This window comes from Leopardus geoffroyi, chromosome C2 (assembly GCF_018350155.1).
Source record: "Leopardus geoffroyi isolate Oge1 chromosome C2, O.geoffroyi_Oge1_pat1.0, whole genome shotgun sequence".
Classification (NCBI taxonomy): Eukaryota; Metazoa; Chordata; class Mammalia; order Carnivora; family Felidae; genus Leopardus; species Leopardus geoffroyi.
The window spans coordinates 112,335,332-112,479,510 of NC_059333.1; the positions used below are offsets into that span (position 1 = coordinate 112,335,332).

Here is a 144,179-nt window from a genome sequence, read left to right on the forward strand (position 1 = left end):
CATAGAGAACAAGCTCTAGTTAAGGCAATAATATAGGGAAGGATGGTGTGCATATACATTTGTCCAGAGAAGCTCCTTAACTTTAAAATTATGCGTTGGAACTAGAACATTTAAAAACTTCAAATAGACTCCAAATGAAAAAGAATGACAGAAATTAATTAGAGCTGGAGAAAAACTAATATCGCTTACTCAAAAAGCATGTACTAAGAATGCAAGGGAACAGATAGTTTACACATTCAGACTATGTTTAATGAGGTTTCAAGAAAGCACTCTATTTAAAAATTGGTAGCATGTTTTGGTTACATTGGCAGAGTGTCACTCTGGTGTCTTCTTTTTTAATCTGACTGCAGATCTAATTTTTGCTATGTCAAAGAGACCCTCAAGTGCTTTTTAAATCCTGTTCTAAAAATATTTCTTCATTTGGCTCTAAATGTACAGTTGATCCTTGAACAATGGGGTTTGAACAGTGCAGGTGCACTTACACCTGGATCTGTGTGTGTGTGTGTGTGTGTGTGTGTGTGTGTGTTTTATAAGTATGGCACTATCAGTGTGTTTTCCTTATGATTTTCTTAACATATTTTCTTTTTCATAGCTTACTTTATTGTAAGAATACACTCTACAATACATAGAATATACAAAGTTCGTGTTAATCAAGTGTAATGTTATTGGTAAGACTTACAGTCAACAATAGTCTATTAGTAAAGTGTTTGGGGAGTCTGATTTAAACTCAGATTTTCAACTGTGTGGGCAGCTGATGCTTGTAAGCCTCGTGTTATTTAAGGGTCAACTGTATATACAATCAATCCAAAGTACACTGCATTTTAGGAAGAGATAAATTATAGTATGAGTATCTATTATTTTAAATCTACTATATTTACCAAATATTTTTGACTCATTATGTTTTTAGGCATCAATATTTATTAATATGAAATTTTATGTGTATACTACTGTTAAACTTTTACATTATGTTGTAATATGTTTGAGTATAATTTTAAGAACATAAGAAAAGATTAAGACAGGCGATGCACTCTGAGAAAGTTTTCCAATTTCATATAAAGGGGAACTTCTGGAGGTCAAGCTTTTCCAACAACTTCCTCCTCTACATAGATAATGGCTTTGGGGCATCTGGGTGGCTCAGTCAGTTAAGCGTCCAACTCTTGGTTGCAGCTCAGGTCATGATCTCAAGGGTTCGTGAGTTCGAGCCCTGCATCAAGCTGTGTGCTGATAGCACGGAGCCTGTTCGGGATTCTCTCTCTCCCTCCCTCTGTGCCCCTCTCCTGATTGCTGTCTCTCTCTCTTCCAAAATAAATAAACTTAAAATTTTTTTAAATAAATAGATAATAGCTTTTCTGAAGTATAAGCTGAAGTATCACTTTTTTAAAATAGTTCAAAGCTGGTGAAAAGTAAGTTGTTATTTTCACAACCTCACCACACAGAATTTTATATTATACTCCATTACTTACCCATAATCATATAACATTAAAGAAGAGAAGAAAATGGACTAGCAGCTTTTAAATATTTTAATTAAAACTTAGGAGGCTGGGGGCCTGGATGGCTCAGTCAGTTGAGCGTCTCACTTCGGCTCAGGTCATGATCTCACAGTTTGTGAGTTTGAGCCCTGCGTTGGGCTCTGTGCTGTTAGTTCGGAGCCTGGAGCCTGTTTCGGATTCTGTGTCTCCCTCTCTCTCTGCCCCTTTCCAGTCATGCTCTGTCTCTCAGGAATAAATAAATGTTAAAGAAAATTAAAAAAAAAAACTTAGCAGGCTGATTTCTCATCAGAAGAATGAAGAATGTGAGTCAACGAGAGACTCTTAAAGACTTGCTATTACTTCCTCCTCTATGTTCCCAGAGAATTATCTGTACTTTGTATCTAGACAGCATGTACATCATACTAAAATTGTTTGTATACCTACCAATTTCTCTTAAGAGAATGCTAGGCCCTCAAAGAGAGAGACAATGTTATTATTTTTTAATACTTCTGGTGTACTTAACATGTTGAATGAATGAATGAATAACTCTTCTTATGAAGGAGTATAAACATGATTTTGATAAATTACAGAAAAATTTATGACTATGATCCACAGTAAAAAAAAAACACACAATTTTACATTAGGATGCAAAATACAAATGTCTATCTTGCTATCTTTCTCTGGTTATCTATCTAAAACAAAAGAGTTGCCAATCAATACTCCTCCTTACTCTGGGCACCATTCTCCTATTTTCTATTCTAATCTATTTTATTTTTTAATAAAGTTTATTTATTTATCTTTGAAAGAGAGAGAGCATGCATGAGCATGGGAGGGGCAGAGAGGGAAAGAGAGAATTCCAAGCAAGCTCTACATTATCAGTTCAGAGACTGACACAGGGCTCAAACCCACAAACTGTGAGATCATGACCTGAGCTGAAACCAAGTGTGGGATGCTCAACCAACTGAGCCACCCATGCACACCTCATCTATTTCATTTTTTAAAGACGATTGTCAATGAACTAAGTTGATTTTATAAACCAAGTGAGTCATGACCTGTAGTTTAAACAACAGATTTGTGGGGGAAGAGAAAAATAAAAGTATTAATTTATCCCTAATTTAACTTACATACAGGAAACTAATAGAAAACAGGTATATAGATGTTGGGCGTTTCATAAAATGTTCTGGAAATTCTGAAAGAACATACAAGATACTTGAGTGTAAATTTCTGGAGAAGGCTTCAGAGAAGTTTAATTCCACTTGAGCCTTAGTATTTTAGAATTTACATGTAAAGAGAGAAGCTGAACATTCTAAGGTGTACAGTAGATGAGAACAAGAGCAGAGAAAGGAAGCAGAGAGCAAACAACTATAACCTGAGGAGATGTGACCACAACCATAAGGATCTTGACAGATGGTCTAAGAGAGATAAAATGGATTGAACACTGGACTGAGGACTCCATTAAGATTTCAAGCCATATACTTTCTATATTTACATTATATATACATATATACACACACACACACACACACACACACACACACACATATATATATATATATATATATGTATATATATATCAATGTAGCATCATTAAGCAACATAGCAATATTTTCCCCTTTGGTGAAAAAGAATATATGCAGGGAACACAATTAGCCTTTTGAAAAAAAATTTTGAATACTTTTAAAAAGTTTATTTATTTAACGAGAGAGAGGGCAAGTGCATGAGCGGGAAAGAGGCAGAGAGAGACGGAGAGAGAAAATCTCAAGCAGGCTCCATGCCGTCAGCCCAGAGCTTGATGCACGGCTCGATCCCACGAACAATGAGATCATGACCTGAACTGAAATCAAGAGTCAGACGCTTACCTGACTCAACCACCAGGTGCCCCTAGCCTATTTTTTTTTAATGTTTATTTGTTTTTGAGAGGGGGTTGGGGCAGAGAGAGGGAGGGACAGAGGATCTGAGGCAGGCTCTGTGCTGACAGCAGGGACCCAATGTGGGGCTCAAACTCAGGAACCGTGAGGTCATGACGTGAGCTGAAGTTGGATGCTTAACCACCTGAGCCACCCAGGCGCCCCAGAATTAGCCAACTAAAGTGCCATGAGGAAGGTGATAAAGATCAGGCTAGTTCAGAAACAGTTGTAAAACAGGTGCTTGATGATTTCTGAAGCTGAACAATGAATGGAATTAACCCTTACTGGTGTGAGCCTGGCTCACTGGAGAAATGTTAGCAGCAATGACAGGCATGGAGACATTGGGAATAATGGTCTGTTTTAGTGGGCTGATTGGAGTGTTTTTGAGGTTCCCTCATAATTGTATATTTCAGTATCCAATCTTCTTCTACACTGGAATGATTAATAGTTATTTTTAGCTAAAAGTTTTTAATCTCTTTGACAACTGGCAGTTTGTTCACCTCTGGCATGACATAACATCAAGATGTAATTTTAAAGCTAAGAATGATTTCTATTTGCATCCTTGGAACAAGGCTAAACTTCAGTGTCTAGGTAGTCTGTTAGCAAATAGGCAAATTAGATAGAAACCAGATTGCTCTGGATATGGCTCTCCCAATCTCATGGTTGACCATCGTGGAGATTCAGCATATAATCCTAGGCTCAAACAAACAAACACCTTAGCTCCCCCAAAATAAAAGAACAAAATAATTCCAACAAAACCAACTATATCATGGAAATATTTAGAAAACCATACGAAACTGGACTGAAGTTACTTCTTTCCTTCACAATAAAAAAAAAAATTACTGGCCTTGAGCATGATTTTCGAAGACCATTATTTTTCTATCCATTAGGTTTCAAGCTTCCTCTACAATACTGTCCTCGTCTCCCACCACTTCCACTTCTTTCTTTATTTAAGTCACTAAACCAAGAAAACACAAGAATTGCCTCTGATAGATACATTTGGCAAAAACTAAATCTAACAGATACAGAAATGTAACAGAGAGCACTGTTTTATTTTAATTCTTTAAACACTCAAGTCACACTCTTGTTGAGCCACAGAATATTCATTGGGTGCTATTTGCATGACTAGTTTTATAATTTGGGATCCATCCATTTGAACAAATCGGAAGTTTTATAAATAATACCTTTCTATGCTTGAGTCACTTTAAAACCGTGATTTTATGTGAAATGGCAATATCTATTTGGCTAATTTGGTTTTTTTTTCTCAGAGTGAAAAGACAACCATGATGAAGGTAACAGTCAATACAATAGAATAAACATTAATATTTACAGGATTACTGTTATAGTGTAAATGGCAGTATCGTACACAGAGAAGAAATGCACATCTTACAACCTTAGAATGTGTTCAGATGTTTGGGGTGTAGGACATATTATAACACTGCATAATTACAAAGTACCTTTCTTGATAGAATCTATTTCATATGTTCTAGTTTCTTCAGTGTTGGTACAAAGGTACATAACTAACTCTATTTGTGAGGTGATGTGTAACTCGGCAAATTCCTACTAAGTCCATGTGAGTTGAAGAAAGGAGAACAAAAACTAAGTTAGCTGAGCAGATGTTTGCGTGTGAGAGGCCTCTACTGTTCGTGACCTGCAGGACTGGTATAAAGAAGGATTTCAGACACCAATGTATAGCGTTACAATAGGTTCTGTCCCATTGCAGGAGTTAATATTTCAAAATATCCTTATTGAACGTCAGCTGATGTTCTGTTAAGAGCCACCTTTTTTTGTTCTAGGTCCTCTGAATATAATTGGGAATAATGACAATTATTAAGAATGTAGGAAAAACTGAGACACCAGTCATGGATGCTTAAAACATTGCAAGAACAAATTTACTCCTTTCAGGTAAAACAAAATTAGAACTCAGAAGCGTTGTTACTTCCGTAATCCCATGTAGATTACGTAAGATTCCCATGTGGGGAATTTACGAATCCCATGTGGATTCATAAGAACATCTAACATAGTATTCTTCCCAGATGACAATAAATCCTATAAAGAACTAATTATTCACAATCTAGTCACTCTCTCTGCAAGTTCTTTCCAGTAAGGTTAAATGATAGAAAGGGAAAAGGTAGTGCTAACTATGACAGATTCCAAGACCATAACATCATGAAAGTGGTTTAATTTTAGATAAGAGTCTGAAAAATGCATTCGAATCATGACAAGAGAAATAATTCCAAGGCGCTCGAAATGTGATACTACCGCTGATTGCTGAGAATGTAATTATTATAAAGAGTCAACAGTGAGTCTGCACTAAAATGTAATTTAGACGATCTTTCCACATGAGTAACACAAAAAGGATAATAAAAAAACAACTTTGCTAAGACTCCTGGAGAAAATATTCAAATGAAGCAACAACAGCAGTGAAAAACCAAATAGCAAACAGGACAAATCACAAGAGGACATTTTTGAGTCCTCAGACATTTGGGAATTGAAAGCATATGAAAACAACAAAGTTAGCAGAGTTTGGGAAAGCCAGCAGTGATGAAATCCACATAAATCAGAGTTCAATAGCACTCACAGCACTGGCTCTACATAAATTTGGGAAGTAGGTGGATTTTTGCTTTGGTACCACCCAGTCATCTTTCAGTTCAACGTTTGGTGGTTGGCGTGTGTGGTAGGATTGACTTGGGTAAAGGAAGAAGGAGGATAAGGTGTGTTTTCTCAAATTCCTTCAAAATTTCCTGCTTTGGGCACCTCTTTTTTTTCTCTTTAATGCTTATTTATTCTTGAGAAAGAGAGAGAGACAGAGTGTGAGCAGGGAAGGGGCAGAGAGAGAGAGAGAGAGAGAGAGAGAGAGAATCTGAAGCAGGCTCCAGGCTCCAAGCTGTCAGCATGGAGCTGAGGTGGGGCTCGAACTCACAAACCACAAGATCATGACCTGAGCTGAAGTCAGATGTTAGCTGACTGAACCACCCAGGTGTCCCAGGCACATTTCCTAACTATTGCTATCATTTTAAGTATCCATTTTATGTGCCTCAACCCAGAAGGCTGCCATCAGGTCAGCTTTTACTTCCAAGGACTTTTCACCGTTCATCTCAACTAAATGCTCCTCCATATTTCTGTCTGAAATATGTCTGATAGGCCCTGTGAGCAATAGGAAAACATGCTAAAGCGTTCTTTTTTACTTAGCTGGAAGATCCTATCTTACACTATCTCTCTGAGTTTTAGTAAAATGGAACCGATATACCAACATTATAGGATTGTGGTAAAGATTTAATAGAACTGCTTCTATAGCTGCTGGCACCCAGGAGTTTGGCACAAAGTTTGGGCTCGGGTGCCCTTCATCTTTCACATCATGCTCCTAAAGATCTTGAAAGATAGTGTGTAGTAGTTCTAAAATATTATGCTTCTTTCTTTCTTTTTAAAATCCAGTCCATCTGATAACAGTACATTCTCATGAGTCACAGGTGTATTCACCATAAAAAGGATCCTCAAGGTTGAAGTAATTAATTTCGAAATCTGGTGGGCATATTTTATAAGCGGATCAAAAAAAGCCCTACAAGTGGTGTGGTACATCTGGGAGATAAACCTCTGCCCTGCAATTCCTAATGCCACTGCTTTTGGGGGAACGGCTTCTATTTGAAAACTTCCCCGTGGCCTAGACCATAGAGAGAGATTGAGGGGGATCAGGAGTCCCTTCTGCTCTGTAGTATTCAAGGCAGCACCAAAGAACACATGCAGTTTTAAGGGGGGAAAAAAAAGGAAAATCATTTTTGATGTCTGATCTGGAAACAATCATTCTTTTCTGAGATTTACCTGTCCATTTTCACAGAAATAAAAAAAGAAGCCTATACATGAAGGCAGGATCTCAATAACTGAGTTTCTAGTAATAAGAAGGGAATTCTTTAGCTTTTAGTTGAATAAACAAAAGCTGGCTTTTCAAAAAACAATACCTGTATCCTGTTTTCTAAAATTTTCCTAGAAAATACAGCCTTTGCTTTTTTTTTTTTTTTTGGGGGGGGGTGGTGTATATATGGCTCCACGCAGAATTCAGGACCTGAACTCAAGACCTTAAGATCAAGACCTAAGCTGAGATCGAGAGTTGGACGCCCAAGTGACTGAGACACCCAGGTGCTCCAAAGCCTTTGCTTTTAAAAGGTGAAAGATTTATGTGATTTGAAGAGAAACCAGACTACAGAAACTTTGCTTTAAAGAAATCTAGCATTACATGACTATAAAACCCATACATCTTTTATACACTTGATATTTGCACCCTTTAGACTAAGACGTATATTAAATTACTATAAAGTAAGATATAGACATCATTATGAAAAATATTGTTATTCAGAAAACAAAGTGCCATATATACAAGGAGGTTGAGATATTAAAATTGCAGATTTCTTCAATTTTTCCCTACAGGCACTGGTTTTTAAGAGATACACTACTCTATTATAATTAAAAAATACTTTATAATTTTAGAGAAAAGCTTAAATCTTCCCACATTTGCAGATTTCTAATATATATAACTTATTAGTGGCATTTAGAGCATATGCCACTTTGGGGATCTAAAATGCTATAGCCAATGATAATGTGCTATTTGTCATAATAATAAAATCATGAAATCAAATCATTTTACAATTTAACAGGTGGCATTTCTGACATAGTTGTATGTCAGTGTATTTTTAATAAGTTTTATCTAATTGTCCACCAGTTTTGTGATTTAATATTATTTAAATGACTATTTTTCAACATAATTATTTTTCTGTCAGTCAATTTTTGTGCTTTGCACTTCTTTTCAGTTTGATACAGCGCTACAGCTAGGAGGCTAGATCAACACTCCATCCTGCTGTGGGCTGTGTCAGAGAAAGGACATAGGTAACTCATCTGGAGAGAGTATGCTCAGGTTCCTACATTCATAAAAATTGGTATAAGTCACTCCTCTTTTTCTTTGGCACACATCATAAAGATAAAGAAGATAATTAAAAGAGACGAAACATATGGGAATAAATATATAAACCTGAGGCAGGACTATTCTCATGATGGTGATGATGATGAAGAAGATGATGATGGTGATGAAGAAGAAGAAGGAGGAGGAGGAGGAGGGGAGGAAGAAGAAGAGGAGGAAGAACAATGATTATATTCAAGCCTCAATAATCAACCCAAACTATCCAAGACCATTTCTTACATTGCATTCATAAGGAAACTTGGAAAGGGGAGAGGGATCACAAACTGGGCAGTTGGGAAAGTTGGAGAGCCTGAATCCTGCCACAGGTACTGTAGGGTGTGGTCACTTGAGACAGTCTTGTCTGGCAACTCCCTGGTGAGTGCATCATGGACTTGAGTCTTTCCCACCAGGCATGTTCCCTCTCATGTCTGGCAGGAGCAAAGGCCAGAAGTCTGATGGAACAAGCAACTTTTCTTCTCTGATCCCAGAAAATGTCCATAGTGTTTGGAATTGAGTATTGAAACCTCCTGTGGCACTTTATGAACGAGGCTAAAACTTGCAGCCTCTGGTTGCATCATCAGTGAGATGCCAAGTGAAAATGACAGACACACTGGTTAGCCCCTGAAACAATGCTTTCTTTCTGAAGTGTTCTGCATCATGGTGAGCAGTCAGGCTTTCTACTGCTTATACCATTTTAGTTAGACACATCTCCCTGTAGTATAAAATTGCCATTTAAAAGTAAGGATACAGAGAGATTGAAAGGGTACATGCACCCCAATGTATATAGCACCAATATCAACAATAGCCAAACTATGGAGAGAGCCTAAGTGTCCATTGACTGATGAACGAATAAAGATGTGGTGTGTACATACAGTGGAATATTACTCAGCAATCAAAAAGCATGAAATCTTGCCATTTGCAATGATGTGGATGGAGCAAGAGTGTATTATGCTAAGTGAAATAAGTCAGTCAGAGAAAGATACATACCATGTGATTCCTTTTTTTTTTTAATTAAAAAATATTTGTTTATTTTCAACAGAGAGGGAGAGAGTGGGGGAGGGTTAGAGAGAGAGGGAGACAGAGGATCCTGAAGCTGACGGCAGAGAGCCTGGTATGGGGCTCGAACTCCTGAGGCATGAGCCGAAACCAAGAGTTGGATACTCAACTGACTGAGCCACCCAGGTGTCCCTAAATACCATATGATTTCACTCATATGTGGAATTAAGGAAAGAAAAAAGATAAACATATGGGAAGGGAAAAAAAAGAGGGGGGAAGCAAACCCTAAGAGACTATTAACAGTAGAGAACAAACTGAGGGTTGAGGGAGGGGAGGTTGGTGGGAGATGGGCAAGACGGATGATGGGCATTTAAGAGGGCACTTGCTGACATGAGTACTGGGTTTATACATAAGTGATGAATCACTGGGTTCTACTTCAGGGACCAATATTGCACTGCACGTTAACTACACAAAAATTAAACAAAAAATTAGAGGGAAAAACATAAATAGCATAAAAAATAAAAGTAACAGTGTTAGAGCATCTCTGTTTCCTTCCCTATAGTACCCCAGGCCCGTTGTCACTTGCACTTCCATTTATCAAGTTTTAACTTGAAAGTCTTCCCTGATGTCACCTTCCCAACCAGGATTTTCTCCTGATTATTTTTTCCTTTTATAGCTCTGTGTTTGTCCTTGGTAACACTTGTCGCAGTTATATTTTTTCATTTACATGCCAAATCAGTGATTAGTATCTGCCTTGCCTACTGGATTTCAAGTTATAACAGATCAGGTATAATATTTTTTTACTAGGGCTGTCATATTTAACATGAATGCAAGATAAATAAAATAAAATAAAATAAAATAAAATAAAATAAAATAAAAATAAAAATAAAATAGATTACAGGACACGCAATTACATTGAAATTTAAGGTGAACAATAATATTTAGTATAAGTATGCTGCTGATTTAAAATTCAAATTTAACTGGAAATCCTGTATTTTGTCTGGCGACATTTTCTAGTTACAATTTGACCCTCAATGCCTACCATGGTGTTAGGAACATTGTAAGAGTTCAATTAAAATTTCTTGAATGGGTGTATGAAAGATTGCAGAAGGAAAAAAGTACCATAAAATCTGAGACAGTTGCTAATGTAGGAGAAGGCTTACTTGTATACTTGTAATCCATTCTCACCAGAAACTCTCTTAAAGTAATATTTCAAAAATGAGGAATAATCCATCAAGCTTATAGATAAAAGACTTTCACAGTTATTGATAAAAATGTCATACTAGAATTCTGTCCCTCTAAGTTTTGACCTGCTGAGTCCCCCTATATCAGAGGTAACAAAAGTCACATACACACCCTAGTATGAACTAAAAGCTGAATTTGAGGCAAAAAGTTTCTACTAATTTTTTTTTGCAAAATTGATTTAGCATAGCAGATGAAACTAATATAGTAGACAGAGGTTGTGAATGATTCACTGAGATCGAGTACTACAGAAACAAGAAAGGAAACTGGCAAAGAGCCCTTATGAGGTCTTGGGTGAGCTTAGGTGAGCTAATTCCTGAACATTATAACTGTTTGACAGAATTGTTTCCTTTAAATTACAAAGCGGATCACTGTCTTCTCAGATTTTTATGCTCATCTTTTCTTTCCTGATTTCAGCAAATACTGAATGCCCGTGTAAGCAAGACAGTGTCTATAACAGATGAGAAGAATTTGTGTTACTGTATTGAATATGAAAACATATATAGAAGGCATACTTAAGTGGAAATACATACATTCTTCATAAAAACAAATTGCTACATTCCATAAATGTACCAAAGGCAAAGGTTGCAGAGTGCAGAAAGAATCAATTTGTGTGAATACAAGTTAAGACATGTACTGTGATAGAGTTCATTCCCTCTAATACATATTTAGTTTGGCTCCTTATCCTCCATGATTCATACAGTATTAGCCACTTCATTTGTTTGAATACTGTTTTAAAACATCACTAATAAAATAAGTTCTACTACAGGTTTAAATTGCTACTAATGTATGTAGGCACACTTCTGCTTTGCTGGGTCTTGACATGCTCCTCCTTATCACAATATTTTAGAAAAACACTTTGTGGCAGATTAAAGATGAGCTACAAATTCCTTGGTATTACTTCCACATGAAGTGGAGTCTAATCCCCATCTCTTTGAATCTGGGCTTTAGTGATACACACACACATACACACACACACACTTTGGAGCAGAATGTGTAAGACTGAAGGGTTTGTTATTGTTGTTTGTCTTGAGTGATAGTGATAGAACTTGCTGGAAAAGCCATATCTTTTGATTTTGGTTTGTGAGATCTTTTACTAGAAATTCAAACACTTTGTTATTAATGGAACTCTAATGTTTCTCTTTTTATATTTGGTTTTGAGGAATTTGACCAATTATGTAAATATTCAAATTTATTGGCATAAAGTTGTTTACAATATCCCTCTATTTTCTAAATTTTTAAAAATGTTTATTTATTTATTTTTGAGAGAGAGAGGGAGAGGGAGAGTGCATGAGCAGGGGAGGGGCAGAGAGAGAGGGAGACAGAGAATTCCAAGCAGGCTCCTGATGTCAGCGAAGAGTCCTATGAGGGGCTCCAACAAAAGAACCGTGAGGTCATGACCTGAGCTGAAATCGAGTCAGATGCTTAACCTACTGAGCCAGCCAGGTGCTCCATTATATTTTTTATTTTTTTATTTTAGAGAGAGAGAGTGAACAGGGGAGAGGGACAGAGGGAAAGAGAGAGAGAGAGAGAGAGACAGAGAATATCTTAAGCAGGCTCCACGCTCAGTGTGTGGAGCCCGTCACAGGACTTGATCTCATGACCCTGGGATCATGGCCTGAACCGAGATCAAGAGTTGGATGCTCAACTGACGGAGCGACCCAGGCACCCCTCTCTCTATTTTCTGTTTAAGTTTTCACATCCGTTATGCTCTCCAATATTTCTAATGGTAATTCTTTAAGCACCCTCATCTCTCCTCACCGCCCACTCCATCTTCCTCTCCTTCTTCTTCATCAATCTTGTGATAGTTTTCTCAAAGAAATAGCAATGTATTTTAGCTTTGTTCTTTTTAGGTGTATTTGTATTTTATTTCCATTATTTCCTAATCTATTAATAAGGGGAGGGGCAGAATGGCTATATCATGGTCAGCTAGCAGCATGTCACATTTCCACCTGAAAACTGCATCTATGTTCCATAGAGGGCTAAAGAAAAAAAAAAAAAAAGTAAATTTCAGAGAAGTACAACTTCAAAAGTGAAATTCTATGCATTACCCATTTCAAAATGATATATTTTGTAGTAAAGAATTTGGCCTTGCAGAAAGAGAGATCCAGCCTTATCCTTGGCTCCAGGGAGGTAATCTCCAAACTCTTGGAAATACCCTCAGTGATAGGAGTACCTCTGTTATTCATGGTAGGCCTTTGGAACCACATCTGCCAGTTTATGCTAGCGAGATGACGGGTGGATCCCTCTGACCATATCTGAGACTTTATGCTAATTATGATGACTTATGGTGGGCCTCAGCCCTGTGTTATCAGCCTGAGCTCTGAGAGTAAGGGCTGGAGACTCGCGTGCAGCTTTGTGGGCAATCATCCAGTCAGGCCCAAGTAATGAAACTTCAGTAAAAAGTCTAGGCACAGAAGTTAAGATGAGCTCCCTGGGTCGTCAAGCCTCCACAGGTACTGTCACACATTGATGCCAGGTGGAAAATGGAAGTCTTGGGTTTGGAACCCTCCCAGAATCTGCTCTGTGTTTTGCCTTGGATGATTTTAATGTATCATTTCCTTGGAATAAACTATAAATGTATATATAATAGTTTTCAGAGACTTCTATGAGTCCTTCTGGCAAATTACAGACATTGAGGATGGTCTTGTGAAACATCAGTTTGGACTGCCAAGTCACATTGCATCAGACCAAGAAACACACTTCATAGCTTCTATGTCCAACAATGGGCAGAAAGCTTGTGTCCCCAGAGCAGTGGCTAGATATAGAATTAGAACGGGCAATAGGAATAGTTGTTGTTTAATGGGGCGCCTGGGTGGTGCAGTCGGTTAAGCGTCCGACTTCAGCCAGGTCACGATCTCGCGGTCCGTGAGTTCGAGCCCCGCGTCGGGCTCTGGGCTGATGGCTCAGAGCCTGGAGGCTGTTTCTGATTCTGTGTCTCCCTCTCTCTCTGCCCCTCCCCCGTTCATGCTGTGTCTCTCTCTGTCCCAAAAATAAATAAACGTTGAAAAAAAAATTAAAAAAAAAAAAAGGAATAGTTGTTGTTTAAAATGGGTAGATAAAAGCAAGAGTAGTTGGCTTCTGCACCTTCATGAGTGTGTTCTCACACTCAACATGAGGGGAGGCCAAGGAAGGATCTCTATCAGATAGATTCCCCTGCTTTTCTGAGTAATCTGAGAAGAAGGAAGTGGGGAAGTATTCTGGTATGACTGTGTAATTCTTCCCATGGGGGGAGGATGCTGTTATGACTACACTGTTTCTTTTTTGCTCACATCACCTCAACTTTTTTCTTACCTACTGCAGTGGTCCTAGGACCAGGCCTGTGACTATTGGTGCCCGAAAAGCAGAGATAATCCTTAAACAAACAAACAAACAAAAAACTGTACCTATATCTTTAAACTTTTATGTTAGAATTCCCAAGGGCCTGATAGGTTGGATTATGCCTTTACCCCATCTGGCATAATTGGGGTTGGTGGGAAATGTAACACACGAGTTGCTTAGTGTCCGAGAGCCCACTAGCTATGTACTGTGTAATCCTACCCTGTATAATGGGAGTGCATTGCAGGGAATGCTTGCTGGACCAGTATTACTACTGGCAATCTGGACCTGCTCAACAGCCAAACCTGCTGTCTCTTCCAAAGGTGAAAATGTTTGGGTAAAACTAGGCAGTTAATGAAGCTAGGGAAAATAGTAGCTGAGGCTATGGGAGGGCATAAATCGGTTTTATAAGGGGGGGAAATAAATACTACATTACTACTTTGAGAAAGGCTAAGAACAAGAGATGATATGGTGTCATTGCTCAATTACACCAGTGGGTGAAGGCCACTTCTGCTTTTGCAACCTGACAGCATTGACAGGAAACCTACAAAGCTGAGTGGCATCACTCTGGCAGCCATTTTGGTTAGACAATATGATGATGGACTGTACTGTTAATGACTGAGTGGGACTCTGGTGATGTGCCAGTATGTTTTGATTCTTATACATTAAGAATCCTATATATAAGAATATACATTCTTGTATATTAAGAATATTATATCACATCTGCTGCCATAGTGTGATAGGGTATGACACTGGCCTTGTTGTCAAGGTTATAATGTTGATATTGATGATCAATTTGGGAAAAGGAATTAAAGCCTCCTCAAACCATAACACTGATGGAAAATGATTGGCTTAAGGAAGAACTGAATTTAGCCAATCATCAGATAATCTCTATGCTAAATAACATTGCATAAGTTTACTCTAAAGTACACATAATGGTAAATCAAGGAGTAAAAATATAAATGCAATATATGTAATGACTTTATAGGATGGATTAGTTTTTTCCTAAAAAAAATTTAATGTTTATTTTTGAGAGAGAGACACAGAGTGTGAGTGCAGAAGGAGCAGAGAGAGAGAGAGAGAGAGAGAGAGAGAGAATCCAAATCAGACTCCAGGCTCTGAGATGCCAGCACAGAGCCCGATGTGGGGTTTGAACTCATGAACTGTGAGTTCATGACCTGAACCAAAGCTGGACACTTAACTGACGAAGCCACCCAGTCACCCTTAGGATGGATTAGTTTTTTCTTTAAACCTGTCCCTTCCCCATACTGGCTCCTCCAAATGTGAGGCACATTCATATGATAGTACTGTCTCTACCGTATACAAGCTATACTAAACGTAGTTGCAGGTGAATATGATTGTTTTGCTTTAAGACAGACTTGGCCAAAGGCCAGAGGTAGCCTTTATAGGATATCATTTGGTTTGGCCAAAGGAAAGCTCTGGCCTTTGTCCCTAGACACTGGGAGGGACCTTTCAAACTTTTTGGATTTCTTAGATGATAGGAGTATCTTTGTTATTATGGACCACATCTGATACTTTATGCTATGGAGGTGACTCACGGTGGGCCCCTTGGGCTACATGGTATCAACCCAACTTCTGGAGTGTAGGGGACTAGGAACTGAGTGCGACTGCATGGGTAATCAATCAATCATGTCCACTTAATGAAGTCCCCATAAAGCTGTGGACACCAAAGCTTGGGTGAGCTTCCTGGTTGGCACTAGTGAGTGCATATTGTCGCATGTCAGGGTTGGAAGTGAAATGCATTCTGAAGACAACAGAAGCTTCACATTTGGAACTTTCCCTGCCTCTGTCCTATGCGTTATTGGCTGACTTTAATTTATTCTTTCCCTGTAATAAACCATAGGCACGTGTATATTAGCTCTGAGTCCCGTGAGTCTTTCTAAAGAATTACCAAACCTGACAGTGATTTTAGAAATCCCCTCAAACTTGTAGTTGGTGCAGAGGTCCCAGAAATGTTTGGCAACTCAGAGGATTGTGCCCTCAATCCTCACATTTTAGCTACCTTTGGAAGTTGTAGGTATATTTAAAAGGGAGAAACTGGACCAAAGAAAATACTCTGTCTCCATATACCTCATTTAAAAATAACTAACTATGGTGGGGAAGCCAAGGCACATCAAATTATTTTTAATAAATGCCACAAAACAAATAAGTCACACCAGACACTTTACAAAGAAGAAGGTTTCTGTTATGCAGCATACTCAGGCAATGACGTCACTCCTCTATTTAAAGGAATTTACATGGTTTAAAAGACCCTCGTGGTGGAGCCCCCACTGCCTCCTCACCTGCAGAGGGTTGGTGGTACTGCCTTGAAGCCCTGAAACGAGTTCCCCCAAATGTCACGACCTCTCAAAATACAGGGCATGGATTTTCTTCTGCCTTGAATGCTTTCCATCAAACCTGCGCCTGATTTATTAGTGTTTATCCTTCAGACCTCGGCTGAATTCTCTTTTTCCAAAGGAAGTTTTGCCTGCTTGCCACAGAGTAATTTTATACTGTACAGGAACATACACTTCTCCTTCATAACATTTTTGCCAGTTGTGATAATTTGTGTCTGTGTCTCCCTTATTAGGCTGTAAGCTCCATGATAACAGGGTTACCTGTTTTGCCCACAGTTGCGGAGTGGTGGTTATGAGCCAGGTACTGTAAGATGCAGTTATTTTACTCAATTCATACTATTCAATGAATCAGATGTCTTCATTGTGGCCCCCATTTATAGAAAAAGAACGTTTGACATGAAGACCTAAGTGTCTTCATGTGTGGAGACTCTAAATGTGGGGAAACCATGGGCACCTGGGTGGCTCAGTTGGTTAAGCATTCGACTTCAGCTCAGATGATGATCTCGCAGTTCGTGAGTTTGAGCCCCCTGTTGGACACTATGATGACACCTCAGAGCCTGGAGCCTGCTTCAGATTCTGTGTCTCCCTCTTTCTCTGCCCCTCCTCCGCTAATGCTCTGTCTTTCTTTCTCTCAAAAATAAACATGAAAAAAATTTAAAAAAAAAAGTGGGGAAACCAGGATTGGAATCCATGAATTTTGACTCTAGGCCCTATATTTTAAAAATACCATATTACAGTAGATGGTTAATAATACTTGCTATATAAACAACAGAAATTAATAAAATATGCCTAGAATACTCTGTTATGCTTTACAAATACTACCATTTCCAAAAATTTAGATGATAATCTCTCATACCATAATTGTATTTTATCTTTTGTAATCAAGAGTATACTCCAAAATCTTACTGAGCTATAGAAATATTAGTGGGGGAATCACTTATTCCCAGTAAAAGCATCAGGAATACTTTTAATCATAGGAAATTGATTCATAGGAAATTGATTCAATATTCTGAGTCATAGGAAATTGCAACTTGGAAGCTGTAAAAAAAATACAGCTCTGAAGCTTTGAAAAAAAATAGCTCAGTATCAGTAATTTTATATAGCTCAATCCAATCAAAACTTTTTGTTGTTGTCAATAGAAATCCAAATAATATTTTTTTTTTCTCCCTAATTCAACAACACATGAGGCTGGCCTGGCGTTTCCATAACGTGAAACAAGCTGACGAGGTTTATGTCATCAGGAAATTTATTGCCTGAAAATACAAAGAAAACCCGCCCAAAGAAGTTTTGCAGACCAAGTATCTGAAAGGAAAGCACTGCCCCTTGCTCCTTTGTGCTTGCTGAGACAATTGAGATATTGTTATTGGATGCAGTTGCACGCTCCAAACCCTGGCACTTCTCTCTTCTCCAGCATCTCTGAAGAAATTTTAACAGAGCTTTAAACCTTGATCTCACTTCCTTAACCTATTTGTATTTCCCAGTGGTGGAAAATAGTCAAAACAAACAACTATCCAAGCACCGCCTCCAAAAACGATGATAACAAAAAACGGAAACAAACTGAAACCCTTTGACCGAAAAGGCAAAAGGCAAAGCAGAACAAAACAAAACCGAGATGCTTATCTATATGGTGCAGTCTACCTAAATTCAAAATCTGTTTCTTTTGTGGCTCATACGGATTCTTTGTTGAAGTACTTTCAGTGCAAAGCTGAACCAAACCAAAGTGGAGTAAATGCTCACGACCATTATTTCCCGTGAAATTACTGCTGGCTTCAAAGTTTTTACCACCTCATCTTTCTGGAGAACTTGAGTTCTAATAGTGTCACATCGCAGGACCTCTCGTGCCATTTCTGGAATCTGAAATTGACCTGGACATCTGGTAAGACATTATTATGATTTTCTCTGTTTTGTGGAATGTTCTGAAGCTTTACCCTCACTATGAAGATACTTGTAGAGGGATGAAGCCCACTGATGTTTCCGGCCTTGCTTTTGAGTTCATGAAATGACCAAGATCTGGCAGCCATAGAGTTATAAGGCTTTTCTCATTTTCATACACTTTTGCAAATTCTTCAGTAGTTTGTTCATAGCATTCTGGGTGTAGTTCACAGCTCATACTTAGGGACCATATGACACCCTCCCTCCTTTAAAATTGCCTGCAAAGAGCATGGATTTGGGAGTGAGATAGATTAACATGACTTAATGCATAATATTATTCAAGACAGCATCATGAGGATTAGATGAAAACACTTCTACAACTTTTACTTTATTTGTTTAATTTTTTTTAAAGCTTTTCTTTTTTTTTAATTTTTTTTTTATGTTTATTTATTTTTGAGACAGAGAGACACAGAGCATGAACAGGGGAGGGTCTGAGAGAGAGGGAGACAGAATCTGAAACAGGCTCCAGGCTCCGAGCTGTCAGCACAGAGCCCGATGCGGGGCTCAAACCCACGGACCGCGAGATCATGACCTGGGCCGAAGTCGGACACTCAACCCACTGAGCCACCCAGGCGCCCCTATTTGTTTAATTTTTAAAAATATTTTCTATTTATTTTTGAAGAGGAGGGGTAGAGAGAGAAGGAGACACAGAATCTGAAGCAGGCTTCAGGCTTTGAGTTGTCAGCACACAGCCCAATGCAGGGCTCAAACTCACCAACTGCGAGATCGTGACCTGAGCCCAAGTTGGATGCTTCATCAACTGAGCCACCCAGGCGCCCTGCTTCTATAACTTTTAAGTGCAAGGTTTTGAGGCCTAATTAGACATTCAATACGTGTTCATTTTCTTCCGCATCTCCGTTAGGTGTCCTCTACTCTCCACAATGGGCCACTGGTGTCTCTAGTTGCCGGCCATGTAGAGTATCATCTTTTCTTTTCTCAGTACTTACATCTGGATTCTGTGCTCTGTTCCATAGGTGTAACAAAAGCTCCCTGGCCTTTCTTCAGCTTTTCGTTTCTTGGGGAAATCTTATGGAACCTTTCAAGTTTAGCTTGGTTTCAAGTGGCTCCATTCTTAACCACTGGCACAACTGTTGGCATGGAGGGTTTCTTTAAAAAACCAGCGGCCAGGACCATGATTTTCTTCTATTTTGCCAAGAAACTTCATTAGTTTTATTTAGAACTGAGCCTCCCATGAAATGTGAAAATTACCCAAGAGAATGTGGAAGTTACCCAAGAAAAGAGGCTTGTGAAACTCTATTAAATTATACTTCAGATCCTTCATGAAGCAAGGTTAATCACTGGCCCCACAGTAAACTTCATCTTAGGGTGATATTATACAAGTCTTCTGGATAGTCCTTAGAGGATATGGGTGAGAAGTGACCAGTCTGGGTCTCCCTCTGATACATACCTACGTACATCCAAAAAGTCTAGCAGCAATCAAAAAAATTTTTTTTGCCTGCTCATTAAATAAACATTTATATAATACCTACTACTATTGTTCAGCTCGTGACAAACACTGAAGATTCAATAATAAATATGGTTTAAATTTTTCTTTAATGTTTATTTATTTTTGAGACAGAGAGAGACAGAGCAGGGTAGGGACAGAGAGAGAGGGAGACACAGAATCTGAAGCAGGCTTCAGGCTCTGAGCTGTCAGTACAGAGCCCAATACGGGGCTAGAATCCATGAACTGTGAGATCATGACCTGAGCCGAAGTCGGACGCTTAACTGACTGAGCCACCCAGGCGCCCCAAATATGGTTTAGATTAATAAATTTATTTCTTGTCTCAGACAAAAATAAACTAACAAATAACTCTCACCATATGAAGAGCAGTATTCTAATTATTGTGCATCATATCTCTGATAATATATAATACAACAAGCCTCTGAAGTGAGTGAGTACTATAATTATCTCCATTTTACAGATGAGGAAACTGAGACACAGAGAGGCTAAGCAACTGACTCTAGGTGACACAGCTAGTACGTGGAAGAGCCAGAATTTGAACCTTGGCTATCAGACAGTTTTTGTTTTTGTTTTTTTAAGTTTCATTTATTTAATTTGAGAGAGATAGAGAAAGCATGAACAGGGGAGGGGCAGAAAGAGGGAGAAAGAGAATTTCAAGCAGCCTCCATCTTTTCAGCACAGAGCCCGATGTGGGGCTCAAACTCAAGAACCTTGAGATCATGACCTGAGCAGAAATCGAGTTGGATGCTTACCTGACTGAGCCACCCAGGTGCCCCTTGCTATTGGACTGTTAATGTCCTGCCACATGGTCCCTTGGCTTACTTCTGAATTCATCTGTAGGAGAAGTAGTAAGTTTCCACATGCTCAGAGCTTCCCACCACAGGCCCCTGGTATGTATACTTGTCAGCCTGAGAGCTTTCTCTGATTATTGTTTGGGGGCTTGCTCAGCGTTTGCAGGGTAAAGCTTAAAAGTGCCAGGTCTTTAATGCCTCCAGAGAAAACTCTCTGTGGGTGTTGGGTATGGTGGGTAAAATACCTTGTCCCTCATCTCTTGGAGACATGCTCCTTAAAGTTCTGAGACATGTTCCTTAAAGTTCCTCAGAGGGTTTTGAATGGTATGGTGCTCCCAAGGCTCTCAGGGGTGACCTGCTCATTGGCATGTTTGATCTCTTTGATCTCTTTTTCCCCCTTTCTTTCTCCACTCCTTCATCTGTGCTTACTGGGATCACCTCTCAAAACAAGTACCTGCACCCAAATCTTTACTTCAAAATTTGCTTTTAAAGCCACCCAAACTGGGGCAGATACAACTCTCAACATAATATACTGCCTCTCTACAACCTCTGGTTCCTTAGTCTGCTTGGTCTCTGCTCAGAAAGGCCTGCCTTCACCATCTAAATTAAAATATTTATTTGTTAGGTTACAGGCTTAGCTGCCGAAACAAAGAGACCCAATATTGAGATAAAAAAAAATGAATTGCACTTATCTCTTGCATAGCATTCCAGAAATAGACAGGGAGTCACCTCCCCTTCCAAACATCTATATTCAGGAACATAGATTCCTTCCATTTGGAGGCCCTACCATTCCCTAGAGTCCCTGTTCAGGCTGGTTCACATTTCCACCAAGAAGGGGAAAGGAAAGAAAGGTATCCTTTATTAAGTATGTATCTTAGAATCTGTACACAATGCTTCTCTTCACATTCCATTGGTTAAGACATTGTCAGATGGCCTAGCTACGAAGGAGGCTGAGGAATATAGTTTTACTCAGGTAGCCATGTTTCCTTGTATCATTCAGGAAAATGGATATTGAGGATAATTAAGAGTTTTAAGCAAAAATAGCATCAACCCAAACAGCATTTATATATTCTTCTTCCTGCTTTATTTCCCATCAATTCACATATCACTATTTGATGACTGATATATTTCTCATATGTCTCCCCCACTAATGTATAAATGCCTTGAGGGAGAGGCTTTGTGAGTTTTGCCCACCTATAAATCCAGGCTCCAGCATGGTGCCAGAAGTCTGAAATCACTAGGGCTATACTACCTCTGAGGAATCAAGGCGACAACTTGATTCTTCAGCTTTTGGTGGCTGACCTGGCTTTCTGGGCTTGTGACCACATCACTGCAGTTTCCAACTCTGTCTTCACATGACACCCTTTCTTTATATCTGTATCTTGCCCTCTTTTGTCTGCCTCAAATATCCCTCTGCCTTTTATCTGATAAGGAAACTTATCAGTGGATTTGGGCTCACCCAGTAACTCAGGATTATCTCAAGACCTTTAATTGAATCACGGTTGAAAAGGCCCTTTTTCTGAAAAAGGTAACATTCATAGTTTCTACAGTTTTTCTGTAAATATTTCCTTTTTGATCTAGGGTAGGGGGTCTGGGCGTGTGGTACATTTTGCAGCCTATCAGTCCCTTCTCTGGCCCCAAAGGTTCATATCCATCCCACATGGGAAATACAGCCACTCCATCCCAACATCCCCCAAAGACTCCATGTATGACAGCATCAACTCAAGTTCAAAATCTCGTCTAGCTCTCATCAACCCCCTAATCCCAAATATCATCATCTAATCAGATACAAATAAGACTCTGGGGATCTACCCTAGAGCAGAATCTCTCTTCCTTTCTGGACCTGTAAAACTAGAAAGTGAACTGTCTGCTTCTAAAATACGATGATGAAGCAAGCATAGGGGAAAACAAACAAGCACAGATTCTGTAGACCAATAATGCATCTCTGTGTCAGATTAAATCTTGAGGCCACCTTGTTGTAGACCTTTGCTGGGGGAGGATGGCAGAGTTCCTCCAGGGAGAAATGTATATACATTTGGTGGTGGTAGGGTGGAGATCTTGAGACATTTTGTTAGGGAAAGGAAGATGAAAGAGATGGAGTTATTGAAAACAGTCCTGTAATTTTTCCATAAATTTCAATAGATAGCTGTATAGAAAAAAGTATTATTGTTTGTTTACTATTTTGGCCCATTCTGATCATTTTAATCTTTTTATCTATGCCTATCTATATTTATCTACCCATCTGTCGATTGAAATTTATAGAAAAATTGAAAGTATGGTGCAAAGAACAATTTCATTTTTCCTGAAGCATTTGAGAGTAGGTGGCCAAATATGTGCCTCCATCACCCCTAATATTTTAGCATTTCCTACAAACCAGAACATTCTTCAATGTAACTTCAGTACAAACAGAACCAAGAGATAGATTCTGACACATTACTACATCTAATCAGATTCCATTCAAATACTGTCAGCGGTTCCCACAAGGTCCTTACCCCACACTCAAACTTCCCAATTGTCCCAGTGATGCCTTAGTAGCAAACATGCTTTCATCTGTTCACATTTAGTTGCCATGCTTCTTCACATTCCTGGAAGAGTTTGTTGGTCTTTCTTTACCTTTCATGGCACTTTTGTAGATGACGGGCTATTATGTTATAGACTAGATATAGAAAGATATGTTTATATTTTCTAGAATTTTATGTGAATAGAATTATACATTATGTATTCTTTTATTTTTTGCCTGTCTTCTTTCACTCACCATGATGATTTTGAGATTTAACTGCCTCTGTAACTCATTATTTTGGGCGGGGGTACTAAATGCCTGTAGTTGAAGGCATGATTCCAATGAAAAAACTTAAGTAGATATTTTGGTATTTCTTTTTTTTTTTTTTATTGTTGAGCTGTACTCTATTATATGGTTATACCACAATTTGTTTATCTACTCACCTTCTAGGGAATATTTGAGTTGTTTCCAGTTTTAGGCTATTACAAATAAGCTGCTGTGAAAATTTGTGTACACATCTTTGTATGAACATATGCTTTCATTTTTCTTGGGTAAATACCTAGGAGTGAAATGGCTTGGCCCTATTGTCTTTTAAAAATGTGCTACCCATTTCCAAAAAACTATACCATTTTGCATTCCCACCAGAAGTGTGTAAGAGTTAATGATTGCTTCACCACCTCACTGATACTTAAGTATGACCAGTATTTAAAGTTTTAGACACTGTAGTCAGTGTGTAGTGTTATCTTTTTGTGGTTTTGATTTGCATCTCCTTAGTGACTAATCATGTTGAGCATCTTTGCATGTACTCATTTACCATCTATATATCTTCACTGGTGAAGCATCTGTTCACATTTTTTTTTCCATTTGGGATGTTTTATTCTTATTAAGTTGTAAGAATGCTGTATATATTCTAGACTCAAGTTCTCTCCCTAATTTTGAAGGAAATTGCTTCTAAAGTCCAAATTTTTCAAAAACTTTAAATGATTACTACTCTGCTTTGCTTTGTATTTAATAAAACCTTCACTAAACTGAAGTTCACTCAGAGTTTACTCTATGTTTTCTTCTAGAAATTTGGTAGGTTTTGCTCCTACACATAAGTATATGGTCCATTATGATTGTTAAAAATATGATGTGAAGATTTAAAGTAAGAGTTGAGTTCATATATATATATATATATATATATATATATATATATATATATACAGAGCAAAACTGTTTTAGCATCTTGACTGAAGAGGTTATACTTTCCACACTGAATTTTCTTGCATCATTGGTGAAAAACAATCAACCATGTATGTTTGCATCCATTTCTGGGCTCTTTATCTGTTCCATTGACTTCTACATCCATTTTTATGCCAAAAGCACAATTTTTCCTCAGTTGGGTAATAAATATCCTTCAACGTTACTACTTTGTTTTTTTGACATGTTTCCATCATTTGTTTTTTGAGCAATTCTTTAGTTTCTGGCACAAAAGGATATTCTGTGTTCATCTTGTATTGCCTTAAGACCTAAAATTGGCCTTTCCTTCAACAAGCCCTATTTCCTATCTGTGGCAAATGGTATTTAGAAGCCAAGATCTGAGTGGGAGTCATGGACATTCATGACTATTAAGACTATCACTAGTCCCATACCACTTAGTGGACAAGCTAGAGTATATGTATGCATGCATTTGAACACACATATGCACACATAATATACACGTATACACATGATACATATATTTACATCCATATTTCTCCATTTTTATCTACCTATTGAAGACTAGTATTTCACATTGATGCCACCAATTCCAAAACAAGGTTAATTCTAATGTTTTTTCTTTCTGTATTTGAACTGACCTCTGTGGCAATGTGGAAGCAGGATCCTCTTATCTTAAATATATTACTTATTTGATCAACCTCCCTTTCTGCCATCACCATTGCCACCTTCCTTCTGCATAAATACCTTCTTACCTTGTTAGGCCTCTTGTGCCAGACTCTTCCCTATGTGAAATCCTGTTTTACATTCCTGGGTTGTGATACTTTATGCTTGGCTGTTGTTGAGGAAGAATGCCCTCCTTACCCTGCTTGGACTCAGAACACTACTTTTCAGGGGACTCCCTTTCTTTCCTACCCCTGAAACCTGTGCAAATATTTACCTTCATCACCTACATCGAGTGGCTTTAAGATTGGACTATTTTGGAAAGAAAAGGAAGAGAAGAAGAAGATGAGGAAGAAGAAAAAGAAAAGAAAGACTAGTGGGATTGGATAAAAAGTAATTACATTTTGTCTTTAAGTGAGTGATAATGCAGGGTGCCTGGGTAGCTCAGTTGGTTAAGCATCCGACTTCAGCTCAGGTCATGATCTCTTGGTTCGTGAGTTCAAGCCCCGCGTTGGGCTCTGTGCTGACAGCTCAGAGCCTGGAGTCTGCTTTGGGTTCTGTGTCTGCCCCTCTCCTGCTCATGCTCTGTCTCTCTCTGTCTCTCAAAAATAAATACATGTAAAAAAAGAAATTAAGTGAGTGATAATGCAACTCTACTATTGATTTTATAGGAAAGACACAAATCACGTGTAAATAACACATTGATAAATGGTACGTTTACTTACATTGTATGTTTCAATCTAATTGACCTTTATGGAAGTCAAAGCTGCTACAGCTGCCATTTCACATATCCTCTCCCCTCTCCTGCTGGGGAAAAGACAAGGTGCATTCTTTAGTGTGATTCTACTTTTGAAACTCCAACTCAAGAGTAATGGTTGAGGAAATTTAGGAGTGATATCTGACATTCAATTTTAAGTGACTGTGTTTTTTTTTTCTTGAATCTTTGACAAAATTCCACCTTTTGAGATGATTTGATCAATAAATGAGATGACCTGCTTCAAAGCTTGGTCAGGGGACATAGAGAAGATGAATAGTTAGAGAGGACAGGCTACTGGGAGGGGAGGGATTACTGAACTAGCCACAGCAACTTGTATACGGATGAATCCGTATACATAGTCAGTAGAAGAAAATAGCTGAGGTCAGAAATGAGCTATGGAGGTTAATGTTAACACAAAGCGCTGTGAAATTAAATTTCATTAGTTACCGTGGCATATATGTAATTATTGAATTCCATGCAATTCAGTCAGTGATTCACATTTAATATTTCATTTCATATGATAAAAAGCCAATGAAGTAGTGAACTATATCCACTCTAGAGGGGAAAAAGCTTAGAGGTTTAAACAAAACAAAACAAAACAAAACAAAACAAAACAAAAAAGAAAACACTTACTTAAGATCACCAAATTGGTAGTTAAGAGAGCTAGGGTTGAAACTTTATATCAGGAACTCTTTTTTTTTTTTTTTTATGTTTATTTATTTTGAGAGAGAGAGCATGAGTGGAGGAGGGGCAGAGAGAGACGAGGACAGAGGATCCCAAGCCAGCTCTGTGATGACAGCAGCTCGTCTGATGTGGAGCTCAAACTCATGAACCATGAGATCATGACCTGAGCAGAGTCGGATGTTCAACCAACCAACTGAGCCACCCAGGCGCCCCTAGATCAGTAACCATTAACAAATATGGCTACAGTCATTTTAACCTATATCATCTTTGCAGTCAGTTTTTTCAGTAGCAAGAAAAGGCCTTCAAGGCCTTAAATTGATGTTAGATAAACATTCATACCTACAACAAGGATTAATCACAGATGACATTCTGTCTGCTGCATTTGGTGCAGTATATAGAAAGCTGCAATGGTTAAGGAGGGCTTTCTGAAGGAGGTATCCTAAGAGAAAACTCAGAGATGAGTATTTACATTAATCAGATGAAGGATAGAGAAAGGGTGGAAAAAGAAACACTTGTACTGATATAGAAACAAAAGAGGACATTCTGGAAACTGGCAAGGTCACTAATAATTGTTTTATAGAGAACAACAAGTATGATCAAAGGTGAAGGCAGAAAGGTAGTTAGTGGATAGATCCTAAGTGCCAGCAGACACCAAGCTAATTATCTTTTCAGTTATGAGTTATTATTGAACTCTTTTCAGTTGGGAAGTAAAGAAATCAGATTAGTTTTCTAAAGATCGATCTCAGTGGTGTGGAGAATGGATCCCAGTGCATTGGTGAGAAAGTAAGCATGAGATAGAATAATCAGATAAGTGGTATTGAACAGATCCATTTGAGAAATAATAAAGGACTCGAGCAAAGGAGTAGCAGTGAGCAGAATATGTAGGTTGTGGAATCCAGAAATATTTAGGCACTAGCATTTATAGGATTTGTTCAGTGTCAGGTGTCTATGCGTCATGCCATTCAGATAGGGCCTTCCAGTACTCAGGTAGATGTATGGGTCTCAGCTTAGGACATATATCTGACCTGGGAAACTAGATGTGGGAATGGTAAGTGGACAAGAGTGTTGCTGAAACCATGGGGCCAGATGCTATCACTTAGAGAAAAATGTACAATGGAGAAAATAGAAAGCCAAGAACAGAACCCTGGCAAGAACAAAGGCACAGATACAAGAGGAGAAGGCCATAAAGGAGATGGAAAACTTGAAGCCAGAAGGATAGGAGGGCAGCTGGAGATAGAATCATCGAAGAAAAAAAGAGGAAACTATTACATTTAAAGTCTTAAATAATTAGGGGCGCCCGGGTGGCTCAGTCAGTTGGGAGTCCGACTTCGGCTCAGGTCATGATCTCATGGTGCGTGGGTTTGAGTCCTGCATCAGGCTCTGTGCTGACAGCTCGGAGCCTGGAGCCTGCTTTGAATTCTGTGTCTCCCTCTCTCTGTGCCCTTCCCTACTCACGCTCTGTCTCTCTGTGTCTCTCAAAAATAAATAAACATTGAACAATTTAAAAAAAAAAGTCTTAAATAATTAAATCTAAGGAGGCATGTTATCAAACTGCACAAAATGGCATGTGTTGCAGACATTTAGTGATAGACCAAGCATCATAAGAAGCAGTGTTACTCATAGAAGCTTGCAAGGCATTATTTTTATGTACATATATGTATGTAATATAGAGCTAATTTATGCTTCAGATGTGATATAGGCTGAAAATCTCTAATGTATTTAGATGGAACTTAGCTAAATTTCTGGATTTATGAATTCATCTATTCATTTATCTATTTGACCAATATTGATTGTGCACAGAGCACTGAGCTGGAATATTTGATAATCTCTTTTCTATGAAACACTGAAAGAAATTCTGGTGGCATTTATTTCTTCTCCTAGAGTAGAGGTATCTCTTTGTCCCAGAGTAGATTGTGGTTTTTTTTTTTTTCTCTTTATTCAAAATTGTTTTGAGAGTGGAGGGAGGGTCAGAGAGAGAGGGAGAGAGCATCCCAAGCAGGCTTTGTGCTGTCAGTGCTAAGCGCAACATGGGACTCCATCTCACAAACTGTGAGACCATGACCTGAGCCAAAATCAAGAGTTGGATGCCTAACTGACTGAGCCACCCAGGTGCCCCAGATTGTGATTTCTTAAGAACAGGTGCTATGACTCAACCGTCTGGAAAATGGAAATTAGAATGAAGTCTTGCACATAATAGAAGTACAGATAATATTTAGTGACGGGATGAAGCATGAGAGTGGGAATAGAGGATTTTGTGACTGATTATATCCATCAAGAAAATGTTCCTTGGCACTGCTGTCAGAGAGCATTTCTCACTAAATGGTCTGACTCAGAACAGTTTTCCATACGCTGCTTTGGAGAGATGGCGTAAAGTAATGGATAAGGATTATGCTCCTGGGAAATATGGTAAATATGTATTACAACTTTGGTAAATATGTATTACAACAAATATGTATTACATCCTTTCTTGTGTAATGAGATTGTGTTTGCTATTTATTTAAGATTGGTTCTTAACACTTATATGACTACCAAGCTATTTTTAATTTCTCTTTAAAATTTCTAACAATTCTTGTTTCACTTTCCGTATGTTTTACCCATGGCCCTGTGAAGGTTGGGGGGCATTGGGTCCATTCGGTCATTCTGGCTATCGCTATGTCAACATAAATGTCGGTGTATGTCTCAAAGATGATGTGGTCTGTTCAGAATATGCTTTCGACCTTTATCCTATCCAACCAACAAAAATTTGTTGCCATTACTTTCTACCTAACTAATCCATCACACCAGTTTTGGCTACTTAAGTTATTCCTAGTTATATTCTAAAAACAGTATCTCATCTTGCCTTCCCACTCTTGAAGAATGTTAATATACTTTAAGCTATACTCTTTAGATTAAATTAGTCTGTGTTAAGATTTTACTTTTGATTTCCTTTGAATTACTATCCTTGACCTTTTAATTACTGTAATTACTCTTCTGAAGTTACAATAAATAATCTATATTATTTCAATATTTGGATATCAAGATCTGAATACCTAATTTCATGTAGTTTTCCAAGTGGCATAAGAAAATGCATTACTATTTGCAAAAGTCATAGAGATTTTAAAGCAAATTTTCTAAGTAGACTCTCTTAATATGTTAGTTGATAGAAAAGTATTTTTCTTTTTGAAGAAATTCTCTGTCATTTGTGAAGTCCTCTGTATTATATAGACTGTGGGTGAGACTTCTATTATATTAGGTTCCTTTTAGTTCCAAAAGGCCAGGCATACTTCTTTTGAATTTTACAAGGAATAACTAAGAAGAATACATTTTTCTCCCTCTCATTTGCATTCACCCAACATCACAGATATGTATAACTGTAGCCACATATCATGTAATACATATAAGGCACCTTGCTGGGTATTGTGGGTGAAACTGGGGTGAATTGTTCACAGTTCCTGCCCTGCAGCCATGCACTTTAGTGTGGGAGACAGATCCTTTAAGAAGTATCTCTAATTCATAAAAGGAAAAGAAGCTGTTATAATGGAGATAAAATATATAATAGAGATATGCAAGAGTCCTAGACAGAGAGTTTTCAATATTGCCTGACTTCATGGTAGAGATGAGATCTGAGTTGGCCCAAATGAATTAAAAAGGAAGGACCTTCTAGGTAGTGATAAAGGCTTGGGCAAAGATATGGAGACAGAAAAGTAAACGTTGTTTAGAGAAACAGTGATTAATCTCTTGTGTTTGGAACATGTGTTTAACATGTGTCTCAAGAATAGTTCAAGATGAGATGAATAAATTTGTGGAAAATTCAAATGCCTGGCTGTCAAGTTTTGACCCTGTTAGAAAGGGACACTCAGAACAATATTAAGGAAAGATGTAATATTTTCTTTTTCTTTTCTCCACAGTATTTATAAATGAAATAATGGTAATATATTTTGATACGTCTATTCATATGATGTTTCTTTTTAATATATTATCCTTTATATTGCTTTACTCTGCCTTGAGGAAGATTAGCATTACTACATCAGAGAATAAAACAAGAAAAGAGTGAGAGAACATCAGTACTAAGTTTTGCATTGCAAATTGTATTTTTTATTCTTAGCAAGACAACAGCCTTAAAATTTTAGTATTGCTGCAATATAAAGGGAATTTCCAAATCTCTATAGCTTCCACAGAGGGATCTGGAGCCAGAGGTCTGACTAGATCTTTTGCTCCTTCCCTGGTGTGTGGAATGGATTCTGTTTTGAGGCTAAGCCCTTCAGAAGAAGCAAGATGTGATGCAGAAAAGAAGGGGAAGTAGGGAGCCCAAGCTATAAGCTCTGTCAGATTGTGGAGAGAGATGACAAAACCTGATGAGAGGATAAAAGAACATCTATGGCTAAGAGATATTTTCCTGAAAACATTGTGCTTTTGAACATCCTTCTTTGTAACCTCTGCCAACCTTAGAAAGTTCATTTATTTGTCTCCAAAAAGCATGAGGGAAGAGAGGGCATCCAGAAGCCTTAACTGAGAAAGACAGAATCAACCAGAAGAGATAGTTTAATAGGGAAGAAATGAGATATTATAGTTCAGGAATTGAAAAAAGTGTTTTGTTTACTCATTTACCAAAGAGATGAAGATCTCAAAGGAAAATCAGATCAGTCATAGAAAACAAAATTACATTTGCTTTAAATATCTGAATGTTGTTATTGTTTTTCTATTTAACAAAGTGCTTCATCCATTTATGAATCATTATTTGTTTCTCTTAATTAAACCACAACAATTGTATAATAAAGGACTAAAACATTTCACACTGGTTTGCCAAGCCTTATAGCAACTTGGTTCTCTTACTTGGGGCTGTATCACTGGTCAGAACAAGCAGTTCATGACCTAAGATGAAAGGTGTGTGGAGAGTCTTAGGTCCCCCAGGAGGAAGGTAGCAGAGAAGCTGATAGACAAGGAGGAGAATAGAGGAGGCTGAAAGTATCATGTCTGGAAAACAGGAGACTTATGATCCCATGACTCTGCAGTTCAGATTATCTGGACCTAGGGATCACCCTTCTAAGGAGGTGTTATTACTTTGGTGCCATATTAAATTTATTAAATTTATTAACACTTTCTGGGATTAATTTTTCATTTAGTTGACTTTACAAAACAAATTTATATGCACTTTTCCTCCCCCCCCCCCCCCACTTATTGCCATTGATCCTTTGGTCCCTAAACTAACTGCTCTATTATCTGGTAAGGTGTTAGATTTGGTAATAATATCTGATATTAACAGAAGTACCGTATTGTTTCAAGTTACTGCAGAAGATGAAGAAATGTGGATTTGGCATTTTGTGGTAATATTGTCTTATTAAACAGAACATGCATGTAATAAAATAAAAAAAAATATATCTAGTTATAGAAAGCCTATGAATGGAAGAAGAAGGGAAGAAGAAGAGGTGGCCTATTGGTACCGAATGGAACTTGTGGGGATGGTGGAAATGTTCTGTATCTTTCCCATAATGGTGCACCCATTTGTCAAAACTCATTGAATTGTACACTTAAAGTGTATATAGTTTATTATATGTAAGCTATACTTCAATAAAGTTAATTTTTTTTAATAAAATAATATAGTAAGCATAATAATTTTGCCAAGCAGTGCTTACCTAGGTTTGAATTCTTGCTGGGCCCCTCACAAACTGATTGACCACTCACAGGGGTAAATGATGACCCCTCTGAACCTGTTTCTTTATCAAGTAAGAATAGCAGAAATATCTATTCCCTAGGATCCATATTAAGAAAATGTGGTAATATATGTAAAGCACATAGAAAAAAAAAGCACATAGGAAGAGGTTCAGGAATGCGTATCTTTACCTATACTTGTATAACCTAGTGAGAGCTAATAAAAACATTTTCATTAATAGACCTGAATAATGCAATCTCAATTTTAAGAGACAGCTCTTTGCTAAAACCTAAAATAAAAAAGAAATATGTGTGCTATTATTACAGTTTTTTTCTAATATTAAAGTATTCTTTCCCTATATTTCATTATTTCAGGAGAAAATATATTCAGTTCTTCTGACAAAAACTGAGGGAAAAAAGGTTTTTAATATGCTTTTAGTAAGAAAGATAACTACAGTGTGCTTATAATGGTCGTATAGCTTTCTTTCATTGCTGGGGTTCTAAATTACACGACACCAATAATGTTATGCCAATAACCAAAACTATGAAGTTTATTAGCTAATGTTTTTTAAGAACCACTTCCTTTAAAAGTAAAAGATCTCTGCCTCTTGGCTCCGTAACCATTTTTGGAATGTTCTGGCTGAATTCTTTTAAAACAGCTTAATTTATAGCCCAAACTATCATGGTTACTTCAGTATGAAGTTAATTCATTTAAACACAGACTAGCTTCTGATTCTCTCTGAGATTTACATTGTAGCCAAAGATGGTATAAAATAGATTCACTCCCTCAGAATAAAATGATAAGAATTATTGCTCTTGGCCTCTCTATGACTGCTTCAGTCAACAAACGTGTTGGCCTTGTAAAATAATGACTAAAATGCTCACCATCTGAAAGCTAGGAAAGGAATGACTGTACCATAAAATATTTAAATGAAATTTGCCCAGAGACTGAGGAAAACCAGAGAAAAAGAAACTCCCTTATTTCTTATTTGGTTGTTTGCAATTTACATCTCACTTGCTTATGAAAAGAATTGGAAGACAAGATGTGTAGTCTTGCACACTATAGTCACTTTAAAAGGTTTGGAAAGAAAAAAAGAAATGGAATTGGGGGGTATTCAATTACTCTAATATATGCTAAATGTCTTTAATTCGCTGTTACTGAACAATGGAGAGGAGTTCATCTTTGTTGCACTGTAGTGAAATGTGAACTATAATTGGGAACCCATTTAATTACCGTTTTGTACTCCAGCATACTGTTTTGTACTATAGCCCATGAATTTAGTGAAGTTTACAATATAGTAGGTAAGAGTGCATGTTCTAGGGTCAGGCAAATCTGAGGTTGAACACTGGTTCTCCCATCCAGTGGACAAGTAGTATGGCCTCAATTCCTGCCTCTCCAACCTGATGATAATCATAACAATCTCATGAGTTTTTGAGAGGATTAAAGTCAAGAGTACATGGCAAAGACCCGTTTCTACACTTGGCATACTGTAGGCTTGACCAGTCATCCCTGGCACCTTACATACAAAGAGCTTCTGTATCATGGATAGTCATTACTATTGTAAATACTACCGAGAGCAAAATTTAAAATCTTTCCCTTTTGTTTCTTCTATGCAAGATGGATGGAGAAAACCTGAACATCATATTTTTACACATTGCACCTTATTTCTGTTTTAACCAGCTCCACAGTCTTTTCTTGACCTTCTATACTTGAATTTATATGTCTTCTCTACTTGAATATATACTAGAACATATATATAAAACATTTCTTTTTCTAAATGTTCCTTTTCTGAAGATGTGGCTATATTTTTCCAGCCTTCCCTGATAAATGTCTGCATTCTCTTTGGTAATGGATTACCCCAGGAACTTCTTGTCTCCCTGTTTTGCTGTGTTTTACCATCACCAGCTGTCAACTGGACAACTCCATATGACGAATAACTGCATGTGAATACTGCATATTGAACACTAAATTCATTGTGTCTTTCCTCATCAGCCCTCCTTCCCTTGCATTCTTCTTTCCATATTCCTACTCCTAGTGGATGGCTTGACCAGACACTTGGTTTTCTAATTATACATCTTGGAGGCTTTCTTGATGTCCCATTTTTCTATCTTGCCATATCTCACTGATCCAGTTCAATTCTCTATCCAGCTCAACACCCAATTTTTCTCTGATACTACCCTTTACACATTTTTCCATCATATGACAAGATGATTCTTTCCTCCACATTTGTATTCATGTTGTTTTCTCCATCCAAATGTTCTCTGAACAAGCTACAGTTTCAAAGCTCAGTGACAATTTCAACCTTTCCATGAGGTCTTATTTCTTGGCAAGCCATTTGGACTTTGTGCCATCAGCTCTCTTACTTTCTGATATAATAGCATCACGTATACGCTTTGTCTTCTTTGAGGAGATCAATGGAAGGCAGGTAGGCTCTGTGTCAGATGCCGAGATTTCTTCTTAGTGCCTTAACATATCAGTTTCCTTTTCTATAAAATGAAGTTAATGTAATACTAAGAAGTCATTGATATAATTACATAAAATAATGTAACTAACAATTCTTTTACTGAAAATTGGCACCTACATAATAGTTACTTTCATTATGATTTTCAATTTCTATTTGCTATGGCCTAAACCAAAAGGAGTTACCTACATTGTTTGTTTAAAAATTGCTTGTTTATTGACTGTTTGGATCTGATATTTAAAAAGACATTTATTGCTTCATCTAATGAAGAATATTTAATGTTTCTGATGAAGGATACATCAAGTCAGTTATAGGTTTATGATTTTTTGTAATAAACTTAGAAGTAACTTAGAAAATGACAACAGTGAATAAATGCCTGTGTTTACATGAAAATGAAATTAAGAGTAAAACCAAGCAAGAAGAGACTAAACTAGAACTTGGCATATAGTCCAGCCATATTGGCCAACTTCTATAATCTCTCGGGTTTCTTTGCCTCTGACTTTCCCTGCTTTGATCCCTGCAATGCCCAACCTGGAGATAAATCTTCTAAACATACCATTCTCATCATGTTGCTTTCTTGCTTAGAAATCTTTAGCATCTCTCCATGACTTAATGAACCAAGACCCTAATTCTTTGTCGGAAATTCATGGTTCTACATAATCTGGGCCCAATTTATGTACCCAACTTCATCATCTATTATTCTAGCAGATGTGATCCATAAAATCTTTCTATCTTACATATTCAATAGTTTATGACCTAGGATCTGACACTTAACAATGCCTCTAGGGCCATCTAAATAATGTCTTCTTTGGGGTGGTTAGGTGGCTCAGTGGGTTAAGTGTCCAACTCTTGATTTCAGCTCAGGTCATGATCTCGTGGTTCATGAGACTGATCCCCACGTCAAGCTCTGCGGTGGCAGCATAGAGCCTGCTTAGGATTCTCTCTCTCCCTCTCTGCCCTTCCCCAGGTTGTGTGCACATACTTTCTTTCTCTCTAAAATAAATAAACATTTAAAATACATACATACATACATAAAGTTTTCTTTACTGAAAACTTCCTTAACTATAAGAATCCATATTATTAGTACTTGAATTAATCTGAAATCAAAATACACTCATTGTTGCTTAGAAAGTGTCAAGCTCTACGACAGAAACTTTGAGGAGAATAAAGACGAATTAGTTACACTCTTTGACTTCAGTCTATTACTAAGTTCAATGAAACCCATAGAATGTGTTTCGAAAATAGAGGAAAGAAAATGTAAGGCACATGGTGTGTGTGTGTGTGTGTGTGTGTGTGTGTGTGTGTGTATGTGTGTGTATTGGGGGTGTGCTCAGAAAATGTTTTCAAGATGAGTTGATATTTAAACTGTGCTTGGAAGAAGAACTATCCTAAAGACACAATAAACAAAATGTCTAGGACCCATGATACTTCTAGGAGTCCATAGATAAAATACTTTAACTTATTTTAATATCATAAAAATTTAATATAACAGTAATGAATATATAATAACAAACTCAGCCAGGATTGTGCTTATTTTTATACAAATAGAATAATTTTTAATATTTTGATGGTGGAAGGAGCCCCTGAAGACAAAGTGACTTGGGTTCTCAAAAGTTACGTTGTCACCGTGCCTAGAAGAATAGATGTGATATGAATGGGTGGAGATGGAAAGAGGAAAACATATGAGTAAAGGTCATGTTGTAAGAAAAAATAGGGTGTATGTAGGAAATTCCTGCAAAAAGAGTGTTTAATTAAATATGACTAATGATGGCTAAGAGATATAGGACAATAGGTAAATACAGAATGTGGAATGGATCCATATTATGGAAGCCATTATTCATGGCAATTTTAAAGAGATTTGAACTTGTTCATGTTTATATAAAACGTTGTCGAATAGGGGAGTGACATGATAACAGTTTTCTATATGTAGTGCACTCATTCAACAAATATTTACTAAGCATCTAAGATGTGCTAGACATTTTGCTAAGTACTAGGCATACAGCAGTATAAGAGGGAGTCCCTGTCATTATGTAGCCAACATTCTAATGAATTCCAGAGACAATAAATACACAAATTATCAAATAAATAATAATTTCCCAAAATGATAAGTGCTTTGAAGACAGTAGAGGAGGAGAACAAATAGAGTAAACACAGAATACTGTTGTAGTTGAGAGGGTCAGGATTCTAAGCTGGAGGAACATAGCAAAGAGAAGACCAAGTTCAAATAACTGGTAGTTGACAAATCTATAATGAGGTTGTATGACTGGATTGAGTGTATCAGAGAATGAATTCAATCAGAGAATGAATGCATGGAATGAGGTTGGGAAGGAAGTTTACATTTTTGCACTTGGTTATAAAACATTTTATGTCCTTGTGTCCCTATCCTTCTTAATAGTTTTTTACATTTATTTTTAATTCATACTAACTTATTTCTTTTTTATTTCTCTGTAAAATGGCGTTTTGAATCATTTTTGGAATGTAATGGTGTGCTTAAAATTCTCTTCTATTCTGTGCAACATCTATCAGTGAGTTGAGATTACGAAAGGCATTCAATAAACATTTGTATGACTGGTTTGTTAGACAGCAGATATATTCAGATATCATTTGAAATTCCACTTAAAGGAGCCAAGAATTCACTTTGGTCTTAGATAAAATAAATTGTCATTTAGTTTACAGAGTCCTATGAACATCTAAAATAAAATAAGAAGTATCGCATGGTGCTTTAAGTAATATTGGCCTTCTTTGATAAATTCCTTTAGTACTGTTACAAGAGCACATCAGGGTCCATTATTCAATTTGGAATCTTATTTATTGTCATGGTAAACCAAGAAAAAATGCTATCTAAATGCAAAACTTAGAGATTATTTTTGGAAGTTCCACATATATGCATATAGTTTCCCTCAATGTCTCCAAAAAATTTTAGCAAAATTAAATGAAAGCAAAAATTCAATTTAAAAGAAAGATTCCATTAATTGATATAAGCTTTGGAAGATTCAAGAAATTGTGTTCAGAGTAAGCACCAATCTATATTTATGGAATAGTTAAGGGAAACAATATTATATAATTGTAAAATAAGGATGCAACAAGTCTCATAGATTTTGGTATATTCTGTATTCTATATATTCTGTGTTCTGTATATTCTGTATGCTATAATGTCTCTAGATAAAACAATTTACTAAGGACTGTAGCATAATATATTTGTCATAATCATTGATCTTAACTGCTGCAACCTTTGGAGGGATTATTGGAATCTTACATTTTATTTCAATTTTTGTTAATAGAATTAGTCTCATCCCACTTGTAAATGAAAGGTTGATTATAGGGAGTTTATATTTGTGATGGGCTTGGCTTTTGAGAGTGATGAATAAATATTAAAAACATTGTATTTGGGTAACAATCTTCAAAGGATTGAACAAATGGGAATTAATCCCTCAATTAGTCTTCCTTCAATTAAAACTGATAACTCCCATTCTCCAAGAGAGCAAAGTGAGTCAAAGAAACTTAATCCTTTGATTCTGTGTGAATCTCATCACTTTCCAAAGAAACATTAAGCTGTAGTTTAGAAGAATGGGGATTTTAAAGTGCAAATAGATTTATGACTCTTGAAGTTAGAGTGATTTATTATTAATTACCTTCCTCTTATCCTTAAGTGTACATCAAGGCATCACTCCTGTGCTAAAATCCAAAGAATGTTTATATTAGATCTTCATTTATAATCAAGTTTTGTAGACTTAATTTGGGAATTTTATTACATAAATATGTATAGACCATTCAATTTAGCCATGTATTTTTGAGTATAATATCATAGATAGCAAGTTTAGAAAGGATTAATGTGCAAGACAGAATTCTGTATGGGAAAACACTTTCTTAATTTTGTCCACTTGGGGCTTATATATGACCTTCTAGTCCAGGAATTTATATTGAAATATATATTTGCACGTATTCTGGTAATATGTGCACCTAGGGGTTTCATGGAAGGCTTAGGATTTTTTAGAAAATAATATGGTTTAGAATCACTGCACCCCATATTTTAGGAGAACAACATAGAATTTACAATAAACTCTAAAATCTATATGGTAGTATCTGATATGAATTTCTAATTCCTTCACATTTAGGATTAGTGGCCTGCTGGGGGCCACCTGTACCAGTACTGATAACAGAATGATCCTATCAGAGTGAGCTTTCCAGGTTTGGGTCCGTGATATCCTTTTCATAACACTTCTGTGGTTTGTGCTGAGATAGCTTCCTGATGCTGCATAGCTAATTACAAATCATAACTTTTACTCTTATCTTGTTAACACTGAGTGTTGCTGAATGACTCTGCAGTTGTCACTTTTTAAAAATGTTTTTATCTCAAAACAATCTCAAACTTAAAAAATGTTAAGAATCATCCAAATAGCATTTTCCTGGGCAATTTGAGCATGAGAGGCTAACACGATGCTCCATCATCCCTGCACACTTTACTATAAAACGAAGATATTCTCTTATATAACCCTAAGACAACTACCCAGGAAATTTATATTGATACATTACTACCATATAATCCTTGGATTCCATTCAAGTTTTTCAAATGGTCTCAATAATGTTCTCTGTAAGAAAAGGATCCAGTCCGGAATCATGCATGCTATTTAGCTGTCATAATCCTTTAAACAACTCCAGTCTGGAATAGTTCTGTGGTCTTTCTGAGACTTTCACAACCACGACATTTTTGAAGATTATAGACATTATTTTCCAGAATTCTTTCAGTTGGATTTTCTCATGTTTCCCCATGATTAAATTTAGGTTTTCAACTTGAGCAGACATACCACAAAAGCGACTCTGCATTATTCTCTTTCATCCTGTTAGGTGACACATGGGTTTGTTCCGTTACTGATGATGTTAACTTTGATCACTTGTTTTTGGTGGTATCTTGCAGGCTTCTTATCATAAAGTTACTTTTACCCCCTTTATAATTAAGTATTTTATTGGAGCAAGTATTTGAGGCTAGGTAAATATCTCATTTTTCGTTAAAACTTCAATTTATTCGTTTATTTAAATCAATGTGGATTGATAGATTCTTGTTTTATTTAGTAAGTTGCAGTCCAATATCCTCATTATTTACTTTAATGTTAAACTTGTCCAAGACTTAGTCACTGGGTCTCCTTTGAAGGCACTTTTTTGTCCTTTGGACATTTCTCCACCATTTTTTTGAGAATTTTTTTCTTTCTGACACATGATTGTCCAGGTTCATATTGCAATATTCCTGCCCAGTGATAGATTGAGTTACTTGTCCAAGGAGTTCCTTGGTGGAGTGTCCTTAAGTGGACAGTGATATTTAGAAACTAAGATCTGGGTGCTAGGTGTTCTCATTACTATTGGAGGTTTCTGGTTCCAAGCTTCTCAGTGGAAAAAGATAGGAAATATATTTATATATGTTACATATACACACAAATATATTTTATTATTTTTACATATGCATATTTATTTAGGTGTGGGGGTAGAGATATATGTTTACATATAGATTTATACTTACATCCATATGTAGTTTATCTATCTAGAATATGAAGAGTTCACATTAATATCTCCACTTTAAATGCAACAACATAGAGTTCATTCTAGTTTTTGCCCCTTCCCTATTTGTAACTCCTTAGTCCGACATTGAGAAATTAGGCTCTTACTGTCCTTAACATCATTTATTTTTATCAATTACCCTTATGTATCTAATCATTGCCACAGCTAACCTGGATGTCCAGCTAGAATATACTTGAGATGATTACAGCCTTAGCTGACATCTGCCTAAAACTACATATACGGCTGCAAGTGAGAACCACCCAGTTAGATCCAATAAACTCACAGAATCATGAGAGATAATAATACATTATTGTTTGAAACAACCAAGTTGTGTTGTGGTTTCTTATGCAACCATAGATAATCAGAAAAATGAGATCAGCAGGACAGAAAAGAAGGACAGCAAGTACCAAAGCACCTAAGAAAATTACCTAACAGAAATTTGGAGGACGATAAACACTAGTATCTTCTCATTTTACATCACAGCTTTGCCTAGAAGTAGCCCTAATACTATCTAGAGGGCAATACGGACATATTCAACTACTTGAACTATCACGTTTACAAATGATTTCATAGGAATTGTGACTGCATGATCTACACAAAGCAAGATTCGTAAAGACAGATTAAAATAAGAAATGTAGAACTAGTTTTGTCTTCTTAATTCTCTAAAGTATCTTGAAAGGTCAATTAAATTTTACCTCATTTTTCTTATCTCGAAGGTCCTTTTTTAACCTGTGTATTTTGCCTTCCAAGGAGCTGCACTATAAGGTTACATAGAGAGTCTTAAAAAATCATGAATGAAGAAACCACACAAAAATTTAGTTTTCCCTCAAACATCTTTTAATCCCCATCTTGTTTTAACAGTAGAATCTATTCTACTGCAGCTTGCCTTCTCTTTGTGGCTTGGCCTGCTTCTATTCTTGGATGTTTGGAAGGCCAATATATTGCAAATTTATTGCCAAATGAAACTCTGAGCTTTGCAAAAGATACAGAATTCCATGGAGACCATGAGAAGGATATTAGAGAAATACTTAGATCTCATGTGAAGTCATTGGCAAATAAGCAATAAACAATGGGAGAAGAAAATGTTAACAAAAATAAGGATAGGCAGGGGTTTCAAAAGAGAATGATTGTTAAAAATCAAAGACTTAAGAGAGAGCTTTGCAAAGATTGATTAAGCATGTGTGTATTTGCAAGAATAATCCTCCTTATTATCATACTGAAAAAAAACCACATTTTGTGCAGATATGATATCATGCAATAGTACAAGTTTGTCAGTAAATTGCACCAAGAAGAAAACAATGTTCTTTGTCTTTTCTAAAAATTGAACCATGTTTGCAATTGTAAACTAAATTTAGTTAAATATTAGATTATATTTAATCACATTTTTATAATTTTGGTTTTATTTTTCAAAATAAAGTTCCAATCACAATCTTTTCCTCTATTTTTACAAATGAAATTGTAGTGTCAATTTAATGTTCTTCATTTCAAGTGCCTTTTCTCCCTATATTAAACATATTAATCATCCCCAGATGAGGAAGTAAAACTCCAGATTAGTAGCCTCCAGATTAGTAATAAATAATTTTTTGGATAGTGGTTTTCATTATCAGTTAAGGGAAGATATTTTCTTAAGTAACTCAGAGCTTGCAAGCAATGGGTAAATAGACTTTAATATAATAAGTTCAGGTATTAGTTTACATGAAATAAACAACACTAAGATAATGGAAAACTTCTCTCAGGAAAGGATATATTCAAAGGAAATTTTGCATTTGATTTTAGATATTTTAAGTGAATACTAAATATAGCACAAAATGTTAAATCCCACAGTCTTTCTACTCTCCTTTCATTCATCCAGGCATTTGGTTGAAAATAAATGATTTCATCCAGGCAGTTGGTTGAAAATAAGTGACTTCAAATGAATTTTAGGCACAGAATTCTTTTCCCTTTTCTTCCCTTTATCCCTTCCCTTTTCCCACATTCTTTCTGCCTTAAATTCTTTTTCTCTGGAGCTTACAAGAAAGGCATATATATAAAACATATACAAGTATACAGCTGTAGTTGAATCAAGGGTTCCAAACCCAAAGTCAATTTATCCAGTCTCCATGTACCCTCTTGCTGTGTTGGCATCTAGGATTCTTCCATGATTCCCTAAGAATTAAGCTAAAGATGACTTGAAGCCACTGGACTATCTTCAGTGTTCTATCAGTTTAGAATCCACAATTCTATCAGTCAGATGATTAGTTATGGCACTATGTGGTCATATTTTACAGTGTCTGTATCATAGTGTTTGCCGTTCTTTTAGAAATTCCTTCCTGTGGTGGGAAATAATTGCCAGATTTGTACTACATGGCTCTTCAATGTTTGTTCTTATCAACTGAATGAAAAGAAACAAATGGCCTAAGAAAGGTCAGTAAGGTTTAACTCCTAGGAATATGTTACATGGATCAAAGATGTTATTTTGATGTGGAATGGTCGATCGAATGAAGATACACAATCAGCTGTGTTGTAGACATTTTAGACTATTCCAAAAGCTGGAGAGAAGGAAGAAGGGAGAGGGAGAAAAGGAGAAAGGGAGAGGGAAAGGGAAAGTCGGGGGGGGGGGGGAGAGAGAGAGAGAGGAATAATACACAAATTCAGAGACAGGTAAAATTTTACTGCTAACTAATTTCCTAATGGCTTTTGAGTTCCCGGTACCATTTCTTTATAGTCTTGAGTGCCTAGGACTCTGTGAAATCTTCTTTTATGTTTCATAGACATACACACATATAGATATAGATATTCCTTATTGAAATAAATTAAGTTTACTTGAAACCAAGGAAATTTTGATGGGCATACAGGCTTAAATTGGAAACAAGAGCCCCCCAGTAAGTAGTCTAAAGTATTTGTTATATATTTCAGGATATATAGAGAATACTTAAAATTGTTTATCTTTTGACTTATATATATTATACTTCCAAGGGTATTCCTTAAATGAATGAGCAGAGAATACAAATATTTTTGCACAATTTCACATAGCATTATTTATAACATCAAAACTGGAAGCAAGTTTAGCATCGAACAGTAGACTAGTAGCTAATAAAGAATGGAAGAGTCACGTAGCCATTATTATATAGCCATTATATAGCCATTTCAAATGTTTTCTAAGAACATTTAACATAGGCTGTCACATTATACAACCCTAGGAGGTGTGTCATAGTCTATGTAAATGATGTCCTTTAGGCTTTTGCAGTGTCCAGACGATACTTGTATACACAATACATGGCATATTAATGATATACTAAACATTAAGCCAGGTTTGACATTATGTTACTGTCAAAAAACGAAGTAGCATTCACCTAAAACTCTTTGGTATAATTCCAAATATATAATTTATAGACTTAAATGAATATATATACTATTCAGATAGATTATAGAGATATATGTCAAATTATTATAAATTATCTCTGGATGTCGGAATTATGAATGATTTTTTTTTAATTATAACATTTTCTTTTTTTTCTATAATGAATGCATATTGTTGGAATCAGAAAAAAATGATAATTATAATTTTAATGCTGCTATCTGTTGGCCTGTTAAACATCAAACACTGGGTTCATAAATAACAAAATCTTCTATTATATACCACATCTAATGTGCTCAGATATCACCTTCATGGCAATTCTGTGGCTATGCTTTACATTAACACTCAACTATTAATTTTCTTTTATTATTCAATACTATCTGAGATATCCACTTTATTTATGAATTCCTAAACTGGGCACTTTTCTCTAATAAGGATCTGACTAGACTTAAATACACTGAGAAACAAACTCACGTTTACTACGGTCAATGATTTTGTTGACATAATATATAATAATTATTTTGCAAGTTCTTAACCTATAGGAAAGACAGAATTCTCCAGGGATTTTCCAAATCGGTAATAGGCTTTGATTTCTCTACACTATAAATGGATTTAACCTCTAGATGTACTGGTTTTCCCATTTGCAAATGGATGATATATAAGCTTGCCTAAATGTGCTCTGGGGATATGATAAAGATTGGTGTAATTTAAACTAACAGGAAACATTCGATTTAACTATGGCATAAACAGGTAAACAAATTTGTGAAATGTTTTAATACCTTTACAGAAAGGGACATATTAAAGAGGTCTGGGGACACTTGACAAAATATTGACAATAGTAAAGTCCCACTGTGGCAGAAAAAGTGACCTAGCTCACACATTGAATACGTGTATCTTCTACCCAACACAACATAATTTTCCAGTGAGTTTCAAAGAAGGACCACAAGCAACCTTAATATGAGAACTGAACTGTGTGGGGCCAACCAGTCAGTTAGAACCTAATCCTAACAAGCAAGTGGTCACAACTAGGGTCCACACCCAAGCACCATGCCAATATCAAAGGATGCATTCCTGTTGTCAGTCTGCTCTTTCACCTTAAAGGTACTAGTCAAAGAAATACTAACCATGTATTATTAAGCTCCAGTCCTGTGTGCCCACTCATGGTTTTAGTATTCTACATATATTATTTCTAATCTCCAGAAAACTCTTTAAGTAGATTTTCTTATCTCCATTGTACAGAAGAGGAAACAGAAGCACATAGATTTTAAGTGATTTGCCCAAGGTCATTCAGTTAGTTGGGGTTGACTCAGCATTCAAATTCAAGGGTGTGAAACACAAATTGTTCTTATACTTTGATGCTTCCTTCCTGTTACTGAGATTGTAAGTGTTGAGACCCTCAATGTTAATGAAAATATATGTCTTATCTAGAAGACAACTCATAGATGGCCAATAGCTTATTTCTGTTTGTGGATATGATATGATATGATATGATATGATATGATATGATATGATACCATATGATATGACACTATATAATACTGCTTTCAAATAGCTTCCAAGATTTATTATTTTTCAAGTGATTTGTATTATCTATTACTGTATAACAAGTTACTTTAAAATGTAGCAGCTTAAAACAGCAAACATTTATACTCTCATGGTGTCTGTGCATCAGAAATCCAAGCATGGCTTAGCTGGCTGCCTCTGGCTTAAAGTCTTTCATGACATTGCATCAAACTGTCATCTTGAAGCTATGGTCTTATCTGAAGGCCTAATTGGTTTGGAGAATGAGGAGAAGATTTGCTTCCAATTTCACTTGTGTGGTCCCTCGCCAGGTGGGCCTCAAGTCTCCTCACTGGCTCCACCCAGGTAAGTGATCCAAAAGAGAGTAAGACAAAGCATCAAACACCAAAAATACAGTCTTTTGTAACTTAATCTCAGAAGTGAGATTCCATCTCTTCTGCTGTATTCACTTCATTAAAAGTGAATCAGTAAGTTCAGTTTATACTTAAGGAGAAGAGGTTGCATCTTATACTAGAAGATGAGGATCACTGCGGACTATCTTAAAAACTACCTATCACATGATCTAACACAATTGCCCAGACAATAGAAAATTATGATATCTACTTACAAGTTTTCTATAACTCCAGAATTGTTGTAGTCAGGACTCTAATATTAACTAACAGAATGCCAATGTAATCTGGCTTAAGCAAATATAGGATATTTATCAGGTAATTCAAAAGTTATGTATGGGTCAAGCTTCTGACAGACTGCATTGAATGTTTGAATATTAGCAGGTGCCTGTCTGTCTTGTCTCTTCTCTCTCTGGCCTTATTTTCTTCTGAGTGCCTTTATTTTCTGGCAGGCTCACTCCACATTGTGTAAAGGTTAATTCTAGTGACCCTGGGGGGAACATGATATATAGTGGCCACTATCTTTTTGCAGAGGCCAAACAAAGTTTTTCATTGGTTCTCTGAATAATTAGGACTATGGCATGTGCCATCCCTGGTGTGGGGTTGTGGCTACCCTCATATGAATCATATGAACAAAGTGTTTTAAGGAAATTTGGTTCTAAAAAGTAAAAGGTTACAAGAATAAGGGGTCATTTTATGGGAAGACAAAAATTTTAAAAATATCTAAAGAAATAAAGAAAAATAATCACAATGTTATAGGCTGAATCGTGACCCCCGCCCCCGCAAATTTATATGTTGAAATCCCAACACCCAAATGACTATATTTAAAAATAGGGCCATTATGGAGGTGATTAATGTAAAATGAGGTCATAAGGCTGGGACTTGAATCCCCTTGTCATCTACAAAAAATCCTGAAGTTGTCAGTATTGTATTTGTTTCCTGGGTCTCCCATAACAAATTACTACAAACCGGGTGACTTAAAACAAGGGACCAGAAGTCTAAAGTCAAGTTGTTGGCAATGTTGTTACCTTCCAGAGTACTATTCACAGACAGGTAATTACAAACAACCTGTTAAATTGGACTGAATAGGAATTATAGGAAATTCCTTAATGGAAAAGAAAATATTTTTTCAATAAAATTTTCTATATAGAGTTCAAATGTAAGCCTCAAAGATTCCTTAATGTAGTATAATTTGTAATAATATCATAAAACAAATCTTTGTTAACTTTATTGAATTTTTTAAAACTTATGACATAAGAACAAAAAAGTCTTTTAACAATTATAACTAAGTATATTAGTTTTCTAGAGCTATTATAAGAAATTGCCATAAAGTACGTGGCTTAAAACAGTGGAAATCTATTCTTTCATGGTTCTAGAGGCTTGAAGTCTGAAATCTAGGTGTCAGCAGGTGCCTGTTATCCCCAAAGGCTCTCTGGGAGAGTCTTTCTAGCATTGCTTGCTCGCTATTCTTGGCTTGCAGATGTATCACTCCAATCTGTGCCTTTTTCATCACATGTTTTCTGTATGTGTCAATATCCAAATTTCCCTTCTCTTATAGGGACAGCAGTAACTGGATTTAGGGTCCACCCTAATCCAGCATGAATCCATTTGAACTTGATTAATCTGCAAAGACCCTATTTCCAAATAAGATCACATGGACAAATACTGAGGTAGGATTTCAACATATCTTATTAAGAAATACAATTCAACCTGCAATACTAGGTCTTAAGATTCTTTAAATAAATTGCATTAGAAAGGAAAAGAACATTAGACTCCCTTATTTCACTTTATTGGTTTCTATGAATAAACAAGAATAATTTATAGGAGGAAAGTTAAAAATCATAATTTTGTTAGGACTCCCACTGTACTAATCTAGTATTTCATGAATAAATCTCACATTGTAATTGGTTTCTGATTAAAAATGTACTGTCTACATAAACTATTAAAACTTACTTACCCACCTTCAAATTCATACTTACCAAATGATCTTTTCTTCAACTAGTGCATAGTCTGTAACTTTGGCATGGAAGTCACATGCTTAATATCACTCCACTGTGCTGAAGAGATCTGTTTAAACAAATCACAAAGCTGTGATACAAGACAGAACACCAAGGCAAAAACATTTCAGCTTCTTCTATTTAAAGTCATCATGGTATTTAACAATGCAGGCAAACTACAGGTTGCTTCAAGTTTTAGATCATCATTCTCCCACAAACCTTCAAATCATGTTCTAGGTAAGAGCTCTGAAATTCCAGCGTTCACAGTGACGTTGCACTTGCATGTAGAATTCTCTACCTTCCCTGATTCGGCAGCTATTCTAGAACTGAGGATCCACATTTTGTTACTTTTCCTTCAGCAAGACCAACGGTCTCTGATAATATTTCTCCAGGTTCTGTAAATTTGGGATAAATTTTCAACATGTTAAATTAAAATGTTTTTGTTTCTTCATTTAAAATATCCAGAGAAAATTTTACATTTTTTTGTGTGTAAAAATGGAGCAAGTAGGTGTTATGTAATGGGATGATTATTATCTTTCTTATATTCTCTTATTTCCCCCACTCTCATAGCCTGAGTACCTTAGAAAAGAGTCTGAACCAAAATGTATATATTAATGCTCTTTGGTAGGGGTGAAACATTATGTGCAAGGGCAGTGAGAGTGAAGGAAAAAGGGAAATGAGGCAGGAGTGAGGAGGAGAAATGAATCCAGTTGTCTGTGATTTTACAAGAAAATTCAGTCGGTTATTATTTAGTCATATGGGATATCTCTGGACAAGCTTCATGTCTCTTAGGTGGGCATGGGGTTTGGGGAAAAGAGTAATTCATCTGATGGTTCTACTATTTCTCACTGGTCACATCTGCTCCAGGGTCTATGAAGCCCCCACACTCCTGGGTTGTATGATCTAGCTTTTCTATAGAACAACAGAGAAACCATACCCTTTACAGCTTTGACCCTGCCAGTGGTTTGGAGACAGTGGTCATTACCAGTTGGGGGGTTCTTGATCTATAGTGATGATGGCAGCAGTTGGACTTTATCATCCCCAGAACTGTGTATTTCAAAGCTAGGGCTGCTCAGGCCAAGAACAAAGTCAGGAAGTTGAGGTCTGGACAGTACACGTCAGTGCAGCCTATTGGGCAGTACATAACTGGGTCTACACACAGCTGGGCTGATCTTTAAAGGTCATTTATTCCAAATGTGACTTTAAAAATATGAGGAGATATTTTCGTCTTCAGTTAAAATGGAGTAATAAAGACTGAATTTACCCTCCCATTTGAGACAATTCCCCCATAAGGCAAAGTATATAAAACAACAGTTTTCAAGACACACAGTGTCAGATGATGAAGGAGAGTGCGACCTGAGAAATAGGAAACAAAAAGGCGAGCCTAACAAATGCTTCCTTAAGACTTTCTGGGCTAAGGGGCACCTAGGGTGGCTCAGCTGGTTAAAGCATTGGACTCTTAGTTTCAGCTCAGGTCATGATCTCAGGGTTCATGGGTTTAAATCCTGCATTGGGTTCTGTGCTGATTGCACAAAGCCTGCTTGGGATTCTCTCTCTTCCTCTCTGTCCCCTGTCCCCCCCGCCCCACCACCACTTATGCTCTCTTTCTCTCTCTCAAAATAAATAAATAAACTTTAAAAAAAGTTTCTAGGCTAAGAAAGATCCAGTAGGAGCCTAGTGTATGGAGGATATGGAACTGCGTGTGTAAACTGAGGTAGCTAGAATTTGAAGTGCAGAGTATCAGGAAGAAGAGAGCAAGAAAGAGAGAGAGTGAGAGAAAGAAAGAAAGAAAGAGAGAGAGAGCATGCTCCAGGAAGATACCCCTTGAGTATGCGACTGGATACTAACACATGCATGGAGACTACTCCAGGCTGAGGAAAGAACCATCTGATAGTTTTAGAAGTAACAATGCCTAGCACTCACACAGGACTTGGAGTAATGTCTGTTACCACCAGCTGAACTGGAAAACCTCATGATGAAAGGGCACTGGGTAAACAAGAGACTTCCCTGAATAGTGGGAATCTTTAGCCTTACCTAGAATTGCTCTGATTCTAACAAATATAAAATCAAGACCCAAAAAGAACAGGGGCACCTGGGTGACTCAGTCGGTTGAGCGACCGACTTTGGCTCAGGTCATGATCTCTTGGTTTGTGAGTTTGAGCCCCATCAGGCTCTGTGCTGACAGCTCAGAGCCTGGAGCCTGCTTCTGATTCTGTGTCTCCCTCTCTCTCTCTGCCCCTCCCCTGCTCATGCTCTGTCTCTCTCTGTCTCAGAAATAAATAAACATTAAAACAATTTTTTTAAAGAAAAAAATTTAAAAATACCCAAAAAGAACAAATTGCAAGTAACTTAAATGCATCATAGAACAAACCTCATGAATATTTGTATAAAAACAAAACGATCCAAAACTCAATAGAGTAAAATTCATGACTGGCAAAAACAAAAAACAAACAAAAACACCCCCCAAACCATTATACCCTTGCAAAGCAATAATAAAATATAAGCCACATTGAGGAGAAAAAAACCCCAATAAATTGAAACTGGACTAGAACTAATAAAATGTTAAAATCAACAAATGAGGACATTGATACTGCTAGTACAACTATATTACATATGTTCAAAGAGTTGAGGAGAGGCATGGAAGATATAAATCCACCCAATTTGAACTTCTAAACATAAAAAAGTTTTATGTGTGAGATGAAAAAAAAAAATCTGAATGCGATTAAGCAAGTTAGGAGACATTAAAAAGGAAATATTTTAGAATGGTTAAACTTGAAAATGTTGACCACACCAAATGTTGATAACGAAGTAGAGAAACTGGATATCTCGTGAACTGCTTAAGGGAATGTCCAATAATATAACTACTTTGAGAGATTGACAGTTTCTTAATCTGTTTAACATATGTGTGCAATATAATCTAGTCACTCCACTCCTTAGCATTTTCCCAAAGAAAATGAAAGCCTACATCCCTACAAAGAATTGGGCACAAGTTCACACGATAGCTTTATTTGTAATATTCCACCAAAAAGACCAAAATGCCTATCAACAGGTTGGGGCGCCTGGGTGGCGCAGTCGGTTAAGCGTCCGACTTCAGCCAGGTCACGATCTCGCGGTCCATGAGTTCGAGCCCCGCGTCGGGCTCTGGGCTGATGGCTCAGAACCTGGAGCCTGTTTCCGATTCTGTGTCTCCCTCTCTCTCTGCCCCTCCCCCATTCATGCTCTGTCTCTCTCTGTCCCAAAAATAAATAAACGTTGAAAAAAAAATTAAAAAAAAATGCCTATCAACAGGTTAATGGGTTGGCAAACTTTGGTATGTCCATGTAATGGATACTTGTCAGCAAGAAAAAGGAACGAACTATTGATATATGCTACAAAATGGATGAATATTAACATCGTTATGCTGAGTGGTAGAATCGAGACAAGAAAGCATACATACAGTATGATTCCAGTTATATAAAATTCTAGAACATAAAAACTAATCTATAGTGACAGAAAGCCTATTAGTTGTTGCTTGGAGAAGGGGGAGGAGGGACAGAGAAGGTTGAGTGGGAATGACTGCAAGGATCCGTTGGTGGGTATTGATATACTCATGATCTTGATTGTGGTGATGGTTCACGGTAGGTACACATGAAAACTAATCAAATTCTATACTTTAAATATGTGCAGTATATTGTGTGGTGTTAAAAAAAAAAAGAGGAACTTGGAGAACAAAGGTTTCACAGGGAGTCATAGGTAGAACTATTAAAGTCATATTTCCTTTTTCTATAATGCATTTCCCTTATTCTTAAAAGTATTTGAAAACAACATTGATTATTAGACGTAGTGTCATGTGTAAATGCAATCCATAATAATTTACAGTTCTGTCCTACTTCTTCCAAAATCAAAGAAGCACAACTGCAACTGTTATTCACATGGATGTTGAAAGGCTGGGAGTCCACATGTTGATGGAGCCACCACAGCCATGGTTACAATATTGCTTATTGTGGACTCCATAACAACAAAGGATGTGCGATGAAAATTCACTAGTCTATACAGTAATATTCACTTCACACAGTGTTTGGAGTTTCTCACATTTTATCTTAGAGCCACCTGTAAGCTCATTAAACACAGATATCTGGGACCCATTACCAGCTTCTGACTGAGTAAGTCTGGTAGGGGGCTGAAAATTTTACATCTCTACCAAATTTACAGATGATGCTGATGAAGTTGCTTGAGGGACCACACTTTAAGAATCACTAAGATAAATGCCCTAGACAAAAAGACAAGGAATCCCTTCATGCAGTTGAATTTAATTATTCATTTGGGTTTGGATTTAAATATGTCCAGGTGGCAGAGAGCAAGCAAGCATCTGAGCAACCCAGTGGAAATACCCCTGTCAGATGCTCATCCGTCCTTTCCTGTTTCCTGGATCCACTTAGCTCACCACAAACCTATTTTGTAGGTGTAGGAGTCACACACAGATCTTTCTACTTTTCAAATTTAAAATGTTTAATGGTAGTCAAACGTAGCACCGTGTGCAGTTGAATCCTTGCAGAACCAATGAAGATCATTGTCCACTTGTAAGTTCAACAAGGTGTTTAAACGCCTGTCCTATGTCACACTCTGTGTTAGGTACTTGATATTCAGTGGTGAGCAAGTTGGGCACGGTCTTTACCTCTTGGAAATTCCTGTCTATTGGAAAAATTGTCATTATATCAATAATCATCCAAATAAAAAAGCACAATTATGACAAATGTACAGAAGGAGAGCTGTAAATATTATTGACGATCAGTACAAAAATAATGTTCCTGTGAAGACAATGCATGTAATTCTATAACTTGATTGGATCTGTACCTGCCTCCAATTCTAGTGATAATTTCTGATATAGTTTGCACCGGACAGTTCTAGCAGACAATTTTAAAGAGTATGGCACTCCACCTCCCATTTACACTTTCATTGCCTTTGGTTTTATCCCTGAATTTGTATCTTCTTTCTCTTGTAAGTTGATTTAACTTCTACCTTTTATTACTTTTATATTTTTAGAAGTTATGGTGTCAGTTTATTTAATGTTTATCTTTTCTTTGACTGATTTCATCTCAACCAAAATAGATCTCTTGTTTAATTTGTTATTGTACATTTGGAAGAGAATCAGATTTTCTGAGCTTCACTAAATTACTTCTTCTTTTACAAGACAAATGCTTCACAGGAGACCTTACTGTGAGTATTCAATAAATACTTTTCCTCCATTTCCCAATTTTTTTCCTTTATTCTTGCATGCACATTAAGCTTGTGAAATTCATGAATGATAACTCTCAAAATTTTCTTGAAACCTGAAATTTAAGTATACCACAATGTTTGCAGAAGCTTCTAGCTTTCACCTAAATGCCAGTATAGTTCCTCTTCTTATCATCTCACCTTTTAAACTTACATGAAGAGTTTTATGCAATGCAATTTTCACATTAAAAGGAAATTTTTAATTCCTTGTGAAGGTTACCGTGTAACTAATGATGAACAGAAAAAAATCAAAGTTGCCTCGAGAAGTAGGTGGGGAACAGTTGACCAAATTGGTGCTTTTTTTTTCGTTTTCTCAGGTCTCAGGACATTTAGAACTTTACAGCATCAGAGCTGAGGGCCAAACTCTCAGGGATCACAGCTTTGACAACATAATTGCCTGGGACATTCAAGGCTAGGCTCTATCACCAGCTGAGTGACTCACCAGCTCATGTAGAATACATGAGATTCAAATTTGTGACGGAGCAAAACTTCAAATAACTCCAAATTATGAATGCCAGGGTTGCATGGGAATTGTTCATTCTGTCTTCCAGCATTTGTAAAATATTTATTCAACAAATTATAAGATCGTGGCCAGTGATGAATACCAAGCCTCTATACTTCATGTTCTATAATTATGCCAAGTTGTATAAAATCATAGACCTCAAGATCCTATGACATTATTTACAACTTGTTTCTTATTTCTCTGATAGCTACAATACCATTTTAGATCCTTATCCCATTCATCCATTTAAGCATTTTTGACATCTACTATGATGTAAGCACTTTGCCTACTTCTTCATACGATAGGCTCTACTCACTTAAAAAGCCTATAGTCTGGGTAGAAAGAAACACAAACAGACCATTACAATAAAATGTGAAGAGTACTGTATCACAGGGAAGCCCAGAAAAGAAGAGGAAGAAAGACACATCAAGTTTATGAGGTTTAATCCAGTAAGTCTTCCCATTGATTTTCCTCTCATTCTGAACACGGTTCATGAAATAACATCCTAAACATGCCCAGAGTCAGCAAGTACCACCCAGCATCTGTGTTTTAGGCCCCACTGCAGCTTTCATTATTAGCAGATCTGACACTTGCCTGTTCTAGTAAGTTATTATGGTTTCTATCAGGACATAGAAAATAGATGTGAAAATAGATGTGATAGACTTGGAATAGAATTTAGTCATGGGAAAAATGTCTGTTTTAGGTTAAAATATCATATCAAATAAATAGTTGCTAGGTGACAACACAGTGTGATTCATATTCTGCAAATGATATAGCTGTAAAAAAATTAAAACTTAGTTTTTCTTTAAAGCATTTTCTCATATTGTCTAACAATGCTAGGTCGGGGACTTTTTTAAAAATTTTTTTAATGTTTATTTTTGGCATAGAGAGAGACAGAGCATGAGTGGGGGATGGGCAGAGAGAGAGGGAGACACGGAATCCAAAGCAGGCTCCAGGCTCTGAGCTGTCAGCACAGAACCCCACATGGGGATCAAACTCACAGACTGTGAGATCATGACCTGAGCCGAAGTCAGACGCTTAACCAACTGAGCCACCCAGGCACCCCTAGGTTGGGGACTTCTAATACTGTAGGACAAACACATTGACCATTAAATTTTTATTTCAGGAGGGAGTTACTGATACCCAAAGTCCCTGCTGAGACACGGTAGTGTTTTATGATGTGAGATTTGAGGTAGATTTTCCCACGACTTCCATCGTCTCAACTTATTCCAAAAAGGAAAAATAAAAACCTGTATTAAATGAAAGCCCAAAGAATTATTAGAATTGTATGGTTCCAAACAGGGCAAGAGAGTAATATAAGTAATGGGAACATATGTCAGTAGAAACTTACTTTCTCTTTTCCAAAGATAGTGTGCCCCTGTAGGGAGAGACTATCATTTGTTCTTTGGGCTGGCAATACTTAATTCTCTGTTCTGTACTTGGTAGGCACTCAATAAACATTCGGCAATGATTATAAAAATAATGAAGATGAAGTTATTTTAATTTTAAATTAAGTTAAATTCTAGGAAGGTTTTGTAATAAAAGTAAATTTAATAATTCTCCCAGCTCTATTCTTTGTTCTTTAGGACATTTCATAAGTATGTCTTGCCTGTTCAGAATGACACTATGCATTATTCTCAAAGGCATGAATTTTTTCAATCTCTGGAGTCATATTGATTTGGAATAAACATGTCCTTAAAATTCTAATTTAATGTTCTCAGAAAATTTTGCCATTATGGAAGTCACTTTCATATGTTCCTGTGAGAGTCAAGGGAGAGATTTGAATTTCTACTTGATTTCTTGCTTCTATTCAATTTCCTATCCAAGGTGTCAAATTTATCTCTCACTTGTGACTTTCATAGGAAGATATGAGGGCTCCAATGGCAGAAGGGAAAGGACTATATTTATGATTGTCAGTATTTTTATAGCAACAAGCTGCTGGATCAACAAAAGATAATACAGATTGAGCCATTTATATTCTTACAGCTATAATTTAATTTTACGTGGGAGCAATACATAACTTTTCTTTTATGTTTACTTAGCTATCTGTGTCTTGGAGCCCCTTTTTTGCCTTTGAATTGCCAGTTATCCTAATACTGTTTTTATCTTTTATTTTCTGTGAAAGCAGAAGAAAAAATTTTAAGTGTAATGACTATAAAAGGAAATGACACCTTATAAAAGGCATTGTTAAAATGAAGTACTAAATGTCAAGATTCTTAAAGCACAGGAGAAAATTTACATTAGTTTCTAATTATACTCTATCAGCAAATTAAAGAATACAGAGTCTAAAACTGGAATAAGTCTACAAGTGAATCAAAATTGCATTTAAAATGTCTTTTCTTTACCAGATGATCGAAGTACCTATTTTTTTTTTTTTTTCTGTGTGAAATGCCACCTGTTCTATACAGCTTTCCTGATTGGTTGAAAATAAAATTGAAAATTCTGTGCTTTTTCACATCCACCTCAATCATATCTTTTCATTTTGCATTTTGTAGTTTCTCATAATTTCTCTTTTAATTATCAGTTTCTTATCCATCTAGATGTACATGTCCTGGGACAGTCTTTGAAGAAAATATATTCGCTATTGTAGTAGATTGAATGCTGCTATTACATTAGATAATCACCCACTCTGCTTCTCTATTTTCCTTAAGAGTTCATGAAAACAAAAGGAAGGCAAATCTCCTTATTGACCAAAAATTACACTAACAATTCAACAGACGAACTTCAACAGATGATGAGCAAAGGTGAAATCATATAATTTTGATTAATCCTTCCATTTCAAAGCAAGTTTGACTAAATGTGTAGTCATATTGATCACAAAATCTGTTTTGTTTGATTATTTCCAGTTGCTAATTAATAAACTGTGGAGTTTAAAAAATAGAGGGGACTATAAATTAAAAATTGAGCTACATTCCTGACTTTGTACATGACCATGAGAATGTCAACTCTCAACTATCCTCAGGTGAGTTATGAAGAAAGAAGCCTCTAGAATTTTCTGAAGATTGGAAGCAATAATTCCTCCAACAGTTTTTTTTAGAAAGTTAAAAGAGCATAAAATTGATATGCAAGCTAGATATCATGACTTATTTTAAACTACTACATAGAGACACTGGTTAATTAAGCTATGTTTAATTGGAATTTGATTATTACCATGAAGATGAGTATTATTTTTTTCATGTGTCACTAAGACCATATGTTTTCAATAAACTCTTTGAGACTCACCTTAACAGTTACCGCATGAGAACAAAGAAAAAAATAAGTTTCATTTCTGTATTTCTCTATTTAGAATTATTGAGGAGAAAGGCCAATGACCACATCAAAATATAGTTCTTTGAGATAAGTACCTTAGCGTTGTCAGCACAACACGAAATATTTAAGATTTCTGCAACAGGAACTAAAATGGGCATTTTGTCACACAATACCAGATATGCCATTTCAGTTGGAATGCATAGAAGTAAAGCATTAAACACACCAGATAACCTTATGAAACTATAGTCTCATATCTAAGTTAAAATCATGCAAGAGTATCCATAAAACTTGTACTTCTAAAATTCTAGAAAAGGATTTATCTTGTTTTTTCATTATTTAAAAAAATTTTCTTTTATATTTATTTATTTTTGAGAGACAGAGGGACACAGAGCGCGAGTGGGGCAGGGGCAGAGAGAGAAGGAGACACAGAATCCGAAGCAGGCTCCAGGCTCCGAGTTGTTAGCACAGAGCCTGACACGGGGTTTGAACATGAACCGTGAGATCATGACCTGAACTAAAGTCGGATGCTCACCTGAGTGAGCCAGCCAGGCACCTGTCTTGTTTTTTATTTTTAATGTTTATTTATTTTGGAGAGAGAGGGGAGGGAGGAGCAGAGAGAGGATAATGTATGTCATTTTTAAGATCCCACTATATGAATATGCATTCCCTATCCCACTGCCCCACCATCTTTCTAGTATAGTATGCACACTACGTTAGCAGGAACAAATATTCCTTCCTTTGGGTCTTCTCTTCAACACTCTGGACATTTTAAAATAACAATTTGTCTTCTATAAGACAAGTCATCAACTAAAATATACAGATATAAATAATCTATTTATAGACAGGCTAATTATATCAATCCAAATAGAACCAAAATTCCTTCATATTTGGACTTGTCCATTGGCAAATAAATGTAAGAAGCTGGCCAAAGTATAATTTAATCCCAATGGGACTGCTATTTAAGGAAAACAAAACAAAAATTCTTAACTTTAACCAATTCTCTTCTATACTCCCCTCTGGGCACATAAATAATAAAAACAACTAATCCCATAGGGATAAATCCATGTCCCCTCCCCAACTTCTTCTTCCTCTTTAATTAGGGACAAAACAACTAAGTAGTACAGTTTGAATATAAACTTGCCAGTATTTCTAAAATGTTACATAAGAAAATTGTCACTAGTATATTAAGAAGAATTCTAACTTGGTACAACATAATCCACAGAGCAAGAAGTCAGGCCTAGAGGGAAAATGAAAGGTCAAAGAGTTGGTTCCAAAAAATCTTCCAACTCTAATGAAATAGTTTGTATTACACAAGGTCTCCAGTCAAAAGCTACTATAAAACCTCAGTCTAAAAATTTTCAGCTTATTTAGGCATTAGAGAGCAATTAAAGCAGCCATGATTAGAGGTACAGATCAAAAAGAGAATGGAAACACACTAAAGGGAACTATACTTGTTTAGCTGCTTTCTCCCATTGAAACATTTACTATTATTTGCCATTTCATAGTGGGAGGCTCAGAGTTTAAACAGAAAGTCTGTCTAGAGTGTTTGTCAAACTTGGGATGTGGTAAAAATATAATGGCTAAAAAGGTAGGTCAGACCCAAATGAAAAAGATCTAGAGAAAATGACTTTGTAAGGAAGTGAGGACAACCTTTTTTCCTTGAGTCATTTGTCAAGCATTAATATTTCAAGGTGTAAGAGACTGAAGAACTAAGAAGGAAAAGGTTAGAAGGCAAAAAAAAAGAAAAAAAAAAAAAGAAAAAAAACCTTTTAGCAGTCTCACAGCACCAAAAGAACACAAATTGGAAATTAGAATCTTCCAAGAAAGAGATGCAATGGTGAAACTCAAATTTTTCAGGAATATGGGCAAAGTAAAAACATTACAGCTTCTACAAAGCTTCAAACCAGTTCTCAAATTTTATTAATCCTAGCTTAGACTGAGAGAATCTGCCCTTATACTAACTACTCACTAGAATAATTAAATATTCTTTGATAAAGATAATGTCATATAGAGCTTCCTGTCTTGGCAGTCTTTTACATACAATGTTTAGAATTCAAAACAAATCTACAATAGTACCAAATGATCAAAAAACAAGAGAAGGAATAAGTACTAGAAACAGACCCACAGATGATCTAGATAGTGAAATGATAAAAGAGAAATGTAAAAATAATTGTAATCAATATGTTCAATAAAATAGATGACAAAATAGTTTCAAAAAGCATAATATATATAATATATAACATATAACATATATATAGAATATATATATAAATAAATATAAATATAAATATAAATATAAATATAAATATAAATATAAAATATTCAAATGGTAGTTCCAGAACTGAAGGATACAATAACTGAAAAGAATATTTGTGGGTAAATTACCAGAAGATTAGATATAAGAAAAAAAAAATGTAGGTCAGTAGAAAATAACCAGATTGAAAAACAAAGAGAAAAGAAGGTTGGTCAAAAAAAGAAAAAAGATTAGGAGACATAAGTAATGTCGGAAATGGTAAAATGCATATGTAGAAGAAAAGAGAGAAGAGGGAACATGAAACTGAAGCAATAGTTGAAGAGACAATGGCAAAACATTTTCCAAGGCTGTAGAAAGATATCAAGATACAGTTTTTTTTTCATTTTTTAATGTTTATTTATTTTTGAGAGAGAGAGAGAGAGAGAGCATGAGAAGGGGAGGGGCCGCGAGAGAGGGAGACAGAATCCTAAGCAGACTCCAGGCTCTGAGCTGTCAGCACAGAGCCTGACATGGGGCTTGAACTCATCAACTGTGAGATCATGATCTGAGCTGAAGTCTGATGCTTAACTGACTGAGCCACCCAGGAGCCCCTCAAGACACAGTTTTACAAAGAAGTGCTACTCTCCAAAATTATAAATACCCAAAACATCATATCTATGCACAATTTAGTAAAGCTTATGAAAAAAATAAAGGGAAAATAAAATCTTAAAAACAGCCAGCGTAAAGAAAAAAAATTCTACATTATTTGACTTCTCCAACTAGCAGTAAAGGACTCTTATTCTTACATTTTCTTACATTCTTACAGTGATATATTTCTCTAACTGAATTCATCCTAATGCCCCTTATCCTAGAAATTCAAAAAAATTAAAAAATAAATGTGTATGGCTTGGTAATTTGAATGACAAATAGTCACATTAAAAAAATCAGCTTGAAGACATTTAATCATTTCTCCTTTTCCAGCCTGAAATCTTTTCCCTTTATAATTTTATTTTGAAATTTAGGAGGTGACATTTATTTCTTAATTGGGAATTTTAACCTTGAGACCAACTCTTCAACTTGATTTGTCATTTTCTCATGAGCTATCCCCCACTGACTCACTCAAAATACAAACTTCGAAGTTCTTAAATTCACAGTGACCATGAAATTTGAATCTTTGTCTTTTGGTCATAATACCATTATACAATATTTATAAGGATGTAGGAAAGGTTTATTTTACATTTAGGAAGATAAAACTGTATTCTTTAAGTGTATTCTTATTTTCCTGTGTAATAAGAACTGTATTCTTATTTTCCTGTGTAATTCCCTGATGATGAGTGATGTTTAGCATCTTTTCATGTGTCTGTTAGCCATCTGGATGTCTTTGAAAAAGTCTATTCATGTTTTCTGTCCATTTCTTCACTGGATTACTGTGTTTTAGATGTTGAGTTTGGTTAGTTCTTTATAGATTTTGGATACTAACCCTTTGTCCGATATATCATTTGCAAATATCTTCCCCCATTCTGTTGTTGCCTTTTAGTTTTGTTGATTGTTTCCTTTGCTGTGCAGAAGATTTTTATTTAATGAGGTCCCAATAGTTCATTTTTGCTTTTATTTCAGAAAAATGAAACCTTGCTATTTGCAGCAATGTGGATAGACTAGAGTGTATTATAATAAGTGAAATAAGTCAGAGAAAGACAAATATCATATAATTTCACTTATATGTGGAATTTAAGAAACACAACAGATAAACTTAGGGGAAGGGAAGGAAAGATAAGATAAAAACATAAAAGAGAGGCAAGCCATGAGAGACTCTTAACAATAGAGAACAAACCGAGGGTTGCTGGAGGGGAAGTGGGAGGGGAGATGGGTTAAATGGGTGATGAGCACTAAGGAGGACACTTGGGATGAGCACTGGGTGTCATATGTAAGAAATGAATCACTGGGTTCTACTCCTAAAGCCAAGATGACACTGTATGTTAACTAACTTGTATTTAAATTAAAAAAAAAAAATACAAAGTAGCCCACCATGCTGGTTTCTATTTAAACCAAATTTGAAAGAAGAATCATCATTTCTTTTGGATTTATATTTTGTTCATTTTTCATTGGGACAGACTTTCATCTAAACAAGAAGAAACACGTGAACTACAACCGTAAATATGAGGAACAAAGACTGATGGAAGAGGAAGCAAAAAGGCAATGGAGGAAATATTTTAGGAAATTATGGTATAATAAGTAGAAAAGAGGAGAGGTAGAAAGGAATTATTCAAGAAAATATAAAAGGGAAAGAGTCAGTATTAGACATTCAGATTCAACAGATATTTTTGAACCTCTGTGGGCTTGCCTGTGTGCTGGGCTCTGAACAAAATGAAAAAGGCCTCTGCTTCCAAGGAACTTATATTGTAGTTGTTGTGTATCAGTTAAGATTAGGTGGTCTGTATGAAAAAAATGTGTGAAAAGATTTTAAAAGTCATATTGTTTTTCTTTAACCCAAAATAAAACTGAACTTAACCCAGTGTTGGTTAAATTCTACCCTGAAGGCAATCACTGTTCAAAACAGCTGCTGTGGCCCCAGCTTCCCCATCCATTACCAGACAGCAAAAAAGGGGAAGAGAAAATAAAGCAAAAGGGAAATATTATCCCTTAAGGAACCGACCATACTAGGAGTCTCTTCCCAAAACTTTTAACTTCTAACTCATTAGTCAGGGTTTAGTCATGTTGAAACCTTTAGCATATATGGAAGAGTGGGAAATAAAATATTTTTGTTGGGCATATCACTGCTCCAAATAATACTCGTTGTTTGCTCTTAAAGCAGAAAGCAAGAATGGGTATCATGTAGGGATCCAGTTGGCTCTGCCATGGATAGAAATGTGAAAAATGTGATCTTTGATTATTATTTTGTATTTATTTGCTTCTTATGGTCTTCAAACCATGGATATATTTATAATGATAAAAAAAAGAGACTTATGTTGCCTGAGTCTATTTTCTCCTAGTTGGCCCTATCAGTTATTGTTCATCTAAATCTACTTTTCCTTTTTTCCATTCCCTAAGAGCTTACTTGTTTTTAGTGGAACTGGGAAAATTGTTTAAACTCCAACGTGACTCACAGAACTACTTGCAGATGTTGCCTTTGAACATTTGGAGACTAATGAGAGCTGCACACTAATCTCATTAGATTATTCACAAATAAAAACAATAATTTTATATTCTTAATAGTTTAAGATCCAGAGATTTGGCACAAGACACTGCCAATTCAACCTTATTTCCAGTTACTCATACTGAGGACATATCTAAATAAGTTCCAGAAGCACCTTAAAGTTTCAATCCCATTATAATTCCTGTGGCTAATTACTGGTGGCAGAAGGACTAAGTTTCTCTTTCACATATTAGTTTTGGAAAGTTAAACTCTGTTAGAGTACTAATAAGGAGTATGCTGATTGCTTCTCAGCTCCTGCTTCCCTCCCTCACACTATTAGAAAATAAATGAATGGTTAAATCTTTCTCTGAATCAATCATGCAATTTCCTGAGCTTAGGAGCTTTACAATTTGCAGTATGCTTTTACCTGTAGTATCTCACTTTATTCTCATACTTTCCCTGTAAAGTATAACAATTTGCAGTTATTACCCACATTGTACCGTATCTGAGGGTCTGAGGAGTGACCTGAATTGTTCAAGTCACTTGGCCTATAAAATTTGAACTATGACCGATTAAAAAACATTTTTTCACTATAATTAATGTCCTTTTAATCTACCCACAAATTTTCAGTAAAATTATTTTCCTATGTTGCTGTTACCAATACAGAAGAAAAAACAAAAAAACAAAATTTTTCTATGTTGCTTCTGCATTCCCCTCTTTTAATTACATTCATACACACTTTCACATCTCTCCCTTTTCTTCCCTTCCAGAGCAATTTGTTTTGTAGCTATCCCTTAATTAATGCCCGTTCTTCACCCATTGGTATAAAGGGCAGGAATGAAATATCAAAACTTGCTTTGTAATTGTAGATTCACTCCTGCTGCGAGGCTGAATGAAAGGAATAAAATTTCAATTAAGCAATTACGGAGGAGTGCCGCTGAAAGCCTCAGGGGTGCAACTGTTCCTCTCCATGATTTTTGCAGCCCTCATTGACCATATGTTGAATTTCCATTTTCCATGGTTTCCTCTCAGGCGGAAATCTCCACATATTGACATGTGTGTAATGGAGGAGCACCACGTGAGGCCCAGTTTTGTATTTATCCAAGCCCACTTGCTTCAATGTCTGTGACAAGAGTAGAATGGGTACCAGCAAGAGGCCGGACATTTTCGATGCCCTGTCAAAGCCTGGCTGTTCTTGGTCCTGTGATGATATGGAAATGGCTCCCTTCTTATTGTGCAAGCCAAGCTCACATGTGGATTAGCCCTTTGAACACCAAGTCCATTTCTTTGCTTTCATTGTGTAGTACTTGTAAGCCAGAACCTGCATAAAGAGTAGGCATTCCCGTTTCCAACCACGTAGACTGACTTCAGAAAGCCTAAGAGAGGCGAGCTCATAGAGTCACGTTGTCTCCAAGATACCAAAGAAGCCAAGTTTGATTATGTTTTCCTGTCTTTCAACTCATAGACTTAAGGTTCCTGCGAGTTGTGAGCACAAACTATCACTCTATAGATACTCAAGGCACTTGGAATCAGTCACCACATGTCTACCCACTGGAATTAATTTGGAGTAACAACATGTTCTGTGGATATTTCTTAGTTGCTTTTTTTTTTTCAGTGCCCTTTGCTCTGAGATTATAAAGCACATATTTTAAAAATTCTAATAGTTCTAAATGTGAAAATAATGCTTTAATACTAATGTAATATACTAGTACTACTAATATGCTACATTTACAATTCAAATTTGTCATGTCATTATTGTTTCTTTGCATTGCTGACCTTGATGTTAAGAAACAGAAACACGTGGAAGCAGTAGTGATCTTTTGTATCATTATTTTATGAAAGGGGATCTACGATTCTGAAGCAGAAGTATTCAGGAGTTTGTTTTTAAATGTTAATACCATTGTCAATATACTCTAGAACTTAAAAAATGTTACAAAGAGTGCTGAAGAAAGAACTTTATTTTTTAAAAACATGAAAAATAGGGGCGCCTGGGTGGCGCAGTCGGTTAAGCGTCCGACTTCAGCCAGGTCACGATCTCGCAGTCTGTGAGTTCGAGCCCCGCGTCGGGCTCTGGGCTGGTGGCTCAGAGCCTGGAGCCTGTTTCCGATTCTGTGTCTCCCTCTCTCTCTGCCCCTCCCCCGTTCATGCTCTGTCTCTCTCTGTCCCAAAAATAAATAAACGTTGAAAAAAAAAATTAAAAAAAAATAAATAAATAAAAAAATAAAAACATGAAAAATAAAAAGGAATATTCATTGAATCTTCTCCAGTCCCTATCCCTAATACCTGAGCCTGCAGAAGTGAACACAGACCACACTATCCTTTGCAAACAGGGTTTCGAGGGCTCCCTGTAGGACCAAGCCCAGTGTCCTCACTGGTGCATTCCAAACTGTAATGGTCTGATCCATGCTTTGTTTAACTTCTCTATTTCCACTGTCTCATTTAAGTTCCAGTAATAACATTTTACTGAATTTTCCTGAATAGTTTTAATCTCCTACATAATTTTCTTAAATTGCTTCAGCCTACAATGATCTTCCTTTCTTATGGATTGAATTGTGTTCCCCCCAAAAGATATGTTGAAGTTATAACCCCCAGTATCTCAGATTGTGACCTTATTTTGAAATAAGGTTAATGTAGATGTGATTAGTTAGGGTAGGTGGGCCACTAATACAGCATGACTTGTGTGCTTACTCATAAGACAATGGCCATAAGAAGATTCAAACACACAGGGAGAAGTGATGTATCTATAATGACTGCCAACCATCACCAAAAGCCAGGTGAGAGGCATGGAGCAGATTCTCCCTCATGAAAAAACCCTTAGAAAAAACCAACCCTATAGACACTTTGATTGTGGACTTCCAGCTTCCAGAAATATGAGAGAATACATTTTTTGGTGTTTCAAGCTAACCAACGTGTGGTGTTTTATTACAGCAGCCCTAGGAAATGACTATATTCTCCATTTCCAACTGCTATTGTCTGACCATTCTATGGAGCACAGTTTAAACATAATCGCTATTCTCCCTAGTTCCTCCCTGAAGGAAGGCTATCAGAAATCTCTTACACCTACCTCATTTCCTGTCACCCTACCTTGTTACTCTAGCCATTTCTATGCAGTCAGCTGCCTACAGACACAACCTGACAGGACCTCATTCAATAACAGGGCATGTCTTTACTTTCTTCCCCTAACCTTCTCTGCTTCCACCAAGTGGGACTTCTCCAGGCTGCAGAAACTGCTCAGTCATACTAACACACACCAATCTGAAAGAGCAAAGGAGTTAATATACTGGAGGGCTGTGAGCCAGTAAACTAATACTCCTCTGTAATGTTCCTTGGATGGATGGTTCTGAGACACATTTTACCCAGTAGCTTGCAGGACTGAGCGGAACCCAGCCCACAGAAAACCAGCTCATCACTACAGCTTTAGATTGCCTTTCCCTTCATTTCTGTGTCATTTTTTTCAGTTCTCTACTTTTTGAGGTCACATTCTGAAATAATTCAGTGTCACAAAAGCTTTAGTCTTAAGTTCTGCTTTGGGGGTAGAAGGTAAGCAGGCTGAGACATTTTTCCACCATAGATTGACTTTGCACTGTAAATATTCATGTGGAAAACCCTGCTTTGCACTTGGTTATTTGTGAATGCATATGAATGTCCTGATTCATCAGGAGGCTCTGGCTGCTGTGGCTGTGAGGGATGTCTGTAGCCTAGCTTTATCTAATGTAGGACCCAGGGCAAAGAAAAAAGTGAAAACAACAAACAACCACCAATAGCAGGTTCTAATACTATATATCTAAATATTTAAAGGTAACAATTCAACCTAATAAATTATCAAATAAAATAGGTACCCTCCTTCCACTTGACAAATACATCTTCGTAATGACGTGGAAGGCCAGGTTAAATTCAGGAAACTTGGATTTTTTTCTGGTATGGGAGTCCCATACCAGAGCACAGCAGGGAGAGAGGGAGCCAGCACTTGGCCTGAAGCCTGTCCCACTTTTCTTTGTATCACACCCCAAATACCATCCCACTTTGTCCTGTACATGTGGACTCCCTATTCAACTCTACCGCCTTGGGTCTAGGGATTACACATAATGGTTCAGTCTGCCTTTGACTGGATAAAGCCTGGAAGAAAAGTCAGGACCACTGGACATGGAATTCCGAGATCCTGAGGATCTAGATCATGACCCAGAAGGGGCTGTGTGATTTCAAGGTGGGCATATCACAAAGAATGGTCAAGAAGTTTGTTCAATAAGGAAGGTTTGTTTCATAAAGAATTATCGCCAAGCTAAAATGGGCAGTAACAAATCCCTGAAATCATAGTGCTTGTGAAGAAAAACCATAAAAAAAATAAACACAACCACACTTTACAACACAAAAAGATCTTTGAAAATAGGGCTTATTCTTAGGTAAAGTTGATGAAAATCATAGAGTGCTTCAGGGAGCACTGAAAATCCTGCTCACTGCCCATCAGACATAGTTCTAGTAATCCTTTCATTATCCTTGAGAATTCCAGAATTCCACATCAAAGAGAGAGTAGGGTAATCCCAGAACCCCTGTGGTTAACAGGTAAGTACAGAGGGCAGCCCAAAGGCTTATCTCTTTCTCTGCCATCTTCTAACCCCATCCCAAACTTTGGTTATATCCCCTACATTGGCAAAATTAGCTGGATTAAATTTTCTGACTGAACAAGTTTAATGATGATGTTTCCCTCCAGTTAGTTTACTATGTTTTATTTTATTTTGTTTTGTTTTCCTATTTGTGTACTTATTTATTTGAATATCTTCTTTAAAAACCCTATCAAGTAATTTGAAAATAGCTATATGGATACAGTATTAAGCAATCCCATACACCTGGTTTTTTTTTTGATAAATGGTATATAATAAACAAATTTTTAAAAAGGCTTTTGTCTTGCACTCAAAGGATACACACTATAAAGCTATGCAAATTCAGATTCTTATTACACTATTTAGCACTGAGCAAACTTATTCATCAATTGTCTTGCACGTGCTCTTTTCCAACAACTCATAGTATTTATAATTCATCCATATCAAATAGTGTTTATTAAATGCCTCTCTAGATAACACATTCACTGTATAATTCTTGGTGTAGCTATTAAAGTGTTAGCTTTATTTTTGGGCTTTTTATAGTGAGTGGAGGTATCATGGAATGTCTTAGGTAGGGTGTTTTTACCTTCATTTACCTCCCCCCATTCCTACCCCTGCCTTGATATTCTTATAGTTTCTAAATATTATGGAAGCATGAAAAGCACCATGAAAATTTTCTATATGTATTGATGTATAATATACAGCCTAAAGGAAAAAATCACAGTGAGCACACTACACAGTAAAGACCACTTTCTCCATTCCAGCCAGACTGTACCCATAAGCCCCTCCCATATAGAGATTTCTGAATAATTTGGTTTCTAGATTAAACAAACTTAAAAAAAAACTTTTGACATTTATTTATTTTTGAGAGACAGAGAGACAGAGAACAAGCAGGGAGGGGCAAAGAGAGAGGGAGACACAGAATCCAAAAGCAGGCTCTAGACTCTTGAGCTGTCAGCACAAAATCTTATGTGGGGCTTGAACCCATGAACTACCTGAGCTAAAGTTGGATGCTTAACTGACTGAGCCACTCAGGTACCCCACAAACTTTTTTATTAAAATGGAATGGTACACTAAGATAACTTAAGAATTTTCCCAATACAGGAATGCTAGCAAACTATAACGAAAATTTTTTCAAATGTGTAGTTGAACACACGGGGAAGAAAGTAAGATCCTCAGGTGCTAACAATACACAAAGTAGAGAAAACAAGAATGGTAAGTGAATGGGTGCTGTGGCTGTGTGGTAGGAAACTGGGGCAGGTGACAAGCCCTTGGACTCGTGTGAAGAAGGGAACTGTACATGAAATCTTGACCTTAATCCAGAACATTAAAATGACTGTACCTTCAAACCAGAACACCCTTAGGCTCAGAGGGAGAATGCATGAAGACTTTCCTAATGATATTTGGCGGTGGGTGGCTTTAAGTAGTTAATTTCCAATTCTCAGCTTCCTAAAATTGATCTTTTATAGAATATCTGAGATTTTTAAAAATGCTTATGCCTAAAGTGAATCCATCTGGCATATGCTGGTTCTCAGTGTTACCTCTCTTTTCATAATCACCCTTTCCCAAATAATAAAAGACAAATTCTATGTTTCCTCTAACAGTGACCTTACTAAGGGGTTTTGGCCAAAAGTGTAACGTTCTCCATGTCAAACAAAGCGGCCATGGGAAGACTGATGATGGTGTTGGGCAAATGAGTATTTAATGACTGGGTAACTGATCTTTTCAGAAATCAGATAGTATCTAAATTGCTCTTAATTAAATTGAAGCAGGATCTACTTGGCATTTAGCTTAACATTAAAAATAAATATTGATGACAGTGTTTTCTGCCATATAACTCAGATTAAATTAGTTCAATTATATGTCAATGCTGCAACAATTCCCATCTACTTACTTATGTAAACATGAGTTTTCAGCATTTATAGCTATTCAACTTATAATTATGAATAAACCCAGTTTCATATTAGAAATAGAAAACATTCATCAATGGATAAATCCATAAACTAATTTTAAAAAGACTTGCACATAGAGCAAGTGTGTGTAATAATTAACAATATGTTATTTTGCTACTGGCTGCCAAAAAATAGCTGTAATAATAGCTCAAGTGACAAGAAAATAATAATACTAAGAGCCTTATGATTTCAAGAAATACAAAATGAAAATATAAATTTGTAATCTGATTTTGCCCTATGGAGATATGTTAGGGTAATCAATTAAAGATAAAGAATTCTGAGTTCAATCCATTCTGAATCTTTTTCTCTTCATTCCAAATCTTTTTACATGCTCTACTCTCTAATGGAATGTCTTATTTATTTATTTATTTATTTATTTATTTATTTATAGCTACCAACAATTTTTAAATTCCAAGTACAGGCTAGGAACCTGTTCTGTTTGGCCAAATACCAGGTTTGGTAAAGCTACATTTATGCTACCAATGAGTTCCAATTGGACCCTTGGGCTATAATGTAGGGACTGAAAAGTGACAACTGAATGGACTGAAAAGTGACCACTGAAAAATAACAATGCATTTCAGAGTTTAAGTATGATTGCTTTAGTCAAAAAGTAGAATTTTACTAAAATTCAACTTTGCCTTTATCTAAGTATCTAGCAATGCACATAATGGCACTGGCACATATATTTGGATTTGACCCTGAGTCACTGTAAAGGTACAATTGGTGATGTTCCTTACATAGACAAGTGTATAAATATTTCATCCCAATGACTAATGACTACATTCTATTATTTACTCTATAACATTTAAGTTCTACTCTTCTATACCTAATTGGCTAAAGAATGGCAAGATAACATGACTGATACTAAAGACGATAATGTAATGAGCTTGTAAAGAGCATCACAAAGTACTATACAATTTGTTCAATTTACCTTGCATAATTTAGATTTGTTCTAGTTTGTCAAAAAGTGCCTTTCATGCATTTTTTCCCTCTGTATGGTCTTTAGACTGGAATACAATGCATCAGATTACTACATTCATAAGGAAATTTTACATGTAACTCTCTGTAGTGAAAGAGTGTTGTCCTTAGTCAACTTTAGCCAAGTTTCCTGAAGCCTGTATCATGTATTAATATGAAATAAACAAAATATGCAATAAAGGCTAAGGAAATGTTGATGTTATCATGTATTCTATATGGAAATATACCTTGGCTGACATTTTAATGACATATAAAGATTTTTTAAAGATTTCTGAACTAGTTGTTTTGGCCTATATATACAGCTTGCTCAGTTTCAGGACATTTTGACATGATAATATCTCATATCCTGTAACTGATATAGCAACTACCCAACTAGACAAGGTTTTCGTGGGTTAAGCACAGTTAACTAACTTACATTTCTTTTTCCAACCTAATTAAGTCAAAGAGATAAAATTCCACGGGAAAAAAAAAACACAAAAGAGGCCAAGGAAAATTTTCCAATAATTTATCAGAGTTATTTACAACACAATTATACATAAAAACAGTTATTTAAAAATGAACCTGAAAAATGTTAAACTCCTGGTAAATTGGGAGGGAAAGATGTCAAATACTCCACAAGTGTAAATCTTATGATGTGAGTTCTTAAATCATTTTTGTTTACTCATGGGCAGCTCATGTTTTCTCCAAGGAATGACTAATTAAAAACTAAGGAACAACTTGGGATGGCAATGTTTAAGAATGTTAGTGCTACTCAGCTTAAAAGTTCTAACTGGTATAAAAACAGAAGAAAATTGACCTATACTTTTTTTAATGTCAAATCCTATGAAGACAATATTAGTGACATAAAAATTTATATTGCCGTATTTTTATAATTATAAAAGTAAGCAAAAGTTAAAATCCAAATGCTAAGGAAATGAATAAAGTGAATAAAAGTCCTCCATATTCCCCCATTAGTTTCTGGCTATCCAGTCCTTCAGATTTTTTTCTATACATATTACTAATAGTGTTTTATTCTATTTTTACAGAAAGATATCAGACAATACAGACTGCTCTCAAACTTGACATTTTTCATTTATCAGTATATTGTGAACATTATTTCATGCTGCTAAGTTTAAGTCTATCTCATTATGTTTAATGGCTTCATGTTATTCCATTAAATGGGTCTATCATAGTGCTTCTCTACTGATGAAAATTTGAGTTCTTAGCTATCAAAACAATATAGAAATGGAGGTGTCTGGATGACTCAGTTCATTGAGCATCTGACAGCTCAGGTCATGATCTCATGATTCCTGAGTTTGAGCCCCACATCAGATTCCACGGTGACGGTGTGGAGCCTGTTTGGGATTCTCTTTCTCTCCTCTCTCTCTGCCACGCCCCTGCTTGTGTGCTCTCTCTCTCTCAATAAATAAATGAGTACTTAAAAAACAATATAGAAATGTACATATGTTATCATACTTTGACACTTATTTCTGAAGGATAACTAGATGTGAAAATGTTATGTCAAGGATATGATCATTTTAAATTTAATAAATATTTCTAAAATATTATTGAATTAATGTTGTACTGACTATAATAACCAAAGCATTAAAATCTCCCTGTGTTTTATGTTTGTTTGGCAAGTTTCACATATGGAAATTAAGCACATAAATTTGTATAATCCCATACAATTTATATACACAGAATATTATCACTAATTGGTAAACTCTCATGTTTTGATTTATATTTTGTCTTCCAAGCTTTATTTACATAACATTTTGCTTATTAGATTGTTCTTTTTTAATATTAATATATTAGTGTTAATGTAGACAACATAGAAGGCTTTCACATTTATCTTTGTGTTCTAAGCACAAAATATAATGTTTGGCATATACTAGGTGTTCAATAAATTCTTATTGTATAAGTTAATGAAAATTATTTACCCTTACTTATGAATAAAGAAAACAAGGAAACACTAAATGTTTCCAAAAGAAGGTGAAGCCAGGTTTCTTGCTGGCCTACCACAATTACTTTTCTTTCCATTGCACTGCACTTATTTATGTGAAATTTATCTCAAAGGGTTTATGCTGTAGATTTTGTTTTTTGGTAGTTGAGAGGCATCTAGCCCATTAAAAGGCTACATCTTTGGCTGCTACCTTTCTGTTTCCTCTCCAACTCCCCTCTCCCTCTCCATGTATACAAGTACTACTGAACAAGCTGAAAATATGAAGTCATGCCAGGATTTGTTTAAAAAGCTAAACATTTCAGTGAAAGATCTTCCTGAAATAAGAAACTAAGTATAATTTTCATGAACCTCCAATAAAGATCTGATAATGTTATTCACGCTGCAATTTGAAAGTGAAGCAGGAGGAAAATCAGCCCCGCTCTGCCACTGCATAAATCATTCCCCTGGGAGTGAGAGAAGTGCTCAGAGAATGGGAAATGGGAAATTCGTGACTCTTCCTGACGAATGGTTTAGTCTAGAGTGAGCTGCAGTCGTGATTTTCCAATAACAGCCTCTCCCGAAACCAAGATAAATTCCAATTCGAAAATAATGCCTTTATTGTGTTCAAAATGGTTTGTTTTGTGTAAGACAGTTTATTAAACTGCTGAAATTTGTCATCGAAAACAGGGTTTTGTACAGATAGGACTTGGTAGGATCTTGCTACCGGGAACTGACATGAACTAGAATGTGGATCCCATAACTGACTCTAAGGGAGGAAGAAACTATTGATCTAAATCCTCTGGCAGGAAAATAACACGTTTTAATTGAAGAAAACAAATACAAGCATACTCCTAGAGGCATTTCAACCCCCTGTTTCTTTCCTGCCATATGTATTTGATTATGGAATATGCTGTAAAGGTAAACTAAGAATCGATTAGCTTAGATGTCATCAGTGATAATCAATGGGCTTCCTAGCATTAAATAGCAGGTGGTGCAGAATGTGCAAACTGGGAAGCCTTAATGTTCCACCACAGCAGGGGTTCTCTCCAGCGAGTGTTTCCCTCACTCCACCATCCCCGTGTGTTTGGCAACTCTGGACCAAATTTTGGTTGTCACAACTGGTTTGGGGTGAGGGAGCAGTTGCTACGGCATCTACTGTGCTGTTAAACATCCTATAATGCACAGGACAGCCCCCATAACACATGATTATCCAACCCACATGTCAGCAGTACTGCTATTATGAAACCCGGTGCTAGGTAAATGGACAAAATTCCAGGTATGTCTTTGTAATATACTTTTGATTCAGAGTGAGATGATTAAGGAAAAGATAAAAATGGCTTCAGACATGTATTAAATTGCAGTTAAAATTACACCTTTAAGTTACTTTAAATCATATTTACAATGAATGGTGGGTTAATGTTGACTAACATCGTTTAAATAATGCTATGAATGTAGGGTAACAATTCAGTAGGATCAATTTGCAGGGTTTTGAGTAAAATTTAGTACCTGGGTCTTACATAAATTAGGTATCTTTTCATTCAGACTTTACAGCAAACTTCCAGAAAGGGAGTTTTTTTTACTATCCAGAATAGATACATAGATTCCTCTGAAAACTATGGATACCAAGAAGACTGGGCTCAGTTTCCCAGAAACTTTCTGTAGAATTATGGTTCCAACTGGTTCTTTATTAGGTGTCCTGCCTTCAACTTGGCAGTGTAGGTGAAATTAACATGGCTTCCCTGACCACAGCTGCCTGGATCAGAGAGAGGGGCATGTGCCATAGGCCTAGTCTCACCAAAATATCAAGGTGGCAGTTAACATAATAGATTTAGTGATAATACCTTTCTGCTCCATTTTGATGTAAAGTTTTTTTTGTTTTTATTTTATTCCAGCAAACAGAATTATAATTTGGCTTTAATAATTTTATAAGTTGGCTTCATACATTTTAGATGGACTATTATATTTCTTAATCTTAATTTGCTTTCCATTTTATTATGAGTTTTTACGCTTTTGTGTGGGCTACGCTGGAAAGAGAGTAGGGCAACTCTTGCTGAACAGCTTGGCAATAATTCTGCCTAACAGATGCCCCCCATGGGAGCAAGAGGCAACTCAGTCAAATGCTCTTTTGTAAGAAGGATAAACTCTAAGGTGAGCAAAAGGTTAAGTCTCTAAGGCCATCATATGCTATTCCTAAAGCTATTTGTGAATCCTAGGAATCCTGAGACTTCGGTCACTCTGGAGCCAATCAGACAAATCTACCTCACATTTCTGTGCATTCTTTCAATTTTCTTAATCACTGAAGATGCAGAACTTCTTGTAACTCCAAGAGACTTCTTTTGTAGGAGCTGAATCTGCAGAACTGAATTTGACAACTGGAACCCACACAAGTCCTTTGCTCTGTGTTCAGACCATACTGGGCCTAAATATTTTTCTGCACACATCCTAAAAATTCTGTGATTGAACACACTTTCCTAGTCATATGTAAACAGTACTAAAAATAAACAAAAACACTTAGCTACTGCCTCCACAAAAACTTATCCCTCCTAGACAAGAGCACGGAACAACTAAGACAGTATACTAACCAGACCCTGAGCTTTCTCATCAAGACTTGCTTAAAGAATCTTCTCTCACCTTCACTTGCTATGTCCACCAATCCAAAGTCATTGTATCATAAACTTTGCCTGATTACAGCTGTTTTCTTACCTTTCAAGATTCAAATGATAATGATCCAACTGAGGCCCTAAAACCTTAGATTTCCTTTGACGTCCCTCTGAGACACTTTTAAGGCTCTGTCAAGGTAAAGTTCTCCCTTGCTGTAACAGGGACCATATACTTAACTTTGCGTGGCCACCGTACTTTTCATGTGGTCTTTGGAAGGCAAGTAATAGCCAAGTTAAGATATTGCAACAGGCTAAAGAAGAATGAGGGGCCAAAAAGATATAGATCTCATAAGACCTATAGATCTCATAAGCTGCTAGGCCTTCTTAAAAAGTGATTTATACCAGAACTGGTTTCTAAGAAAAGAGGAAGACTAAATAACTGATTACCCCTGTGACCACCTCAAAGGTGATTTAGGTGTTTATCAAAATAGTTGTTAGGTCTCCAAGAAAGAAGAGAAGTTTATAAATACTTTCTTGAAGCTGGCATTTCACAGACACAAAAATCTCACAAAAACAATATATTTAACTGCACATGGAACCAGAAGAAGTCCTGGTATGTAATTATAAAAGCAAACATATTTTGACTCACCATTCTTTTAAATCTGATTTAGTGAGCATTATCCTTTCTCTCCCCCTGGATTACCAAGTGAAACTAAGTGCTATTTCTTTCTGACCATTCCTTTATGTCGCAAACCTTTAAAATATCCAGTCCTATAAAATGATCAAAACTTTGAGGTTGATTTTTCTTTCCCTTCCAGCCGGAGTTTCCTTTGGGATGATTACTTTCAGGAGGAAGGGAGGGCACTCAATTGTCTTTCCCTCCTTCTCACTTAACCTCTTGTTCTATTTAGCATCTCTTAATCTAACACCATCAGAGTGGGTGGGGTTGGGAGGAGAGTAAAGTATGAAAGAAGAGGTAAGGCAAGTAGGATAACTCATGCTTGACAGATATCATCATGATTTTAGACAATGCAGGTATTTAAAGCCAACTTTTTTACATGTTGGGTACTTGTGTGTGTTTTCTGAAGATTTCTCTGTGGAGTGCCTTTTTCTAAAACTCCGGTGACATGGCAGTATCTTTCCTTTGTCAGGTCTACCTTCACCACAGAGGATTTTCTTCTGGATGGACACCCCATATCCCTTTCCAGATGATATTTTTTACCCTAAAAGGCAACGCTTTGGGGGTGGATCACAAATAATTCCAGAATGACATTTCTACTTGGGATCCATATGTATAGTCACCATGGTTAACCTACATTTGACCTACTTTCAGAGAAAAAAGTAACTTCCCAGTTTCAGCCTTCATTCAAAGATCACTTGAGCTCTTTTAGGCATGAGCCACAAATCTAGGGGGACATGAATAAAGCTTCTAAGTAGTCCCTTCAAAACCTCCTTTATTATACTCATGGTGAGAATCAGACACTGTCCAAATCTTCCCTACTACAGGATTGAGATTCCTAGCATGTTGGTAATACTCTCAGAATTTCTTTCCACAAAGCCTTCTCTTTAATATAAAATTTCAAACATTTCAGTTCTTAATAAAGGTGTAGGGCTTTAAGAATTGTGTTGCCAGTTTAGGGATATTTTCATTGTAAATCTTGCATGAGGCATAACACCTACTTTGGAATGGAGGAATGTCTAGCACATTATATTTTATCTTGGTGCTTTGTCAAAATGTCAATTTTAACATTCTGTTAGATACTGAAAAAATTTTCAAAGTAGTTCTTCTTACATGTATTAGTGCAATGGTAAATAAATTAATCCCAGATAGAATGCAGAGGCATATCAATTGAGTTATACTCCAGTCAATTGTATTTGATCTCAGCAATGCAAGGATGGCTAATATTTGGAAATCTGTTCATTTTTTCTTCATTTTATGTCATCAAAGATTGCAACTAAAAAAGCTTTTGCTAGAATTCAACTTTCTTCCTAGTACAAAATTTTAATTAACAAAGATGAACACTTTCTTAACATGAGAAAAATGTATTTCTGAGAAAGATGGATTGTGCTTAACTGTAAAATACTGAAAGCAGCTCTGTGAATATTACCAATAAATTTAATATTGATCTGTTAGAATGTTCAACTTAATTAGAAAAGAGAAGAGTGGGGAAAAAAAGAGAAGAGTGGCATTAAAAGTGGAAAGGAGAAGATGAAATTATTTGCAGGAAGTTTGAATATATACCTAGAAACTCAAAGAGTAATACCTGAGAAAATATAAGATATAATAAAAAGAACTTAGTAAGATAGGTGAATTTAAGAAGAAATAGTTTTTCTTTATATGAAAAGGAAATAACCTATCCTGATGTCTTAGGCAGTTGAGGCTGCTATAACATAAGTGCCATAGACTAGGCGGCTGCTTACAGTTCTAGAAGCTGGAAGTCTAAGATCAGGGCACCAGTATGATCAGGTTCTGGTGAGAGCTCATTTCCAGGTTGTAGACAGCTGACTTCTCATTGTATCCTCACAGAGTGGAAAGCACTAATTCCATTCATGCGGGTTCTACCTCATGACTTAATTACCTTTCAAGGTCCCACCTCCTAATAACCACCACATTGAGGGTTTGGATTTCAATATTTTTCACCATGCAAATCGACACTGAATATATGTAATACAGCCGAATAGAATTTTTCTCTAAATGCCTCTTATCTAAAAGTATACTTAGCAATCTAATGTTTTAAACAGTGGTATCTTGACACATCAAAGGCATTGATTGACTAATTTCACAGTCAAAACTAATGCTAAAAAAGAAAACAAGATTTTTTCTCTACTAGATGCCTCTTTGCTATTAAAAACTTTAGCATTCTTTCAAAGTTAAGTAAGAAACCTCTTTAATTGTTATGTCAGAGTTTTTTACTTCTACATATCTTGAGCACCATTCCCTATTGCTTTCATATTAGATGTACATGTATAGTTTTAAAAACATTGTACAATATTTATCTACTTTATCCTTTTTGGTACTTCACTTGTACTGTGGAGGATAAGAATTATGTGGTTTCATCAGCTACAATGAAAAGCATAACATTTTAGCAGATTTCTAAGGAAAAAATAATTAAAGAATAGTATTACTTCTTGGCCTTTGTGAGTTATAATACCGAGTAGACCCATGTGTATTAACTTCCTATGAGATGTTTATTGTGTTCCTATTAACATATCATTTTGGTAATCTTTAAATGCATTATTTATAAAAATATGTTTTGGCTTTGATTTGGCTGCATGGTACCCAAACTAGCAAAACTTGAACATAATTATAAGTCAAAGTAGTTTTTATTCATTCATCTGGAAAGTAAAATTGCATATATTAACAATAATGATTCAAGCTGATGTGATCTTCAGTTAAAGTTTTTCTGTATAATTAGAGCTCATATTTTTGTATTTACTTCAAATATAGAGTACTTTTAATTCAGGTAAAACTAGAAAACACATCACACTTAGTACACCCACATAACTTGTTTTTTAAATATATTCTTTTTAGTGCAAATTTCTGTGACATGGAACATGAGAAGAAAGTGCCTCGATCCTCAAAAGTTCTTTAAGAAAGTAAAAACTGCTTTTAGTGAAGAAGCAAAATGGATTAAGAATCAAGTATTAAAGAGCAGGAGGACCTCTGATTCTGCACTGATCTCAATGTCTAAAGAGTGAACTTGGGCATGTAAGTACTGAGCCTAGCCGCAGCCTTGGACCTGGAAGCTCTGGAATATACAATATGAGGTCTTTCCTGTGTAATGTTTTGGAAGGAAAGACAGTCAGCTTCCCCGAAAAGTCCAGGGTATTAAAACATATCATTAAAATATGCAAACATTTATAAGTGCAGCTGTTAAAATTATTACTCCACTTACCTATACTTAAACTTGTTTTCCTAATAATTCCTTTGCTTTTTTCCCCATCTTTTGCTTTTTTAAAGTTTATTTATTTGGGGGGGAGAGAGGCAGAGAGAGAGACAGACAGAGAGAGAGAGAGAGACAGAGACAGAGAATCCCAAGCAGGCTCTACACAATCCGTGTAGGGCCCAATAAGGGGCTTGAACTCAGAACCACGAGATCATGACCTTAGCTGAAATCAAGAGTTTTACCTACCCTCTCTACTTTGGGTTGTAAGATCTTTACGACAATCTTTCTGAACAGTCCCCTCTTTTAGTTATATTCATATATCTCAATTTAGAAATTGGACAGGCAGATTAAAGATCGGTGGATTAATTTTAATTTGCTTAAAAGAGGAGCTCGCATGTGTCCAGGTACTATTGGAGCATTCACATACTCATTTGATCAAAAATTAATAATTAATGTTTCGGTACTTGCCTTATATATGTCAGGCATCATGCTAAATGCTATACACACTATGGTAAATATGATAGATGTGATTTCTACACTCATTGAGTTTTGGTCTCTTGAGACAGACTTCTATTAAATATCTGTGTGTGTGTGTGTATATATATATATATATATATATATATATATTACAGAAGGAGACTCTTTTTGATGAGTCTAATAGGAAGATCCAATTCAGGGAATGTTGCTTTGTTGAAGTATCTTTTAGTTTAGAACTGAGGATAAGCAAGAGTTTGCCAAGCCAAGGATGTGGAGCTGAGCATGTCAAGCAAAAACAAAGGCTAAAAGAAAGAAAGAACACGGTGCCCATGAGGACCTAAAAGGCCAGGAACTGTGGTAGAGTGAGCAGAGAGGGAGATTGCCTGGTGGTAGGACTAGAGGGAGTGGGGCTCAGATCATAAAGAACCCACAAGGCCAGGTTAAGGATTTCACCTTCTATCCCGAGTTCAACAGGATGCCATTTACTGCTTAGGGGTTTGAGTAGAATAATAGCCATATTTTAGAAAAATTAGTTTGACTTCAATGTGAAAAACAGTGAGTGAGAAGGAGCAGAAGCAAGGAATCCAGTTAGGGATTTGTTGCAATAGTCTGGATAACAATCCAAACTGACATATCTTAATGGGGGCAGGGCTTTGCAATCCCTGTGCCTAACACAATAAAAGACATAAAAATAATGGATTAAAGAATTAATAAAGGAATAAGTTTGTCTGGCCTGAAATTCTAATGAGCCATTTGCATGAATTCACTGTGAATACCAAAGTCTAACAACTACATACATATCTTTGATGTAGATTAGGAGCTTAACTCATCATCATATAAACTTTTAGAATTCCTATGGATTACCTTAGGAAGTTATTACCGTAAATCCCCAAAAGTAAGAGTTCCCCCCAAAATTTGTGTGTGTGTGTGTGCATGTATGTGTGTGAAAAGGCCTTCACTGCATAAATTTTTTTTCTATCCATCTCTTTTTATATTATATGCACCAATTCAGATAAAAATTATATCTTGAAGAGACAAGAAAAAATATAATCATATAATATCCTAGAGAAGTGATTCTTAAATCTTCCTTTTTTCCCTCATTAATCATTTGATAAAATGTGCCAAATCTTATACAAATTATATAGTTACAAACATTTGACAATTTTATTCATTATTTATGATCAGTTAAATGGGTATAGCAATTCATTATTTGGTGAGTGAACAATTTTGTTGGTCTATCTTTAAAACACAAATTAAAATAATTCCTTTTGTGGTTTGAAATGGAGATAATGGTGTTGGAGAATAAATGTTACTGCTCTCGTGACTCTTAAAAGCACATGTTTTCCCAAACCTATCTTCACAAAAAACTTGCTGTTTGTTTATAGCAGCTTTATTCATAACTGCCAAAACTTGGAAGCACCAAGATATCCTTCAGTAGGTGAATGGATAAATAAGCTACAGTTCATCCAGATAATATTATTCAGTGCTAAACTGAGATACACTATCAAGCCATGAAAAAGCATGAAAGAAACTGAAATTAACATTACTAAGTGAAATAATTCACTCTGAAAAAGCTACCTATTATATGATTCTACCTATATGATATTCTGGAAAAGGCAAAACTACATAGATGGCAAAAAGATCAGTGGTTGCCAGGGGTTATTGTGTCAGGAGGGATGCCTAGGAGGAGCCCAGAGGATTTTTAGGCACTGAAACTACTCTGTATGGTACTAAGTATATATCATCATACAATTTTCCAAACCTACAGCATGTACAACATGAAGAGTGAAACCTAATGTAAACTATGGACATTGGGTGATTATGATGTGCCAATGTAGGTTCATCAATTGTAACAAATGTACTACTCTGTGGGAGATGTTGATAATGGGAGAGGTCATGCATGTGTGGAGGCAGGGGGTATATGAGAAATTCCTGTACTTTCTGCCCAATTTGTGATAAACCTAAGAACTGCATTAAAAAAATAAAGTATTGGGGCATGTGGGTGGCTCAGTCAATCAAGCATCAGACTTCAGCTCAGGTCATGATCTCACTATTCCTGGGTTCAAGCCCCATGTCGGGCTCCATGCTGACGACAGCTCAGAGCCTGGAGCCCACTTCAGATTCTGTGTCTCCCTCGCTCTCTGCCCCTGCCCCATCCACACACTCTCTCTCTCCTTCAAAAATAAACATTAAAAAATAAAAAAGTCTATAAAAATCCCCCACGAAATCCTGCAATATCATATGCTCATGATCCCCCTTGCCTTTAATATTCCTTCTCTATAATCCAGAGGATAAATGGTTTCAGGTAAGAACTAGATACAATTCTCTTGTAATTAGGCCATATACACCAATACATTATTAGGTACCGTTTTAAATTATTTGTTCCTTTAGGTGTCATTAGCTGTCCATTCTATTATGTTTATATATGAGAACAAATAGAATACGGTTATTTGTAATGTTTTGAGCAATTATAAATGGCTGTTGAAACCAGTTTCTCTTCTGTTTGCTATTCTAACACAAAATACTTCATTTTCTGGCAAAGGGATACTAAAATGTTAATAAAACAAAAATAGGTAATATCAAGATACATTAAAGTAATCTGGTAAATAATTGAGACCAGTGTTCATTCTAAAATAGCCTCTGAATTTTAATATCCTAGTTCTGGAGGAAAATTACATACTTGATATCAGTCATTTTGCTTCTTATTGTTTAAAATACAGATGATTAAGTTCAATATTTTGGGGGAATAGGATATAAAATTTTTATTTAGCAAGTTTTCATTCCATCTTGACTTCTCTGAATCCCTTGATACAGAAATATGCATATTTGCTCATATCTAGATAAGAAGTATTATGAACATGGGGTACACTTAGGAAGGAAATATCATTCCCTTGAAAATCAGACATGGTGACCATGCAGTCTTGGGAATGGGGTAAAGTAAATAAATTAACAAAATTTATGTTAACAATGAAAAGAATATCAATAGTTAGTTTAATCAATTAATAATAATATGAACTAAGTACATGAAAAAAATGATCTTTGAAATATTAATTCTGATTCATCCTAGTAAAGTCTTTGATCAATTTAGGATAAGAATATCACTTCTGGGTAGGGGGAAGATGGCAGAGGAGTAGAAGGACCCTAGTCTTGTCCCAGACATACAACTAGATAACTATCAGATCATCCCAAATACCCCATAAAATTGGCCTGAAGACTGGCAGAACAAAATCCACAACAAAAAGTAGAGAAGAGGCCACATCAAAGAAGGTATGAAGTACAGAGACATGGTCTGTGTGGCCACTGTGGCGGGGAGGGAGCCAAGGTCATGGAGAAGGGTGAGAGACAGACTAGCACACAGGGGAGCACATGGAGAAAAATAAATCTTCATAGCAATTGGCTTCAAAAGCAAGAGCGCCCGAATTTTGTGAGTTCTTGCAACCAGTGGGACATAAAACCTGAGTTTTGAAGGTCAGTGTGTTTGGCCCTGGGAGAGCTTGGAGGGCATTGAGGCTGCTCTTGGAGAAAAGACAGGAGGGCAAACAGCCGGTGGACATACAGCATGGAAATCATCTGAAGAGCACCAAGGTACACAGTGGGGAGGTTAGCTGCTCATCTCAGAGTACGTCCCAGAGAGGCAGTGCTTATGGAGAGGACCCTCCAGAACTAAGGACCTGGCAGGAAGCATTTCCCTCCTCTGCCCCTCAGCATAAACACAGAGTACCCTGTGGGAACCTGTGGGCACAGATACTCACTACCTAACTTGCTTACACTGGCCCTGCTCCACCATCAGAACCACTCTTTCCAGTCACATTTGCCTTAGTCTCAGCCCCTTCCCCCAAAAGACTGCCCCAAACCCCTGCCAACACGGGAGTTTTGTGAGGTGTCGATTCTGGAGGCAGAGGACAGAGGTCTCATTTCACAAGCACACCAGAGCAGATCTACTTAAAATGCACCATATTCAGGCCAGGCCCCAAACACTCCCCACAAAAGAGAGACTGCAGATGACTGGCCTGAACTGCAAAGAGAACTGCAGGTAACTGGCCTGAATGATGAAGTTCTCAGCAGAGCACACACCGCACACATTGGAGATACTCAAAGAAGCACCAGACCCTGGGGAAAAGGGGACACTACACTACAGGGCACTATAGGAACTCTTCTTCATAAGCCTTTACCCTCAAGAACAGGAGACATAGCTGACTTTTCTAATGCAGAGAAACAGGCACAGAGACTTAGACAAAATGAGAAAACAGAGAAATATGTCCCAAAGGAAAGAAGAGGGCAAGGCCATGGCTGGAGATCTAAGTGAAACAGATATAAGTAACATGCCTGATGGAGAATTTAAAACAATGATTATAAGGATACTCACTGGACTTGAGAAAAGAGGGGAGGACATCGGTGAGACCATAACACAGAGATAAGGAATAACATAGCAGAGGTGAAGGGCTTAATAAAAGAAATAAAAAATATGCTTGATGGAATGAATAGCAGGCTGGAAAAAGCAGAGGAATGAATTAATGACTTAGAAGATAGAGTAATGGAAAGTAATTAAGCCAAACAAAAGAGAGAAAAAAGAATTATGCAAAATGACAATAGACTTAGGAAACTCAATAACTCCATCAAACATAATAACATTTGTATTACAGGCATCCCAGAAGAAGAAGAGAGAAAAGGTGGCAGGGAACTTATTTGACAAAATAATAACTGTAAACTTCCCTAATCTGGAGAAGGAAATACATATCCAGATCCAGGAGGCACAGAAAACCCTCAACAAAATCAACAAAAGCAAAATTTTATTATTCCAAAAATTATTCCAAAAAAATAGAAGAAGAAGGAAAACTTCCAAATTTATTTTATGAGGCCAGGATTACTCTGATACCAAAACCAGATAAAGACACCACACACACAAAAAGAGAACTACATGTCAATATCTTTGATGAACAAAGATGTAAAAAATCCTCAACAAAATACTAGCAGACCGAATCCAAAAACACATTAAAACAATTATTCACCATGATCAAGTGGGTTGCAAGAGTAGTTCAATATTCACAAATCAATCAATGTGATACATCACATTAATAAGAGAAAGGGATAAGAACCATATGATTATTTCAATAGATGCAGAAAAAAAACATTTGACAAAGTACAACATCCATTCATGATAAAAACCCTCAACAAAGTAGGTTTAGAGGGAATATACCTCAATATAATAAAGGCCATATATGAAAAACCCACAGCTTACATCATACTCAGTGGGGAAAAAATGAGAGCCTTTCCCCTAGGGTCAGGAATAAGATGAGGATGTCTCTTGTCACCACTTTTATTCAACATACTACTGAATGTCCTGGCCACAGCAATCAGACAACAAAAATAAATAAAAGGCATCCAAATTAGTAAGGAAGAAATGAAACTTTCACTATTTTCAGACAACATGGTATTCTGTTTAGAAAACCTGAAAGACTCCACCCAAAAATTACTACAACTGACAAATTCAGTAAAGTCACAGGATGCAATATCAATCTGTAGACATTTGTTGCATTTGTATATACCAATAATGAAGCAGCAGAAAGAGAAAATAAGACAGTCCCATTTATAATTGTACCAAAAATAATAAGATACCTAAGGATAAACCTAACCAAAGAGGTAAAAGACCTATACTCTGAAAACTATAAGACAATGATGAAAGAAATTGAATAACACAAAGAAATAAAAAGACAGGGCACCTGGGTGGCTCAGTTGGTTAAGCATCTGACTTCACTCTGGTCATGATTTTACAGTTTGTGAATTCGAGCTGCACATCGGGCTCTGTGTTGACAGCTCGGAGCCTGGAGCCTGCTTCGGATTCTGTGATCTTCCTCTCTCTCAGCCCTTCACCTGGTCACATACACTTTCTCTCTCTCCAAAATAAATAAACATAACCCAGTGAAGAAATGGGCAGAAAACATGAATAGACACTTCTCTAAAGAAGACATCTGGATGGCCAACAGGCACATGAAAAGATGTTCAACGTCGCTCCTCATCAGGGAAATACAAATCAAAACCACACTCAGATATCACCTCATGCCAGTCAGAGTGGCCAAAATGAACAAATCAGGAGACTATAGATGCTGGAGAGGATGTGGAGAAATGGGAACCCTCTTGCACTGTTGCTGGGAATGCAAATTGGTGCAGCCACTCTGGAAAACAGTGTGGAGGTTCCTCAGAAAATTAAAAATAGACCTACCCTATGACCCAGCAATAGCACTGCTAGGAATTGACCCAAGGGATACAGGAGTATTGATGCATAGGGGCACTTGTACCCCAATGTTCATAGCAGCACTCTCAACAATAGCCAAATTATGGAAAGAGCCTAAATGTCCATCAACTGATGAATGGATAAAAAAATTGTGGTTTATATACACAATGGAGTACTACGTGGCAATGAGAAAGAATGAAATATGGCCCTTTGTAGCAACGTGGATGGAACTGGAGAGTGTGATGCTAAGTGAAATAAGCCATACAGAGAAAGACAGATACCATATGGTTTCACTCTTATGTGGAGCCTGAGAAACTTAACAGAAACCCATGGGGGGAGGGGAAGGAAAAAAAAAAGAGGTTAGAGTGGAAGAGAGTCAAAGCATAAGAGACTCTTAAAAACTGAGAACAAACTGAGGGTTGATGGGGGGTGGGAGGGAGGAGAGGGTGGGTGATGGGTATTGAGGAGGGCACCTTTTGGGATGATCACTGGGTGTTGTATGGAAACCAATTTGACAATAAATTTCATATATTGAAAAAAATAATAAAATAAACATTAAAAAAATTTAAAAAATTAAAAATTAAACAAAGAAGAAATAAAAAGACATTTCATGTTCATGGATAGAAAGAACATGGATAGAAAGATAATATTAAAATGTCTATACTACCCAAAGCAATCTACACATTTAATGCGATCCCTATCAAAATACCACCGGCGTTTTTTCACACAGCTAGAACAAGCAATCCTAAAATTTGCATGAAACCACAAAAGAACCTGAATAGTCGAAGCAGTTTTGAAAAAGAAAAGCAAAACTGGAGGAATCACAATTCTGAACTTCACGCTATATTACAAATCAAATCAATTTATATTATAATCAAAACAGTATGGTACTGGCATAAAAATAGATACATTGATCAATGGAACAGAATAGAAAACTCATAAATAAACCCACAATTTTTATGGTCAATCTTTGACAAAGTAGGAAATAATATTGTATGGGAAAAAGATATTCAACAAGTGGTGCTTGGGAAAATTGGATAGCAATATGCAAAAGAATGACATTGGATCACTTTCTCATGTCATACACAAAAATACATTCAAAATGGATTAAAGACCTATATGTGAAACCTGAAACCATAAAAATCCTAGAAGAGAACATATGCAGTAAATTCTCTGACATTGGCCTAAAAAACATTTTTCTAGATATGTCTCCTGAGGCAAGGTAAACAAAGCAAAAATAAAATATTAGAATTATGTCAAAATAGAAAGCTTCTACACAGTGAAAGAAACAATCAACAAAACTGAAAGGCAACCTGTGTAAATAGGAGAAGGTATTTGCAAATGACATATCTAATAAACGGTTAGTATACAAAATATAAAAAATATAGTGCATTAGTATACAAAATAAAGAACTTACAAAACTCAACACCCCAAAAATGAATAATTCAATTACAAATGGTGGAAGACATGAACTGACATTTCTCCAAAGAAGACATACAGATGGCCAACAGACACATGAAAAAATGCTCCTCATCACTTACCATCAGTGAAATGCAAATCAAAAGTACAATGAGATATTACCTCACACCTGTGAGAATGACTAAAATCAACAACACAAGAAACATCAGGTGTTGGTGAGGATGCGGAGAAAAAGGAACACTTGGGTACTGTTGGTAGGAATGCAAAGTGGTGCAACCACTCTGGAAAACAGTATGGAGGTTCCTGAAAAAAGTTAAAAATAAAACTACCCTGTGATCTAGTAATCACACTGCTAGGTATATACCCAAAGAATATAAAACAAAGGGATACATGCACCCGTATGTTTATAGCAGCATTATTTACAGTAGCCAAGATATGGAAGAAGCCCATGCATTCATTGGTATATGAATGGATAAAGGTGATATAGTATATAGATCTAATGGAATATTATTCAGCCATGAAAAGAATGAAATCTTGCCATTTGCAATGACATGGATGGAACTAGAGAGTATAATGCTTAGTGACATAAGTCAGTCAGAGAAAGACAAATACATATGATTTCATTCATATGTGGAATTTAAGAAACAAAACAAATGAGCAAAGGCAAAATAGAGAAAGAGAAAGAGAGGGAAAGAGAGAGAGAGAGATCAAGAAAAAGACTCTTAAGTATGGAGAACAAAGTGATGGTTACCAGAGGGAAGGTGGGTCGGTGTATGGGTGAAACAGGTGATGGGGATTAAGGAGCACAGTTGTCATGAAGAACACTAGGTGACTAAAAAAAAAAAAAAAAAAAAAAAATCAGTTCTATTGCTAACAGATGTGAAATGCTGGGAAAATTGTAAAGTCTCCAGGTTTTGAGTGACAATCTGTGAAGTATAGATGACATTGATTTTTTTTAGTAAGAATTCATATTCCAGGTGCTTTTTATTAATAAGTTGCAGAATGGTGTGTACCTCAGTAAGAGTCAACATCAGAAAAAATAGTGCATTGAGAAATAACACAACAGACTATTATCAGAGTCGCCACCCTTCATCTATATGAAGAAGTATCAAGGAGATGTGGGAAAATGTGTTAAAGTTGAATATCATAATGGCAGGATTTTGGTCAACCTTTTCTGATTCCCAAAATGGACAAATTAGTGATCCTAGTAAAATGAAAGTGTTGACTCATTAACCCAAGATTCTGTCATAAGCCCACTGGCCTCAAACTATTTCCTCCAATGTACTGTCACACTTCTAGTTTCTCTTGGCTCAAAGCAGAGGTGCAATATACATTTATTGAATAACCAACACACCACCTTCCCCTTAGCTTACTGGCACTTGGATCTTTAAAGGTGAAAAATATAAAAATTTTAAACACTTTTAAATATGACAAAATACACTATCTTAAAAAGTGCTTTATTTATTTGTTTGTTTGTTTATTTATTTATTTATTTATTTATTTATTTATTTAGAGAGCACAAGTGGGAGAGGGGCAGAAGGAAAGAGAAAGAGAGAGAGAGAATCCCAAGCAGGCTCCATGCTCACCACAGAGCCTGACATGGGGCTCGATCTCACAATTGTGAGATCATGACATGAGCCAAAATCAAGTCAGACACTCAACTGACTAAAATATACTGATATTTTTAACAGATTAGGTAAAATAAATGACATGTGAAGTCTGCTTCTGAAAAATAAAGGAAGATCATATGATTTCAGAATGATAATTTGGGTGGTGTTATGGAGGGCAGGGTTAGAGGAGCAGGCACAAAAAATGAAAGCTATTAGTGCACATATTAATTACTTCCACATTTTCTTCTAGTTAATTTTGAACATTAGTTTATTAAAAAAAGAGTAAATAACAGCTATCTATCTATCTATCTATTTATCTTTACATCCATATCTCTATCCATATCCATTCAGATCATTAAAACTATTCATCAGGGTCCTAAAGAGATGCTTATATCAGATGCTGACCACTATGCCAGACTGGTGTGCACTGGACAAATAACAGTGATTCTTCTGGGATGATCCTTGATAGAATTTTGATAAATAGAGAGATTATTCATATCAAATGCATTTTCATTTTTTACTGGTCTTGGATGAAAAGGTCATCTCATTCCCCAGAGCTCTTTATCCTGCTAGATGAATAAGGAATAGATGCTATGAATAATGGAGAATGAAAGCAGTTAGGAATATATCTATATATTATTAGTCACTCATTATGTATGAGCTAAAACTGCATTTTCAAAATAATACAAATGCAATTAATAGACCCCAACAATGGGGAATTTGAATAAGAAACTGAAGTATCATATGTCCAATGTTTGACAGCAAAATCAATCTAAGGGAATTATTTATTTTGGTAGTTGGTTTTGACAGCCTGAAAAGATGTACCTTTTGTTCTTTTTTTGAAGTAAAATTTAAAATGTTCCCAAGTCTGGCCAACTAATCTGCTTTGGTGGAACAAATGTCAAGATGCCATTCTTTCCATTCCCTAAAGTAATGTTGACTACATGAATTGATATGTGTATTAACAACTAGTCTTTCCTTAGAATCACAGACTACTCAATTCAGACGGCTGCTACCAAACCAAGGAGGCTGCAAGGCAGTTGCTCCTCCAGCAGGCCCAAATCCTCTGTGCACTTCTGATCAGATCCCATAGAGCATTTAATGCCAATTCTTAATGAGCGGGATGAGGAAGAAAGCAATGAAATCAGAAAAACAAGACGTCATCCACTTTGGGTTTTGTTCTCTCACATTCTCTGACCATTTATTGTAGTTTTGTTCTTAAGATTTAGTTTGCTTAATTGGGAATGACTTGCTTGCCAACATTATGCTCTATTCTCCAAAGGCTTGCCTTTAAGCTTGCTCTTAAGTACATGATGCCTGGGGTTGGAAGCCTGAGTGAAGAACAAACACTTTTGTCTTGGCTTGGTATTTTACTTACTGCTTTATATAGGCAATCTGACACCCAGAGTTAAGCCTTAGCAAACCTTCACTTTAACACATGTTAATCTTCTCCTTTAACTCAACTGTAGAACTAAAAGCTCAGCCAATGAAATTACCACCTTTGGCAGTCATGTATGTGTAAGTGTTTGTGTATTTGAGAATGTTTATCTTAGGCTGGTTTTTACAGGCATTATAAATCATGACTATGGTTGTAAATTAACAAAAATAGTTTAGTACTTAGAGGACAGAATTTGTACACTATGTACCACAATTATGTAGAATTTTTGAAGAAACACAGGCTTCATTTAGTTGACCATATTGGGTGCCATTTGAGACTATGTCTCCCTCTGCTTTACATGCTTTCATTTGTGACACGAGTTTCTAACCAAAATTAATCTTTCCTTTCTCTTTTCTCCTATAGGCACTTTCTTGTACCTCTAGCATTTATAACCTGACTTACAATATTATTATTTGTTTCTTTGTCATTCTCAGCTCTACAGAGTAAACAGCTTGGTGTAAAGCATGCACACATAAACAGCTTGGTATAAAGCAGGCACAAATAAGAAAAACACAGTAATAATCTCAGCCATGCCATAGATCACATAAGAAGAACACAATAATTTTTAAGTTGAATAATTTGTCTAAGACATCCGATTTAAATAGATTTCTCATCATTTTAAAATTTACATACTAAAAAGAGCCCATTTAAAGTCTATAGTCAATATTAAAAAATTCTTATTTTTCATTCATGAATATTCATATATTCCTTCTCTGTACCAGACCCTAAGTGAAGTTCTAAAGGGGAAAATACAAAACACACTAAATTGTCCAAATGCTAATACGTAAAACAAATAAAAAACTGTAGGAAAACCATGAGGTGCTAAAAGTTTTATATTGAGTTAAGGTCAGGTAGGTAAGATTAATTTCCTTGGTGATGTAAAGTGTTAAGACAGTCTTCTCAGAGAAGATGAAATTGGAACTGGGTCTTGAGGTAAATCCAGAAGGATAAGAAAGATTTTGCCAAATAAACAAGAGTATAGTTAGCATTGGTGTATACAAAAGTCCAGGAGAATGAGTAAATAAATATAATTTATGAGATTAAATAAGGTTGTCTATAAATAGTGATGGGATTCTCTGGATGAGGAGGGACCAGACATAAAACCATAAAACTGGACCATTTTAAATCTGTTCTATAGGTTTCAATGGCTTGTAAAAAAAGATGTGATGTGGTCTAGCTTCATAGTCTGGTATGGACAAAGACTGGAGAAACAAACGATAAAGTCACAGGTCCCAGAGAGGAGGCAGGAGATGAGGGGCCATGAGAGGGTGGTGGCAAGAGGCCTGGAAAATATGCATCCATGAGATAGCTCAGTGTTAAAACTGACTGACTAGAAAAATGATGGAATATAGACAGTTAGGACAAAGTCAAAGACAATTCAGCAATTTCTACCTTGAGATCTGGTGATCTCTTCCCCTTTCTTTCAGGAGATACGGCTGAGTTGGTAGTTGGTGGATAAAAATGAGTTTGGCACATGAATTTCACCTGCCAAGAGGGTGTTTGTATTAAAAACCTATTATTTATTCTAGCCAAGCAAATCTTATCTCTTATCTCCTGTTTCTGACACATGTCTCTTCTCACATCACATGGTTTTGAAGCAGACATCATCTATATAATGGACATTTTCCTGTGGCCAGAATGGACTTGTTGGGGTAATATGTTCCTAGGATGGGCCACTAAGAGTCTATGTTTCTCCAGAACAGAGAAAGCAAAGTAGATCTCTTTCTGGATGATCTGAAACTGAGAATGTGTAAGCTTGGTGACCATTAGTTGTCACATTCCAACATGTGGGTTAAAGAGTACAAAATGCTGGTTGCCAGTGTGAGAGAAGGCATAAACAGATACTCAGAGTACAGGTGAGAGAAAGAAATTTCCTGAGTTTCTCTGAGGGCTCTGGCCTCTTGTGGAAGCCATACCTTCCATCCTGTAGGCTCCTTGAAATTCCCCAGTAATCACTCCAGTAAGCCTCTCTTTCTTCCTTTGATTTTGCATAAGCTAGACAGAGTCCATGTCTGTTGTTATTTTGTTCTTTGAGCTAAAATAGTCTCATACTGTTTGAATGATGTTCAATATACAAAGAAAAATATTCAGAAAACAACGTTAAGACTTACTTGTAGATTAGACACCATCATCATAGATTTGGGAGCTGAGGCTCTATGAGTAGATGAAAATGTCCAGAAAGAGCAAGTATGGTGAAATGAGAATAGGCCTAAGGACAAAACCTTTGTAGCTACAAAATTTGATGGTAAACATAAAGAGGGAGAGGTTTAGCAGATACGAAGAGGATAAGTATGAAGTAGTTTGACAAAAGCCATAGGAATTTCAAAGGAAAAGGGAATTTAAAATATGAAGTATGGATAACTCTGCTAAATATTACCCAGAGGCAAACAGGATGAGGACTAATAAAAAGTTACTGAATTAAGCAAAAGAATGATTATTGTTCACTTTTGTTAGATATAGACAGTTTTAATAAAATGAGAAGGATGTTGCCCCAAAACGGATAAATAATGAATGAGAGAAGGTTGCTTTTGCAAGATGTGTGGAAAAATGAAATAGAAAGAGGCAGTAGTTAAAAGGAAAAAAGTGCATTCAATCCAACACATATTTGGTTTTTAGTATGTGCTAGGTACTAAACTAAGCTAAATGCTAAGATAAATTTTTTAAGCTTATTTATTTATTTTCAGAGAGAGAGTGTCCACAAACAGGCGAGGGGCAAAGAGAGGGAGAGAGAGAATACCAAGTTGACTCAGCTCTTTCAGCTCAGAGTCTGACACAGGGCTCCATCGCACAAACCGTGAGATCATGACCGACCTGAGCCAAAGTCAAGAGTCAGATGCTTAACCGATCAAGATGCCCAGGAACCCCTAAATGCTAAGAGAGATGTAGTTTCTGACTACAATTTATAGTTAAATTTAGATTATGAGCGCATAATTTAAAGGACTGGGAGAGGCAGAGTTAGAAAAAAAGGCTTTAATTCCTGAACAGTTACTAGGTCATGTTGTATTTGATGTCTAAAAAAACATATCAATTTTGTATGCCTGTGCATGCACATGTATATGAGAACACACATACAAAACACATAGAGACTGAGCTGAAACAACTAGCTTGCGGGGCACCTGCGTGGCTCAGTCAGTTAAGATCCGACTCTTGGTTTTGGTTCAGGTCAAGATCTTGAGGTTCATGAGGTCAAGCCCCACATCAGGCAATCAAGAGTGAATTTTTCTCTTACATGACAAAGAAAGGGTAGCCTTAAACATCTTCCTCTCAGACAAAGTGTGGCAATTGTGTTTGTAGAAAGAGAAAGTAACACTCAGTTGAATTATATTGATATCATTAGTTTTGTTTGTTTTTACTTTTGGAACAGACATGAGAACTATACCTCTCTCATTTGTTTTCTCCACATAAAGGTAATTATTTCTAAATAGTACTACTAAACTTTCCACAAATGGAAGATTTTAATATTTTAAAGGGCACACCCCTAAGTATCTAGTTTTTCCAACAAAAGGATGCCAAGACTAAAATTCTTTAGAGGGGAGTCTCCTGTTTATGAATTACCCCTATTCTAGTCACAAATACCAAAAAATTACTCTCCACTGTCTACAATTTTATCCCCTAGCCAGGGCTTCTGACCTTAGCAACTTCAAGTACTTCTTCCCAAGAGCGTTCGAAATCTGCCAAAATTTTGTGATAGTTAATCAGCCTTGACAGATTCTTATTCATATTTTTCTAAGATTATTTAACATTGTAGATATCTTGTTCATTCTATTACTATATGGTAGAGAAAGGAAATCCAGCTGATGAGAATGGAGATTCACAACACATAAAAGCACTGGAATAGCAATACCACTTTGAATTAACTTGGTGTATTCATCGAGCCCATGTATTTTAGAGAGAGAAACTAGAGCAAGAAATACAGTCTATCTGGAAGATTGTGGCTGGTTCGCCCGCCCTTCCTTCCTTCCTTCCTTCCTTCCTTCCTTCCTTCCTTCCTTCCTTCCTACCTTCCTTCCTTCCTTCCATCCTTCCTTCCTTCCATCCTTCCTTCCTTCCATCCTTCCTTCCTTCCTTCCTTCCTTCCTTCCTTCCTTCCTTCCTTCCTTCCTTCCTTCTTTCCTTCCTTCCTCCCTCCCTCTCTCTCTTTCTTTTTCTTTCCATGGACTGGAATTTGATTAGATCAACCCATTGTCTGGTTGTTTTCATTAGAATTTAAAAGCAGAATTGCCAAAAATCTCTCCAACTTAACTCTTGAATACATCTGCCTCAATTCTTTTCCTTTGTTATATAACCTTTCCCCAATTTGGTAACTTTCCTCTCAACCCATTCAGTTATTCCAGCTGCATATCTAGGCATAATCCTTAATTCGTTTCCTTGTGTCAAACCCAGTCATGCAGTATGTCACATTCTTATAATTCCCATCCCCAAAATATGCCTAGAATATATTTGCTCTAGCCTTGCTGCTAGTATGCTTGCTCAAGACCCCTCTTCTTTGCCTGTAATTCTGCAGTTGCTCTCTTGCTGTTCCTTCTCAAGTTTACTGGTCATTCTCTATGCTACAGTGATCTTTAAAAATGAGAATCAGAACACATGACGACTGTCTTGTGTAAAACCTTCCTTTAGAATGGCATCCCAGCTCCTCATCATGGCCTATTCTGCTCTATATGATGAGAGGTCTCTGACATGCCTGTACCACTCTTCTCTCTCACCACACTCCAGCCATATTGGCCAGTTTTGGGTTCCTCAATCCCTCTGGACTTGTTTGTACTTCAGGTTTTTTATACATGCAGTTCTCTCTGCTCAGAATATTCTTACTTAACATTATTGCAAAATCTTATCATAGCCATGAAAAACAATTTAGGTCAAATTAAAGAAAAGAGCTTTTAGAATATGTCACATAAACCAAAAAATTCAAACTGAAAATGTTAATGCACAAAAATGCAGACTGATTGGTCAGGAGTTATTAAAGGAAAATTAGGATTCTAGGGACACCGTATTGTTTCAGTTACTATAGCTGCCTAATAAACAGTCCTGACTTTAGTGACATAAACAAAAATTTTATTATGCTCATGGGTTCTGCGGAATTTTAAGAGTTCAGAAGGGATGGCTTGACTGTGCTCCATGTCTGAATTCTCAGCTGGGAGGTCTTGAGGGCTAGGGGAAGTGACTTGACAGTAGGAGATTAGAATGGTCTGAAGGCTCACTTAGTTGTTTGATTGGTGTGTGGATGCTGGCTGTCAGTTGACATCTCAGTACGGCTGCCTGGGCTTCCTCACGGTATAGTAATTGCATTCTAAGAATGAGGATCCCAGAAGAAACAAGCAAAGGGTGTATGGTCTTTTAAAAATATAGCCTCAGAAGTCACATAGCATTACTTCCACTGTTTTTACAGCCCGCCCAGATTAAAGGAAATAAACATAGACCTTACCTATTAGTGGGAAGAGTGTCAGAGCCACATGGTAAGAAGAGAATGTGGTATGGGAGAATTATTGTCATCATCTTCCAACGTATTTTACCATGAATTATGGTGTCATGGACAGCAATGGAGCAGTTGGTTGCAAACAACTACAGGTGTCAATGTCAAAGATAGAACACTGGGTATAATGGATCACTAGTCTCACCCAAAGGAAATGTTTATGCTGCTGGATATTTTGTATCAGCTAGCTTTAAGTCACATCCCTTAAAAAAAAATGCTTCATTTCAATGGAACAGGATGATTTAATGTATCAAGGAGAGATTTCAGCAATGTAGTTTAAGGTATAATTTATTATATTTCTTACCAGATAATGCTGTGACACTTACAATAAACAAATAAAAGAGATGCAAACCACCGTATGAAAGATCAAAAAAGGTAGGAGAAATCAAAAGGAAACTTTTCAAGAACTTTTCAGACTTGGCAATGCCTCACTTCTCTAGGCTATATTGTACTTTGATTTTTTTAATCACTCTGAGACAAAAAAAAAAAAAAAAAAAAGTAGGACATCAAACCACAAAGACCCACAAGAGAATTTTCATCTACACCACATTCTCTATCAAATACAATGAAGAAACTGTTTAGAGATATTTCTCTCATTGCTTTCAAATGCCTGCCTAAATATAAGGAACATCAAACATGCATTCCTTTAAACTATCCTAACTGACCTTGGTTGATGATTAGAAGCTGAAAATAGAGGCAAATATTCAATAGGTGAGAAATTATTTTCTTTTGTTAAAATATTTTTTAAGGTCTATTTACTTTTGAGAGAGAAAGAGAGACAGAGTGTGATGGGCGAGGGGCAGAGAGAGGGGGACACAGAATCCGAAGGAGGCTTCAGGCTCTAAACTGACAGCACGGAGCCCAACACGGGCCTCAAACTCACAAACTCGGAGATCGTGACCTGAGCCAAAGTCGGAAGCTTAACCGACAGAGCCATCCAGGTGCCGAGAGAAATCATTTTCTTAAAAGGTTATGTATATATTATATTCTATTTATTAAACACAAATTGAAAATAGGGTATTATAATGATATATAATATTTTTGGAAAAAGGAAGATTATATTTGTTGGCAAACTGGCACGGAGTGCACACACACACATATACACACTACAGGAACAGACAGTGCCAAGGACATAACTTAAATCATTATTTTATTAACAGAATTTGAATTTGCAAAGCATGAAACCCTCCTGCTGTAGATAATTTTTTGACATGAGAAATTCAGGTTTGTACAACGGAAATGTATCTTTTGAACATATCTTTGTTAGTTGGGTACTTACAATTCAGTCTTGAAAATGTTCAAAATTTGGCTCTTGCAAAAAAACCTGAAGTTAAAATACATTATCCAGTGTTTATGCCTTTGTGATAGTTTTCTCTGCAAATAATTCTTTTTATTGGATTGGCAATTTAGTAAAAGCCTATTTATCTCTCAAGATCTAGTGCCAATATTTTGTTCTGTGTTTTCGTAACACTAACCTCTGTACAACACTCACCATATTCTACTGTATAAGTTGTGTTTCCTCACACCTCACTAGCCATCAGTATCAATGGGGTCACATGAATGATAACAATGAAAAAGTGCCTCAGGTTTTGTCTCAATCTGCTCAAGTAGTAACTCAGTACCCTGAGACTTGCCTGTCAAACATTTTTTTGTAGTACCCAGGGTTACTTCTGTGACTGTGGGCACTAAAAGCTCATTCTACAAGTAACATCCACTGTTCCCCACCAGACTAACTCTGGGTGCTGATGGGTCTACTGGAAACGTCCATCTTTGGTTGAGCATCATTGCTCTGATGCAGCTGCTCTAGACAATGCTGAAATGTATCATACTGAGCCTTCATGGTACCAAGGAGAGGGATGTACTATGCCCAAGTGGGAATAATTCACATCTCTGTCATCCTGTTTTATGCTTTGTCACTGAAGACATGAACAGCTCTGCTTGTGTTTCCATATCTCAATGGTTTTTCGTGACAATAACTCTTGTAGCCCCTCTTTCCACTGGATCAGGTTCCATTCCATGGGGGTTATCTCCATTTTCTGGTCTTTACAATCATGCAGATAGTAATCTCTAGTCTCTTCATTTCTGCCAACAGGTAAGGTGAACATATGTCTGCATACAGTTGCTCTTTACTCTCACTTTTCATCCCATTCAGCTCTCCAACCAGGTCACAGATGTGGTGAGGATGATTGAGTCTCACTTGGGCCGCAGGTACAGAGCCAGCCACACTTCCTTACATTTTCAGCCTCAGAAGGTTGTTATCCTTTGAGGACATAAAACAGGATTCTTTCTACATTACATCAAGTCAGAACTAAAAACTAAATCTAAACCAGCTCACAGACCAATTCCTTAACTCTAAAGATAAGCAAATTATGGTATCTGTTAAAAAATGTGAAGATTTTACTCTGCTTGCAAGCTAGCAAGTTAACCCACCACAGTATTATGGGAACGGGTAGAAGTCACAGACTCTGGGGGTCAGAAAAAAACAGTCCATTACTCACAACACAGCAAGAATAAACTTCATGTTTACATCAAACTACTTGTCCCATAGGGGCCAAGTTTTGTGTCACAGTTGAGAAGCCCCAAGCTGAAAGATTTCTACTATATTATAATGGGTTACAAAGCAATCTGCCCAAGTTTTACTCAGAGGAAAACATATTTATTATACTGGTGAGTAAACAAGCTTGCTCTCTGCTCTGGGAGAAGACTCGACCTCTAATTTCCAAGGCGACTCACTACACAAACATCCTTGGAAAGATAATCTTTTCAAAGCTCAGCAAAGGCTGTCAGTACCTTTGCTCACAAGACGCAGAAACTCAGGAGACCCCTCAGAATTGTCTCCAACCACATCATGAATTAAAGTGCCCTACTCAGTTAGTTTAATTTAGTTAGTAGATATCAAGGCCAAATCTCAGGTCATTCGGCACATGACCCAGTAATTTCTCCAAATTTAACAGCAACTGAAAAGGAATAATATGGTATCAGTTTAGTTTCATTGATTAACATAGCTAAGGACAAGTGAGGCATATTTTAAAAGTTCTACTATTACTGTGGTTATCCACATTCTGTAATGAGTATTAAAATAACTGTATAAATTCTGAGCTCCTTTTCCAACTTCTACAGCCTCGATATAGAAGGCTGACAAAATGTAAAACAAGCAAACAAAAAAACACAAACAGTTAACAGCAAAGATAGGTATTACCTTACTCCTATGTATGTAGCTAGGGCATAAACAAGATCTGCCTTTAAATCTTCAAATCAGCATATACTGGAATTTATAGATTTTTTTAATCAGAGATTTTCACACCCAAACCACAATATTTCTAAGTCCTGAAGACTGAGGGCCTTAGCTCTCTTTCTCTGCAGCCATATTTTAGAAATTGTCAGAACAAAACACAAACTCATTAACTGAGGAGGTCATATTTTATGAAATAATGTCTGGAAAAAACTGCACCAAAGTTAAACAGCTAATGTTACTGTGAACAACACACTCTTTTCAGGGGTGTTATCCAAATTGCTATTGGGTGTAGCCTCAGCATTTTATTGTATGATGATGAAAAATTATTGACACGGTCACTAAGAGGTCTTCATGTAGTGTTAACTCATTATGTCCCAATGTGAAGAACTATTTTGTGATCGCTCACACTATAATTCTCACCTGTCCCTTAAATTATATCCTTCCAGATACTTTTCAGAGTCACTCTATGTGTGATATTCAAACAATGAATAAGAAAACAAGTACAAGTTCATAGATGCCCACAGATGTAGTGGAAAGGACTCTGGACTAAGAATGAGGAATTTAGGGGGTCAGTTTCCACTTCACAAAGCATGATAAGCAAAAACAAAACTTATCCACTTTTCCTATATGAATTGTACCTAATTTTAACTAAAGTGTTGATGAATGCTAGGAGTTAATGAGCATGTTAATTGACACCATAGGATACAATCAACAAAATCTGGAGTGTAGGATGTTCTACAGAATGTAGATAACTTGCTGTTTTTTTTAATCAACAAATGATTTGCCAGGTGAGAGAAAGAGAGAAGAGATTAAGAGATTTGTAAAATGTTAACTTATTGCATTGTATGATCCTCATTTGGATCTCAAAAAATTAAACTAAAAATTAAAATTTAATGAGTCTCTTGGAAATTTTGATAGAGTTAACAAATTACTGTCATTTTAAGATATTATAAAATTGTGGTTAGATTTTAAAGAATCCTTGTTTTAGAAATACAGACTGAAATGTTTACATATAAAATGTCATCTGGAATTTGTTTCAAAATAATACACCTACCACCAACTGCCCAATTAATTACAAATGTCTCAGGCTCCCTTCTACTTTTTGTATCCATTGATTCTGGGAGGCAGGGAATGAGGGAACCCAAGTTCTTTTACACCTGTGGCTTCCTTAATGAATCATTGTATCTTCTGCATTCAGTGACAACTAACTTAGAAACTTGTACATTATAAGTGGAACAAAACTTAGTATTTATTTTTTTTTATTTATTTTTTGAGAGAGAGACAGAGCAGGAGCAGGGGAAGGGAAGAGAGGGAGGAAGACACAGAATCGGAAGCAGCTTTCAGGCGCTGAGCGTCAGCACAGAGCCGGATGTGGGGCTCGAACTCAGGAATCAAGAGATCACGACCTGAGCCAAAGTCAGAGGCTCAACCGGCTAAGCCACCCTGGTGTCCCACATTTTAGCATTTATTAATAGAATCATACCAAACTCTAAATGAAGGGTATATGAATGAAGCTTTCTGTATTCTACAGAAAATTACCAACAATGTATGCATATTTAAATAAACTAAATACCTGTTGGGATGAGCACTGGGTGTTGTATGGAAACCAATTTGACAATAATTTCATATTAAAAAAAAACAAATAGGCCAATTTTGCTATTGAAATATTGTGAATTTATGAAATGGTTAATTGTCTCCTGCCTAAATTTTTATTGAATTACATTAATGTTGGGGCGCCTGAGTGGCTCGGTCGGTTAAGCGTCCGACTTCGGCTCAGGTCATGATCTCACGGTCCGTGAGTTCGAGCCCCGCGTCGGGCTCTGTGCTGACAGCTCAGAGCCTGGAGCCTGTTTCCGATTCTGTGTCTCCCTCTCTCTCTGCCCCTCCCCTGTTCATGCTCTGTCTCTCTCTGTCTCAAAAATAAATAAACGTTAAAAAAATTAAAAAAAAAAAAAAAGAATTACATTAATGTTGATCCAAGGACATAATTGAAACATAACTCCCTTTCCAGACCATATATTAGGCCCATGCTGACATAACCAATCTACATACCTATGAAACAGAGCAACCAAGACTCTGTGAGGGAGCACTAACAGATCTCTATACCTATAGAGTCCTTCAGGGTGATCTATAAGACATTGTAGAGCAAAATACACAGATGACACAAATTTTACTTTTGGCAACAGTTGGGAGTCATTTTTGAGTTGTTATTACCAACATTTGGTGGTCTCACTTTGCCTAATTTTTGATCCCTAAAGAACATAATGAATTAGAGGAACACAAAGTAATCAGCACTGTAGGAAAAAATAATCAACATTAAAAATGTATTAAATTTTTAGCAATCCCTATCAAAATAACTCCAGCATTCTTCACAGAGCTAGAACAAACAATTCTAAAATTTGCATGGAACCAGAAAAGACCCTGAATAGCCCAAGTAATGTTGAAAAAGAAAACCAAAGTTGAAGGCATCACAATTCCAGACTTCAATCTGTATTACAAAGCTATAGTCATTAAGACAGTATGGTACTGGCACAAAAACAGACACATAGAACAATAGAACACAACAGAGAACCCAGAAATGGACCCACAAATATATGTCCAACTAATCTTTTGACAAAGCAGGAAAGAATACCCAATGGAAAAAAGACAGTTTCTTCAGCAAATGGTGTTGAGAAAACTGGATAGTGGCATGCAGAAGAATGAAACTGGACCACTTTCTTACACTATACAAAAAAAAAATCAAAATGGAATAAAGACTTAAATTTGAGATATAAGACCATCAAAATCCTAGAGAAGAAAACAGGCAAAACCTCTTTAACCTCAGCTGCAGCAATTTCTGACCTGGCATGTGTCCAGAGAAAAGGGAAACAAAAGCAAAAATGAACTGAATGAACTATTGGGATCTCATCAAGATAAAAAGCTTCTGCACAGTGAAGGAAATAATCATCAAACCTAAAAGGCAACCGATGGAATGGGAGAAGATATTTGCAAATGGCATATCAGATAAAGGGTTAGTATTCAAAATCTATAAAGAATTGTCAAACTCAACACCCAGAAAAGAAATAATCCAGTGAAGAAATGGATAAAAAACATGAATAGGCACTTTTCCAAAGAAGCCATCCATGTGGCCAACCAACACATGAAAAGAACATCACTCATCATCAGGGAAATACAAATCAAGACCACAATAAGATACCACCTCACACCTGTCAGAATGACTAACATTAACAACTCAGGCAACAATAGATGTAGGCAAGGATGCAGATATTGTACTGTTGGTAAACTGGTGCAACCACCCTGGAAAACAGTATGGAGGTTCCTCAAAAAATTAAAAATATAACTACCCTATGATCCAGCAATTGTACTACTATGTATTTATCCAAAGGATACAAAAATGCTGATTCAAAGGGGGCACATACACCTCAATGTTTATAGCAGCACTATCAACAATAGCCAAAGTATGGAAAGAGCCCAGATGTCCTTCAATTGATGATGGATAAAGAATAGATGGTATATGTATACAATGGAATATTACTTGGCGATCGAAAAGAATGAAATCTTACCATTTGCATCAACATAGATGGAACTAGAATGTATTATGCTAAGCGAAATAAGTCAGTCAGAGAAAGAAAAATATTACATGACTTCACTCATATGTGGAATTTAAGAAACCAAACAGATGAACATAGGGGAAGGGAAGAAAAAATAAGATAAATACAGAGAGGGAGACAAACCATAGGAGACTCTTAAATACAGAGAACAAACTGAGGGTTTACTGGTGGGTTGTTGGGTGGGGGGATGAACTAAATGGGTCATGGGCATTAAGGGGGGCACTTGTTGGGATGACCACTGGGTGTTATATGTAAGTGATGCATCACTAAATTCTATTCCTGAAGTCATTATAACACTATATGTTAACTAACTTGGATTTAATGTAAAAATTTTTTTTTATTTTAAAAAAAAAGTATTGAATTTTTAAATAAAAAAACAAAGGTAATAACTCTTCTAAAATAGTTAAAATTCCTCTTGTTTATAGCAAATACAAAGAAGATAAATGGGAGATCCCTTTTACGCTCAAATTGAGGGTAGTGTAACCATTTTTTTAAATTAACTTTGAGTTAGAAAAGAGTTATTCTCAGGAATAGTCTGAGCTTTTCCATGACAGAAGACTGAAAAATCTATAGACTGTGTTCATGTTTCTGAGAGCTCTATCAGGTACATTATTCAGACCAAGGTCAAAATGTAACAGGATAATGCTTGTTATTACTGGCTTCTGATTACCCCAGAGAAATCAGAAGTGATTATTCATCTCAAATGGAGGATTTCCTTTTGTAAATGAGTCAGGAGAAAACAATTACTCATTTTGATTGTTTCAGCTGGTGATCTGAACATGGAAAACCTTCTATCTGGATTGAACAATTAAGAGATAAAAAATAGATTCATATTTTGCATGAATTCTGAGTGTCCCCAAGTGTTTGACTTAAGTTAATTTGGGGTCTGATTATAATAGTAGCAAGTAAGGGTCCTGCTGCTTAGTGTACACAAAAGTCAGTTACTAAAAATCATATGGTATACATATTGGGTAACATATAATTTACTACCCAAACTGGGACACACTTGAGAAGGAAACTGGGGGCTATTCATAATTTTGTTGTGACTGTCCCAGGCAAATCCTGATATATGATCACCTTTGTATATGCAATTATCCCAAATGCATCTACTAAATGTTGAGATAAATACATCGTACAAAGTTTTACCCATGTTAGAATGTATTTTCTTTAAATAGAAATGAAAATAAAACACACTTAGAGTCAATATTGTATCCCACTTGATGTAACTGGAGAATATTTTTTATGCCGAGTACTATAATTTAGGGAACAAAATTAGATTTTTTGATATATATTACCTAATAAAATCTCATTAATAGAAGTGATCATCAGAGGTAGTAATGGATTGGTCAGATAGGCTAAAAAATGAGGTTACCTGCCAAAAATAATTTTACTCCTTAAATTGATTTCTCTCTTCTTTAATTGCTTTTGCATCTATTACCAGTGTTGTACAATTTAACACTGGCATGATAAGATCCAGCTTACTCATTTTACAGATGGGCAAGTCACTTAACTTCCCCCACAAAATTGTAGAATGTAGACTGGACTGGAAGCCAGGCAGTTCTTTTCCACCATGAAAACTGCCTGTCTCATGGTACTCTATCATCAGATGGCAGTCTTCTGCACACTGTACTCTAACTGTACCTAAAGTGGGGCTTCCTATACCTAGTTTGTGCTCCACTTATATGCAGAGCTCAGCACCTCTCTGAGTCTCTCTAAAGAATGAGAAAAGTTATGTATTTCATTGAGGGTTTCACAGGGGAGACAAATGAAAAGGTTAATAATGGATACTGCCAGCAAACAAATTAGGACTTCTCTATTAGACATGTCTTGTAGTAGACATTTTTGGAACTAACATCTTCTCATTCTGAATATGTGGAAATTCTTAGTTCCCAACCCCCTTAGGTAGGCTGGGATCATGTGACTAGTTTCAATCAAGGCACTGTGATAGAAGTGAATGAAGTGTGTTGGGGCACCTGGGTGGTTCAGTTGGTTATGCGACCAACTTAGGCTCAGGTCATGACTTCATGGTTCGTGCGTTAAGCCCCACATTGGGCTCTGTGCTGATAGCTCAGAGCCTAGAGCCTGCTTTGGATTCTGTGTCTCCCTCTCCCTCTGCCCCTCCCCCATTTATTCTCTGTCTGTCTCTCTCTCCCTCAAAAATAAACATTAAAAATCTTTTTGAAAAAGAAGTGAAATGTGTTTATTGCAGATATGAGACCTTAGACTCTCTCTCTTCCCCAGGTATAGCAATCATGAGAAAACCTTTGGTTTTGAGGGTAGAGACAAAAGTTTGAAGTGGCCTATATTGCCAAGTGTCCACTTAAAAGGCAAGTGACCTGAGTAGCTGCTCAGACCCCTGGGATGAGATGTGGAAAAGTTTTTCATTGTGTTAGGACAGGTAAAGCACTGAGCTGTGAGGGTTGTATGCTGCCTCAACCTAACCTAGTTCAACCCTCCAAGGACTTGTCTCTGCTCCAGACCTTCCTCTGCCACATCACTACCAGGATCTTGTTTTTCTGTTCTTTCTTCACAGAGGCCAATAGCTCCAAGATTCTTTCTTTTAGGTATCTCCCTTAGCAACTTACATTTCTTTTTCCTTTATGGGCAGTGCAATTTTCCTCTAACCATCACTAAGCTTATCTAAACAAAAGGGACCTCCAGTTTCTTTCTGAGAGTGGAATTTCTTTCTGTGTGTGTGTGTGTGTGTGTGTGTGTGTGTGTGTGTGTGCGCGCGCATGTGTGTGTAAGCAATATAGCATTCTGTAAGATGATTTGGTGATTATCTTTTCCTGAATCAGGTGGCAAGTCTCTTGAGGATGAGAGTTCCTAAGTGAGAGTCTATGGATAAGCTTCAAGTTCTAACCCTTGAAATGACATTTTTTTTTTTTGTTTCTTAGGCATATGTCGCACTTTTAGTTTTCATCAGATTTTCAAAGGGATCCTTTAAGTGAAAAAAAAAAATTAGGAGCCACTGGTATATGAGCAACATGAGTTTGAAAATAAGAAAGAACTTACAATGGTCCTAGTTTCAGCCCTGATACTAATTGTGATAAAGATTCTTACCACTGTCCTGGATTTAGCATGGTCAGAAGAACTGGTTACTCACTCTAGCTAATTCACAAGACTCTGAGGTATATAAGCCAGAATATAATTAATTTAATCAGAACTATATCTATAAGGTACATAGGATAATTTCGGGACAGGGCATTGTCCTACTCACTTCTTCTTTCCACTTAAGCTAATTGTAAAGACAGATTATTAATTTTTTTCCCTAAGGAATCTGTTTTTGCAAGAGATATTGCTGTCAGAGGACTACAGTTCACTTGGCTTGGAAGATACCATCTCAGGCTGGTCAACACTAATTCTAGGAGACTTAGTGTATAGTGTATAGTCAGACTTTGAAAGGCCTGAATACCATTCTATTATTTCAAGATAATCTCTGCTTAGATCTCATGAGCAGACTTAACATTCATCATTTAATGCTCAGACATTTGCTTAGGCATTTATGAGGCTACATGCTGTGGGATAAGGTGAGAGAAATGAGAATGAGAAGCAGTCCTGCTTGAGAAGTTTGCCCAATATCTTGACACCAAGGAAATCTGCTTGATTTCTTTTGTGAAACTTATCCAATTTGGCTTCCTCTCATTTTTCTTTAGAATTCATCTTCTTTGGTATATACCCTTGATAGTATATGACCTTGGAATACACAATGAGTAGCCACATCTATTGCTACTTTTAAACAATAGTCATTGAACTTTGGTAAATGTACTGAAAATCGTGTATCTTTTTACAGGAAATTGAGATCATATGAATACTACGGATATCTTTAATATGAGCCAATATCAAGATATTTTTAATTATTGTCACAATTCAAGAGATTCTTTTTTTTCATACAGTTTTGAGCAAGAACATTACTTCTAAGCCTCAGAGTCCTCATCTATGAAATGGGGATAATAATAACAATAATCTCCAAAGTTGTAGATAGTAGGTCATTAGCTTTATAATTCCTTCGGTCCTCTCTTTCCAAATCTTTGTAAAAACAGGAGACTAGAGCAACTGTCAGGTTAAATTACATTAGATTAGATTAGATTAGATTAGATAGATTAGAGCAAGTATTAGTTTTATTTCTCCAATTTTATAACTGGTGTTCTTAATCAGGAGAATAAAGGATTTTGTAGATGGCATAGTGTTGATCTTCATTTATCAGTATTTATAAGTTTTAATTCAGTATATGTTACTGAAGAGTAAAAACCATTTCCCTTAATATATATTTAAATTGCTAGATTTTTACTTCTTTACGATTCGGGCATTTGCTATGATAATGGGATAAAGTGAAGATTATTGAAACCTTTTCCTGATCCTCTGAAGTTCATAATTCTATTTTAGGTTTTCTCTGAAGACAGTTCAAGGCTAAGAACAAAAGACTTTAGATTCCAGTACAAAAGTTTGCTAAAACACAGCAGTGCTTCTAAGGCAACTATACTAAAAGGAAAAGATACCAGAAAGAGAGAGAGAGAGAGAGCACATTTAGGGGTGAACAGAGCTCAAGAACACATAACTATTCCTTCCTTTCTCCTTCACAAGTGGAGTATGGGTAATAGATAAATTATTTTTCTGTTTTCTATACAATTATGGTCAGGATCTCTTCTACCACTACATCTGGATTAATGACTTTTTTTTTTTTTTTTTTTTAATCTGAAAGCTGCTTAGCCCAGAGCTAGACTTTAGTGTTAAAGTTACAGGTTACAGAGAAGTAGGGTAAATAAGAGATAACAAAGTTTCTGAAGTCAATCTACAGGGTCATGGATTGAAGCAACATGGATCTATGAGATCCTATGGATAGGGAGTGCCCAAGGCAGCAGAGGCTTTAGCTATCTTGCAGGTACCACAAAATAGCTGTCCACAGGAACAGCGAGAATAACCCAGGAGTAAGAGTCTACGGGGTGGACCATCGACTGGGGAGTGAGGGAGAGGAAGAGGCTTGCAGTATCAGAAAAAGCATCAGTGAAAACTCTGAAAAACAAGCAAATACAAAGGCTCATAAAAGGACTAGGATTTGGGCATTGGGTCACACTGTGGCATCCAAGGTCAGCTGTAATGATCAAAAGAGGGCTGAAACTCTTGCTACTGATAGGGATGTGCTGGACATAACATAAATTTCTTCCTTATCACCTCCAGCTTATCACCAGCAAAGATGTGGGTACAGAGAATAAAAATTAATATGATTAAGCATGCAAAATGAAGTTTAGATTTTAATAATCTATTTGTACTTGAAGTTACTGAACTGACTGTATTAGAACAGTCTGAAAATCCACTAGTTAGCAAAGTTAATTTCTCTCACCACCCATGCCCACTATATCTAACTCTTAGAATTGAGGGCTCATCAAAATATTATTATTAGTTATTTGAGATAGACGAGATTTTTCCGTCAAACCTCTAATACTTTTAAAAGATTCACTTTCTTGAATATAAATTCAATTTTCTATGTAACATTAACTTTAATGTCAACTTACCAAATATTGCTTTACCTAGTACATATTTTCTGAAAGAGCTTGGTGTTAAAAATATTTTTGGGTTGGGGCGCCTGGGTGGCGCAGTCGGTTAAGCGTCCGACTTCAGCCAGGTCACGATCTCGCGGTCCGTGAGTTCGAGCCCCACGTCGGGCTCTGGACTGATGGCTCAGAGCCTGGAGCCTGCTTCCGATTCTGTGTCTCCCTCTCTCTCTGCCCCTCCCCCGTTCATGCTCTGTCTCTCTCTGTCCCAAAAATAAATAAATGTTAAAAAAGTTTAAAAAAAATAATAATAAAAAATATTTTCGGGTTAAAAGAAATCGTGAGTAATATTTTATAGAGTCAGGGACTGTTTGGAAATTTGTTGTTCAGCTCCTTGTTGGACAGCTAGGTCTCTGTCATCCTCCAACTCCTTGCTCCAACTAGGAAGTCAAGTAGACAGTATGGCACAGTGGTTAAGAGTACAGTTTCAGGAGCCAGACTGTCTGAAATTGAGCTGGTCTCAATGACTTCTTAACTTTGGGAACTTGGGCAAGTAATTTACCCTATCTGTGCATCACTTTCTTCATTTATAAAACAACATTCACCTGATTAGGTTGTTATGATAAATATGTGAGCTAACATAGGCCACATCCTGAAGTAACAGGAACTTAGCAATGTTAGCTGCTTTTTATTATGACTATTAGTAACATTATTATCCTACAGGCACTTATGTGATATGAAGATCTGATCGACATTTTAAGTCATGTCAACATTTAATTCTCTCTCATGTAAAAGTCATATTTTTCTCCAGTCTCTCAGTTTATCATATGAGAGGAAATCGTCTGCTGCAATATCCTCAACTAATTGTTCCGCAAATATGAGCTGTTTATAACCAAAGAGGGCTATAAGACAGAGAGACTGACATCAGACTTCTCTTTCTAACTTTTGTTTCTCTTATTTCTTCTGCCATAGTGAACCAGTCTTTCTGGTGGTGATGAATCATCAAAGTTAAAGTTAATTTAATTGAAGTTGTTTGTCACAGTTAGAATTCCTTAGGTTTTTGTCTCTATGACAAATTTCCTTTTGGTATTTTGGTATTTTACAGCTCCCTATTTGCTTAAACTATTTTTCCTTGTGTGACAGATAATTTCTGTGTCAACTTGACCAGATCAAGGGATGCCCAGATACGTGGTAAAACATGATTTCTGGATGTGTCTGTGAAGGTGTTTCAGGAAGAGATTAACATTTGAATTGACAGTTTGAGTAAAGGGAATTCACCTCCTCAATGCGGGATTGTCTGAATAGAACAAAAAGGCAGAGGAAGGGAGGATATGTTCTGTCTCTGTGAGTCTGTGTCTGTGTCTGTGTCTGTCTGTCTATCTGTCTCTCTCTCTCCTGACTGTTGGAACTGGGACAATCTTCTGCCCATGGCACTCCTGGTTCTCAGGCCTTCAGACTTGAACAGAAATCTACACTATCAGCTCTCCAGCTTTCAGCCCTTCAAATTGCAGCACTGGATTTCCTGGGTCTCCAGATTGTAAAGGGCAGATTGTGGGACTTCTTAGCCTCTATAATTGCATTAGCCAATACCTTGAAATAAATCTCTCTCTCTCTCTCTCTCTTTCTAGATATCTCTATCATCTATTATCTATCTATCATCTATCTATATCTTTTTTTTAATGTTTATTTATTTTTTAGAGAGAGAGACAGAGTGTGAGCAGGGAAGGGGCAGAGAGAGAGGGAGACACAGAATGTGAAGTAGGCTCCAGGTTCTGCACAGAGCCCAACATGGCTCGAACTCATGAACCACGAGATCATGACCTGATGTCAGACACTTAACTGACTGAGCCACCCAGGTACCCCTCATCTACGTCTGTCTGTCTGTCTGTCTGTCTGTCTATCTATCTATCTATCTATCTATCTATCTATCTATCATCTATCAATCATCTGTCATCTATCTCTAGAAAGAGAGAGTTCTGTTTCTCTGGAGAACCCTAAGACACCAGTTTTTCTCCTCACAAATTATAGCATAAATTGTAATTCCCAGATGTCACATTTGTCATTTTTATAATTTCTCTGCTTAATCTCTAGGACATTGCTTCCCAAATTTTAATGTGCATATGAATCCATCTTGAAATCTTATTAAAATGAAAATTCTTAGTAATTCTGCATTTGTAACAAGTTTGCAGGTGATGTTGATGGTCTAAGGAACATACTTTAAAAATCATTATTCTGAAGAAGTAATAATAGTAAATAATAACAACTGCCAATACATTTCCTAGCCCTCTTCTATGTGCTTAGGCATCTTGACTTATTTAATCCTCTAACAATCCTATGAGGTTGGTAACATTCTACTTCTGCTGTTTTACAGATGAGGAAACTGAAGCACAAAGAGGTTTACCAATGTGTCCAAGGACATGTAATTGAGTGCAAAGCAAGGAGGTTTTGAACCTAATGAGTCTAGGTTTGGAACTCTGCACACTTAACCACTGAACTCCTGTGATGTAAAAACTGAGCATCAGCTTCTTTGTATATATCATGATAAAATGTTCTGGATCTGCTAAACTGTTCACAGTTACTCAATCATTTCTTTTTATTTGGGACCTGTGTAGGTAAGTGAAGAGGCAATGGTGTCAAACTGCCCAAAACACTAGCTGCTGGTCTGAATTGAGATGGACTGTGAGTGTAAAATACACACTAGGTTTAGAAGAAATAGGGAAAAAATAATGTAAAGTATTTCAACAATTTTTTTTTTATAATGACTGCATGTGAAACAATAATGTTTTGGGTATGTTGGATTAAATAAAACATATTTCATTTTATTTTTTATTTTTTTTCAAAAATTTTTAACATTTATTTATTTTTGAGAGACAGAGCGTGAGTGGGGCAAGGGCAGAGAGAGAAGGAAACACAGAATCCGAAGCAGCCTCCTGGCTCTGAGCTGTCATTACAGAGCCCAACCCGGGCCTCGAACTCACAAACCATGAGAACTGAGCCGAAGTTGGTGCTTAGCCAACTGAGCCACCCAGGCACCCCTCATTTTATTTTTTTAAGTTTTTTTTTTGAGAGAGAGAGAGGGAGAAAGAGAGAAAATGGGGAGGAGAAGAGAGAGAGGAAGAAAGAGAATCTCAGGCAGGCTCCATGCTCATTGCAGAGACTGACATGGGGCTCAGTCTCACAACTATGAGATCACGACCTGAGCCAAACTCAAGAGTCAGATGCTTAACCAACTGAGCCACCCAGGCACCCCAAATAAAACATATTTTAAAATGTATTTTCACCTATTTCTTTTTACTTTTTCAAAATGAAGCCAGGAGAATATTTAAAATTCTATTTCTGACTTAGATTATATTTCTACTGGATGACACTTGGGTGGAACTTCCAATACAGGTAGTTGAGCATAGCCCTTCTCCACCATTCATTCAACGGTGAGACGCAAAGCTTCTCTTACATCAGGAAACAAGGCATATGTCAAGCTCAGGGAACGTAGGTGGTCAGGGGTGAGACCTGAAGGCAACCAGATGGCTAACCATGGGGGCTAACCATGTCTGCCTACCTGCAGCCTAAACAGTAGTCCTTGTGACGGTGTTCACAATGGGTTTTCTTGAACCCTTTATTACTAAACAAATGACTGAGTTACTGTGTCTGATTTTAATGTGAAAAATTCTTGATTCTGGCCACAGAGTGAATTATGTGTTCTTCCAGGATTTTAGTTTTGTCCCACAAAATGAGTGAGTGTAACTTCAAGATTCCTTCAAGATTTAAAATGGTATAATTGTTTGCTGATAAACACAGGAAAATCAAAACTCTAGAACAGGTGATATGCTTTAAATTCCATGCAGCCAGGGCAGGGGGAGAGCCATCTGGCTCCTAAATACATGAACAAGCAGAAGAGGCAAACATTTTATACTGGTAACTTCATGAGCTGTAAATCTGTGGCAACCAGGTTTAGTTTTCTTCGCTTTCCACTTTTGAGAGTATGTTCAGAGAGCCTTAGTAGTATATCATGTCCCCCTTTAATTGCTAGAGTTATAAAACTCAAAAAAAGTAATGAAAAGATTTGTTTTATGCTTTAAATAAGTCACCAAAAGACAGTCTAATGGATCATAAATCAAAGGTTCTAAGCTACCTTTACTTTTCTTGTGACTTCTGAACCATACGTGGAGGTGGAGAATAGTTGAACTGAGGCTTATTCTTTCCTTTTTGAAGTTCAAAGTTAATCTTGTGTATTTAAAAAATTCCCATCTCAGAATTTTAAAACTGTTTGTTTTTCAAGAGTGACATCATGGGACATGTGATTTTTAATAAATTGTCTCATATAACATAACAGATATTTATATCCAATCTTTGGAGAGTGATAGCTTTTGTCAATATAATTACTGGCTTAAAGCTTTATTCCGGCCTGATCAAATACATCAGCACATTTTTAATCTCTTGGGGGATTATGAGAATATTAACTTGTTTCTTTAAATGTTTTTGAAAACTATTTATAATAATACATCCTAAAATCTTTGGAGTAATTTGTTCAGTTACTAATTAAGTGTTCTGTGGCAGAAGAGTAGATAATAAAACCTCAGAAAAATAATGTTCTGGGAGGTATTCTTCCTTGGGTCCCCATTAATTTCAGGTTTTAGTTCTATGCTAATTTGCACATATGTCTGTAATTCTTAAGTCCTTACCTTAATAATGGCAGGTCATTTTAATATCAGCTCATTAAATAGAGAATGAGAAAAGCAAAGGCAAATAAGTTTTTGGATAACTTTTAAAACCTTGAACTTATTTTAAATATCAACCTGACATTTTGTACTTTAGGGTTTGGCCTCAAATACAATTTAAACCAGATGGCAAAAGGGCACATTAGATTATGATGAATTCTTAGCAAATCTTAGTGAAGCACCCAAGATATAATATGATATAGTTACCAAACCATTTTTATCATATATTCAATTTAGTTGAATATTTTAAAAAGCCAGTTGGTAATTTCAACAAATTTAACATGGTAATAATTTATCTGTTAAATTTTTTGAAATAGACGGTCAACTCTTAAAACATATTTAATAATATTAAATAGTTTGGAAATAGGCTTAACTTTTTTCTGCAAGGAGTTTAATTTTGGTGGACTTTTTCCACTGAATCATTCATGTTCAGACTATCATGCCTCTCTTTTAAGTTAACTACTTTGGCATTAATTTCTTTGCTTACTTCAAAAGAGAGGACCAGTTTATTTCTAAAGTATTTTTGTTTGTTTTCCTTAAAAGAGCAGCAAACTTTCATTTTTAAAACGGATCCACTAACTAAGTGGAAACGACCTCATCAGAATAAGTGCAAACCTTTTAGGAAGAATAATCATGGCACCAAAGTTATTACAGTAATAATTTATTCAGAAAGCAGCACTTGTGTTTGAAGATGGCTACAAATGGGAATGGAAATAACAGAGAAAGAACAACGCATATTTTGAGGATGAGATGCCATTTCCTTTTGTAAGGATTTGGTCATGCCATAGGCATTATTTCTTTACAAAATCAAGTTAAATTTCTTTATGTGTGGTGGTCTGCCCTCTCCTGGGCCAGAATAATATACAAAAGATCCATTTGATTTGTAAAAAGGGAAATTCAGCTCCAAACGACTAAAGTATCTTTTAAGTTAACCTAGTATTGAAATCTTAATGCATATTTATTAATGTAATAACTTCTCACGGACTGTATCCTAGTTCAAATATTTGAGAAGTTCTTAAGGTGTGGTTGTTCCACTAATTTCCATCTTATCTCCCTTTACCCCTTCTCTCTATTACAAAATAAACACAGCTTGCCACTTGACATTTTCCTTGACCTCTCTTTTTAAAGTATTTTAGAATTAACTCACAGGGAATGAACAGAATTCCCCCCTCTTTGCCTACAGATTTTTCCATTAGAATTTTTATTCTAAACATAATTACAAATTTGTTAAAGTAGAAAAAGAGAATAAAAATAAACAAACCATTAAATATTACCTACAAGTTCTTTCATAATAACCACTATTAATATTTGGGAGACTAATCCTCCAGACATTTATGATGTACAGTTATATATGTAATACACTAACCTAAAAAAGGGAGATACAGAATACATACTTTTGAAACCTTTTTTATTTTTTAACTGAATACATGCAGAAAAGATTTGTGTTTGGCATTTTAAACTCTTTATATTGCTATTTAATCATTGTAGAGTTCTGGGTCTCTTTTGTTCAATTATATAGTAATCTCCTTTGGGAGAATGGCTGTGCAGAATTAACTTGGTATTTCTATTGTTAAGCAGAGCATTATATACAAAACTATATACTCAATATTTTGGAACGGTCTCCTGACAATGAGTTGCTTTGGAAAGTATGCCCAGAGCAAAATCGGAAAACAAGTAGACTCCATCCTCTCAGTATATTATTAAGATAAACCAAGCAAAATGAATCTCAGCAGTGGATAATATCAGGATTTCAGTTACAACCACAATGAGAGTAAGTGATATTGTGTATACAAAGTCATTTGATAGATATGATAAAATAAGTATTTGAAATTAAATAGGTGACTTCAAGGAAATTTTATTGCTATAGCTTATTTACGGTTCTTTTGTGATTTTTTGTTTCATTCTCGACAGTTTTGAGGTTATAGAAAATGTCTCCTGAGATGTCTTCTCAGCCCATGAGACCTCTTTGGTGTGACTTAGGAGAGATCTCCTTACTGGTATAAAAGTTTGATCCCAAATTGCATTACTCAAATAGACTGAAAGATTTTTATCTTCCAAGTAACAGTACTGTATAGTTTGGGAAGTTTGGCAAGATAGCTCAGCTCCACCTAGTCACTTAGAAATCCAGGCTGCAGAAATTCTGCCAACTTAACAATATGGCTTCCAAGGTCTCTCTGTTCCAGTCAGCCCTAAATGGGGGATGGTGGTGGTAAATGAGTTTTATAAGAGCCTATGCCTGGAAACGGCACATGCCATTTTCAGTCACATTCTATAACAAAAACTCTATCATTTTGCCATACTTAGCTGTAAAATAGACTAAGATATGTAGTCTGTGTTCCAAGAAGAAAATGTAGATTTTGGTGAGCTACTTGCTAGTACCTCTAGTGAGTCTTTGCTGTACCTCTTTTATGAGAATTGCCTCTGTCTTTCCAGGGATGAGATGCCCTTTCCCATTATATTATAACATATAACCTTCCTCCCCACCTTCATTGATTTATTAATGGTGAATACCTGACATGTCACCAATGGGGCCAATCAAATTTAGATTCTCCTTCCAGAGAATTAGAAAGTGAGATTCAGAGGCCTTTTCTGTGTGTCCTTAGAACTAAAGCCATTAAACTTGTGAGGTCCCAGGAAGAAGAGGGGGAGGAGTAGAGGATGGGATGAGAACAAAGCAAAAGATTGCAAAAAAGACAAAAGACGTACACTGGATCTTTCTTTTTTTTTTTTTTTAATATTTTTTTCAACGTTTATTTATTTTTTGGGACAGAGAGAGACAGAACATGAACGGGGGAGGGTCAGAGAGAGAGGGAGACACAGAATCGGAAACAGGCTCCAGGCTCTGAGCCATCAGCCCAGAGCCCAACGCGGGGCTCGAACTCACGGACCGCGAGATCGTGACCTGGATGAAGTCGGACGCTTAACCGACTGCGCCACCCAGGCGCCCCCGTACACTGGATTTCTGATGATGTTCCTGTTGCTATCTTAATCCCTTCCAAAAGTCTGACTGGCTACCCTGCCTAATTCATGAGATGAATTTATATCCTGTTCATTAATTCTTATTTTTTAAGTTGACTCAAGTTGATTTCTGTTACTTTAAACCAGATTTTCAACTAACATGTTGCTGAATAGGAAAGAATTAGACAAGATCAGTTTTTAATCCTATTCTCACACCTGTTAAGTGTCTGCCTTTTCAGAAGTGATAACTAACTGAGCTTTCCCCCATCTGCAAAATGTGAACAATAATTCACACTCTTCAGTTCCCTTACAGGCTATTAACAAATAAAGCACAGAATACAGTGACAGACATAATGTGTATGCTCAGTAATTGATAGTTCTGGTAATGATAAAAAGGATGATGATGATAATATTTACAGATATCAAACAACACTTGTCTGGTATATTTATTTCAGAGGAACCAGTGGCTAACAGCTGTTCATGAGTCCATGAGGTTGTGTTTTCTCAGATTTCCAAGTAAGACAAAAACCAAGTGAAATGTGGTACATCTAATTAAGGAAGCTGAAACTTTGTGCCAACTTTTGTAAGCTGTCTATAGCTAAAAATCTCCTAAAGACAAGAAAACATTTTAGAAAAACTCACCCTAACTCAAATAGTGCCAATCATATAACGGGGAAAGTATTTTATTTTCTCAGAATATTTTGGCCAATGTTTTAGATTCACTTTCCAGAACATGATTATATCTGTAACTCTACAATGTTACAGTTGCCCTAAAAAAATAGGCAACTAAAAGATTTGAAAATGTATCTGTCATTTCTAAGAAATGTAAAAATGGCAGGTACAATTTAAATCTGTCTTAATCTAACTCCACCTAATCAACTCACTGAATTAACCGTCACTCTCCATGGCAGATGCAGTTGAAGTATATTTAATTTAATTCCACTTAACCAAGTCACTGAATTAACCATCATTCTTCATTCTTACTATATTACACATGGATAGATGCCTACATAATCTTGTATGATCACAGCTACTGGGCTATTCCCTAATACATGCATAAAATAAATGCTTTTGAGTAAGGAACATTAAATGGTTGTGATGTAATTGAAAATTCCAGAAGAGTTTGGCACTCAGATGCTTAAAACACACATAGACACACACGCAGAAACACACACAGACACACACACAGACAAACACACACTTTAAATAGACCAAACCGGAAAATGTCAATGCAGCTGTATGAGTATGGTTTCTGCAATAAGATGGCTAAATTTTAATCAACCAAGCAATATTCAAAATGAAATTCCTTAGTAATGAGTCAATTGGGATGGATATATATATATATATATATATATATATATATATATATATATATATATGTATGTATGTATATATGTATATGTGTACATATACATATATATATGTATATATAATGCCTATCTCATTCAATCATGTTAAATAAGAGGGGACTTAGGACTTACTATCCTGTTAGTTGATGTTTTCTGTATTGGATTCTTTCTCAGTTTCTCAGTTCATAGAATATCTATTGATAATACTTAGACTCCTGAGGAAATTGTGCTCATTTTTTTCCTTCTGTCTCAGACAGACCATGCTAATGGAAGAAGAACTACCAACTGCTCCAGGAATGCTGTGGTGTATTTAAATATCAGAGAAATGAAGTGCAGTTGCATAAGCATGCATCTTATTCAGGACTCTTAAATTACAGATGGGAGTCTGAAAAAGTACATATATAAAAAATGAGGCAAATAGCCATAGATATCCTGAACCTATGTACTTACAGTTTCAGGAAAGGAACAATAGTAATGATAAACTTGATTAAAGAAAAAAAGTAAGTGGCTCAGTCTGCTGAGCATCCGATTTCGGCTTAAGTCATCATCTCACGGTTCATGGGTTCAGGTCCTGCATTCAGCTCATTGCTGTCAGCCTGTCAGCACAGAGCCCCCTTTGGATCCTCTGTTCCCCTCTCTCTCAGTCCCTCCCCCATTCATGTTCTCTCTCTCAAAAAATAAAGGAAAAAGTAAGTAATGCTGAAAGTGCAAATTCCTAATACCCCAAGTTAGAAGGCTTTCCCAATGTTGATGTATAATCCAGAGGCAATATTTTATCTCATTAAGATGCTTCTCAACAATAACAACAACAAAGTAAAAAGACCAAAAACAGAAAAATAATATTGCCAATTCATATCACAGACCATGAGCTAAAATATAGATCAATTTGAAAATGACCAAAATCCAACAGAAAGGGAGCAAAGAGTATAAACACAAATATGAACATAAAATTTGCAGAAGAGCTATGAATGCTCCTTAAACATATATAAAGACTTCACTTTTACTTAAAATATGAGAATAGCAAATTAAACCAAAACTGATATGCCATTTTTTTATCTCTAAAGACTGGCCAACGTCAGTTTGGTAACAAATATTCTTGTTAGAGTGAAGAGAAACAGGTAATTTCATACATAGAATGTTATACAACCTCTAAGGAGAACAATTTGTCAATATATATTACAGTGTTAATGCATATAACCCTTTGCACCTGTAATTCCAAAACTTTTTACTTGTATACTCCTATTCTGTGAAATGACTTTTATAGCCTTGTTTTCATAAACATTGGAAATAAAGACTGCTTGGCTACATAGATGATGTTACATGCATACAATTGAATTCCATTTGGCCAGATAAAAAGTGTCCTCTTCCTTAGCCAAGAAAACCCTCCCACTATAAAACAACTAAACATCATGCATTAAAACATTTCATATACTTGGCTAAGTTTGCAATTAAATAAGTAAATGCCTTAGATGTCAAAATGAAACTAAAGCACAAATTGAGAGCCAAGTAGGTGTGCAAATTCAAAGGTAAGTAGGTGCTAAAACTAGTGGTTGCCTAAAGAACTTACTATTCCTTGACTTCAGTGTTAACAGCCATGTAAGACAGGAAAAAGGTGAGACTGGTGCATTGTGGGAAGCTGAATCAGAGATTCCCACTCATAAAAATGGGACACCAAATGACTACAACCATAATAAAAATGTTGGGTAGGGGATGGAAAGACCATGTAAACACGGTAAATATAGCTGTATTGACCATGGTTGTGAATAAAAGAATAAAATATTACCTGTTAGAAAATTGGTTCACAGGTCAACTCCCACTCAATTATGTGCCCCAAGTTCTAACTGCCAGTAACATCTAAAAGACCTCAAGCAAAGAATTTATTTGAATGTAGCTCTGGGTTGATATTGTACCTTGACAATGAGAAGAGAAAAAGAGGGGAGGGTACATCTTCTCAAGATACAAGAAATGAGGAAGTTGGATATATTCCAAAAATTAAAAAAAAAGATTAATAAATTACAGAAGAAAAAAATGTGATCATTTCTCTGATCATCTCAATGTAGAGAAAACATTCAACAACATTTAAAATCAATTTATGTTAAAATTTTTAGAAAACTAGGTACAAAAGAAGATTTGAAAAATCTGATATGAGGTACCTACTCAAATGTATAGCAATCTCAATTTTATGGTACAGCATTAAAAGCATTCCCTTTAAAATCAGGAATAAGTAAAATATTCCTACTTTGTCATTTATATTCTGCATATATTTTGGTGTTCCAGCTAGTAAAGTAAGATAAACAAAAGAGTAAATTATTTAGAAAGAAAGAAAAAAAAACTAACATTTTTTATAGATAATATGACTGTCAACAAAGAAAATCAATATAATCTAATAAATCACTTGCATTAATGAGAAAATTTGAAGAGGTTATTTTAAAAAGTATCAATATACAACTGTCAATTGACATCCTGAATACCAGGTATTTAATTTTTAAAAGAATAGAATTTAAAATAGAAAAAAAAATCCCTAAAAACCCTATTGAACAAAACTGTGAAAATGAAAATTTATGGAGAAATTCAACAATTTTTTAAAGGAAACAAAACCTAAATAAGTCAAACCTTAGAAGGTAAGTAGGTGCTAAAACTAGTGGTTGCCTAAAGAACTTACTATTCCTTGACTTCAGTGTTAACAGCCATGTAAGAGGAAAAAAGGTGAGATTGGTGCATTGTGGGAAGTTGATATATCATGTTCATGTATGGATTACTAAATGTTGTAAAAGTATCAGTTTAATTTATGGAAGTGAAAAAGTCCAAAGATAGCTATAACACACTGTCAGAAGAATATAGTGGGAGGCTTTACCTTAATGGATGTCAGCATGTTTTATATTAAGCAGTAAAACTAAGACAGGCAAGAAATAGGCTACTGAAATGGAAAGCAAACGCCCAAACAGACTTACACAATATAGACACTTGATTTATAAAAGAAGTACATGGAAAATAATTGGGGATCAAATGGACTTTTAAGCAAATAACTCATACAATTAAGTATACAAATGGAAAAGAATGAAATTTGATCCCTACCTCAAGCCATAAACAAAAATCAATTCTGGATGGAATGTGAAAGCCAATTTTGTATGCTAGTTTAAGACAATTACTTTATGACCTCATGATAAATAAGGATTTTAAAATATAAAACACAAAAGCAAAACTAAATATAAATAAAAATACTGACAACTTTTACTACATTGAAATAAAAAACTTCTATATATCAAAAGAAATCATAATGAAAATGAAGAAATAAGTGATTGAGTGGGAGAAGATATTTACAACACATCTAACTGCAAAGAATTCATACCTAAACTATTCAAATAGTTCTGAAATTAGTCATTAAAATGATAATTGAAAATGGCATTTCATAAGAGAAAATACAAAAATCCATAAAAATAATTTTTAAAAGTCATGCTAAAAGGGAATATAAAAACGGAAACTACAGTGATATGTCATTACATACCTACCAGATTGGTTGGGAAAACAACAAACAACAACAACAGACTGAATCAAGAAGTAGTAAAGATTTGGAGCAGTAGAAACTGTTGCAGACTGCTGTAGAATTATAATTTTGATACAACCATGTTTGAAAATAATTTGACATCATCTAAATGAGTTGAACATAGACATATGCTATGACCTGGCAATTCTGCTCCTGATATATTTGAGGTCATCTCTTTTTTTCTGTGTTTCAGGAAATACAAGAATATTCATAGAGGACTGAAATAGCTAAAACTAGAAATAACCAAAATGTCCAAAAAGAATGGAATGGAAAAATGAATTGTTCTATGTTTCTTTTGTGGAATCCTATACAGCATTAAATAGGAATGAACTGGAATTACATGTAAAAATGTTTACAAGGCAAGATGGCATGTTTCCATTTATATAAGAGTTGTGCATAGACACAACTAAGCTCTACTGACTACAAATATATATATGAGTGGTAACAAACAATAGCAAGAAGACTATTAACATAAAAAATCAGGACAATGGTTACCTCTGGGAAGATGAATAAAGAAATACTGGGAATGGACATGAAGAACCTTCTGAAATGTTGGAAATGTTTTGAATCTTACCTGAATTATAGTTATACAAGAGTCTGCTTTATAATTACTCTTTAAATTGTGCCTACACATTTTATACTCTCGTCTGTGATTATATCAAATGAACACATATTTCTGATATGAAAACACATATTTTCCCATGAAAAGATTACTAAGCTAATTTTTAATAATAGCAAAAAATAGATGCAATTTTATAGTCACAGATTTGCAAAGACTAAGAAGTATGGTAATGGCAGTGTAAATCCATATGAGCACTTTGGGAAACAATTCAGTATTATCTTATAAATTTGATGGTGCTCATACCCCTGACTCAACAGTTCCACTATTAGATACCTCATATGCAGGAGACATACCCAAGAAAGTTAATAGCATATTATGTATAAGAGCAAAAAATTGGAAACAATTCGTACATCTTATAATAGAAGCATGAATAATCCTATGTGGACTCCTCTGTAATGATGAAAATTAATGACCTATCATTATGTGCATTAACACAGATGAGTCACACACTTGATGTAAAAAGTATGTTGTAGAAAAATATATCCAGTATTATTGTATTACTGCTCAAATACATGCAATGTGAAAATAAGAAATCACAAATATATATGTATATATAATGCATATTTTATATTATAATTTATATAAATTATGTATATACATATAAATCTCTGATAAAACATTAAAGAGTCAAATATAAAGCTGAATTAAAAAAAAAACCTGGATGATGAGAGAGAAGGAAATTTGATTGGAGCGTTATACACAATGGGCTTCAAGTTTATTGGTAATGTTCTATATCAAGCCATGAGGTGGCTAAATGAGTAGCTATTTTATTATTATTCTATATATCTTTCATATGCATATACTATATACACACACATGTATTAATGACTTATGTATGCATGACACAATCCTTAGTTTAAAAGAGTTATGGGGAAGGAAAAAATAATGAGGTGATACTTTTTATATTGAAATGGAAAATGATTTAAAAAATTAAGTGGATATGTGTATAAGATGCTATGATTAGTATGAACAAAAGGGAAAAAATGAGAATGAACACATGTTTTCCTTATTTGTGTATGAATATCTTTAGAAAGTTACACAGGAAACTGACACTGGGTTGCTACACAGAGGAACTAGGTATTTGGATGACACTTAAGTGAAAGGGATAATTTTTATTGATAATGCCCTTCTGTAACTTTAAACTCTTGTATGAAGCAAATACATTGTAATTATTGAAATAACTACAATTTAAAAATTTTTAATAAATGATAGTATCCTACTCACTCTTTTTTATATTAAAAGTGTGTCCTATGATATATCTAAATGGGTGGGAAAGAAGAATCTGATTTATATCCTACTAACAAAAAACTAAAGCATTCCATCCCTGGCCTTCTTGCCTACAGGGCATGGCACAAGGAATGGGCATACTCTTCTGTTGCCACACAAAAAAGGAGGAATAGGGGAAAGCATGCTGTGATTATTATTTTTATAAATTGCAAATCATAAGCGTGCAACAGTAGAATGGGACAAAATCAGTTAATGTCAAGCCAGAAAACCATACCAAATGTGAAATTTTCACAGACATTCTCATTAACAACATTTATGCCAGTCACATACATTGGTTTCCACAGAGACCAACCAAAATTTCCAACTGTTACTGGCTTTAAAATCTAACTTTCTAACAAAAACTGGCTTATTATATCCCTGCAAAGCCCAAGTTTGAGCAACACAGAATAGCAACAGCAAAGAACAAACATTGTGAGCCAAAGTAAATCTATTTATTTATGATGTGGCTTAACCCATTTTTCGAGGGTCATATTTTATAGCACCACCCATGATTCTGGAGTTTTCCTTCAATTAAAAACTGGTAAATTTGCTAAATATATCATTTAGGTCTCTGAAATTGACAAAGCCTTCATTTCAAGAAAGTGATTATTGTGTAATTTAACATTTAACTAGTGATTTAAAAAACGCTTCTAAGTAGGGGTGCCTGGGTGACTCAGTTGGTTAAGTGACTGACTCTTGATTTAGGCTCAGGTCATGATCTTGCGGTTTGTAAGTTTGAGTCCCACATAGGGCTGTGTGCTGAAGGTGCAGAGCCTTCTTGGGATTCTCTCTCTCTCTTCCTCTTTCTCTCTCTGTTCTTCCCCTGCTTGTGCTCGCTCTCTCTCAAAATAAATAAATAAACTTTAAAAATTTTTTTAAAATGCTTTCAGGTGAGACAGAGCCAATTTATTATTATTTTGTTTGTTCTTCAAGTTTCTGTATTGCCATGAAGTTTGTCACTTTAAACTTTCTAAGTAGTGTCTAAAAAAAGGTACTAAAGTTACCAATATTGATATATTATACAAGTTAACCAACAGTTGTGTATCTACTATATGTAAAACGCTCTACCAAAAGGTAAAAAACCTAGATGGCTGGGACACTTGGGTGGCTCAGTCAATTGAGCCTCCCATTCTTGATTTCAGCTCAGGTCATGATCCCCGTGTCAGGCTCTGTGCTTAGCATACTTAAGAATTTTTTCTCGCTCTCTCTCTCTCCCTCTGCCTCTCTCCCCCATTCGCATTCTCTCTCAAAAGATAAATAAAATAAAATAAAGACATAGATGGAAAAATAATAGACATAGATGGAAAAATGTACTGTGACTGGACGATGAAAGATGGGCAAGGTATATAAATTATTTGTGGTGATATGTGTGCAGCATTTGGGTTTATAGAGAAATCTGCTACTACTTGGAGCTTTTGAATTGCACAAAACTTAAAGGCAGAAGGAATACTTTGTATGAATCTTGGAAGATGAGAATGACTTTTATAAGGAGGAGGAAAACAAGGAAGGGACTTCCAAAAGGACAGAAGAGCATGAGCTAGCTAAGATTGGTAATACAAAAGTAATGACATATTTGGAAAACCAGAAACTATGCCTCAGATTAAACAGCCAGTTGTAAGATCTCAGAGAAAGAAAATAAATTGAGAGTAGAGGCCGGTGGAAGATATGCTAAGTCATTTACATTGTGTTGTTAATCTGTTCATGGGGAATCTTTACATGTTTTTGAAAATGGTTACTTAAATTTGAAACATATTTTCTATCATAGAAGAAATATTTGGCTACAGCAGATTGGCAAACAGATCTTTTTCTCTCTCCCTCTCTCTCTTTTTTCCAGAGACAGAGTGAGAGAGCAAGCAGGGGAAAGGGCAGAGGGAGAGGGAGAGAATCCCAAGCAGGCTCAGCACAGAGCTCTATGGTGGAACTTGATACCATGGCCCTAGGATCATGACCTGAGACCAAATCAAGAGTTGAAGGCTCAACTGACTGAGCCACCCAGGAGCCCCAAAACTTTTTTTAAAAATTGTGATGAAATACACTTAATATAAAATTTACCATCTTAACCATTTTTAAGTGTGGCATTGCTGTGCAATCATCACCAGTATCCATCCACAGCACTCTTTTCATCTTGCAAAATGGAACTCTGTACTCATGAAATAAAAATTCCTCATTCTCCCCTCCCCAGATCTTTTTTTCCCCTTAAATATAAAATAACAGGTATGTAAGAGGCAAAAAAAATGTCTATGGGTGGTGAGAAAGATACAGAACTTAATGAATGAGTGTACTATAAATGTCTATCATCTATCTATGTATCTATGTGTGTGCAAATATCTATCATATATATGTGTAAGGATGTGTGTGTGTGTGTGTGTGTGTGTGTGTGTATTTCTGTAGATATCAGAAAATAAAGAGGCTAAGGAGGGAATATGACTGAAATGATCAAGAAGGGGATATATTTCATTAGGAAGAAACCTTTGAGGTTTGTCATCATGAGCCTTGACCAGTAATACTGACCACTGAACATCAACCATAATGGCTTTGGACGCAAAACTATCATTTAGGCAGAACACAAAAGGGTTGTAGTAGATGATATAGTAATAGGGAATACAACCACTTTTATGGGTCACCTGGGTGACATATTAACAGTGCCAAGACCTAGGGGCAAAGAATCTAGTATTCATTTATGGTCCCACAGACAACCTCCTGGCCAGTATCTCTTTCATGGTGCCACTGCCTAACAGGGGCCTCAGATGGCTGAGGAACTGATGCAAGTATCCAGTTACCATATTTTAACAAGCTTCTGTGGAAACAAGGACACAGGAAATTTCAGATGAGCCAAGAGTCTTTGTTGAGCACGCCCAATGTATTCAGCCTGGTTCTAGATTTTACAGATTACAATTAAGTTTTTACAATGATGTATAGTTAGGAAAGACAAAGTTTTACATGTTATAGGAACATGTAGTTGTATATAACCACAATATTATGATATTTCCATATCTTATGGTATTGCCATGGGAAAACACACATTTGTTTTCATGAGTTTACTGTAAAATCAGCTGTCGTATAGGCCTTAATTTAAAGATAATTAGCTTTTTTGGTAATTGGAAACATGAGGAAGAATACTGTAAAATACCCCAAAGTAAACAAACCCAGTTGGCAAAATAAATTAGTTTTGATTTACATGAGATTTTATATGCTTAGAGATTTTGGTTTGAAAGAAACAAATTTTTGAATCCTAAAATAATTTTAGTTCATTTTATTTCTTAATGTTTACCTAATTTTGACTTGACTTTATTGCTTTTTATTGCTATCGTCAACTTCCCCATGTCTTAAAAAAGTTGCATTTTCATATCTCTTATGGTCATTAGACTTTTTAAAAGAAGAATTCAGGGGCGCCTGGGTGGCTCAGTCAGTTAAGCATCCAACTTCTGCTGAGGTCATGATCTAGTGGTTCTTGAGTTCAAGCCCCACATCGAGTTCAGAGCCTAGAGTCTGCTTCAGATTCTCTCTCTCTCTCTGTCATGCCCCCACTCACACTCTGCCTCTTTCTCAAAAATAAACAAACATTAAGGAAAATAATTAAAAAATAAATAAAAAATTCAATTCTACTTGGTAGAAGATGTGTTGGTGGTCTGCAAATTATGTTGCAATAACTTCATTTTGTGAAAAATTTAATAATGAAAATCATTTTCATTGGATTGGAAAAATCATGGTTTTTGGCCACAGTATTGGCCATTATATTTTCTTGAACCTGAGGATGACATTTCTGTGTGACCAAATAATCCCTACACTGGATTCACTTTACAAAGTCTTGAATCAACCAGTTAGGAGAATAAGCTGAGGAAAAGTCAGCAGAGTGTGGAAAATTCTGCCAAAGTTTTGGGATTGTTGTTTATAACACCACACGATCAAGAGGGAAAGAACTCTGGGCTCTCTGCTTGTTCCTCAAATTAAGATTTCCAAGCCCATGTTCTTATAATTATTTTATATATTTTAGTTACATTTTGCTTATTATGTTTATCAGAAGCAGAGACAACTTTATACTAGTACCACCGAAGTTTGTTTGTTTTTAATTTTTTTAATATTCATTTATTTTTGAGAGAGAGACAGAGTAAAAGTGGGGGAGGGGCAGAGAGAGAGGGAGACACAATATCTGAAGCAGGTTCCAGGATCTGAGCTGTAGCACAGAGCCCAATGTGGGGCTCGAACTCGTGAGCCATGAGATCATGACCTGAGCCAAAGTTGGATGCTCAATGGACTGAGCCACCCAGGCGCCCCACCCTGAAGTTTTTAATTAAAGTTTGATGACACTCCTTGTTAAAAAAAAATGTCCATGGCTAATCACTGACTTTAGGGCAATGTTTCTATACTTTGTTTTTGTTTGGCAGTGTTGGTGTGAAAAGATTATGGTCCTTTTCAGAAAATGAATAAGACAGGCACTTTTCCTAGATAAGTCAACATACATATATATTCACAATCATATGCCATTTCAAGGGGTCCATATACTCCCAGAACTGTATCTATATAGCTCTAATTTAGAACCTAAATTTTGAAGCACCAAATCTGAACTTTCTAAACTTAATTCTCTACAACTAGATCATCTCCAACTCTGTCACAATCTCTTCTCCCACTATTTCATAAAATTAAGCTGCTTATGATTTCCTTACTAGAAAGTCAATATGATTTCCGTCCTATCTTCCAAACAGGTCATACTGAAAACTACCTACACTCTACTACTGCCATTCTCACCTGGATCATGGAGAACAACTGTGTTCTTCTCCTTATATTTCCAGTTCTAAAAAATCAAGGTTTAAAATAAGTAAGTCTCTCCTAGAAAAAAAAAATCATATCAGCCCACAGGGAATTCTCACTTCTCTGCAATTTTAATTTGTGACACAGTGAATGTTGTTGAATATACTATAGTAGCTCTTAAAGTAGCAACATTTTCCTGAGAGTGTAGTGGATACCCTTAAGAAGATTGAGAACTCCTGTAGCATAGGGTTATATTCACACTTGGATTCTTTGAAGTACCAACTACCCAATGAAGAAAGATCCTGTTGGGGAAACGCGATTGACTTTATTGTAAAGTGGTCTCTTGACACTATTGCTATGGCAACATTCTGTCCAAGTGTCGCCCTAGCAATTGACTTGCTTTACCTTAGGGTATTTAAATCCCATACCTAATTTCCTTTTCCTCTTTCCTAGAAAGCATGGAGCCAAATTTGTGGTTAGCAGTATAGGACTTCATGACATGTTATCATTTTGTTTTACTACATTTCATTTTCATTTTATGCAAATTTTATTACAGTATTTATCTTCTGATAATATATCACATTTTTTGAAGCCATCTAAATATCCTTCTTGGAAAACAGCAGAAAAATACACAATAAATAAAATACATTATTTGCTTCTTCCACTGTGCAATGGCAATGCTTTAAAGAGAAAGACTGATTACCAAAGAGCAGGTGAAAAAGGAAGAATAGAAAGGAAGGAAGGAAGAATGTTGACAGTGAAAGAAGGAAGGAAGGAAAGACAGAAGGAAGGAAGGAAAGACAGAAGGAAGGAAGGAAAAAAGGAATAAAGACATCCATAGATTGGAATATTAGTTTCGCTAACTTCAAAAGGAATACTTTTTCCTTTAAGGTTATAATAATTTGAGTTAAAATAGAAATTCCCCATCTCAAGCACTCTCTATTCCTCATTCCTGTTTTATTTGTCTCCATGAAACTTGTACTTGGCATATCTCTATTTACCCATTGTCTGTATCTTCCTACTGGAACATCAGTTTCATGAAGGTAAAAATTTGTTTTATTCCTTATAGAGCCCCATAACCTTCCCCTAATTAGATACTCCAAAGATACTGAATAATAATAATAAATCACAATAATATTATATAGATACAGAGTAGAAATAGACTCACTAAATCTGTGTCTTTCAGTTCTACATTTTCCAAAATAAGTTTTGGATTTGACCCAATTATAATATCTTCCAACTTAATTTTCTTCTTATATTTCCCTCATGATGATTTAGGATTGATGAACTATAAGATACAATGTCAAGTACTTTTCCAAATTCTATTAATAAAGACTTTTAAAGTGTTTATTAATCAATTAGAATCCATGGAGAAAGGGTGGTTTCTGAAAAACGTTCATGTTCTCTTCCGTGACCCTTCTGAAAGGGCCTTTATTTCTAGGCCAAGAATTTCTCTTTTTTTTCCCACTTTTTAAAGATTACAAAACTTCATACATTCATACCTGCAAACAAATTGATAAGACAGATCTTAATAGCTTTATTCTGTGACAATTTTGAGTAACTTTTCTTGATTTGAAAGACATTAGCAATGTCTCTAAGGGTAATGAGAGTCTCTTAGATTATGAAGTCAAGTGAAAGTAGACATGGATCAATTGTGTGATGATGATTTTATGAGTGCGAACAGTTGTGTTCTAAAGTTAGGATAGGAACAATTTATATCTGTAATTCCTTATCGTTACAGACAGACTTTCACCACTTACATATATTTACATGGATAAAACTTTCACCATTTACCTATATTATCTTTACATGGATAAGACTTTCACCATTTACCTATGTTATCTTTACATGGATAGTTCATTCCCCCTGCAGCTTTATATAATAACAGCCTGATTCAGTTATGTTTTCTACATATTCTTTAAAAATTTCATCGTTTTGAGCTGATTTTCATAGCAGAAAATAAATGAGTTCTTTCAGGACAATCAAAGACATATGATGTAGGCCATATTTACTCTCTAAAAATCCATTTATATCCATTTATATCAGCATTCTTCCTCATTTACTATGTGCTAGGCTCTAGTTTGGGTCTGGAGGTGAACAAGGCTTTACAAAGTTTAATCTAGAGGGAAAAATAGACACACATATATCTCTACTCTATAGCTAAAATTATGAGGTGGCAGTGAGTACAGTGTGGAACACAGAGGAAAGAGTGACAAATATCAGCAATTTATGAAATAGGGGAGCTGGACAGAGAAAGAACTTGCAAGGTCATAAAGAAGGTTTGGAGCACAAGAAATCATACTGTGTTGGGTATAAAATGCAGCTAGAAATATATGTTGTCGCTAGAATATGAAGGGCCCTACTTTCCAGGTTAAGTTGTGTGCAATTTTCCTTTTGGATAAGGAGAGTATCATGGTCATAGTAAGTAAATGTCAAGAAAATGGTCCTAACTCCTGAGACTATGTGCTTATTTGAGAATGTTCAGCATCATAAAAGGATCTGAAATACCAGAGGAACAAGAATTACATATCTTAAACAATTTTTGCATAAAAATTGATAAAAGGAGCAAATTACATACAAAATTCACTTAATTGGGGCACCTGGGTGGCTCAGTCAGTTAAGCATCCAACTTTGTTTGGCTCAGGTCATGATCTCATGGTCCATGAGTTTGAGCCCTGTGTTGGGTTCTGTGCGGACAGCTACAAGCCTGGAGCCTGCTCCAGATTCTGTTTCTCCCTCTCTCTCTGCCCCTTCACAACTTCCACTCTATCTCTCTCTCTCTCAAAAATAATTACACATTAAAAAAATTCCCTTAATCATTCAACAAATTCATTTTACGCAAGAGAATACAATGTAAATTGAGTTTCCCTCCTACTTAGACCCCAATCCTTTTTTTCAGAGATAACTACTAGCAGAATTATATGATTTCTCCCCCAAATCTTAAAATACATAAAATCATATGCAACCCCTAGGGTTGTGTCATGAGGCTCTCCATGATGCTTAAAACAAACAAAATTGGCTAATCTATAAAAAAGAATTAGAGCCTCTAAAAAAGCCTTTAAAGTCATAGAATAAGTAAAGAAACATTTATTTAAGAAAATTATTAAAATTAGATTAAAGCAGAGAGAGTCTATGGCATTTGAGATACATCCTTTCCCTCCTTCTTTCCCATCTCAACTCAGCATGAGGCAAGTTCCCCTCCTAGCAGGTGTGGTCTAGCACAAGGAACTCCCTCATCTCAGCTCCCAGTCAAGGGCTACAGTGATTGACAGCTTTAGAAAGGGGAAGGCCACCAGTATTTCTTATCCTCTCCAAGATGAGAGAGGCTAAAGTCATGGTGAGTGTGTCTAAGAGGTGAGGGTTTCCTTTTTTTTCACTCAGTCCCTACCAGTAGGAAGAAGCTGTTCCCCAGGCTGAGAATACTGGAAAGTGACAAAGGTCCAGATAGATGTCTTAATAAAACAACATGACTCAGATTTGTTTATGTTTTATATGGCCCAAAAGAATTAAGCCTTGCTACCCTATAATCCATTTTGTCTCTTTGATATGTTTCTTCAAATCTGTTTCAGACTTTGCTATATAGCTGTGTTTCTACTTGATTCCCAAATTCTGAGAAAAACCTCACTTTTGATCTACATATTGGCTATTTTCAATCATTTTGAAATTATTTTTCTTGTGTCCATGTTTAATCCATCCTGAAGCAAAGAGTACAGATTTCACAGGTTAACTTATATAAAATTGGCTAATATTGCTGCCTAATGCTAGTTGAGCTATTCTTGGTTTTCTGATTAATAATCCTTCTCATTATCCAAGTTAAGGTTTGGATCCTGAATGATGGTAAATTTACTAAGACCAGTGTGATCTTGAAGGTCCTTATGAAGGTAGTTAGTCCTTCTTTCCCAAGTTATACTTATTTATTTTACTATGTATAATTAAAATAAGTTATTGATTCCTATCCAACTTAAATTAGTTGAAAATTCCAATGCCAGGAAGACTTTATCTCAAGCTACTATGGTAATTCTCAGATATGTTATTACCACACTTGTAGTATAGTCTTGTAATCTTCATAATATAAGAAATTTTCAGAATATTGGTAATTACAAATAATGCCCTGATTTTCCAAAAGGATGTTCTGAAAGTTGACCTTAGACTATTTTAATGTGTAAGTCCAGAAAAATTCTAGATAGGATTTTGGAAATAAATGTTATCTATAGCCCAAAACACTCATCAAAACAAAATATATCTGATGCAGACGTAGTAAATTAAGAAGTGTTAAAATGGGGTATAACAAGAGCCATCACCAAGAAGACAACACAATGACTAGTTATTTGATCAATCAGGGGTAGAGGATAATAAAATAATTAGGAGAAAGAAAATGATAGATATCAGCTTTTATGATATTAAGGAATTGGTCCATGGGTTGTCCACCTTAATCCCAAAAGGAGCAGTATAAAAGAAGCTGAGATTCGAGGAATCTGCTGATAGGGTATTAATTGAGAATTACTATTATAATTATAAATTGTAAGCCTATTAAATGCCAATCTGGAGTGGCCTCAGAAAACTTAGGTTATATCAAAAGTTTCTTAAAAGGTCAACATAATATAAAATTGAAGAGACAAAGAAAGGGAAAAAAAAGCCCTAAACTTATGTACACATGAAAACTGCATAAAGACCAACCAGGGGGACATGGACTTACCGCTCTAGAGAAGAGGAGGAGGAGGAACAAGACGAGGTCATCTAGTCCCCCAAATGCCACTGAAAGTGAAGTTAGTATTCACAGAATTGTAGAACTAGAATCTGAGTCTACAGTTGTAACTATCACACGCTACTTTGGGCAAGAACCCTGTGGGAAAGGCTACATGAGATTGTGAGTGATGTGATTTCAAAAGACACCAAGACTGCTGGTGTAGAGAAGCAGAGTAAACCGAGTGGTGGACACTTGCGGACCATTTTGCAGGAGAAACAGCAGAGAGATCAATAATACTTCATCTTGAAATGAGACAGTTTTTAATTAACTATGAATTTAAGATATTTAAAGACTTTTCCCCACAGGAGAACTATAGACTTTTGTAATATAAATTTAAAAGAAAACATAAATACTGCCATTCAGAAGATCTGCAAAATGAAGGCTATTTAAGCGTAAGACACTGAATTATTTCCATTTTGCAGGGGGGTGGGAGAGATACTGAGCGACTTCTAGTCCAAGAAGCAGAAGCAGCATCTGGAGTAGTGCACAGGCTATGCATCTTTCAGCCTCTGCTTTCTACCAATTTGTAATGCAACAATGGAGCTAAATCACTTCCTAATATAAACTAAATCACTAGACTTAAAAGTATTGACATATCACCAGATGAATTAAAATTTACTTACTTTCCAAATGAAGCATTCAAAATGCACAAGCAAAGCTAATGTTTCCTTCTCTTTCAAGGTTTTACCTATATCTCTCCTACAGCAATTATCACAATCTCCTAATTAATCTCTTGCCTCTGAAAATAATGATTCTTACCTTTTCCATATTGCCGAACTTTTATCACAGGAAGTAAAATAAGATATTTTAAAAATAAATTGGCAAAGTTACTTATAAAAGTTGAAAATACTGGATACTGTTAAATGAGCAAATGTTTTTGTTAATACCCCTTGTGTGCCTTCATTAAAGCTTGGTATTGAGATTTTATAAAAAAAAAAATTAAAAGTTAAGCTTAGACTCTGAGCTTATTAAACGTATGATTTCTTATTCATATCTGCATTCCCAGGTTCTCTTACCCTTTCAAGTACGTATAAAAGAATTGGTGCACAAAAATGGTATAAAATACACAACCTGATTATTAAAATTATCTGATATAACTACTGATAATAACAACTAAAATTTAAAAAATAATTGTTAACATTTCTTAAGGTCTTTTTATAGTTAGTTCCCTGTGGTAAATACTTAAAATGTACTTATTTTATTTAATCTTCACAGAAAATCTATGAAAAACATATTATTACATATTGTGTGTGTCTCTTATAAGGACATTTGTTATTGGATTTAGGGCTTATACATATAATCCATCCAATATCCATAAGTTATTTACATTAACAGAGATTCTTTTTCCAAATAAGGTCATATTTTGCAGGTTTTGGGTGTCAGGAAGTAGACATATCTTTTTGGGGTCATCGTTCAATTCACAACACTATTATAACAAGTATAAACTGAGTAGCTTAAGGCAGAAATTTATGGTCTTACATAAATACATATGGTTCTGTATGTCAGAAAGTCTGATACTAGTCTCATTGGGTTACAATCAAGATGTTGGCAAGACTATGTTTCTTTCTGCAGACTCTATTAGGGAATCTGCTTCCTTGCCATTTCCAACTTCTAGAAGCTGCCCACATTTCTTGTATTATAGTCTTCATCCTCTAACTAACACCAGCAATGCTGTGCTTATCTGACCCTTTTTCCGTCATTACATCGGACTCTAACAGCTAGGGAACGTTTTCTACTTTTAAGGACTCATAATAAGAACGGACCCACTGGGGTAGCCCAGGATAATTTTCTCATCTCAAGGACCTTAAACACATCTGCAAAATTCCTTTTACCATTAAGGTAAATTATTAAGAGGTTTCAGAGGTTATGACATCGACATCTTTAAGTGGACTCCTATATAATGCCTAGGACATGGTATTGCTTTAGAACCATGTTTGAAGACATATTTGAAGATCAATGATACTACTGCCCTCACAGGAGCTCAAGATAGCATCTTTATCAATAGAAGCCAGGAGACAAGCCTGGGACAACCAGAAAGGTGCTCTTAGTCCCTGCTCTACTGGTAAGCTCTGCTCACTGCTGTTTCCAAGTTCCAGACCAGGCCACAATAGTTCCTTAAGGTGCCATGATGGCAGAAAATTTTTCCACAGGATCATGATTACCCACAACAAATTTACTCTGTACCACCGGTATTATGGTTCTATAAATACATTAGTATAAATATTTACCTAAGGGGTAATATGGCCACCAGGATGGGTGAATTCAGACAGACTCTTGGTGTCCCCTAACTCATAGATCCTAAGCCACCTATTGTCCTTCAACTTGGTTTGTTGTGAGGGCAAAACAACAGGTCCCATTTTTTTCATAGAAGTGGCATTCCCTGGTGAGGGTCTTTGGTGAATTTCATCCTAGTCTAACTGAACAGCTTTTAAAAGCTGGATTTATGGTAGATCATATGAAGCCAATTCCCTTTCAAAAATTTATTTTAATAATTTAGCCAGAATCGATTTCTGCTGCATGAAACATAGAAAGCTAATACAGAAAGTTTTTCAGTCTGTTCAACACGTTACACTTTATCATATAGAAGGCTTAGTCTTTCAGTGTGATGTTACTTCTCTCAGATGCTTTCATTTTGCCCCCAATGTTGAAATATTTTAATTATAATATTGCTATTTTTCATCAAGTGCATGACCTAATATGCCATTTCTCTTTGATATCTAGTTATTATCTGACGTAACTAGACCAAAAACAGAAAAACAAGATAGATTTAGTTTAAAGAATGTGAAAAATAAATAGATGGTCTATAGCGATCTTAAGAGAGACATCATGGTTTATTACAACGACCTTCAATTTGATTAACCTCTCTGTGCATCAATCTCTAATTTTTTTGTGACAAATAAGGGATATGAAATCAAATATTGTATGTAAAAACATGCATTATACCTCTGATTTAGCAGATGACTGTTAAATATCTAATTGTTGATATAACATAGATTTCAATGAAATTTTCATTTTATATAATTGTAAACAGTTGTAAATATGAAAGAATATTTTGAAAGAGGTGAAAATCTTATGCAAAAATCTATCTGGTTCAGAATGTTTACTGTATGTAGTTGGGATTTTATGAAGGACAAGCATAAGGCCATTCTAAGATCGAAGTCAGGATGGATCATTACTGGTATAGTATATAAAAACAACTCTTTTACTCTTTAAAAACATTTCTGTTTTGGAAAAAAGGAACTATAAGTTCAAGGGCTGCCTAGTGAAACAAAAGAGCTCAGTTCTTAATTTTTTACACCATTGCTTTTCTTAATCCATAAAGAGCACCTCTTGCATTGACCTGGAAGAGTAGAGCCAAGCCCGTGTGATGCAAATCTTAAACATTTATAATGATTAGTTCCAGATTTGGGCTTTGAGGTCTTTATCACTCAGAGTCCAAAGAGGAAAACTGAAACCTCTCTAAGAACTTAAACCAGAGGAGATTTGGTTACACAAGTGATGAGGTAGCTAAGAAGTTGAGTATATAAAGGCAACCCAGAGGTTAGAAATAGGAGGAAGCTATTATCAACCTACCATGCAAAAGGTAAACAACCATATGTGGGAAACAAAAGAAAAAGAAAATATCAAACTAGACCCTTACCTCATACTATATGTAAAAATTAACTTGAAATAGATGCTACACCCAAATGTAAAAGCTAATGCTGTAAAACTTCTAGAGGGTAACAGGAAAAATATTGAATGGAGGAGGCATTATGATATTCTAGGGGCTTAAGTCACTGGAGGAAGCAAGAAAATATATCAGCCCTGTCTACTGTGAACTACTGCCTTAGAGAGAGAACTGGCTGGAGTTCTACCCCAAGGCAGAGAAAGAGAAAAGAGAGAGACAAAGAGAAGAGAAAGAGAAACACAGCAAAGCTGAGAAAGAGAAAGAAAGAAAAAGAAACACCATCCAAAGCAGAGAAAGAGGAAGGTGAAAGAGAAAAAGAGAGAAAGAAAATAGAGAGAAAGAAAGGAACACCACCCAAGCAGAGACAGAGAAAATTACCTTGACTTCCTTCTCCCACCCTTTCTTCTCCTGCAAGGGCCTTATACTAGCTAAATCCAAACAAAAGTCAGCTGAGTAAATGCAGTCTGCAAGGATCAGCCACTGTGAAAAAACAGAGGAGAACAGACAAAAAAGGAAAGGGGAAAAAAACCCCAAAAAACAAAAAAACAAAGGATCTGAATGTTATGAAACCTAGAACTGACCTTGGCCTAGAGGGGTTTTATCTGGTCTCAGAATGGACCCAGTTCTTACAAAACATTCAATACAATGGAAAAGGAAGTAAAGGTATCAAGGGTATTCCTAAAACTTCAATAAGCATGATGCCTTTCTCTGTCTGACCCTTTGTATCAACTCCATCATGAAATCCTATTCATTTTATTCTCCACTGTTGCTTTTCTAAACCTTTATTATTTCAATAGCTTCTTAAATAAGCTCCCCATATTTTAAATTGTGAAAAACGTGATGGAGCTCATCAGACAAAAATTCGTTACAAATTGTGTCACTACTCACTCATCATTTAACTCCTCTATGCCTTCTTGTGATTCCTGGAATAAAGATCCCTATCTATAACTTATTTTTTTTTAAGTTTATTCATTTATTTCGAGAGAGACAGAGACAGTGTGAGCAGGGGAAGGGACAGAAAGAGAGAGAGAATCCCAAGCAGGCTGAATACCTCCAGCAGAGTCTGATTTGGGACTCGACCTATGAATTGTGAGATCATGACCTGACCTGAAACCAAGAGTTGAAGGCTTAACCAACCGAGCCACCCAGGCACCCCTATAACTTCACTTACATGGCCCTTTGTGGCCTGGCCTCTGTTTGCCTCCCCAGGTTCACTTTTGGCTGCTCTCCTTCTCACATTATGGAACGTTTTAGTTAAAAGAAGTGTGGGGCACCTGGGTGGTTAAGTTAAGGATCCTACTTTGGCTCAGGTCATGATCTCAATGTTCTCCAGTTCAAGCCCTTCATGAGGCTCTGTGCTGACAGCTCAGAGCTTGGAGGCTGTTTCAGATTCTGTGTCTCCCTTTCTGTCTCTGCCGCTCCCCCACTCATGCTCTGTCTCTCTCTCAAAAAGAAATAAACATTATTTTTTTTAAAGAGACGTACTATTCTCCCTTTTTTTAGATGATCATTACATATGATATTCCCTCTACTTGGAATTCCATTTACCCAATTAACCTTTTTTTTTTTTTTTTAATAAGTACTTCCTAACTCCTGGTTATGTCTTTTTAAAGCACTGTGTACTTTTCCTCATAATTAGTTACTGCATATTATAATTAGATGTTTAAAATGGGAGCAGTATGGGTGCCTGGGTTGCTCAGTTGGTTAAGCATCAAACTTCAGGGGCACCTAGGTGTCTCAGTCAGTTGAGCGACTGACTTCGGCTCAGGGCATGATCTCATGGTTCATGAGTTTGAGCCTCACATCAGGCTCTTTGAGGACAGCTTGGAGTCTGGACCCTGCTTCAGATTCTGTGTCTCCCTCTCTCTCTTCCCCTCCCTTGCTCATTCTGTCTCTCTCAAAAACAAGTAAATATTAAGCATCAAACTTCAGCTTAGGTCATGATCTCACAGTTTGTGGGTTCATGGGTTTGAGCCCCATGTTGGGCTCTGTGCTGACAGCTCAGAGCCTGGGGCCTGCTTCAGATTCTGTGTTTCCTTCTTTCTGTCTGCCTCTCCACTGCTCACTCTTTGTCTCTATCTCTCCCCAAAATAAATAAATACACATTTAATTTTTTTTAAATAAAATGAGGGCAGTAATTCATCAATGCCTATTTTACCCCAGAGGTCCAAGGGAATTTCTCTTTCGTACCACCAATGTCTTTTCCTGGATTTCCTTTCCTGTGCAAGTCTTTGTCAAAGTTTCCCTCACTGAAGTCACTTTGAGGAGTTCCAACTGTCTCCAGCTAGGACCTTGACTGGTACATACTTTTCTAGTTTTGCAGAGCAGTGTGTTTCTTCTTTGATATGGGCACTAAATTCCCAGAGCGTGAATCAGGGACTAGAATAGAAAATCTAGACATATATCCATGCATACACAGCCAAATGGTTTTTGACAAAAGTGCCTAAACAATTCAATGTGGGAAAGGATAGTCTTTTCAATAAAAGATGCTGAGAAGTTAAACAACTTGTGTGAAAAAAGAAAAAAGTCAAACTAGATCCTTACCTCATAGTGTATATAAAAATTAACTTGAAATAGATGCTACACCAAAATGTAAAAGCTACAACTATAAAACTTCTAGAGAAAAGCATAGGGAAAATATTAGTCACTTTGGGTTTGAGAAAGATTTCTTAAATGTGACAGAAAATATATGAACTATAAAAGGAAAGTTAACAAATTGGACCTTATCAGAATTAAAATCTTTGCTCTTCAAAATACACTCTTGAGAAAAAAAATGTACACCATGAACTGGGAGAAAATATTTGCAAAACTAAGAACTGAAAAGCACTTATATCTAGAATATGTAACTCTCTGTGCTAAAGATTTGAATAGACATTTCTCTTAGTAAATATATGGGTAACAAATAATCACATAAAGATACATTCAACTAATTCATCATTAGGGAAATGCAAATTAATGAAGGTCCACCATACTCACAAAAAATGGCTGAAATTTAAAAGACTGAGCATACAAAGTCTTGAAGAGTATTTGGAGCAACTTAAAATCTCATACAGTGCTGATAGGAATGTACCACTTCGGAAACAGTTTGACAATTCCATGAAATGTTATACATACATTCACCACACTATCTCAACCATTGTTCTAGGTATTAAACCAAGGTAATTGAAAGCATGTGTCCATAAAATCCCTGCATTCAAATGTTCATGACAGTTTTGTTTGTATACTACAAGTCTAGAAGCAATTCAAATGTCCATCAAAAGATGAATGAGAAAAAAGTTGTTTATCATACAATGGAATACTGTTCACTAATAAAAAAGAGTCAACTATTGATACATACAACATGTCTAAATCATGAAAGAAGTATACTGAATGAAAGAAGCAAGACTAAAAAGACGATATACTAAATAATTTTACATATACAAAATTCTACAAAATGCCCATCTATAATGGCAGAAAACAGATCAGTGACAACACAGAATGGGGTGAAGGAGGGTTGATGGGAGGGAAGAAGAGATTAAAAAGGAGCAAGAAGAAATTTTAGGAGGTGACAAATATGTTCATTAACTTGGCTATGATGATGTTTTCATGTGTGTATATATTTTCCAAAATCCATCAAATCTTACACTTGAAATACATACAGTTTATGTATGTAATTATATCTTAATAAAGCTAGGAAAGAGTTTTACACTTAAAAAATCTTAACCATTTGAGATAATTTTATACCAATACATAGAAACATGTTTTCTTTAAAAACCATTGCTTTGTAATTCAGTGGATGAATATATCATAATTTATTTCAATAACTGCCCATTGATGTATATTGTAATTGCTTCTAATCTTTTAGTGTAAATAACATTCTGGTAATAAAGAAAACTGTATATAAATTATTTAACATGTGTATAAGAATATCATAGGACAGACCCACAGAAGTGGACTTATGAGATCCAAGATTATATACATATATAATTATTTGTCAAACTGACCTCCATAAGGTTTGAACCAATTTACTCTCCCATAGCTTTTTATTTCTCCGTTAGTTACATTATACCTCAATTTCCTTCTTTCATGCCTGACAGCCTCCCCACATTTCTGAAAATGCATCCCTTCCATCAATTTGTCCTCTTAATTCTGTGACTAAAGTATCTCCCAAATTCCAATGGTCATGCTTTAATTAAGACTTTTGTTAAGGTACTCAGACTTTTGTAATAGAGTCTTAATTAGTCATTCTGGCACCTCTTTTTCCTATCCATCTTTTACCACCTGGCTCAAATCATAGACTGGCCACACCACTGCTCTGATGAACTCCCTCTGTGTTTCCCCATTAACCATAGAACCCATATATAAATATGTACAGCTTTATATAATCTGAAGTCAGCTAGTCAGTTACATATCTTTCTCCAACAGGATTTCTACTACCCAGATATGTTGCTTTTAACCTACACCAAAATGATTCTCTCTGCCAAAAATGGCCACTGTGTCACCCTCCTCTGTCTTCAATGTGGATTTCTCTTTATGAGGATGCCTCCTCCCACTCCTTTTCTCTGACTAGGAAGTTCCTATTCTTCAAGAGAAATTATTTGTGGCTTCAGTGATATTTGACTAGTCTTCTTGAAGTTGCCCTTCACACTATTCCTTCAAATAATCTCTCTCTCTCTTTCTCTCTGTTTCTCTCTGTCTCTGTCTCTCTGTCTCTGTCTCTCTCTCTCTCTAACACACACACACACACACACACACACACACACACACACACACACACACACACACATCAAAAAAAAAAAAGAGGAAGAAAAGAAGGAAAGGAAAGGAAAGGGGCGAGTATCAACTCTGAAAAAAAGAAGAGTCTTGGAGGTAATCCTATTCATTGAAAGATTCATCATGCTGAGTTGAGAAATCACTGTTCCTGATCAATAAAACCCTGGTTCACTGCATTAGAAAAACCACATCATCCTTCTAAGACACAGCTATCAGAAAACCAATGGGTAAAAGATAGTGAGGGATTTAGTGGCAAAAAGAAGCTTCCTAGTTGGCATACATGCTGGGGAGTGTGGTTTTGCACTTACTAAATTTTACTTAAAGTGTTGGAAAACTGAGATTTAAGAGATAAAATTTATGTCAGTTTACTTGCAATCTATGCATACTCATTAGACTCTGGAAACTGGGCCTTTTGTTCAACTGTAATTATGTGAATTTGTTTTAATCACCAGTTATACAGAGTATTTAGATCTAAGAGGAAAACCACAGTGTTTTGAGCAAGTACTGGGCCTTCATAGGTCTCTGTTCTCTGATGAGTAAGTAGAAAAATAATTAACAATGCTCCTATTGAGGAAAAAAACTATAGATAAAAGTAAACAAAAATCATAAATGACATTCAGAAAAAAGATACCACTCAGATTTATTTACTATACATATCAGAATACATTTTAGATGTTTTAAAAGAAAAAAAATTCAGGGGCACTTGGGTGGCCAAGTTGGTTGAGCGATCGACTTTGGCTTGGGTCATGATCTCACAGTCTGTGAGTTTGGGCCCTGCGTCGGGCTCTGTGCTGACAGCTGGGAGCCTGGAGCCTGCTTGGGATTCTGTGTCTCCCTCTCTCTCTGCCCCTCCCCCACTCATGCTCTGTCTCTCTCTGTCTCAGAAATAAATAAACATTAAAAAAAATTTTTTTTTTTAAAATTCAGGATAAAAAGAAAACAAATTGAGTTCTTTCAAGGAAATTAAAACTTTAAAGTAGAATTAAAATCCATGGTGTTGGCAGTAGAGGAGAGAAGTAACCTAGCAAATGGGACAAATCTGAAAGAGTTTTAAAAAAAAAAACTAAAATTATTCAGAAAAAAATTTTGAAGATGAAAAATATTTGTCTTTTTAAATAAAAGGGTATATAAGGGCCAAGACCAATTAATTTGGAAAGTTATAGCTAGATAAATCCTAGCAAACATTTGAATTACATAGATACAAAGGAAAACAAAAAGAATTAGGACAAACTTTTGAGAAGGAAGCACTGAGACCACACCCCAAAATTTTGTTTCCAGTTACAGGTCTGTTCATATGCAAATGGAACAATTCTCATTATCAGGTAACCCATAACCAAAAATAAAATAAAAAATATGCATTCTAATTTCATTAATACTTATTCTGAATCTCTTGGCGGGCTCAAAAAAAAAATATTTTTCCCCCTATAAAAGGAGTTATCATTACTAGAAAAGATTTAGATAAAGTACTATTTTCAAATACATTATGTCTGCTAAACAGAATTAATAAATAATTCTTCAAATTAAACACATTCCGTGAATTGGGAAACTAAAAAATATTAAAATTTAATTTCCTTTATATCATGTCTACCTAATTTATGCATCATTTTTTTATATTACAACAAAAAACCAACAACTAGGAATTCTAAAAATAAACTCTAACTAGAAGGGAGGAAGGGAAGAAGAAAGAAAGTCAGCATTTTGCCATCAGATATAAAGAGACAAATCATATTTCTAAATGGTACACTGCCATGTAAATAGGTGAAAGATATCAGGTAAAGAATTATGAGTAAAAAAACATATAGTATAGTAACTATGTAATTTTAAAATGATTTTAGGAAGAGGAACAACTTCCTAACACGAAAGCAATTATAGAAGAAGGCAACTCCGGGGGCCATTAGCAGCCAACATTCTTGGGTAGAAGAATATGTGCCTAAGTCCTGAAGGGAGGATTGAGACAGAACACTATCATATCCTCTACAAATATTGACAGAGCTCTAGTTTACTGTACATGAAAATCTAATTCAAAAAAATTTTGTAACTTGGCCAACAGAAGAGTGATGAGAACCCAAATAATAGATTTCCTGCCCAATGGTGTGCTTTACATAGTATTTCCTGGTGATTAATGACTTTTCCACCCATTTCACAAATATCAAGTATTAAAGACATTATTATTAAAATATCTTAAGATTTATTCTTGCTCAAGATTAAAATAATAATGGAGAAATTTTAAAGGTAGTTAATGGTTCCACATTCTATTTTTAAAAGACGTTACTTATGGGATAACTGGGTGGCTCAGTCGATTAAGTCTCAACTCTTGATTTCAGAGCTGTCATGATCTCACACTCATGAGATGGAGCCCCACATCAGTTAGGCACTGAGCATGGAGACTGCTTGGGATTCTGTCCCTCCCTCTCCCTCTGTACCTCCCTAACTTGTGGTCTCTCTCTCTCTCAAAAAAAATTAAAATTAGAAAACCATTTTTAAAAAGTGGTTACTTATAGTTATTGATCAACCATCAATTTATATGTTAATTTGATTCTTGGAATAACTCTGACTGTATTATAAGTTATGGCTTTACAGCAAGAATTTCCATATGTAATATTATTAATATAAAATAGATTTCAATAAATCAACAGGACCTAAAAGATAACAAATTTTATCTAATTTATGTTTAGAATGATTAGTTTCAATGAAAACTAAAATACAAATGTATTTGTATATAATAAAAACATAAAGGAATACACATTGACATACAAGATTTAATGAAGAACAATGTGTTTTTGAGAAATTCAACAATTTCTAAAAGGATGATGATATATATTTTTTTTCATTAGAGAAAGTATATAATTTCTTCATTAGAGAAAGTCTCTAATTTCCTTAGAGAAAGTATATAATATAATAGAGAAAGTAATATAGAGAAAGTACAAAACTTTCCCAAAGAAGTATTTCTCTGAGACCCAGAAATATTATTTCAAAACAAAATTAAAAACGAAAGGAGATATGGTAACAATGGTAGGAGTAAGGGGTCATGTGAAACCTCTCACAGACAACAATTTAAAAAGTTGCATAAAGTATAAAAAACATTTAAAGGAACTCAGAAGAGTCTAAAAGCAGAAAGAGGCTGCATGAGAATTTACACTTGAAAATATGCACCTGGAAGGTGTAAGAGTTATGAGAATATAGGAGTCTGGCCTGAGGGCTCTGCCAAATCTCCAGGGCTAGAGGAGCAGAGCATGGGCAGTAGAAAACCTCATCTTTATCAGTTCAAGATACCAGAGATAACAACACAGGGTTGAGAGCAACAGCAATAAATTTAAGGGGATAATTTTAGCCATAAAAGAACTACAGAGGTAAGATCTCAAATCGGAACATTAACTCTGCCCAAAATACTAGCTGAAAGTTGAACTGTACATTCACAGCTAATACTCCAGAGCCTCTCAGGAGAAAGGACAAAGTATATAATTGCACTGAGACCAGATGTGTAAATTTGCAACTTTTTTTTAAAGCTGAGTACATTTCTGAACAGTGTACAGATTGAGCAGCAGAAAACTGAAGCTGTTTAAGTTAAGAGAACAAAAGAAATCAGTGGCTGTGTGCCAAGAGGAAGACAAAATTTGCAGTTGAAATTCAAGTAAGTTAGTTAACTGCCTGTTAGAGCATTAAACCAAAATCATCATAAGAACACAACACAATCCGGTTGCTACAATATGCCTCCTACAATATTCAGTTTTCAACTAAAAATTTCTAGACATGCTAAGAGACAGGAAAATGTAACTCATACTCAGGATAAAAGGCTGTCATGAGAATATGATTTTGATTGGACCCAGGTATTGGATTTAAAAAGATGTCATAGTACCTAACATAAATATTTGCAGAGGATTAAAATATTTTCAAAGAACTGAAGGAACATTATGGTATCAGTGAATGAACAATTCACAATTGGTATCAGAGAATTTCAACATTTCAACACTTCGACATCAATTTCAACAATTAAGAAAGAAAAATTAAAAAAGAAAATTTCTAGGGCTGAAATGTAAAGCTAAATGTAAAACTAGACTTCTTGGCATCTTTCCTGCACGCTGATAGTCCCTTCACAGTTCAGGAAATCATCAGAAATTTGGCAGAGCTTAGGAGGAATTTAAAATTCTCTATCAGTAGATTCCTCCACCCTGAAAAATTTCTCCCTCACTTTTCATGTTGACTGTTCGTATAGAAGTCTACCATCTTGTTTTTTATATGAATAAGATTGAAATTTTCTATTAGAGTTCTAGTGAATCATATGGCGTGGACTAGATGCATGCTCTCAAGTAGTGTTGTTTTGGTTTTTTGTTTGCTTTTTTATGAGGATGTTTATAATTTACAGTTATCTGCAAGAGGGTTGGTATAATAGGAACTACTAGGCTATCATGAAAGCAAGAAGAATCCTTTTGGTCTATTCTTGACATATATTTATTCAGTCATTCACGTATGCAATTATTCATTGAATTAGTCAATAAATATTTTTAAATATTTCATTGAATTATTCAACAATGTATTTGTTAATATTTGGTAACAGTGTGTGTCAAGTGTGTTTAAAACTCTGGAGATGAGGTTGAATCAGAGAAAGACCTTTTTCATATATTAACGAAAGAGAAAATAAATAAGGATACAAACTTATTAATTATACAGAAAAATAAATTCTAATAAGAAAGTAAAAGAGGGCAAAGGTGGGGGGTGAGGATGAATTTTATACTAGATAATAAAGGAAGTCCTGTATGAGAAGATGAAATTTGAACTGAAGCATGAACAAAGAGAAGAGGGAACATATGATCAACTGTAGAATTACATCCTACACAGAAAGAACAGTAAGAACCAATGCCTGAGGGAGGCCTTGAAAAAGGTGGCCAGTGTACAAGTGAATTGTTTTAGACTTGCAAGCCTTAGTAAATAAAAATACAGTATGCCCAGTTAAACTTGAAAAAGTTCTCATGAGACATATTATTTAGTTTATTTTAATTGCAATGGAAAGTACTGGAAGATTTCAAGCAAGATTGACAGAATCTGTAGTTTTTTTCAGTTAAATTTTAAAAGATGAAATTACAGAATTCAGATAAAGACTAAACTGGATAAACAAAAATCTGGATGCCTTTTGGCAGCAATTGTTTTTTTAATTCATTTGTCAGAGAGGTAGAAAAGCAGGAATGTATGTGGTAGGTTCAGGCAAAGGGAAGTCAGGAGGCTTGAGTCAAAGGTTTATATTAAACTGAACACAGAAGTAGGTTTAATGTAGTCTAAACAGGGTCTTGAATGACAATCGAGATATACTTTATTTTGGTAGGCACTGGGGAGACAAAAGTATTGTAATGTATCAATTCCGGACCAAGGCTGTGGAAACTGCGATAAAAACATCAAGACTTCAGTCTCTCACAAT

At 36.0% G+C, this 144,179-nt stretch overlaps 1 long non-coding RNA gene across 3 annotated transcripts; it reads left to right on the top strand.

Annotated features, from left to right (window-relative positions):
- The first annotated feature begins 17,577 nt into the window (after positions 1 to 17,577).
- On the top strand, positions 17,578 to 60,860 carry LOC123611379. 3 transcript variants are annotated; one of them, XR_006718639.1, is made up of 6 exons: positions 17,578 to 18,113; positions 38,432 to 38,504; positions 52,281 to 52,306; positions 55,517 to 55,609; positions 55,712 to 55,827; positions 60,459 to 60,860. It is a non-coding gene; the product is annotated as an uncharacterized LOC123611379 (long non-coding RNA). The 3 variants fall into 3 exon arrangements; XR_006718637.1 differs by lacking the exons at positions 38,432 to 38,504; positions 52,281 to 52,306 and having other exon boundaries at positions 17,596 to 18,113; XR_006718638.1 differs by lacking the exons at positions 17,578 to 18,113; positions 38,432 to 38,504 and having other exon boundaries at positions 52,181 to 52,306.
- The last annotated feature ends 83,319 nt before the right edge of the window (positions 60,861 to 144,179 follow it).